This window comes from Trachypithecus francoisi, unplaced genomic scaffold, assembly GCF_009764315.1.
Source record: "Trachypithecus francoisi isolate TF-2019V2 unplaced genomic scaffold, Tfra_2.0 Lachesis_group10, whole genome shotgun sequence".
Taxonomy (NCBI): domain Eukaryota; kingdom Metazoa; phylum Chordata; class Mammalia; order Primates; family Cercopithecidae; genus Trachypithecus; species Trachypithecus francoisi.
The window spans coordinates 47,360,468-47,504,646 of record NW_022681455.1 but is presented as its reverse complement, the minus strand read 5'-3'; the positions used below and the strand labels follow the sequence as shown (position 1 = coordinate 47,504,646).

Genomic DNA, 144,179 nt, shown 5'->3' with positions numbered 1-144,179 from the left:
AGGCCGAGGTGTGTGGATCATGAGGTCAGGAGTTCAAGTCCAGCCTGGCCAGCATAGCGAAACCTCGTCTCTACTAAAAATACAAAAATTAGCTGGGCATGGCAGCAGGCACCTGTAATCCTAGCTACTCGGGAGGGTGAGGCAGGAGAATCACTTGAACCCGGGAGGTGGAGGTTGCAGTGAGCTGAGATCACGCCACTGCACTCCAGCTTGGGGAACAGAGTGAGAATTTGTCTCAAAAAAAAAAAATCAGATAATAAATTAATGAAATTGAAATGAAAAAACAATGCAAAATATCAAAGGAGCAAAAGTTTTTTTTTTAAAGATAAAATTGACAAACTTTTAGACAGCCTAATTAAGAAAAAAAGACCCAAATAAACAAGATCAGAGATTAAAAAGGAGACATTATGCAGAACACCATGACTCATACTCGTATTCCCAGCACTTTGGGAGGCCAAGGAAGGCAGATCACTTGAGCTCAGAAGTTCTGGACCAGCCCAGGAAACATGGTGAAACCTTGTCTCTACTAAAAATCCAAAAATTAGCTGGGTGCAGTGACACATGCCTGTAGTACCAGCTACTTGGGGGACTGAGGCAAGAGGATTACCTGAGCCTGGGAGGACAAGGCTGCAGTGAGCCATGTTTGTGCCACTACACTCCAACCTGGGCAACAACATGAGACCCTGCCTCAGGGGGAAAAAAAACAAAAAAGAAAAAGTAGACATTATAAGTTATACCACAGAAATTCAAAGGATGACTAGAGACTACTATGAGTAACTATATGTCAATAAATTGGAAAACCTAAAAGAAATGGATAAATTCCTAGACACCCACAACCTACCAAGAGTGAACCATGAAGAAATTAAAAACCTGAACAGACAAATAATAAGTAACAAGATCAAGGCCATAATAAAAACTCACCTAGGTAAGAAAAGCCTGAAACCTGATAGCTTCACTGCTGAATTTTACCAAACATTTAAGGAAGAACTAATACCAATCCAACTCAAACTATTCTGAAAAATAAAGGAGGAGAGAATACTTTCAAGCTCATTGTATGAAGCCAGTATTACCCTGATACCAAAACCAAAGACACATTAAGAAAAGAAAATTACAAGCCAATATCTCCAATGAACATTGATGCAAAAATCCTCAATTAAATTCTAGCAAACTGGTTTCAACAACACATTAAAAAGATTACTTATCATAAGCAAGTGGAATTTATCCCAGACATGCAAGGATGGCTCAACATGCATAAATCAGTCAATGTGATACATTATATCAACAGAATGAAGGACAAAACCATATGATCATTTCAATTGATGCTCAAAAAGTACTTGATAAAATTCCACATCTCTTCATGATGAAAACCTCAAAAAACTAGGTATAGAAGGGACATACTTTAACACAATAAAAGCCATATACAATAGACCCACAGCTAGTATCATAGTAAATGAGGGGAAACTCAAAGTCTTTCCTCTAAGATCTGAAACAGGAAAAGGATGCCCACTTTCACCATTGTTATTCAACATAGTACTAGAAGTTCTAGTTAGAGGAATCAGACAAGAGAAAGGGCATCCAAATTATAAAGGAACAAGTCAAATCATCCTTGTTTTCAGATATATGAGCTTACATTTGGAAAAACCTAGGACTCCACCAAAAAACTATTAGAACTGACAAACAAATTTAGTAAAGTCAGAAGATATAAAACTGACAGAAAAATCAGTAACATTTGTATATGTCAACAGCAAATAATCTGAAAAATAAATCAAGAAAGTAATCCCATATACAGTAGCTGCAAATAAAATAAAATACCTAGAAATAATTAAAGAGGTGAAAGCTCTCTATAATTAATGTACAAGTGAATAATCTCTATAGTGATATAAATCATTGGTGGAAGAAATTGAAGATGACACTAAAAAATGGAAAGAAATGCCATGTTCATGGATTGGAAGAAGCGATATTGTTAAAATGTCCATACTACCCAAAGCAATCTACAGAGACAATGTAATCCCTATCAAAATATCAATGACGTTCTTCACAGAAATTTTAAAAAGTCCCAAAATTTATATGGAACCACAGAAGGCCCAGAATAACCAAAGTCATCCTGAGCAAAAGGGAAAAACTGAGAATCACATTACCTGACTTCAAATTATACTGCAGAGCTGTAGTAAACAAAACGGCATGGTACTGGCATAAAAACAGACACCCAGACCAATGGAACAGCATAGAGAACCCCAAAATAAATTTATATATCTACAGTAAGTTCATTTTCAACAAACTTTCCAAGGCCATACATTGTGTACAGGACAGTCTCTTCAATAAAAGGTACTGGGAAAACTGGATATTCATATGCAGAAGAATGAAGCTAACTCCCAACTCTTGCCGTATACAAAAATCAAATTAAAATGGATTAAGGACTTACATCTAAGGCCTCAAACTATGAAACTACTAAAAGAAAACATTGTGGAAACTCCAGGACATTGTTCTGGGCAAAGATTTCTTGAGTAATAACCCACAAGCACAAGTAACAAAAGCAAAAATGGACAAATGGAATCACATCAAGTTAAAAAGCTATTTACAGCAAAGCAAACAATCAACAAAGTGAAGAGACAACCCATTAAAGTGGGGGAAAATATTTTCAAACTATTCACCTGATAAATGATAACCAGAATATGTAAGGAACTCAACCAACTCAAAAAGAAAAAACCTAATAATCTGATTTTAAAATGGGCAAATCAGGCCTGGTGCAGTGGTTCATGCCTGTAATCCCAGCACTTGAGAGGCCAAGGCAGGAGGATCACTTGAGGTCGGGAGTTTGAGACTAGCCTGGCCAACATGGTGAAAACCTGTCTCTACCAAAAACCAAAAAAGTTAGCTGGGCATTGTGGTTCATACCTGTAATCCCAGCTACTCAGGAGGCTGAGGCACAAGAATCGCTTGAACCCAGGAGGCAGAGGTTTCAGTGAGCTGTGAATGTGCCACAGCACTGAAGCCTGGGTGACAGTGAGATCCTGCCTCAAGAAAAAGAAAAAAAAAAAAAAGGCAAATGATCTGAATGAACTTTTTTCTCAAAAAGAGATAAGCAAATGGCAAACAGGTACATGAAAAGATGCTAAACATCATTAATCATCAGAGAGATGCAAATCAAAACTGTAATGAAATATTATCTCACTCCAGCTAAAATGACTTTTACCCAAAAGACAGGCAATAAGAAATGGTGGTGAGGATGTAGAGAAAAGGGAACCCTTGTACACTGTAGTTGGGAATGTAAATTAGTACAATCACTATGGAGAACAGTTTTAGAGGTTCCTCAAAAAACTAAAGGTAGAACTATGGAACTACCATATATGATCCAGCAATCCCATTGCTAGGTATATACCCCAAAGAAAGGAAATCTGTATATCAAAGAGATATCTGCACTATCATATTTATTGTAGCACTATTCACAATAGCCAAAATTTGGAAACAACCCATTAACAGATGAATGGCTGCAGAAAATGTGGTACATATACACAGTGGAGTACTATTCACCCATAAAAAAGAATGGGAGTCCACCATTTGCAACAACATGGCTGGAACTGGAGGACATTATGTTAAGTGAAATCAGTGAGTTACAGAAAGACAAACTTCACATGTTCTCACTTATTTGCTGGAGTTAAAAATTAAAACAATTAAACTCATGGAAATAGAGAGTAGAATGATGGTTATCAGAGGCTGAGAAGTGTAGTACAGAGAAGATGGACATGAGGATGGTTAATAAGTATAAAAAAAGTTAGATAGAATAAGTAAGATCTAGTATCTGATAGCACAACAGGGTGACTACAGTCAACAATAATTTATTCTATATTGAAAAGTAACTAAAAGACTATAATTGGAATTTTGTAACACAAAGAAAGGATAAATGCTTGAGGTGATGGATAGCCCATTTACCCCGAAGATTATTACACACTGCATGCCTGTACCAAAATAACACATATATCCCAGAAATCTATTACCTACTATATACCCATAAAATTAAAAATTAAAAAATAAAACGAGCAGAGCACAAATCTATTTTACACTATGTCTCGGTTTTGTTCATGCACATATGTCCAATAAAGAGTAAAAGGAACAATAACAGTAATAAGAATGATAACAGTTGTTCTTATCCGTTTTTTTTTCTTTTTCCATTACTGTGTTTTCTAAATTTTCTCAGAAAATGATTTTTATAATCAAGGGAAAAGCAAATAAATATCAAAATAAATAACACTAAATAAACGAGAAAGTCCTAGTTTTCATTAAAATTTCAAAACCCCAATACCCAAACCAGCAGTATCCTATGATTACCACCTCTGTTGCTTAGTTCTGGAAGAAAACATGTTCAAGAGATGAGTCAGGTGAATATGTTCTATTACCAGTTTGCATTTCAGCCCCTAATTCTTCTCCTACTCCAGTCAGTCCAACGTTTACTCAACTTTCAAGGTTAAGTATTAAGTCAGTAACCTACAAACCACTTTACCAGACTGGCACAGTGAGATGGAAGAGTGCAAATCTTACTAGCAAAAGATGGGAATTGTCCATCAATAGAGGACTGGTTAAATAAATGATAGACTATTATTGACATAAAAATAATGTTGCATTCTCATATGTACTGATATAAAATGATCTATAAGTCATAATTTCAAGAGGAAAACAAAATTATAAAACAGAATTTAAACTTATGAACCTCTATATCTAGCTTGTCATTTCTCTCTAAATATATATACATTTACATATATGTGTTACAAAACATACACAAAAATGCATAGAACATTTTGAAAGGATATTTCTCAAATAGTTATTAGTTTCTGAGGATAGAAGCAAGATTTTGATGTGCATGTGTATGTGTTAAAAGAAGACTTGAACATTTAAAATTTCTGAATTGTAAAAATTATTTACAATGAAATTATATTATGTTTCATTTGTATAATTATAAATACTTTTAAAAGCAAAAAGGAAATGCATTTGAAAAGTAGAAATGCCTCACAAATTCATAGAAAACTAGAAAATGACAAAAGAGTAAAAAAGAAAAGGGATATGGAAACGAGAAGCCAGGTATAAAAAGAGAAAGTACTCATTCATTTAAAAAATTACTTATTGAGGCCAGGCAGGGTGGCTCACACCTGTAATTCCAGCCCTTTGGGAGGCCGAGGTGAGTGGATTATAAGGTCAGGAATTTGAGACCAGCCTGACCAACATGGTGAAACCTCGTCTCTACTAAAAATACAAAAATTAGCCAGGTGTGGTGGCGCACGCTTGTAAGCCCAGCTACTCAGGAGGCTGAGGCAGGAGAATCGCTTGAACCTGGGAGGCGGAGGTTGCAGTGAACTGAGATCACACCACTGCACTACAGCCTGGGTGAGAGAGTCAGACTCCATTTCAAAAAAAAAAAAAAAAAAAATTACTTATTGAGTGCCTTTATTAAGTCAATTGAAATATGCTAAGATGAATCCACCTACCTTGTCTTTCTAACCTGAATGACTTCTTTCTTTTAGATTAAATAATTTGCTTATCTACTTTGGAGTCTTACGTTGTCCTCTGACCCATATCTTTTCCCTTTAATGGTCATGTTTTGCTCTCAGAAATTTTCAATATTATTTGCAGCTAAACCTAAATCTCTCCATCTGGACTAGGCAAAATCAAAACTTAGAGTCTATTAACTGTACTCAGTCCTAGACTATGGCTACTGCAGAGATTTGTGAATTGCTAATATATTAGATTGTTTCTGCTTTTTCCTTTGGACAGCCACCTATCTGGGAGAGGGTGTCATTTGTGTGCTTTTCCCTGTGTCTCTTCCTTCCTCTGAACTCTAAGCTTGTCCCTGGGCACATAGCAATTTCTCCCAGTGGAAGGAGTTGTAAAAGTCCCTGGATCTTTTTCTTTTTCTTTTTTTTTTTTTTTTGTTTGAGCTGTAGTCTTGCCCTGTTGTCCAGACTGGAGTGCAGTGGTGTGATCCTAGCTCACAGAAGCCTTGAACTCCTGGGCTCAAGTTATCCTCCCCCTTCAGCCTCCTTAGTAGCTGGAACTACAGGCATGTGCCACCACATCCAGGGGTCCTTGGGTCTTTTGGACTGGAAAAAAGTGGTTTCCAGGCTGAGTCCAGCCTCTATGGATCATTTGTTTTCCACTCTTAAATCCTCACCCAAGCTTTGGCTGCTCAGGACTTTACCAGCTAATAATTCCATGACCACTTCTGCATGGACAACACGAAAATAGCCAATCAACTCTTCAATTTTCTGTCATTGTCACACATCTGACCAAGGAGAGTTGAGACATCTACAGAATTTTTGGCATATGCCTCCTCCTCATCACCCTCTTTTAGCATACTCTCCTTAGCTCTCAGGCAGCCTGTGGTCTTTTAGTAGATTGGCAATAACTATCGCTTGTTTGGTTCGCCTATCATACTTTCTCATCCTTCTTCTTCAGGTAATATCACGCGTGATTTTTGTGTAATTGTTCCCTTTCTCTTGTTATTCTGGTGGGACTTCCCTCTCTTCATATGCAGCAATGGTGATATGACACAAGCAGGGCAATCAGTCTTATTTGAAATTTGTGTATGGCCACATGTAAAAGAAGTCCTCTTTGTGTGTGGGCTCATGGCTAGGACACCCCTAAGCCATTTTCTCCACCATGTGATACAGCCCATGTGTGGAATGAAACCAAGAAGAAACAAACAGAAATGGGTGATGGAGGGAGAGGGAACAAATCCTAGTGTCAAGAAGTCCCTCTCTATAAGCCCTGAGGCATGGTTCCTGCAGCTTACATTTCAGTCCTGCGGGTTTCCCCAATATCCTTCCCAGATAACAAAGCCAATACATTTCCTTTCCACCCTTAAACTGGTTTGGATTAGGTGCCTGTCTCCTGTGACCTAAGAGCCCTGGTTAATATAGCCATCTCCTACTGAGCTGCTCCATCATTGCCTGTCCTCTCTGCAGAGCCCCATTTTCAGATGATTCTATATCACTCTCTTCCACCCCTTCCATGGTTGGCCCTGTCTCTTCTACTGCCCTTTCTCAGGCTCTACTCCCCTCTTTTCAAAGTTGGTGGTTGGTTGGCGGGGGGCTAAGATAATGGCAGCTGGTACAAGTTTCCTTCTAGGGAGGAATACGTAATTGTTGAGAAGATGAACTTTCAGGATCTGGATGAAGGAGAACAGGCAGATAACAGGGAGAAAGTATGTCTATTGCTCTCAGGCAGAAGAGGTAGGGAGAATGGTTGGTGGGGGTGTTAAGGAATGTCCTATGAAATAATAGAAAATTGTTCAGTTCATGATGGGACCTCTGCTGCAATTATTGGACTCGCAAAATGCTTGCATATGAATGACATTTGTGTGGAAACTACTAAAAGGGCTAGACATTCTGTAATCCGGGAGCACATGTGGGTGGATGGCAGTAGATAGTGAACTCAGGGAATCTGCAGAAATATTGGGTAATACTTGCATATGTATGCAGATTTAAGATTCAAAACAAGTATTACCCAATATTTCTGCAGATTCCCTGAGTTCATTCTCTCTACTGCCAGCAAAGTGTGAGAAACCCCTGACAGCTTACTTAAAAAAAAAAAAAATACCTTGTTAAATTCTACTTCAACTATCTTGTAAAAGGCTGTGTCTTGGTGTTAGTTTGAATTTGTTCCTGGGACAAGTTCTCTAAAACAGTAACTACTTTTGTTAACATGTGAAAGCAGGCTGTTAGGACTAATCTCGTCAGGAAAGAAAACCGTAGTATTTATATGACAAATAAACCCTTAATGGCATCTGGAAACCTAAGGCAACAGAAGCCGTTTGATTCTCTCCAAAGTGGCACACGGCCGGGAAATTAACTATAAGATAAGCATATGTTTCAGGCTGCTGGATTGGTGGGCACCAGGTGTCTGCTGGCTCTTAAGCTACCATCATGTGAAGGAAAAACAAGAAAGGGCTAAGGTAGAGGCTCATGAAAAGTGGCCCTTTATCTCAGTACAGCTACTGCTAAGAGGGGAAAGACTGAGGTCCAGGTAATCTCCACTGCTCTATAAGATCTAGGTCTTTACTCCACAAAACAAATAAACAACAAAAAACCCACAATGCTGAGTGATGAACAGACAAGACCCTAGGAATTGAGTCAAGTGAGTGAGAACAAAGGGTTAAATGCTTCTCTTTGGAATGTAAGGAGAAAAGAGAAATGGGGCAAAATAATTTGGGATCATAAAAATTTAGTGAGAATTAATGAAGAAAAGGTCAAATTTTGGTTTCTATCCTTAAACCTTGGTTGAAAGATTTGGTATAGTTTGGTAATACTTGATAGCTATTTTTATATGCGGGTCTGTCTTTTTTATTTACTCCAAAACTTCCAATTCAAGCAAACCACATCCATGGCAAAAGATTCCTGTTTCTCCAGGAGCTTGACCAAACCATGACTGTTTTCCTGGTGTCACGGGACCTTCAGTTTAAGCAACATAGCTTAAGAGGAAATAACCTTTTTGGCATTAAATTAGCAACCTAAAAATACGGCAATGATGGTATGCTATACTCCCACTTGCAGACATCTTTGATCTTTTACAGTTTTTCTAACAACTCTTTTTTTTTTTTAAGACAAGGTCTCACTGTCATACTGTCACCCAGGCTGGAGTACAGCAGTGTGATCATGGCTCACTGTAGAGTTGAATTCCTGGGCTTCAGCGACCCTCCTGCCTAAGCCCTGCAGTGTAGCTGGGACTACAGGCTGATGCCATCATGCCCAGTTAATTAATATTTTTTTTTTTTTAGAGATGGAGTCTTGCTTTTTTGCCCTGGCTGGTCTTGAACTCTTGGCCTTAAGCAATCCTCCTGCTTCCACCTCCCAAAGTGATGGTGATACAGACAGGAGAGAGGGAAATACTGGGCAGAAGAGGGTGGTTCCCTGGCAAAGGCCCCACCCTCAAGCCTGGATACCCAAGGTTCTAAATGAGAATAGACATTCCTGCTTCGTACCCAAAAATTTGCTTTTTGACCCACCATGTCCCCTAACCTGCATCCATATAAATCTCAGGCTCCAGAAGCTGACCAGCAAGCCAGCAGACCAGCAGATGGATGGAGGAATGACGCGGCAGAGAAAGGGAGAAGAGAAGGAACATCTGAACACAAAAAGGAATTAGGCTGGGGGCAGTCTGAAAGGAGTCTGGTCGCTGGGCGGCCTGACCCCAGGGGAGGATCATTTTCCCACTCCATCCCTGCTTCTGGTTCCCCATTTATCCTGCTGAAAGTCACCCCCACCTCCATCTCCACCACTCAATAAAACTTCACATTCATCCTTCGAGTTCGTGCATGACCCTATTTTTCCAGAAGGCTGGACAAAAGCCCGGGAACAGAAAGCTGTCACTCTGGCCCTCTGCCCTTGCAAAAAGGCAGAGGGTCCATTGAGCTGATTAACACTCAAGCCATCTGTGGAAGGCAAAGCTGAAAGAGTTTGTAACACTGGGGTTGCAGGCAACCACCTCTAGACTCTACTGTGGGGCTGAAGCCCAAAGCGCTCTTCCGGCCTATACACCTGCTGATCTGCATGCTCTGCCTCTTGCAAGAGGTTTGAGCAGCAGGGCAAACGAACAGGCAAGCCACACTCCTGTTGCACATCCTGTGAAGGGAATCAGGGACCTGTCTGCTTTCAATGGAATTACAGACATGAGCCACTGTGTCTGACTCATTTATCTTAAATTTAAGGGGACAACAATGCGGGAAGTTGGCATCTAGAGGAACCACAATAACTTTGATTTCTAGCTGTGAGGAAGAAATGCCTGCTTCCCAAGTGACCATCCTCCCAGCACTGTGATATCTGTGAGATCAAGGGCTCCAGAGATTACAGAGACAGCATTTGGCGAGTGTCAGTGTCCAGGTTGACAGCTGGACATTTCCTGCCAATGTGTTCAAGGGAGAGCTAGCATCTGCCATCCCCTGCATGGCCAACATAAATTAATAGGGTCTGCTCCAGATATCAATTACTTTTCAATTTAGCATGGGGAGGCAGGCAGGTTTACTGGTAAGTGAATGTGGGAGTTTTAGATAGTAAAATATCATAAATAAAGGCAGCAGAGAGGAGTAGAAAGAGCATGGATGGGCTTTGGAATTAGATAGCCCTGAGCTTAAATCTTGCCTTCACCACTTTCTAGCAGAGTTATACTTTGTTAAAAGGAGACACAAAATTCTCAGAACAAAAGTCCTAAAAATTCATTCTTCTGTTAATTTTTAGAATCTTGCAGCTCTTCCCCTGCACTGATTCTTTGCAATCATTTCACTCTGGCAAGTATTTTTGCATTTACTGTCTATACAAACCATTTGGCTATCAGTAGATGCTGTTGCATGATCTTGATATATTTATCATATCTAGTATTTTTTTCTCTTTTCCCATGATTAGAAAATAAGCTAAGTAAGAGCAGAAAGAGGAGACTATGTCTTATACCTCTTTGTATCCTCTTCAGCGAAGAAACGTCCTTCACTCTTGGGACTCTATTGACCATTCCTGGATATTTACCATCTCTGGACCGCAACTCTAAACACCAGTAATACCTGCCAGTCATGGTGACCAGTTCCCACCCCTCAAATACCCTTACAAATTTCCAAAGGTTTCATAAGTGTGGTACAAACTTTGGTTGAAAACCACTACAGTGCCCAATATATAGTAAATATATATTTGCTCAGCATACATGGTTGTTTTGTTAGTTTCAGAGAAAAATTTCTGCCTGAAATTTATTTTTTTTAAACAAAAATGCTTAAGAAATTGGTTCATTTGACACCATTTCAATCCTAGTTCCACCTATTAATTTTTGTGGGTGAAAAGATCTTTATGTCTATGTTGCAGGTTGCTTTCCCTGAGGTTTGAGGAAGATATTAGTGTGCTAAGTTTATTAGGGAGTGCTTTTTGGGATCAACAATAGTGGAAGGAAAAAAAAAGGAAGTAAGATTAAGCAGAAGAAGTTGGACTGTAATGCAGTTTCGTCAAAAGCCTGAACTAAGCCCAAAAATAGCTCTGAAACTGAAATGGCCCTTCAGAGTTGTACCAAGCTGGAACAAGGGGACGAGATGTTACTATTCCCTGTCAATCAGTGATAGGGTGTAGACTATTTTAGAAATAGGCATGAGCTGGCATGAGGCAACTCTCTTCAGCAGAAGGCAGGCATGTAAGAGAGCTGCAAGTTGAGGGCTCTCTGTGGGCAATGCTCCCAGAGGCTGGTGGAATAAGTAAGTTCATCAGTCCTGAAGGAGTATGTTGGAGTGTGCATCATCACAGCATGCACTACAATATGTATCAGTTTATCTGCACACAAATGAGACCTCAAATCGCTGTAATTTAAAAAAGTTAAAAACTAGTTACTCTTCTACATAAAATAAAAGTCCAAAGAGAGTTAGCTACAAATAATGTGAAGGTTCTGTTACTAAAAAACAAACAAACAAAAATACCAGGGGAACAGATGCTGTGGTCTGAATGTTTATTCCTGCCTCATATTCATGTGCTGGAATTCTAACCCCCAAGGTGGTGGTATAGGAGGTGGGGCATTTGGAAGGTGGTTAGGTCATATGGATGGAGTGCTTATGGATGGGATTAGTGCCCTTATACAAGAGACCCTGGAGAGCTCACTGTGTAATGGTCCCTTCGGCAGTGTGAGGTTTCAGTGAAACGTTTCTATTTATGAAGGAAGCAGACCCTCACCAGAACTCAACTGTGCTAGCAAACTGATCTTGGACATTCTGACCTGTTATAAAAATAGGCAGTAGAATGGTATTGTAAGAAATAAATCTCTGTTGTTTATAAGTCACCCTGTCCATGATTATTTATAATAGCAGCCTGAACAGAACAAGACAATGGGTATCAGATAATGGATATTAGAGGGCAGCAATGTCTATGAAGCTTTATGGTAACATATCAACCTTTTGTGTATATATTTATAATGTTCATAAAATGTTAGCTTTAAGGCCCTCTCTCAGAATTTCTCACACATGCAGAAAATCTCAGCAGTACAGGAACAGACTTTTAAAAAATTACTGGTTTTTCCATCTCTGCTTGTTTTTATTTCCCATTTTATTATTTGTATAAAGCTTGGTTGTAATTAATTCCTTAAAAAACTTTATTTAAATTGACAAATTAAAATCATACATATTAATTGTATACTTTTAAAAATATATGTGTACGTTGTGGAATGGCAAACTCAAACTAATTTACATACACATTACCTCACATATCTTGTCTTTGTGGTGAGAACACTTAAAATGTACTCTCTTGGCAATAGTTGAGAATACAATGAATTGTTCTTAACTATAGTCACCACATTGTACAATAGATCTCTTGAACTTACTCCTCTTGTGTAACTGAAATTTTGTACCCTCTGACCAAATATCTCCCCAGCCTTCACCATCCCCTGCCCCAATCCCTGGTAACCTCTATTTTACTGTATATTTTTATGAGTTAAACTTTTTTAGATTCCTCATATAAGTGAGATTGTATAGTATTTGTGTTTCTGTGCCTGGCTTGTTTCACTTAGCATAATGTCCTCCAGCATTCCAGTGTGTGTGTGTGTGTGTGTGTGTGTGTGTGTGTGAATATATATGTATACTGCATTTTCTTCATTCATTCATTGATGATATTTAAATTTATTCCATATCTTGTCTTGGCTATTGAAAATACTGCTGCTGGCCAGGCGCAGTGGCTCAAGCCTGTAATCCCAGCACTTTGGGAGGCCGAGACGGGCGGATCACGAGGTCAGGAGATCGAGACCATCCTGGCTAACATGGTGAAACCCCGTCTCTACTAAAAAATACAAAAAACTAGCTGGGCGAGGTGGTGGGCGCCTGTAGTCCCAGCTACTCGGGAGGCTGAGGCAGGAGAATGGCGTAAACCCGGGAGGCAGAGCTTGCAGTGAGCTGAGATCCAGCCACTGCACTCCAGCCCTGGCAACAGAGCAAGACTCCGTCTCAAAAAAAAAAAAAAAGAAAAAGAAAATACTGCTGCAATGAACTTGGAAATGCAGATATCTCTATGACATACTGATTTCATTTCCTATTATATATACCCAGTAGTGGGATTGCTGGATCACATGGTAGTTCTACTTTTAATTTTTGATGAACGTCTATACTGTTTTCCATAATGCCTGTACCAATTTTCATTCCCACTAACAGTGTGCAAGGATTCCCTTTTCCCCATATCCTTGACAACATATCTTCTGTCTCTTTTTTTTTTTTTTTTTTTTTTTTTTGAGACTGAGTCTCGCTTTATCACCCAGGCTGGAGTGCAGTGGCATGATCTCGGCTCGCTGCAAGCTCTGCCTCTCAGGTTCATGCCATTCTCCTGCCTTAGCCTCCCGAGTAGCTGGGACTACAGGCGCCCGCCACCACACCCGGCTAATTTTTTTGTATTTTTTTAGTAGAGACAGGGTTTCAGCATGTTAGCCAGGATGGTCTCGCTCTTCTGTCTCTGTTTTTGAGACAGTGTCTTCCTCTGTTGCCAGGCTGGAGTGTAGTGGCATGATCATAGCTCGCTTTGCCCTTGACCTCCCTCGCTCAAGCAATCCTCCCACATCAGCCTTCTGAGCAGCTGGGATTGCAGGTGTGCACCACCATGCTTGGTTAATTTTTATATTTTTTTGTACAGATGGGGTTTCACCATGTTGCCTAGGTTGATCTTGAACTCTTGGGCTCAAATGATCTGCCCACTTCTGCCTCCTAAAGTGCTGTGATTACAGGCCTGAGCCACCATGCCTGGCTTCTTTGCCTTTTTGATAATAGTCATTCTAACAGGTATGAAGTGATATCTCCTTGGGCTTTAATATTCATTTCCCTAATGATTAGTCATTTTGAGCATGTTTTCCATATACCTGTTGGCCATCAGTATGTGTTACTTTTTATTTAATTTATAAAGAAAAGGAGTTTATTTGGTTTGTGGTTCTGCAGGCTGTTGGTTCATGGCAGCCAGCAACGACTTGGCTTTTGGTGAGACCCAGGAAGCTTTTACTCATGGCAGGAGATGAAGAGGGAGCAGGCATGTCACATGGTGAGGGCAAGAACAAGAGCAAGAGAGAGAAGAGGAGGTGCCAGGCTCCTTTAAATAACCAGATCTTGTGTGAACTCATCACTGCACTCACAGCACCAAGGCATTCAGGTGGGATCCATGACCCAAACACCTCCCACGAGGCCCCATCTCCAACACTGGAAATCACGTTTCACATGAAACTTGGAGGGGACAAACATCCAAACTATACCATTTACCTCTGCCCCTTCCCCCAAATCTTATGTCCTTCTCGCATTGCAAAACACAATTCTCCCTTCCCAACAGTCTCCAAAATTCTTAACTGATTCCAGAATCAATTCAAAGCCCAAAGTTTCATCTGAGACTCAAGGCAAGTTTCTTTGACTTATGAGCCTGTAAAATCAATATAAGTTATTTACATTCAAGATACAATGGTGGCACAGGCAATGGGTAAACATTCCCATTCCAAAAGGAAGAAATTGGCCAAAAGAAAGGGGTACAGATCCCACCCAAGTCTGAAACCCAGCAAGGCAGACATTAAATCTTAAAGCTCTAGAACAATCCTTGACTCCATATCCCACATCCTGGGCACGCTGGTGCAAGCTGGGGGCTCTCAAGGCCTTGTGGCTTTGCAGGATGCAGCCCTCATGACTGCTCTCACGTTGAAGTTCAATGCCTTCAGCTTTTCCAGGCTCAGGCTGAATGCTGCCAGTGGCTCGACCATTCTGGGGTCTGGAGGATTGTGGCCCCATTCCCACACTCCACTAGGCAGTGCCCCAGTGGGCACTCTATGTGTGGGCTCCAACTCTACAGTTTCCCCCAGCACTGTCCTAGTAGAGTCTGTCTGTGGGGATTCTTCCCTGTGGTAGTCTTCCCTGCCCACCACAGAGGGCACCCAGACTTTCCCATACATCCTCTGAAATCTAAATAGAAGCTGTCATGCCCCCTTCACTTTTTTATTCTGTGTACCTGCAGGATGAATACCACAGGGACCACCAAGATTAACAGCTTGTGTCCTCCTGAGCAGCAGCCTGAGTTTTACCTTGGGCTCTTTAAACTGTTGTAGCAGCTGGAACAGCTGGAATATAGGGAGCAATGTTCTGAGGCTGAGCAAGGCAGCAAGCCTGAGTCCTGGCCTCTGTAATCATTCTTACTCCTAGGCCTCTGGGCCTGTGATGGGAAGGGCTACCTCGAAGATTTCTAAAATGCCTTTTCCCCATTGTCTTGACTATTAGCACTTGGCTCCTGTTTAGTCATGCAAATCTCTCTAGTAAGTGATAGCTGTACAGTGCTCTTCAATTCCTCTCCTGAAAATCTTTCCTTTTCTACCACATGTCCAGGTTGCAATTTTTCCAAACTTTTACACTAAGCTTCCTTTTTAATAATAAGTTCCAACTTTAAGTCATTCTTTTACTCCCACATCTGCTCATAGATGCAGCCATGCCAACTGTTGAACACTTTGCTATTTAGAAATTTCTTTCAGCAGATACTTTAGGTCATCACTCTTAAGCTCAGCCTTCCACAGACCCCTAGAGATTTGCAATGCAGTCAAATTCTTTGCTTAGGTATAACAAGGGTGACTTTTGCTTTAGTCTCCAATAAGTTCCTAATTTCCATCTGAGATGTCCTCAGCCTGGGTTTCACTGTCCATGTTTTTGTCAGCATTTTGGTCACAACCATTTAACAAGTCTCAGAGAAGTTCCAAACTTTCCCCTGTTTTCTTCTGAACCCTCCAAACTCTTTCAACCTATGCCCATTACCCAGTTCCAAAGCTACTTCCACATTTTCAGATATCTTTATAGCAATACTTTACTCCTTAGTACCAATTTTACATGTTGCTATAAAGAAAATACTTGAGGCTGGGTAATTTACAAAGAAAAGAGGTTTATTTGGTTTATGGTTCCACAGGTTGTACAAGCATGGGACCAGCATCTGCTCAGCTTTTGGTGAGACCCACACAACTTTTACTGATGACAGAAGGCCATGTAACGGGGGAGTAGGCCCCTTTAAATGGGGAGAAGGCCATGTAAATGGGAAGAAGGTCCCACATAAAGGGGGAGAAAGTCATGTAGAGGGGAGCAGAAGGTCGTGTAAAGGGGGAGCAGGTGTGTCACATGGCAAGGGTGGGAGCAAGATCCACTTGTATGTCTTCTTTTAATCAGGTTGTTTCTTTTCTTATTATTGATTTGTTTGGGTTCATTATATATTTTGGATAGTAACCCTTCATCAGATCTAGGGTTGCAAATATTTCCTCTTATTCTGCAGACTGTCTCTTCACTCTGTTGAATATTTCACTGGCTGTGCAAGAAAACAATTCTTGTTTTTAGTTAGATGTAATCTCATGTGTCTATTTTTGCCTTGCAATTAATTTTTGAATTAATACTTTTTGCTTGATAGCTTACAGTCTTGATAAATGCTGTAACCATATCTATTTTGCTCATGCCTGCACCTGCAGCATCTAGTTCAAGGCCTGGAATGTAGTAGGAATTCAGTTAATGTTATTGGAAATAATTAATATGGAGTAGCATATATCTGCATGAGTCATTAATAACACTAATAGCTAACATTTATCAACTGTTAATATGGGCTTGGTGTCACAACTATCATCTCTTAATCCTCACAACAATTTTATTAGGTAGGTACTGTTGTTATGCTATTTTATACTGAGGAAACTAAGGCTCAGAAATATGAGTAACTTTCTCATTATGAGTCAACTCATAACTTTTATTGCTTTTTCTAGCTTGATGGCACTGTCTAGAACCTTCAGTATAATGTTGAGTAGAGGTGGTGAGAGTGGACATCCTTACCTTATTCTTGATCTTTGGTGGGAAGCATTCAAACTTTCACCATAATGTAAAATATTGGCGGTAGGCTCTATTTCTAGTTTGCCAACAGTTTTTGTCATGGTGTTGAATTTATTAAATGTTTTTCTGCATCTCTTGGTATGATTATGCAGTTTTTCTTTTTTTAAGTAACACCAAAATTGAGAAATTAATTTTTAATACCACTTTTCAATAACACCAAAATCCATGAAATACTTTTGAATGAATTTTGTTTGAATTTATGTTGAAGACCTATACCCTAAAAACTGCAGAACATTCCAGAGAGGAATTTAAGAACTAAATACACAGAGATATATACCATGTTTATGGATTAGAAGTTTAAATATTAAGATTCTCAAATGGATTTATAGATTCAATGCAGTCCCAATAAAAATCCAAGCAGTCTTGATAAGTTGATTCTAAAATTTTGCCAATGGCCAAGCAGTGGCTCATGCCTATAATCCCAACACGTGAGGAGGCCAAGGTGGGTGGATTGCTTGCACTTAGGAGTTTAAGACCAGCCTGGGCAACATGGCATAAGCTTATCTCTACAAAAACTTAAAAAACAATAGCCAGGTGCTGTGGTGTGTACCTGTATTTCCAGCTACTTAAGAGGCTGAGGTGGAAGGATGGCTTGATCATCAGAAGTAGAGGTTGCAATGAGCTGAGATCATGCCACTGCACTCTAGCCTAGGCAACAGAACCAGACTCTATGTCAAATAAATAAAATAAAGGTAAATAAATAAAAGAAAAAAATAAAGTAAAATATTGCGGTAACTTAAAGGACCAGATCCAAAACGCAAAGTTAAGACCCCAAACTCTGTGCAATTGCTTCCTTTTTGGAATACTGAATTCCTCATGGAGAAGGAGAATCATACCTTCCAGTGACCACAAGGACACTGGAACCTAACCTGACTCTCCATTTTTCAATGGTAGTCCCAGACTTGTTCTTACTGGCATCATCAAAAATAGAGCGCTCCATGGTGCCTTCAAAGTCCTGTTGCAAAACAGACCTCAAATATTCATCCAATCATGGTTCAGCATTATGCACTGGGAGAATAATATACATGTGGACCTGTGGTCTGGGCATGGCCTCAGGCCACCCCAACTAGTTTTTCTTTATCAGTCTGTTAATGTGATAAATCACATTCATTGCTTTTCAATATTAAGCTAACCTTACATTCCTGGAATAAATTGCATTTGGTGATAGTGTATTCTTCTTTTTCTATATTGTTGGATTTGATATGGTAAAACCTGTTAAGGATTTTTACATCTTGTTTATGAGACATGTTGGTCTATAGTTTATACATATATATATATATGTATAAAATATCTGTATCTTATTTTGTTATCAGAAAATTGCTGGCCACATAGAATAAGTTGGGAAGTGTTTCCTGCCTTTTATTTATTGAAAGAGTTTGTGTAGAATTAGTATAATTTCTTCCTTAAGTACTTGGTAGAGTTCACAAATAAAGCCATTTAAGCCTGAAGATTTGTTTTAGAAAAGTCTTTAACTGAACATACAATTTCTTTTTTTACAAATTGATGAATTATAGTTGTATGTATTTATGATGTACAAAAGTGATGTTATGGCTTAACAATATAATGTGAAATAATTAAATCAAGCTATTAACATATTCATTACCTCAAATACTCATCATTGTTGTGAAAACATTTATAATTTCTTTAATAAAGGGCTATTTAGGTTATCTATTTCCTCTTGAGTGAGCTTTGGTAGTTTGTATCTTCCAGGGAATCTGCCCATTTAAACAAAACTGTGAAATTCATTGCCATAAAAGTTGCATGTAAGATTTCCTTTGTTATCCTTTTAAAAACTGTAGGATCTATAGTTATGTTCCCTCTCACTTTCTCTTTTTTTGAGATAGGGTCTCACTCAGTTACCCAGGCTAGAGTGCTCACTGCAATCTTTGGCTCCCTAGCTCAAATGATCTTCCCACCTCAGCCTCCTTCAGAGCTTGAACTACTGACACATGCCACTATGCCCTGACTAATTTTTTTTTTTTATCTGAGATGGGGTTTCACCATGTTGCCAGGCTGATCTCAAACTCCTGAGCTCCAGCAATCTGCCTGTCTTGGCCTCCCAAAGTGCTGAGATTACAGGCATGAGACACTGTGCCTGTCCCCCTCTCACTTTCTTGATATTAATAATTTATATCTTCTTTTTTATTCCTGATCACTCAAGCTTAAAATTTATCAATTTTATTAAACTTCCCAAAGAGCTATCTTTTTGTCTCATTGATTTTCTCTGCTGTTCTGTTTTTTATTTCATTGATTTTAGTCTTATCTTCATTATTTTCTTTTTCTGCTTTTTTGAGGGGAGGTTGTTTGCTCTTTTTTATCTTGTCTCTTAAGTGGAAGCTTGGATAATTAATTCAAGATCTTTCTTCTTTTCTAATATAGGCCTTCAATGCTAAATTTTTTTCTCTAAACATTAATTTAGGTGTATCTCACAATCGTTCATATGTTGTGTTTTCTTTTAGATTCATTTCAAAACATATGCTAATATCCACTGTAACTTACTCTTTGGTCCATTATTTGATTATTTAGAAGTGTGTTGTTTAATTTTGAAATATTTGGGTAATTTGAAGGTATTATTCTGTCATCAATTTCTAATTTAATTTTATAATGGTTAAAGAACAGTAATGTGGTTTGGATCTGTATCCCCATGCAAATCTCATGTTGAACTGTAATCCCCAGTGTTGGAGGTGGGTCCTTGTGGGAGGTGACTGAATCACGGGGGCAGTTTCTCATGGTTTCACACCATCCTCTTTGGTGTTGGCAAGAGTGAGTTATCATCAGATCTGGTTGTTTAAAAGTGTGTAGCATCTCCTCTCCCTGACACTTTCTTCTGCTCCAGCTGTGTGAAGTGCTGGCTTCCCCTTTGCCTTCCACCATGGCTGACTGAAGCTGAGCAGATGCTGCCATACTTCCTGTAGAGCCTGTGGGACAGCGAGCCAATTAAACCTCTTTTCTTTATAAATTACCAGCCTCAGACATTTCTTTATAGCAATGCAAGAATGGATGAATACAAACATACTTTGTATAATTTCAATCTTTTTAAATTTGTGGAGATTTATTTTATGACCCATAGGTAGTCTCTCTTGGTAAACATTCCACGTGTATGTGAAAAGAATGTGTATTCTGCATTCTTGGATGTAAAGTCAGTTGGTCAACTTTGTTGATGGTGTTATTTAAGTCTTCTATATCTTTACTGGTATCTTTCTATCTGTCCTTTCAGTTACTGAAATCTCCAACAATAATCATCAATTTATTTATTTCTCCTTACTGTTGCTTCTATTGTTTTATGTGTTGCTAGGTACATACATATTTGAGATTGTTATATCTTCTCAATAAACTGAAGACTTCATTTTTATGAAATGAACTTTATACATAATGATATTTTTGGCACTGAAACATTTTTTCTGATATTAATATAGTTTATTTAGATTTATTTTGATTAATGTGTACATGAAATATTGTTTTCCATTTTCTTGTAGCTGGTGTCTTTATTTTTATTTCTATTTTTTTGAGACAGGGTTTCACTCCTATCACCTAGGCTGGAGTGCAATGAAGGGATCTCAGCTCACTGTAACCTCTGCCTCCCAGGCTCAAGTGATTCTCTTGCCTTAGCCTCCCCCATAGCTGGGACTACAGGCACCTGCCACCGTGCCTGCCTAATTTTTGTATTTTTTTTGTAGAGATGGGGTTTCACCATGTTGTCCAGGCTGGGTTCAAACTCCTGAGCTCAAGCGATCTGCCCACCTCAGCCTCCCAAAGTGCTGAGATTACAGGCATGAGCCACCACGCTGGGCACCTGTGTCTTTATATTTAATGCTTCTTTTAGACAGCATGTAGTTATATCTTGATTTTTAAAAATCAAACTTGATTTTCTCTGTTTCTTATTTGGAGTTGGATGATTTTATTTAATGTAATTATTGATCCTGAGGGGTTTATATTCATCAGAGGGCTATTAATTTTTTATTTGTCCTATCTGGTTTTTGTTCCATTTAGTTATCTCTTTTTTTTAAACCTTATGTTGGATTAATTTAATATCCTTTTTTAAGCATTCCATTTTATTTCCACTTTTGGCTTATTAAGTCTACTTGTTTTAGTTATTGGCTTAGGATTGACAACAAACATTTTTAGGTAATTACAATATACCTTCGAACAATATTACACTATTCAAGTGTAGCATAAGAATCTTGTGAGAGTATACTTCCATTTCCCTGCCATGCTTTTGGTGCTATTTTTATCATATAACTTACCTCTACACATATTTTAAGCTATACATTTGGATTATAAAATTTATAATATACCTTCTTGTTACATAGTTTGTAATATATACAGTAAATATTATCTACATAGGTTATAGACTGTGCATTATTACACATTTATAAGATAATTATTATTTATAATTGTTATATACAATTTACCTCTACATATAGTATAAGCTATGTACTATTATTACTTTGTTTTAAGCAGTCTCTTTTTAAGAGATTAAGAATGAGAAAAAAATGTGTATTTATTCACATGTTTACCATTTCTGATGCTCCTCATTTCATTGTTTCAATGCAGATTTTCATCTGGAGTCATTTTTCTTTTGTCTGAAGCAATTCCATTAATATTTTTTATTTTTTATTTTTTTAGTGACAAGTTTTTTCAGCTTTTGTATGTGGCAAAGTCTTTATTTCTTCTTAATTTTAAAAGATCTTTTTTGTTGAGTATAGAATTCTAGACTCACGGGGTCTTTTTTTTTGGTGTACTTTAAAGATTGTTTTTCATCAGTGCCATGAGTGACAGACCTTTTTGACTGGAGATAGTTGGTAAAGCCCACAACTAATAATAGATCAAATTGGCAGATAAATATCCCGACTCTTTTTCTCCTCAGGTGGAACAATCCTGAGGCGTGGCCTACACTATTTCCCAAAAGTCTCTAGTAGGAATGAACTCCAGTTGCCCACATCAATAACTTGTTCATTGAACTGTCCTGAGTTTGCTTCCTTCTTTACCCTATCTTATTGCCTCACTTTTCTCTGGACTTTCCTTGGATCACTTCCCAAATAAACTACTTGCACCTAAATCCTCTTCCAGGGTCTGCTTATTGGGGAAACCATTCAAAAACATGAACTACAGTAAAAATTGTGATGGCAGCATGCAGATGACTCAAATTTGGGAAACAATGCAATGGCCAAAGATTATTTGTAATATTTAGTTAACCTGATAATAGAAAGATAAACAGATGCTGTTAATTTGTGTACTAAATGTTCTCTGCTGGCCTATATTAACTGACGTCATACAGTAAGGTTAGGTTAGGTTGATTTGACTAAAAGATAATTTACTGAGTGGATACCACCCATTTGCACTGTAATCTCTGCCACTGTCATACTACTGTCAAGAAATTTCTTTACACTTTGACCTGACCTGTCTCTATTGCTCCTCTCCCTTCTATTTCTTCGTATCATTTAAAACCTTATTTCTTCAATCTTATGATGCTCTCAAGCAGTGATTGCTTCTTTATTCTTTTCCCCTAAACCTCTGAATCTAGAAAATAAGTTCTTATTTTTGTTATTCTTAAGTGTTATTTCCAGATTATTGCTGCACTGACATCTACCTTGTTCTATCATCATTCTTTCCTTGAAGTCAGGATGTTAGATCACCTTCTTTCCAGCTTTGTCACTGTCTCCTACAAATCTGTAAATAACACTCCTCCACATTCCTGAAGAGTTTGAATTCCATGTGTTGGCCACACCTTCTTTCTTGAAAACACTTTCCACCCTGAGAATCTATAAACTTGTTTTTTATCCCACATTTTAGTTCTTTCTCAATACTGTTTTGCTGACTCCTAGTCCTCCAGCCCCTTAAAGGCAGGCATTTTCCAAGGTTCTTATCTCACCTACTCTCTTCTCTCATCTTTTCCTTCACATTTTAAATCAATACCTCTTTCTTATATCCGTGTTTAAGGAAGATTAATCTGGGGGTATTTGCAGGTAATATCAAAGCTATTGACCCCTCTGTGACCCCCTTCAAACTTATACTGCCTATAGATTATAGATTAATCCTTACAATTCATAGCCCTCATCAAGTTTAATAACCTTCTTTAGTTCTTCATTACTTACATGATATAGACCCAATTCTATGATCCTAAAGTAAAAGTTTATACCTGCTATTTAACCAGAAAAGCTTACTCTTATATGTAGTAGGGAAGCTGTCATTTATTCATTCAATCCAACAAGTAATTTTTAAGCTCTTCCTATTTTTCAGGCTCTGATCTAAGTGCTGGGAATACATTGGTGAACACAGCCAACCTAGATGTCCTCCCCTCATGAAGCTTATGGCAGAAAATAAGGTAAATACACAATAAACAATAATGTATAAGCAAATTAGTATGCTAAAAGGTAATAAATAATATAAAAATAAAATGTCGAGTAGAGTAGAATAAGAGGAGTTGGAGTGTTAGGGAGGGGGGGTGTGTGTGTGCTCACACATGTGTTTGTGTGTGTGCGTGTGTGTGTATGTGTGTGGTAGTGGGGAGGAGGCAGGCTGTAAGGGTTGAAAGGACATCAGGGAGTGAGTTACGTGGACAGCTGATGTAAGAGCCTCACAAATAGAGGTTCGCAAATAGAGAGGAGAGTCAGTGTAAAGGTCGCGATATGGAACTATGCCTGGTATGTCAGAGAAGAAATTAATGTCAGCATATTTATCCTCTTCGTGATCAATAAACTTCAATACCTCTCCCACCAACCCTTGAGAGCATCAATGTATTACAGTTATTCATAAGAGTGGATTAAACAGATTCAGAATATTTGTATAAGAGAACAGGAAATGTATGATGCATTTTTAAAGACGTCTGCTAAAATGTTTAACAAAAAAATTTGTATTATTTTAGCCATTAGCATTTCCCAAGAGTTCCAAGAAGGCAGAATTTCTAATATATAACAGGAGAACAAAATAGTGATAATGTGCCTAGCAGTATAGCATATAAAAGCAAAGTGAGCTGCATCAAAACATAGATTAAATATTAAAAACATAAAAGCCAGCTTTTTTCCCCAATGTGAAAAAAGTGAAATGTCCCAGTTAGTTGTTCAGCAAGTAGCACAGAGTTACAAATAGATAGAAAGGCAGACAATACAAACTAAATTATGTTTTCTAATTCTTCTTAAAATCAATTTTTATTTTTATTTATTTATTTTTTTTGAGACGGAGTCTCGCTCTGTCGCCCAGGCTGGAGTACAATGGCCAGATCTCAGCTCACTGCAAGCTCCGCCTCCCGGATTCAAGCCATTCTCTTGCCTCAGCCTCCCGAGTAGCTGGGACTATGGGCGCCCGCCACCTCGCCCGGCTAGTTTTTTGTATTTTTTAGTAGAGACGGGGTTTCATCGTGTTTGCCAGGATGGTCTCAATCTCCTGACCTCGTGATCCACCCGTCTCGGCCTCCCAAAGTGCTGAGATTACAGACTTGAGCCACCGCGCCCGGCCCATAAAATCAATTTTTAAAGCAGAAACATAGAAATTTTCATTTTTATAGAGATGATTTAAAACATAGCATTGTTTTTAATATGTTTCATCATATTTTTAAAAATGTAGACAAAAAATTACCTCTCACATTGTGAATTTTTTTTTAAATAATTCTTTTTTTAAATTTAGACAAGTACCTTTTGGTGGTCAAATTGATGAATAAATTCAGTGGGACTAATTCTGGATTAATTTCTTGTAACTTAATTTTGCAGCTGCCTATTCCAAAAGCCAGAGACTTGTGTGTCAACTAACTGTGAAAGGTTTTTTCAAATGAGATTCGTAACATTATCGGTATCATCATGGTCGTTATCATCATTGTCATCATCATCATCATCATTAATTTTCCACCCTCCTGTGTGGTTCTGGCTTCAGTAAAGGAGACACTCAGACTTCGAAAGCTAAATTAAACACGGGGAAGCTGTCTTACATCGTCTAGGTGATTTTGTAAAGGGGTCACAGTGTATTCAAGTTTTTATTCGGCTCCTCACACACTGTGTGGCATGCTGTATTCCTGGTTATAGAACCTGAGTGCCACATGTTGAGTTTTATGATGTCAGCCCTCAGGGCAGCCTTTCCAAACACTCCCAGCAGGGTCTCTGTTTTCCCCTTAGTGACTTACCAATGGTCATGGCTTGACCACCAAAATCTCAGCAGTAATAAGGGGCTAACCTGGGAATGCCAGTTCTACCCTGCACAGGAAGCTGGCCATAGGCAAGCCATTTCAACCCCTCTGTTTCTTCATCTGTAAAATAGGGATAATAATACTTATTTTTACACAAAATTTGAGAATCTCATATTATGAATATAAAACCTTAAGGCATGAGAGGTATTTAAAGTATAAAATAAGATAGATTGTTTTCATCATGGCAGCAGATCCTACTGAGGGCAAATTGTGAAATACACTAACAATCGGAACCACATGTGATTGATTCTGGGTCTCTCATTCCTGACTATTGACTCTGGCATATTGTTTAACCTTTCTGCATCAGTTTCCTTATCTGTAAAATAGGAGAAATAATGTTTTTACATCCTAGGCAGATGTGAGGATGCACTGAGTTAATGTGAATAATGCCTGGGTAGATGGAACTCTGTAAATGTTAGCTATGACAATTGCTGTCTTCTTCCCTCTCTCTGTATTCATTGCCTGGTTTCTGCCATACTTTTTTTCAGGGTACTTTTTGAAACCTCCACTTGAGAGAGTCATTGATAAATGCATTCACATTTAGGGTTTGAGGAAAGGATAAATGTAGTACATTTGAGAAATAATGAGAAGGCTGGTGTTGTTAGAGCGGAGGGCAGGAGGAAGTGGTAGGAGCGGAGGCTGGAATGGTGGGTGTGGCCGAAGAGAGGAAAAGCCTCAAAGTGATTAGTCTTCTGGTAGCATCTTCAGGCCACTGTGTTGGTGAAGGAGACACAAAAGACATATGCTTGCTCTTTGTGGGCCTGCAGTAAAGTTACAGAGTGAGAGTTCTGACCATAGAATGTGAGATAACAATGCCAAGTGCCAAGTCTTTGCTATTAACAGTAGTGATCTTTTAGAGGAGAAGGCAGCCTGGTGCTGTGGATACAACCATGTGTGTGAGTCAAAAGACCTTAGTTCTGTTCACTGCTCAGTCACCAACCAGCTGCTGGACCTTGGGCAGGTCACTTTGATACTCAGTTTCCTCATCTGTAAATTAAAATGACAGAACTGTTTTTTTGTTTGTTTTTTGTTTTGAGATGGAGTCTTGCTCTACCGCCTAGGCCAGAGTGCAGTGGCATGATCTCGGCTCACTACAACCTTCACCTCCCAGGTTCAAGTGATTCTCCTGCCTCAGCCTCCTGAGTAGCTGGGATTACAGGCATGCACTACCATGCCCGGCTAATTTTTGTATTTTTAGTAGAGACGGAGTTTTGCCATGTTGGCCAGGTTGGTCTCGAACTCCTGACCTCAACTGATCCACCTGCCTCGGCCTCCCAAATTGCTGTGGCTACAGGTGTGAGCCACTGTGCCCTACCTGAGATGACAGAACTCTTTAGCTCTTCCCATTGCTATACAAGTTTATAGGAGAAAGTAAGTAATCTATTACTTATGGTTAATGTGGTACAGGATGTCTTTGTAGAGAATGCAGAATGTGAATCTAACGTCAAGATCCAGGATCCAACTGTGTAAAGCTTTTTTGAAAACCTACCTCCAAAGAAGAGGTACTCTTGGTTTCCCAGAACTGCTGTAACAAATTACCATAAACTTGGTGATTTAAACAACAGAAATCAATTATCTCATCATTCTGGAGGCCAGAGTCTAAAATCAAGGTCCAGCAGGGCTATGTTCCTTGGGAAAGCTCTAGGGGAGAATTCTTTCTTACCTCTTCTAGCTTCTGGAGGCTCCTAGCATTCCTTGGCTTGTGGCAGTGTAATACCAACCTCTGTCTCTGTGGTCACATGGCCTTCTCCTCTTCTCTGCGTCTTCTCTTCTGTCTCTTATAAGGATAGTATCACTGCATTTAGGGCCCACATGGATAATCCAGGAAGATCTTATTTCAAGGTTATTAACTACATCTGCGAAGACTTTTCCAAATAAGCTCACATTCGCAAGTTGTAGGAGTTGAGATGTAGACAGCCTTTTGAGGACAGCCATTCCACCCACAACACATGGTTAAAGGCAAGTGGCCCAACTTTCTGCTGCAGATTAGATATGCTAATGTTCAGAAGGAAAGAACTTTGAAGTGAAATGTAATGCCACCTGGAGAGAGTTTTGGGACTTTGGAGGGTTACAGTGAAGGGGAGCACTACTGGCAGAGTGGGCAAGAATCTGTGTTGTTCCTTGCCTTGGAATGTGTGAGACACTCCAGCTTGAAGAATTGTTCCACGTCCTCTGCAACTTTCCCAAGTTGTCTCCAACTTGTCATATGTTCCTGAGGACATTCACATAGGTGAAAAACCTGTTTATAATGGTCTGGGTCTAGAACATATCTGCATTTTACAAACAGACAGGAGGTTATATTATCTGTGAATTCCATTTCAGGGTAGTGAAAGTGATATTACAAAATATCTACTGTCAAAAGGGAAGTTGGGTCTGAGACAGTGGATACTCAAAGAGAAAAATATTCCCCTAATATGTTTTTATCAACTCTTTTCATGTGAATGTTTGAATTTTCTGGGAGATTGCATTTTATCAACATTTCCTAAAGTAACCCCATTGCCAGCCTCTCCCTCAGTGGTGCATATTTAGATCCTCATGGCATGTGACAGTGTCTTGGAGAGTTGTCTAGAGCTCCTGAGATGGGAACCAGGATCCTATGTAGTGAAATCTCTTTACCCAGTCCTGTTGGGTGGCACTGAACATTGTAACTAGCCTTTCTGAAACTTACTTTTCTTATTCCTCAAATAGGAATGTTATACATCAAGTGATGGTTGCTAAAAGCTAAATCTAAAAATCCCCTAATAAATAAACTGTGAGAGTATATCTAAATACAAATTGGATACTCAGAAGTAAAAACCCTCTGAGCAGAAATAAAGCTTACCAAGGCTGGTTTCTTTCTCTGTTCCACTCCTTCCCTGTATGGCATTTAGAGATAAGAAAGTGGGGGAGGATAATAATTCACACTTCAAAACCAAATGGTGTTCCTATAATTAACTCCATTAATGGTAGGCTGTGACCCATGTTTTAAACATCTGTTTTGCTCTCAGACTGAGGGTGTCAAAGCAATGTCTTTTGAAGGAATTGGAAGGGGAATATAAGGGAACCATATTTTAGGGAGCTCTGAAATATGTGGCCCCTGGTGTGTGATGGCCTTCAGATAGAATTCCTACCACACCCTAAAAGACTACAGAATCTGGGCTCCTACCAGGAGAATGGAAAACTCATTTCCTTCTGTCCTCAATGTCTTTGTGTGGTCCTTGAAAGGCCAATCATGTTGTATTGCCTTGACTCTCCTTAGAACTTTCTTCCCCTATACTTTGTATTTCATTCAGGTCTCTTATCAAAATGTCCCCTCTTTTCTTGACTTCCTTATATAAAATAGATGCTATTTTGCCACAACCAATTATATGTCCTTACCCTACTTCATTTTGCCTATAGCACCTGACCTTACATTATATAGTTATTTGATAATTTGTGTATTGCCTCTGTCTTGCACTGGAACATAAGACCTGTGAGCGCAGGGACATTATCTAATGCGTTGCATTGTCCTCAGTGTCTAGAGCAGGAGCTGGCATAAAATCATCTCCTGGTAAATATCTGTGCACTGAATGAACTTCACTCTTTCTTAATTGTATATTTTTCATCAGGCCTAAAGTTCCGGATTGATGCTTATTCATGTGTTTCTCCCACATGTTTTCTTTGTGATTTAACTGATGCGCTTTTCCTGGGGCAAGAATCTTACCTTCCATTTTTGTTGTACTTTCTGAATTTCCTTTTAATAATTAATAAGTATCTTTGCCTAATCAACCTTTATTTTTTTCCATCCAAACTATTTGTTACTCAGGGCTTAAAGGCCTAGTTAGAAGTTTGGCTACAAAGGTATGGCAGGTTTTAAAGGCCTCCAAACATGGTTCAGTTAATTCATTATGCAAACTTTGCAACCACAGATCACTGGACACAGGAAAGATTAATGGAACAGTGCAAGGAGACTTAAGGCAGATTCTGGAAAAATAGATTTCTTGAATTATTTACTATTTATGTTGATTGGGAAAAACAGAAGTTACTATTGTAGGAGGGTAGCAGAATATACCACCCAAAAATATGCCATTTTGGCATAAGGATTATTTTGAGCTGAAGGCAATTGAGAAGATGCAAATACAAGAAAACCTCTCTATCCTCTATTTGGCTAAAAACAGTGCATAAATTTGCATAGATGTCCCCCCTCCTCTCTCTACTATGAAGAACAAAAGTTAATCAATGTAGACAACTTTAGACCTTTATGAGCCTAGAGATGGCACCAGAGGAAACTACATAACAAACTTTACTAATTAGCCCTTAACCCTTCACTTTTTCTCCATGTATTTGCCTTCCCACAATCTGTTGCCCCTAGAAATACAAAGTCCTTTTCCTTTGTCTTGTCAGTTATCTAAAAATGTGTTGTTCCCCTGCTAAGATGCTAGATAATCTCAAATTAGAACCAGTCCTTTAAGTTAGTCACCTAGGGGTACTCTTGTATGTAAGCACAATGCACATGCTAATAAATTGTTTTTCTCTTGTTAATCTGTCTTCTGTCAATCTAATTTACAAGGCCCTAGCCAGGCTCTAGTGATCCTCTCATCTTGATCTCCCAAAGTGCAGAGATTAAATAAAAACAAAAACTAACCCCTGAAATGTACCTTTAGATATAAAGTTACAGAATATTACCATTTTCTCAAAGGTGATGTATATGAACAGATACGAATGATGAGGCAATGGGATGAAGTGTTAGGCTTTTCTTCCCACCTATTTGTTTTCAGTAGTTCTGGTTCTTCCTTTAGTCTTCTGTTTGCCCAGCTGATCTATGAAATGGGTGTGTGAGCACCACACCCTCCCACAGGACTGCAACTTTGACGTCAGCAAGCTTCATTAGGTGCTGTTTGTCTAACCAAAGAGAACACGGGAAAGGTGGAATTTGTCTTTTAATTATCTGTCTGCCCACATGCCAGGTGTCACTTGCCCAACATGCCAGGTGTCACTTGCCCAACATTCAGACGTCAAATAGACCAAGCCAAGCAAGGGAACATGGAACAACAGGAACAAAAGGCATAAAAGGGACCCAAGAGAGGCAGCTGGGAGAGCAGAGTTCACTGTTGTGCTTCGTCAAAGTATGGTAGAGACACGATGTACCTAGAAGTTAGGTGGACCCAGATTCGTATCCTAGCTTTGTCACTTATCAGCTGAGAGTCTTTTTGCAAGTTATTTAAATGTCTGAGCCCTATTTCCAAGATTAAAACAGGAATAACAATACAAACCTTCCAGGTTTTTTTTTTTTTTTTTTTAATTAATGAGTAACATGTATGTAAACCATGTGCTGCAATATACTACTCAATAACTGGTAGGAGTTATTGTTTCTGATATTCTAGGGAGAAAGAGGGCATTTGATGATGTCTTGTTTCACATCTCATGCTCACATTGACATGGACTGGAACCAGCTTGCAGAGGGATGCCCTAGAGCCAGAGACACCACACAAACATTTTTTGCCCACTAGAAAGCTTCTCACTTCAGCCTCCACTAGGTTTCTGTTCTGTGGAAACCATAAGATCACTTAAAGTTCTCTAGAGTAGAAAGTGAAGCTGTAAGAATCTTTGGTGAGTCAAACTGGTATGACCCTCCCCTTGGGGCAGGGCCTTGAGGGAGCTAGCATAGAATCACAGTCCAGATAAAAATAAGACTTTTGCAAAGGCCAAGAATGGAGAACCCAAATATGTAAAGAGAGAGTTGAAAAGTAAAGGAGAAGGCAGTAGGGTTAGCCATTAATCTAGCCAAAGTTCATCCTACGTATTAGCAGGTAACCTTGGGCATGTTACCTAACCCAAGTCTTATTTTCCATTGCTGTAAAGTGGGGATAATGAGTATTTACCTCAAAGGTTTATTACCATGATCAAATAAGATAACATTGGTAAAGCACCTTGAAGATTACTCAATACTTAACAAGTACTCAAAATTTCAGTGGCTACCTCCTTTCGACAAATCCTCTTTCTCATATAGCAATGTTTTGGAGCTGGCTCACACTGGAGCTACATGCAATTGTGTTCATCTCTTCCCTACTTCATGTTCAGGGATATCATGTGGATTGCTTGAAATTTGCTATGGTGGGAGTATTTACACCATGGATATTAGCAAATTGCTGTAAGTCAGGGCTTCCTCAATACCTTCCACTAAGAAAAAGCTCATTTTAAAACCTTAATCAGCATAGCACTAGGTATTGAGCAGGTAATTTAGAGTATTTGACCCTCAGTCTCCTCATCTTTCAATGAGGGAGAATACAATTCTTTCAACCTCACAAGAATTTTCTGTCAACATGATAAAAAATGGAAAATGACTTGAGAATAGTGTTGATTGCTGGCCCGGCGCGGTGGCTCAAGCCTGTAATCCCAGCACTTTGGGAGGCCGAGATGGGCGGATCACGAGGTCAGGAGATTGAGACCATCCTGGCTAACACGGTGAAACCCAGTCTCTACTAAAAAATACAAAAATCTAGCCGGGCGAGGTGGTGGGCGCCTGTAGTCCCAGCTACTCGGGAGGCTGAGGCAGGAGAATGGCGTAAACCCGGGAGGCGGAGCTTGCAGTGAGCTGAGATCCAGCCACTGCACTCCAGCCTGGGCGACAGAGCAAGACTCCATCTCAAAAAAAAAAAAAAAAAAAAGGAGAGTAGTGATGATTAATATTGTTAGCTAGAGAAAGGGCCAATGGTATTTCTTCCTGAAAAGAACTCTCAAGTTCCAATTTTTCTGAATATTCTGGGAAGGAAGAAGATCATAGGTGAACATCTCAAGTAGAATAAGGTAGGCATACTTACCTTCTAACCAAATACACTCAAGTATATATGTACTAGGTCCTATGCTGATGCCAAGGCTATAACAGCGGTGAAGATAGAGTCTCTGCCTTTAAAGGGCTTAGTATAAGGGAAGACAGGCTAGCAAACAAGAGTAACCATCTTGAGAGATAAGTGTAATGACAGAGGTAAGCATAGGTTGCTCTATAACTATGCTACTATGTGGCTACCAGGTACTTGAAATGTGGGTAGACCAAATTGACATGTGCTGTAAATGTAAAACACACCAGATTTTGAAGACTTACCATTAAAAAAAGTAGACTACCTTATCAATAATTTTATTTTATTATTTGTTGAAATATTAACATTTTGAATGTGTTGGGTTAAATAAAACATTATTGAAATCAATTTTATTGGTTTCTTTTTTACTTTTTAAATATGGCTACCAGAAAATTTTAAATTATACATTTTTCACCTGTAATCCCAGTACTTTGGGAGGCTGAGGCAGGCAGATCACTTGCGGTCAGGAGTTTGAGAGCAGCCTGGCCAACATGGTGAAACACCGTTTCTACTAAAAATACAAAAATTAGCCAGGTGTGGTGGCGGGTGCCTGTAATCTCAGCTACTCAGAGGCTGAGGCAGGGGAATTGCTTGAACCCAGGAGGTGGAGGTTGCAGTGAGCAGAGATCACGCCACTGCACTCCAAACGAGACTCCATGTCAAAATTAAAATTAAAGTTAAAAACTTAGATATGTTTCTTGCATTTTATTTCCATTGCCCATTTGTACAGCTTCTTTGGAGAAATGTCTATTGAAATCTTTTGCCTGTTTTAAAATTGGGTTGTCTTTCTGTTGTTAAGTGTTAAGTGTTCTGTATTATTCTAAATACTAAACCCTTACCAGATAAACAATTTAAAAAAATTTACCCCCAATCTGTGGGTTGTCTTTTCACTTTCTTAATATTATCTTTTTTGAGATTGTTTTGCCTATTCCAGGTCTCTTTCATTTCTGTATTAATTTTAGAATTAACTCATCCTTTTCTGCAAAGAAGGTAGCTGGAATTTTGATACACATTGCATTGAATCTGTAGTTCAATGTGGTGAATATTAACATCATAATAATATTAAAACTTCCAACCCACAAACATTTATTTATGTGTTTAATTTCTTTCTGCAATGTTTTGTAGTTTTCAGTGTACATGAAACTTTGTTAAATCTTTTCTTAATTATTTTATTTTATATGCTATTACAAATTGTCATAGTAGAATTACAGTGACTTTATTAGGGCTTGCTCTGACTGTGTATTTCCCTGATTTCTCTGTTCAGTTATCTGCTTCTGTTAGTATCACACTCAGCTTTTACACTCCATTAATTACTGTCTGATTGCTCTGTTGTTTTGGATAATGCACAGGATGTTAACTTACTTCATGGTCTGATACAATTAAATTTGGGCCCTTTGCAGAGATAGTTTTTGAGGCAAGTCTTTGAGATTTGTTCTGACCCCTGGAGGGCTCTTCTTAGCAGTCTCTAGCCAACCTATAGTTTACCTCGTTACTCAAATGAGCTACCAGCCTCCTCTTAATTGCTTACTGTCAAAATCTTCATTGTTTTTGAGAGTGACCTCAGGCTTGAACTTCCCTATACTGTGTTTCAAATAAAGCCCATTTCTTTAGGAAGAAGTTAGGAACTTTCTATTCTCCTGAAAAAAGAAAAAATTGAAAGGGAGCACCTCTGCCCCTGAACAAAATTTTGGAGCCCCTGTTCTGGATCAGGAGAAGCAAACAGTGTCAAACTTCTCTTGGAGTGACATTCCTGCTTAAGAAGCAGAGCGTTGGATAGAGGTGATAGCCTCTGCTCTTCTGGCTTGCCTCTTCCAGCATGGAAACTGTTCCGTGAATAAGCTGAGGCAAGAGTAGTCATGATCTGATTACTTTCAGCCTGCCACATCTGGGGCCAAGCCTGTGCCTCTAAAAGTGTGAGAAGAGTGGAGGAAAGGAGACACTGTATTTTGACCACAATTATCTAGAATTTAGCCTCAATGCTGTTGGTCTGCCCTTCTTGGTAAGATAACGTATTACTTAACTGGAGGCTGAGAGTTGAGGGACCTTGTTTTCTTGGCCATCCACCCAGATTGGAGCTTCAGGCATTGCACTGAAATATGGATGAATGAGGACAGGAGTGGTGGTGGCTCAAGGGCCAGACTCTTGGCGTTCTTACTGAGATTTGGTAAATTTTCTTGAATAAAACTTTCTTCATTTGCATATGCCCTTAGATCAATTTTCAGAGATGTGAAATGGTTGTTTTAATATAATTTTCATTAATTACAGCTGTTTCCTGGAGAGTGGGGTCCTTAGAGCTCTTCATGCTGGCCTTCTGGAAGTGGAAGGAGTAGTATTATTTTAGACAAAAATCTAAAAACCATAAAGGGGAAATTTTATTGGCTTTTTACTGTATTTAAATGAGAAACATTTGCTCAACAACAGGTGGCATATAAGAAGTTATCTAGTGAATACAAAGTGGCTGATTGAAATAAAATGTCTACAAACTATATTGATAATACAATATTGCATACTGTTAACGGATACACATCTAGAATGCATAGAAATCCCTGCTAATCTGCAACAAAAGATCAACAACCTAGTAGAAAAAGGAACAGTAGATGTGAGTAAGCAATTCACAGAAAGTGGAAACCTGTGGAAACTCTTATACCTAATAAATTCATGAAAAGAGGCTTAGCTTCATTAGCAGTCATTTAAAATGCAATTAAAATGACATTTCATTTTTCTTTCGACAATAGGCAATAAGTAATATGCTATCAAACATTGATAAAAAATGGGAAAGCAGAAAGCTTCATGCACTGCTGAGAGTACAAGCTTTTAGAGAACCATCTGGTGGTTTTTAGTTAAATTAAGTATGCATTTCTCTTATAACTCAGGAAATCCCATGCTTGGGCAATTATCTTGGAAAATATTTCACAAAGAAACATTGTTACTAATATCTGTCAGAGCAGAGATTTAGAACCAACACAAAAGTTCATCAACAGGGAACAGATGAACATAATGTGGTATATGTACATGATCAAATACAGTGTTTCAATCAAAAAGAAGGAACTAGATCTACATATAACAATGAGAGTAGTTCACAAATGTAATATTGAGTATAAAAAGTGAAAAGCAAAATAAAATGCTTAGCACAATGCAGTTTATATAAAACAGAAAATAATAGTTTATGTGGTTCATCATTACACAAACTTGTGAATAAAGGTATGGACGATGGAATGACGTGTTAAATATGTGAGCTTGAATGTGTATGATGAGAGAAGAGATGGCAAGTGGTATTGAGTATGGGAGGTGAAGATGACAAAAAATGCGTACAATTAAATTTAAAAGGACCTATGCAGGTTGTGCTGTCAATCATGTGCTACAAACTATAGGGTATGATTCATCCTATCACTCAGATTCTGGATATGAGACTCTGACAAACATTAGTGACGGCAATAAAATGAGATAATGTGTTTATAAGTGCCTAGTGCAACCAGGCATTGCTAGGTCTCCTTTCCTTTCTGACTATCTTATTGAGGTAGCATCTGAACAAGAAAGACAAATATTCAAGACAGACTTTGAAAATTCCTATAAAAATTATAGTTTGAATTACTTTTGTAAATATTAGGCATGAATTACTATTATAAAAATTACTATTTATTTGTGTAAAATGGCCAGTGGCTCAGTGAGGTAGAGACCAACTGAGAGCATGAGAGTGTAAAAGGAAAGTATTTCAGCAAGGCAAGCTGTCAAGGCTCATATGAATTATACATAGAAAATGAAAGATAAAAAATTCTGGGCAAAATCTGTAAGTTCTGAAATATGGTCCAAATGGTGCCATCTGCTCATAAAATCATAGAGAGGCTGTTGGAACTTTCCAGCACTGGGTTGGATTGTCTCCACAAAGCTGCTGAGGTAAAATCCTGTAGCGTCAGATCATCAGGATAATTTCCAAGGGGAGAAGGCCACTATGTGGTTTAACTCTCTTTGCCTTATATATTTTTTTTGCACAGTAATCTCCAAAGTAAAGGAAATTAAGGTTTACCCTCATAAACCACCTCTTCAAACTATACTTCCTTCTCCTGAACTAAAACCTGGAATCCACCCACTTTATTATCACCACTATCCAATTCATAACCATCTTTCAGACCTCATCTCAAGGCCAAGAGAGTGGAATAAGCAAGGGCACTGGATACAGACAAACCTGGGTACCAGCTTAGATTCAGCTTCTTATCATTAGCCACGTGAGGGTGGGCATGGTTTTCAGTGTCACTGTGCTGCAATTTCCTAAGTAAAATGAGGAAAATGATATCTAACTTCTGAGTTGTTGCAAGGGCTAAAATATTAGAGCAGGCACTCAAATCAGTATTTACGCATTATTCCCCCTTCAGATTCCTTGACTTCCTATGTCCCCACAGAGTTCTCCTTTCTCAAAACACATGTATGTGCAACTCAGTAACTTATTGTCTTAACTGTAGTTTCATTTCATGATGTAAGTCTTATCTCTCCAGAAACAGCTTGACAGGAACTTTCTTTTCCTCCTTCTGTCCTCACTCTCTGCCTTTTCTCCCATTTCTTCCCTCCAGTGCCTAGAAAAACTGGTGTTTAACAAGCGCTTGTGGACATCCTGACTAGAGGGCACCCACCCTTCCTAGAAGCCTCTAGAAAAACATCTCAGCTGAGTACATGTCTGGACAAGTGTGCAGGAAAAGTTTATTACCAGAAAATGAAGCAAAATGTTACTGTTGGACAGACAATCTGACTGCAGAGGATGGTGCCAAGCATTCCTGTGTTCCTACAGAGTCACCTGTTAGTCCTCACAGAGTGCCTACCTCAGGCAACTGGAAGCCTTTTCCAATATGGCGTCTTTTCTCCTTCCCAGCTGAACCCTCACAACCCCTTTTTTTTTTTTCTTCTTCCCTCTGTGCTCTTTTTAGGGCACCTGGAGGAGTCACTAATGGCTCCATCCTGAAGTGACTTCAGGTCTTCCCTGGGTGTAAGTGAAAAAGGTTTTAAGTCCTTCAGACTCTTCTGTGGGGTGCACTTCAGATCAGTAAGCAAACAACATTTCTTTGGTAAATAGACAATCCTGCTCAGAGAATAACTTCAATGCCTCACTCTTCTGACAAAGTTTCTGTTTCCATATTGCCTTATAAAAAATTACCTCTCATTTATCGACCACTTGTATTTATGACTACGAAGTATGTGCTATTACTATTCATATTTTACAAATGAGAAAACAGACATAGAGTTTGAATAACATGTACAAGGTCTGTATCTATTGCCTAATGGAAAATGGAACTGCTACTGTCCTGTAGTTAAATCAGGCATGGGGAAAATAAAATCCTACACTGCCACAGACCTCTTAGTGTATGGAAATGCCTGTCCTGCAGATTTCCCAGTGAGTAAGTGGGTGAAATAGGTGTCTTGTTCTCCTCTCAATCCCCTGAAAAGGATTTGGTGGGGTCAAGGCTCAGCCAGCAAGTATACTTCCCTAGGCCTCCCTTGACATTATGTGGTGAATGGGGAGCCCAGTAATCTTGGTGGGGGAGATGAGCATTCCTTTAGGGTACTTCTCAGAAAACTTCATAACCAGGTGACCTCATTATTACAAAGCTGAGAAGCAAGGGTCGCATAACAATAAATGGTATTAAGAAAAGCCCACCTTATCAGAAAGAAGAATAGAAGAGGACATTAATATAGTTTGTATATCCATCCCCACCCAAATCTCATGTTGACCTGTAATCCCCATTATTGGAGGTGGGGTCTGGAGGGAGGTGACTGGATTGTGAGGATGGATTACTCATGAATGGTTTAGCACCATCTTCTTGGTGCTGTCCTTGAGATAGTGAGTTCTTGCCAGATCTAGTTGTTGAAAAGTGTGTGACATCCGCCCCTGCTTGCTTGCTTCTGCTTTCACCATGTGAGATAGTTAGTTCTTGCCAGATCTAGTTGTTGAAAAGGGTGTGACATCTGCCCCCGCTTGCTTGCTTCTGCTTTCACCATGTGACGAGACTGCTCCCCCTTTGCCTTCTGCCATGATTTTAAGTTTCCTAAGGCCTCCCTAGAAGCTCAGCAGATGCCAATATCATGCTTCCTGTAAAGCCTGAAGAACAATGTGTCCATTAAACCTCTTTTCTTCAGAAATTACCCAGCCTTAGATATTTCTTTATAGCAATGCAAGAACAGCCTAACACGGACATACTACGACTCCAACCTGTGTACATGCAAACCCAAAAGAATACTCATTAGAACAGTAGCCTGACTGTATATTACCACGGTGCTGTAAATAGATAAGGACTGGGGGAGTCCTGCATTCCACTTAAAATACTCCACTGTCTATTACTGGCAGCAAAATTCATAAAAAGTCTGAAAATCATCTTCAGGAAAAGGTGCTTTAGGTAAAACAAAATCAAATGAATTTTTTTTTTATCCCCAGAGAAGCTACACTTATTTGTCTGTATGTCTTTTAAAATGGACTCCAGCAAGGAGGACTCAGATCCTTAGTTCTGCCCTCCACAAGTATAGTAGTGATCTACCCTCACCTTATTCTGATGCCAAAAAGGGAGGTGGACAGTTTAGTTTTCCTCATGATAGGTCTAAACTTGTTAAGTTTTATTTTCTCCAAATAATAAGGCAGCACTCACTTTTGGAAAGGATTCTCCTTTTCTAGTTCATTTAAACTCATACTTTCACAGAGGCCTGTAATGATATGTCACACCACAAAAGATAGGTCAATTTTATCTTACTACTCCCAATCAGAAAGAAAGAAATATGGATTAACTGGCAAGGGGGTGTTGATTGTGAAATCTAATCTCAAACCTTTAAGTCACAGTGGATGATTTCATGGATATATAATCAGTTTGTTTCCCCACAATTCACTGGGAAAAGAGATGCTTTTGATTTTTCTGGGCGCAGGAAGCTGAGTGTCCTGCTTGATAGAAATGTACACTGAGTGCCCTTTCAGCTTCCATGTCATAATGATCCCTAGGAAGCCAATCACTCAACCAGCTTCAGATGTCCAAACTGCTGAGGCTCTTGGGCCAAAGGACTTTGCCGTTTTCAATGTAATACAAATGTCTATGAAGAGCTTATAGCCTTCAAAGGAAATTAAAGCAGTTATATTCTGGCTATTATGTAGAGGTCATCGTTCTGCACATTTAAATCAATCTAGTTACATTTCAGTTTGTACAGTTAATATCTGCCGAGCAGCAGCTATGAACAAAACACTATGGCAAACCCTTAAGAAAAGCTGTTTTCACAGAGGGAGGAACATAAGAGACTTGGGGAGCTTCTTTTTTCTTCTTTTTAAGAGCTTCGTTGAAGTTTAATTCACATACCATAAATTTGCCCACTTTAAGTGTACAATTCAATGATTTTTTAGTAAGTTTACAGAATTATGCCTTGTCACAATTCAATTTTCGAACATCTCCATCATCCCAGGAGCTTTAAAAAATGCTAATGCCCAGACTTCACCTCAGAACAATTAAGTCAAACATTTTGAGGGTGATTCAGGCAGCTTCCCAAGTGGTTACAGAATGCAGCACATATTGAAAAGGACTGTTGTAGAGGATACAAACACGAGTGGTACCTAGTTCCTGCCCTTAGGAAATCTGTCATTTATAGGCATGGTTTCTCAACCTCAGCACTATTCACATTCGGAGCTGGATCATTCTTGTGAAGGGCTGTCCTGTGCATTGTGGAATGTTTAGAAGCATCCTTAGCCTCTAGCCACTGAATGCCGGGAACACCTCCCCTACTGCCCTAAACAGTAACAAGAGGGAGGATGAGGAGGAGGAAGAGGAGGAGGAGAAGGAGAAAGAAATCTTGTGTGTGACCCAGTGTGGTATAGTGGCAAGATGGTGGTCTTTGAGACAATAAAGGTTTTTACTGATACCCAGTTCTATCATTGGCTGGTTTTATGATCTTGGACAATGTAGCTATTTTTTTTTTCTTTTGTGTGAAGTCTCACTCTTTATTCAAGTTGGAGTGCCGTGGTGCCATCTTGGCTCATTGCAACCTCTGCCTCCTGGGTTCAAGTGATTCTCCTGCTTCAGCCTCCCGAGTAGCTGGGATTGCAGGCACATGCCACCATGTCCAGCTAAATTTTGTACTTTTAGTAGAGACAGGGTTTCACCATGTTGGCTTTTTGAGACAAGGTCTTGCTTTTTGCCCAGGCTGGAGTACAATGGTGTAGTCACAGCTCACTGCTGCCTTGACATCCTGAGCTCAAGCGATCCTCCCACCTCAGCCTCTCACGTAGCTGGGACTACAGGTGTGCACCACCACACCCAGCTAATTAAAATGGTTTTGTTTTTTTAGCGATGGGGCCTTACTATGTTGCCCAAGTTGGTCTCAAACTCCTGATCTCAAATGATCCTCCCTTCTTGGTCTCTCTCAAAGTGCTGGGATTACAGACAAGAGTCACCACACTCAGTCAAGGCAGTCAAATTTTATGAGCCTGTTTTTTCATAGTAATTATTCAACACATGTTAATTTAGTGTTATCTGTAAAATGAAGATAATGATATTTAGCTTGTACCTTTGGCGGGGGAAGAGATAATGTGTGTCAATATTAGCAAACAGTATAATATATTGTGTATACAGGCAGACATTGGGGATTTACTTTGTGCCAGGTATTGTGGTAAACGCATTACACAGTATCTCGTTTCCTCCTCATAACAATCTGGTTAAATGGATACAGTTATTATATCCACTTTACAGATGAGGAAATTGAGAGTTAGAGAAGTTAAATAAACTTACCCAGGTCATGGAGCTTGGTAAAGGGATTCAAGAACTTTGCTATGTGGTAATGCTTTCTAAACTTGCTCATCATAATTACCACCTGGCATATTGTTAACAATGCACATCTCAGGATTCAGAAATTCTGAGATAACATCACAAATCTGCATTTTCTACAAACATCATAGATGAATCCTATGACTGCCCATGTTTAGAGATGGTTGCTATGGTGCTTCTCATCAATATTGAATCAATATTAAATAAAAAATAAGCTAACTACAAATTTTGGTTTGGAGGCTTAGGGAAATGTGTAGGATTTTGACAGAAATGAGAAAGCCCAGGCTACTGAAGGAAGGGATAACATGTACAAAGGTAAGAGGCTTAATGTGTGGGTTGTGCTTAGGAGTTTCAGTAACAAGAGCTAACATTTACTTTGCACTTCCTGGGACCAGGTACTATCCTGAGTATGTTACCTATATTATCTTACTTAATCTTCACACACAGTTTTGCGAGGTGGTAGCGTTATTTTTCTCATTTACAGATGCAGAAACTGAAGGGCAAAAAGGGAAAGCAAGTTGTATAAGAGCACACAGGGCCGGGCGCGGTGGCTCACTCTGTAATCCCAGCACTTTGGGAGGCCGAGGTGGGCAGATCACGAGGTCAGGAGATCGAGACCATCCTGACTAACATGGTGAAACCCCATTTCTACTAAAAATACAAAAAAAAAAAAATTATCCAGGCGTGGTGGCGGGCGCCTGTAGTCCCGGCTACTCAGGAGGCTGAGGCAGGAGAATGGCATAAACCTGTGAGGCAGAGCTTGCAGTGAGCCGAGATCCCGTCACTACACTCCAGCCTGGGCGACAGAGCGAGACTCCATCTCAAAAAAATAGCACACAGCTAGCAAGAGGTCAGGCCAGGATTTGAAATTAGACAACCCAATGCCAGAGCCTGCCTCTCCTAACCCACATGCCACATAGCAAGGGGAAACCATGGGAGGAAATTCTGGAAAGGCAAACTTGGACCAAGCTGGTAATATTAGCTGTCTGCTCTGTTAGAGCACGTTCTATGGGCCAGCTTCTCTGTGTGGATTGCATCCCACCCTCATAACAACCAAATTAAAGTACTGAAGCTCAGGGGGCGTATGGAATTTGGCCAACATAGCCACTCTGTCACAAGGATTAGATTGAAACCTTAGTCTGTCTTTACTGTTCAAATCCTTATTTTTCTATTATTTCACAACTGTCTTACTTCAAATTGTGAGGATCTTAAATACTGTAGCTTCATAATTACTTTAAAGATAATTTATTTCATGCTTATCTGTTCTGTAGGGGGCAAATCTACTCCCAAAGCCTGAGGAAGCGGAGAGGTTGAAGAAGGAGGCTGAGAAGTCTTGTTTCTTAGAAAGAAACACTTAATAGGGATTTACAAACAGAAGCCATGTCTGAGGGCAAGACAAGATGGTGGATCCCAGCACCATAACCCACTCCAAATCCAGGGCATATATACCACAGGGAAAGACCATGTAGGACAATTGAAGTTGACCTGCTAGGGAAGGGCAAGAATACTATGTCTTGGCATAGAATTTGACTAGGGGCAGGATTTATAGTCAAGGTCATTTCGACCTATGGGCAGGATTTTTGGCAAGTACATGCTCTTACCCAAGGAGCAGTAGATAAAATAGAAATCTTAGAGGCACTCTCAGAACTGAGGTTAATCAGAAGTCATCATATGGACTAGCATCCAAGATGGAGTCACTTCAGCCTCCACACCACCATTCATTGAATGAGTAGTCATGTAGTCCATGCACTGGGCTAAAGATACAGAACTAAGGAAAATAAAGGTGTGGTCATGTCCTGGTAGGGGTCACAGCCTTGTGTGGAGATAGACACATAAACAATTAATTCTAATAGTAGGAGAGTATTAAAAAAGCACTCTATCTAGAGAACAGGGAGAACTAAATTTTCCCTGAGAGAGCTGAGAATTAGAGATGGTGTCTGAGTACAGACTTAAAGAATAAGCACAAGAGACATGTTGCTTAAGATTAATGGGGCCGGGCGCAGTGGCTCACACCTATAATCCCAGCACTTTGGGAGTCTGAGGTGGGCAGATCACGAGGTCAGGAGTTCGAGACCAGCCTGATCAACATGGTGAAACCCCATCTATACTAAAAGTTCAAAAAATTAGCTGGGTGTGGTTGTGCATGCCTATAATCCCAGCTACTCAGGAGGCTGAGGCAGGAGAATTGGTTGAACCCGGGAGGTGGAGGTTGCAGTGAGCCAAGATTGTGCCACTGCACTCCAGTGTAGCAACAGAGCAAGACTCTGTCTCAAAAAAAAAAAAAAAAAAAAAAAAAAAGATTAATGGTAGGATGAAAAGTTGAAGTTGATTGAGAGGAGGCAAACTATTAGTCTAGTCAGCAGGCAGGAAGCTATTCTGCTAGTTCGGGAATAAGATGAGGGAGACACCGAGATCCTAAATTAAGGCTGTGAGACTAAAGGAGAGGGAAGGAGTAGAGAATATTGTGCATGGTGAACACACAGTTATCAGGTCCTTCTCTGTGTTCTTCCTGGACTGGAGGATTTATAGAGGAAAAGGGTGTGAGGGTACAAATTTGAATCCTTGTAATTTACTCCCTGATCCAGCAGGTTGACCTCTTGTGCATAAAACTACTCCACCCAGACTATCTTAATTACTTAATTTAAAGGTCTTTTAGGGTTTGAAGGTTCCCCTTTGGCAAGCAAATGCTTTGGGGAGAGTGATTGATGTCTGGGAGGTAATGAATGAGAGGTCAAGACAAATTTTCCCAAATGTTTAGTTTTGCTAAAGCCTCTGACAGCTTATAAATGAAAATTCTTTGAGAAACTCTTTTATTATAAGTATACTATTTTTATTTCCTTGTTTACATTAAGTAATCAAGACTCAGTTCTGAAAACAAGTACAAGTATTTACATCTTTCCCTTTCCTCATTTTTCCCCTTCTCTGTTCCCCTCCCCCAACAAAGTTGTTCAGAGTCTTCTATGAGTTAAGCATGAGCTGGGTCATTCCTGGTCACAAATTATAGACATGATTGTCTTGAACCCCTGTTCGCAGCCCTATGGGAGTCCAAAACCCACCCTAAGATGACTGCATTCCCAGGAGACTTACAATGTGTTCCAGTTCAAACTCCTGCTTTTCCTCAGTTTGTAGGTTGATTCATCATTGGCAAAACTCGCTTCTTCCTGCTTAATAGGGAGTTCAGTCCCTTTCGCTTCAAGCATGTGGCATAGGACTCATTGAAGACTGAGGGACACAGAAAAGGGTTTATGTTGCAGGAAGACAAATATCTTCAAATCTAAAAAGTCATCCAGCCTTACCATTAACAGTGACTTTTTACTGTCATATTCTCTCACCCAGAACAAACTGCCAGTCACACCACTTTCTTCTCCTCCTCCTAGTGTCTTTTCTCCTCCCTTAAATTCTCCTGTTTGTTTTATGGGAAGGTATCCAGTTCCCAGCAGCCTATTTTCTCGGATCCATTGGATATCAAAATGATCCAAGAGTCCAACAGAACAGCAGGGGCTCTTTATTTAATAGAATCCGGCTTCTTAGATGGGAATTGACGGTTATAAATAGCTGGTCTGCTACTTCTACCCTGTCTACCCATCATTCTCTGCTTCTGTTATTACATGATATCTTATCTTTAGGAGATTCTGTCTCTTGGGAATAAGAGATTTGTAATAAAGATTTGTAAAATGTGGTAAATGGACACCAGGAAAGAAGCAATTTGTACCTAAAGGGAGTTGTGGGGGTTAAGAGGAAGTTCTTTTGTTCGTCAGTCCATCCATCCATCCACCCACCTATCCATTGACAAAAAGATTATCTCCTTGGCTAAACTCTACTCAGGCTCTCCTGAGCTCTTTTCTCAACTAGGTCAACTTTTGGGCTTCTGTGTTCATCTCTGCATTTTACAATTTTACAATAATTCTGCTAAGTCATTTTAACCATAACTGCCTACCCTCGATATATGATTACCCTCAATATCCCCCAGGTGATGTCTGATATCCTGGCCTGCCTTCAGCAAGAATCCTGTTAGGTCAGTTTAGCCAGAATTCTTCCTTACCTCAATGTTTCCTCTCAGTAGATTTCCATTCACTGACCTCTCGGCTTCTTAGCTATAAATTGCCACTTTTCCTTGTTGTATTTGGAGTCAAGCCCAATTTCTCTGTCCTTCTGTAAGACCCCCTTGTAGCAGCTCTCTTGTATACTTATTATAATAGCCTCACTTGACTGCAGTTCACCTTACTGTTCTTAACACATGTCAGAATGAACAATTTTTTTCTTTAACACCAGTCATCCATCCAGCTAACAAACACTGACTGAGAGCTGGCTAAGTGCCAGACACTGCTCTAGCTATTGGGTATATCATGATGAACAAAACAGCAAAGGTCCTGTCCTATTGGAGTTTATATTCTAGTTGGGGGGATATAAAGCTTGTTTCATGACTTGAGGGAAGGATAGAAGTTCTCTGTGTAGGTAAGAGAATCAGGATTCTCCTAACAGAGAGAAGAGAATACATAGAAGCACAAAGGCAAGAAATAGCAAGAATATAACTAAACTGCCAAAAAATTTAGTATAGTTAGCTCATGCCATGTGCAGTAGGAAGGCAAGGATGAGGGAGATGAGGTAGGGCCAGTCATGCCTGCAGCTGGGAGTTTGGGTATTATCCCATGGCAAGGGAAAGGTCTGATACTTTGTGCAATATCTCTGCCTTCCTTCTTCCTGCCACTGTGCTCTCTCCTTCTTCTATTTCAGTCAGATGTGTGCTTGTCATCCCCACCAAATGAGTCAGATAAGATGAGTGTATTAATTTATTTGAGCAGACATATGTCTACATCATTTGGAGAAAAGGCACCAGACCCACTTTGTACTCTCAAATAATGTGATTAGGGCTAGGTCGAAAGCAGCAAACCTCCGCCCCTCCTAATCAGTTCTGCCTGCTTCAGCCCACTTCACTTCTCAGTTTGTCTTCTCAGCAAATTCTTACTTCCTTAACTCCCCACTCCTCAGGCCCTTTTGCCCACCACACACATACTTTGCCCGTCTTATAGATTTATAGCTCTCCTGTTCTTGTTATTTGTTACGGTAAATTACAATATTCACTGATTTCTATAATGAAGAAGGGATAAATTTTTTAGAATCTCTTTCCCTTTATGTGGGAGAAGTTACTGTAATATGAAATATGATCCAATCCTAATCTCCTCACACCTTACATTTGTGGAATTCCAAAGGCAAGATTTGGACACGAATTTAGAGACTGTTTTGTCCAAATGCTTCATTTTAGAAACATCTTTTTGTCTCAGAGACACTTATCTAAAATTAACAAGCTCTGGAGTTAGAAGCAACAGAGGCACATCCTAGTTCCCTTACTCATGGGTGGGTATGTAGGGGTGTGTGTGTGTGTACATGTTTGGGTGTTAAAGGGGATGTGTGGTGGCAGGTCCTGGTCTAGACAGGGAAGTGAAGAAGGTCAGCCGCAATCCCATGTACCTGGGCTTTGTGGCTGCTGGCACACTCCTGCAGGAGTTGAGACAGCAGAGGATCCAGGCCATCTGGCCACAACCCCAGCAGCAGGGATCCCTTCCTCTCTGCTCGAGGGTTAAGCGTTGCCATGTTCCTGCTCCTTTCAGTCTCGGCTTTTACTGCTCCTGCTACTTCTATGGACTCAGAAGGTTAATCACTTGAAAGAAACCAACTAATCAGTGTTTATGGCTTCTGCTGACTCTCAGTTTCTTCTGGTTAAGGTTCTTGCCTTCTGGTTCTCTCCATGGTTCCTTCAGCTTGTGCCCATTGCTAACTCTCTTTCCTTCTGTCTATCCTTCACACCCCTGAAGAGAGAGGGATTGGATGGTTCATTTAGTTTCACGGTTATTTCTTATGGACAAAGTTCTTGTGCCAGACTCTCCTGAAGGCTGCCACCAGGCCTGTGGATCAGTTGTCCTGGGGCCACCCCATGACCAGGGTGGCTATAGTCTGCCTTCATCAGAAGGGACTATGGAGATGGCAGGCCCTAACATGTGTCAAACCTTCTCTCCAAGCAGACTCTGTTAGTGACTATCAGTGACTATGGTGGAGCCTAAATTCAGGCATTCACAGGCCTCATTCACCCGCTCCCTAGTTCTGCGTATCTCTTCCTCACCAGTGTCCTGCCTCTTAGCTCCTCATTCCCCTGTGGCACCCTGTTGTTTCTCCTCCACTGCAGAGCAAGGCCCCCTCTCCCAGATTTTAGTATTATTGAACAGGATCTACTTAATTAATTATAACTGAAAATGGCTCACTCTGTTTCTTTGTGTATTTACATTTTTAATGATACCTTAAGCTGAACAAATTCTCCTCTAATGTGATTATTTCAGACAGCTAGAAGGAAAGAAAGATTTGGGAGGGAGCACATTTCCCCGGACTACTCCAATTATCATGTAAACAAACAGTCATTTATTCTCTGTGTCAATCAATGCAGTTCCAAACTTCTATTAACTAGCTCACTACCACCTCTATTTCTTGATGATGATTGAGACATTAATGATTTTTTTTTTGTGAGACACACAGAATAGGGATGTTAAGACTGGCAGAAATAATCACATTTTATGCTCTAAAAGAGGCTCAGAAGAAACAAAATAAAGGACAGGAAAATCTTTTTATAAGGGGGAAATGTTTCTAATTTAAGGACTCTCAAACTTGCCATCACCCATTGCACTAAAGCAAAGCTAAGTTGTCATTCACGTATCTGGAATTAGTTCTGTATTCTCAAGGAGTTATTCTTTTTTTTTTTTTTTTGAGATGGAATCTCGCTCTGTCACCCAGGCTGGAGTGCAGTGGCTGGATCTCAGCTCACTGCAAGCTCCGCCTCCCGGGTTTACGCCATTCTCCTGCCTCAGCCTCCCGAGTAGCTGGGACTACAGGCGCCCGCCACCTCGCCCGGCTAGTTTTTTTTTTTTTTGTATTTTTTTAGTAGAGACGGGGTTTCACGGTGTTAGCCAGGATGGTCTCGATCTCCTGACCTCGTGATCCACCCGTCTCGGCCTCCCAAAGTGCTGGGATTACAGACTTGAGCCACCTCGCCCGGCCGGAAGTCTACTTTTAAGAAGTGACTTCCAGCTCATGCCTGTAATCCTGTAATCCCAGCACTTTGGGACTCTGAGGAGGGTGGATCACCTGAAGTCAGGAGTTCAAGACCAGCCTGGGCAACATGGTGAAACCCCATCTCTGCTAAAAATACAAAAATTAGCTGGGCCTGGTGGTAATCCCAGATACTCAGGAGGCTGAAGAATGAGAATGGCTTGAACCCAGGAGGAAGAGGTTGCAGTGAGCCGAGATTGTGCCATTGCATTCCAGCCTGGGCGACAGAGTGAGACTCCATTTAAAAAAACAAAATAAAATATGTGACTTTCACTTTAGCCTACACTTTTTTGTTCAAGAAACATGTAACTGGGGTTTGGAGTCCTTTAATATCATTAACCACCTTCCACTGCCACATTAACAGTATCCTCCTGTCAGTCGACTCTGTCTACTCTTAGGATAAAATCCCGAGGCCTTTCATGACTTGAAACATCCACATAATCTGGCCCCTGCCTGCCTTTCCAGCCATGTTGTGACATTCTCCCCTTCCTTACTCTGCAACCACACACTCCTCCTTCAGTTCCTGAGTGTGCCAACCTCTCTCAAAGGCCTTAGTCTAGTCATTTCTGTCTGGAATGTTTTCCCCTCATGATCTTTACATGGTCTAGCTCTTTCTTTTCCTACAGAACTCAAGTATTTTTTCTCTATTCTTTTTTTTTTTTTTTAATTTCAGCAGCTTTTTGGGAACAGGTGGTGTTTGGTTACATGAATAAGTTCTCTGGTGGTGATTCCTGAGATTTTGGTGCACCCATTACCTGAGCAGTATACACCGTACCAAATGTGTAGTCTTTTATCCCTCACCACCCCATCCTTTCCCCCGTGTTCCCAAATTCCACTGTACCATTCTTATGCCTTTGCATCCTCATAGCTTAGCTCCCACTTGTGAGTAAGAACGTGTTTAGTGTTCCATTCCTGAGTTACTTCACTTAGAATAATGGTCTCCAACTCCATCCAGGTTGCTGCAAATGCTATTATTTTGCTCGTTTTTAAGGCTGAGTAGTATTCTACTGTATCTGTATATACCACAATTTATTTACCCACTTGATTGATGGGCATGTGAGCTGGTTCCATATTTTTGCAATTGCAAATTGTGCTGCTATAAACATGCATGTGCAAGTATCCTTTCTGTATAATGACTTCTTTTCCTCTGAGTAGATACTCAGGAGTAGGATTACCGGATCAAATGGAAGTTCTACTTTTAGTTCTTTAAGGAATTTCCAGAGTTTTCCACAGTGGCTGTACTAGTTTACATTCCCACCAGCAGTGTAAAAGTGTTCCCTTTTCACTGCATCCATGCTAACCTCTATTACTATTGTTTGATTTTTGACCTATGGTCATCCTTGCAGGAGTAAGGTTGTATCACATTGTGGTTTTGATTTGCATTTCCCTGATCATTAGTGATATTGAGCATTTTTCATATGTTTGCTGGCCATTTGTATGTCTTTTTTTATGCAAATTATCTATTCAGGTCTTAGCTCACTTTTTGATGGAATTGTTTGGTTTTATCTTGCCGATTTGTTTGAGTTCCATGTAGATTCTGGATATTAGTCCTTTGTCAGATGTATGGATTATGAAGATTTCTCCTAGAGTAAACATGCCTGTTTACTCTGCTGATTGCTTCTTTTGTTATACAGAAGCTTTTAGTTTGGTTAAGTCCCATGTATCTATCTTTGTTTTTGTTGCATTTGCTTTTGGATTCTAGGTCATGAAGTCTTTGCCCAAGCCAATGTCTAGAAGGGTTTTCCCCACGTTATCTTCTAAAATTTTTATGGTTTCAGGTCTTAGATTTAAGTCTTTGATCCATCTTGAATTGATTTTTGTATAAGGTGAGAGATGAGAATCCAGTTTTATTCTTCTACATGTGGCTTGGCAATTATCGCAGCACCATAAACTCTGAAATCCCTGGAGACCAGCACAGTGACTAGCATGTAGTAGTAGACACTTGATAACTATTTGTCATTACATTTCTAGTGAATTTTACCAGTTGTGGCACTGGAACAAAGTGTCCCATAAGATAAGATATTCAATCTAAAGCCAGATTTTAAAGGGAGAAACTTGGCCTTCAGGCCCAAGGTTGAAGTTGATCTGCGTTACCTGGTGTGGTAGCTAAACAACGTCCCCAAAAAGACATCCATGTCCTAATTCCCAGAACCTGTGAATATTTCAGAATGAAACACTGAGGTTTGCTTGGCCAAACAGCCAGTCAATAACCCACCCCAGGGTTGGGGTAGCTGTGACCTAGGTGTAAAGACCTAAACTCCAATTTTTAAGTGCCTGTCTCAGAAGAAGTCTGAACTGCAGAAGGCACAGCATCCACTGAAGCCCAAATAAAACCAGTAGAAGAATCTTTGTGATTACATTTATGGCCCACTGGATAATCCAGGACAGTCCCCCCATCTCAAGGCTCTTTACTCAGTTATACCTGCAAAGTCTCTTTGGCCATATAAGATCAGATGCTCAACTCAAATCTGGGTATAAATCTGAAATGGACTTCAACATGTGCTCTCTGTGAGCTGGCTGTTAGAGAGTGGCCTAGAGTAATTGAAACAACATAGATGATGGCATCAGCCTTTGGTTTGAATCTAAGATTAGGCATTTACTAACTAGCTGCGTGGCCTTGGACCAGTCATCTAACCTAGCTGAAATATAGTTTCCTTACCTGAAAAATGTCAGTAATATCTACCATGCAAGATAGTTGTGGAGATTGGAAAGTCTATTAATAATGTACTGAGTACATAGTAGCTTTGCAAAGTGGTGATTATTATTATTACTGGGGTCTCTTCCAGGAAACCATTGCTAGAGTCATGGATCGGGGACTAAGATTTGTCTTAGGTTGGTGTGCCTGCTCCCCGACCCCAAATACCAAAGAAAGAAGCAGATATCAGAAAGGGAGATACTAAGGGATTATGTCCATTACTCTGCCCCTCCCCTACTCCCAGTCTCAAACCCTTTTCAGCACCATCAGGCAAACCATAAAATAGGAAATATGTGTATTTCCTCACCTGGTAGAAAGCCTATGAAACTTCTGTGCAAAAAGTTACCTTTCAGTCCCATCTTCTTCACCTCTAAAATAAGGTTAATAATAGTACCTCCCATACAAGATTATTGTAAACACAGAAATTAGATAATGCATGTAAAACACATACCAAGAAACCTGGTATAAGGTAAGTGCTCGATCAATGTTAGTGGCAATGGGATCCTGGAGGTGCTAATAATGAGGAGGAGGATGGTGATGATGATGATTCAATGAGAGTGGCTAGTTTTCCTGGTTAAATTCAGCAGACACCTTGGCAATTGACAGCTCTCACATGGCCTTAAGGCAGAAAATTCTCTCTCTCTCTCTCTCTCTCCCTCCTTAAAACAACACAAATTTATTCTCTTACAGTTTTAGGGGTCAGAAATTCGAAATCAGTCTTACTGGGCTACAGTCAAGGCATAGGCTGGGCTGCATTCTGCTGGAGGCTCTAGGGGAGAATCTCTTTCCTTGCTTTTTTCAGCTTCCAGAAGCCACCTACATTCCTGGCTTCGTAGCTTTCCTCCTCTGTCTTCAAAGGGCATCACTCTTACTGCTGCTTCCATCAACATATCTTCTTCTTCCTTTGACCTTCTGTCCCCCGTCTTATAGGAACCCTTGTGATTACATTTATGGTCCACTAGATAACCCAGGATAACCCAGGACAATCTCATCTCAAGATCCTAAGCTCAGTTACACCTGCAAAGTCTCCTCAACTCAGTTATACCTGCAAAGTCTCCTTGGCTATATAAAGTAACATTCATGGGATCTGGCCATTTAAGATTGTGAATATTTTAGGGGGAGGTTATTCAGTTTACCACAACCATCCATGGCCTGTGCCCACTTCCACACTTCCTCAGGTAGACTTCAAAATCTGTCTTTGTGAATCTTCCACTGCATACACCCTTAACACCCTTGCCCTTCCCTCTTTCTGTTGTAAGCTTCACCCCTGGGTAACCTAGCCCTCCACCTACTACAGGTCTGCACCCAGGCAGCTCAACAAGTCTGGACTGAAACACAATTGTGCCAGTGTGTCCCACCTGACATTTTAAACCCCAGATCTCAGGCAGATTCTCAGTGCTAAGGCAGAATTCTTGACATAGGCAGGACACAGACAGGCTGGGGTGAGGTAGAGTAATTCAGGCTTGAGATAATTCACAAAGCCAATGAATGACAGATAGGAAGCGTTAAACAGGGGTAGGAAAATCCCATGTGGATTTAAAAAATGAATTTTGAGGAACATTTGCCCTGATTGTGAAGACTTTGTGGGTGAAGACTTCTTGGTGATGAAATTCTAAGACAAAAAAAATTGTGCAGTCAGCCCAAAACAAAGGAATCAATTCTAAGTCTGCTAAGAAGCTTGTGGGAAAAGGTCTTGTAAGCACAAGGCTTAACTTCTTGTGGGGGAAGACAGAAAATGATAAGATAAACACAGAAAGAAAAAATGTAATGCCAGGTAGAGAAAAATGCTGATAAAGGCAAAATAGGAAAGTGGATGGAGAATGACACGGATTGCTCTTTTAGAAGGGGGGCCAGAGAGGGCTTCTCTGAAGTGATGACTGTGAGTGCAGAACACAGTGAAGGAGTGAGAAAAGAGGTTGGCAGGCAGAGAGAACAGCAAGTGCAAAATCCTCAAGGCAGGGTTTGTTTGGCAAGTTTAAGGAACAGAATGGAAGTCAGTGTGGCTGGAGCAGAGTGAGCACAGAAGGGAGTGATACATGAAGTTGGAGGGGATTCCAGAGGTCACACCATGGAGGGACTTTGAGGACTTCACGTCATTGTTTGGCTGCTCCTTTGATGTGGGAGACAGATGCCCTCCTCCCTGTATCCACTGGAGAGTCATACTGCATTTAGCAATAGCCTGCTCATGTGTCACCTCTGCCGAGAAGCCCTCTGGTATCTCCTAGAGGCATTACTGACAGGCCTCCTGCATTCTCGCCTGGCTCTGGGAGTATGTTATGGAAAACCAAGTGTTTTTCTTACACACCCAATATAGAATGCGTCACCTCTGGTCACCAGAATGTGTGTGGGGATTTTTTTTCTCACATACCAAAAGCAATTTTCCAGTGAACACTGTTAAAGCAAACTAAATATGGGCTGAGAAGGACTCCGTAATTTTATATTTGAGACCTGGTGGATGAAGTGTAACCTTGTTAAGATAAGCAGACAAGACTGAAAACCTAACTTAGGAGTATGTGCCTGTAACAATAGCTGAGTCTTGACCAATCCCAGAGGCCATACTTCAACCACTCATAGACTGCTAAGTGTTCAAACTGTGTTCAAATAAGGCAAACACCAACCTGTAACCAATCCAGCTGTTTCCCTACCTCACTTCTGATTTCTGTACGTCACTTCCCTTTTTTGTCTGTAAATTTCTTCTGACCACGAGGCATGCTTGGAGTCTCTGAATCTGCTGAGTCTGAGGGCGGCCCTATTTGAGAATCATTCATTGCTCAATTAAACTCCTTTAAATTTAATTCAGCTGAAGTTTTTCTTTTAACACCACCAAATGGGTGTCTTATAATTTAATTCAATAATGACACTATCTACCTGGAATTAGAGTCAGATTTCACAGGTTAAGAGCGCAGTCCCACAAAACTGCCTTCCAACTTCAGATGCCCGTCACAACTAGTAGGTCACCTATACTTCTGACCAAATGGCTGTAAATCAGAGTTCCTCCTCCTTGAGTTTGATTAATTTGCTAGAGGCTTACAGAACTCAGGGAAACACCCTACTTAATCTACCCATTTATTATAAGGAATATTACAAAAGATACAGATGAAGAGCCAGATGGAAGAGATACATACATAAGGCAAGGCGTGTGGGAAGGGACACAGAGTTTCCAGGCCTTTTCTGGGCAGGAGCCTCTACCTATTCAGCCACCTGGAAGCTCTCTAAACCATGGTCCCTTTGGATTTATATTGAAGCTTCATTACATAGATGTAATTGATTACATTTCTGGTCATCGAGGATCCATTCAACCTTCAGCCCCTCTTGCCTCCTCTGAGATCAGGGGATGGGGCTTAAAGTTTCAACTTTTAGTCATATGATTCATTCCCCTGGCAAACAGCTTCCATCCTGAGGCTATCCAGAAGCCCACCAAAAGTTGCCTGCCTCACTAGAACAAAAGATGCTCCTATTACCCAGGAAGTTCTGAAGGATTTAGGAGCTCTGTATCAGACACTCCTATCACTCAGGAAATTACAAAGGGTTTAGAAGCTCTGTGTCAGGAACTAGGGTCAAAGACCAAATATTAGAACGAAAGATTCTCCTAGCACCTCTATCTACAAGATAGAGCACTTCTATCCAATCAGGAACAGAGACCAAACACATGTTTCTAACTAGATGGCAGTATCGCAAGTCCCTTACCTTGGGGGACATTAACACTTCTCAAGATCACCGTCTCTGGATAGGACAAAGTTACCTTCCTGTGAGAGTTGAAATGATCCATCCCTCCCCAAGCCCCAGTATCTGAGTCACCACCATGTAATAGGATCTTTTAGAGGATTTGTTTTTTCCTCCTTTATTTGAAAGCAATTTTGCTTCCTTCTCCATTGTCTGGTTCTGTTTATATCTCATATTTTTGCCTTTTTACATAATTCACATTCTTGGCATTTGGGGTGGTAAGGAGTTCACAAGTATAGGAGGGGTCAGGTAGGAGGAGGGGTGAGAGAAGAGGGAGGAGCTTGGACAAAGAAGCTGAGAGCATAAGATCAAAAGAAGAGTAAAGAAATAAAATAGAAAAAAAGAAGGGGCAGTCTGATCCCTGGAAAGTCATCTCTCACGCCATTGCTGTCCATGGGAGTGGGCCTCCTTGACTCCTGCCTGCTGTAGCTAAAATGCAAGAGGGCTGGGGGGCTCATATTTGAGGATAAGAAGGGTGAAAATAAGCCTCGTGTTTTAAATGCAGTCATTAAACTGGTTAACATTAAGGACTAGAAAGGCAAAACCCAATGTTAAAAATAATAAAGATAATATATAACTTTTTTTTTTTGATGGATCTCATCACTCTGATGTATTTTTTTTTTTTATTATTATACTTTAAGTTCTAGGGTACATGTGAACAACATGCAGGTTTGATATATAGGTATACATGTGCCATGTTAATTTGCTGCACCAATAAACTCGTCATTTACATTAGGTGTTTCTCCTAATGCTATCCCTTCCCAAGCCCCCCACCCCCAACAGGCCCCGGTGTGTGATGTTCCCCGCCCTGTGTCCAAGTGATCTCATTGTTCAATTCCCACCTATGAGTGAGAACATGCAGTGTTTGGTTTTCTGTTGCTGTGTTAGTTTGCTGAGAATGATGGTTTCCAGCTTCATCCATGTCCCTGCAAAGGACATGAACTCATCCTTTTTTATGGCTGCGTAGTATTCCATGGTGTATCTGTGCCACATTTTCTTTTTTTTCTTCCATATCTTGGCTTTTATTAATAATGCTGCAAAGACCATGGGAGTTCAAATATTTTTCAACATATTGATTGTATTTGCTTTGTATATATACCCATGAGTGGGATTGCTGAATAACATAGTTCTTTTTTTTTTTTATACTTTAAGTTCTAGGGTACATGTGCACAATGTGCAGGTTTGTTACATATGTATACATGTGCCATGTTGGTGTGCTGCACCCATTAACTCGTCATTTACATTAGGTATATCTCCTAATGCTATCCCTCCCTCTTCCCTGCACTCCACAACAGGCCCTGGTGTGTGATGTTCCCCTTCCTGTGTCCAGGTGTTCTCATTGTTCAATTTCCACCTATGAGTGAGAACATGTGGTGTTTGGTTTTTTTGTCCTTGTGATAGTTTGCTGAGAATGATGGTTTCCAGCTTCATCCATGTCCCTACAAAGGACTTGAACTCATCCTTTTCTATGGCTGCATATTATTCCATGGTGCATATGTGCCACATTTTCTTAATCCAGTCTATCATTGATGGGCATTTGGGTTGATTCCAAGTGTTTGCTTTTGTGAACAGTGCTGCAATAAACATACATGTGCATGTGTGTTTACAGTAGCATGACTTACAATCCTTTGGGTGTATACCCAATAATCGGATGGCTGGGTCAAATTGTATTTCTAGCTCTAGATCCTTGAGGAATTGCCACACTGTCTTCCACAATGGTTGAACTAATTTACACTCCCACCAACAGTGTAAAAGCATTCCTATCTTTCCACATCCTCTCCAGCATCTGTTGTTTCCTCACTTTTTAATGATTGCCATTCTAACTGGCATGAAATGGCATCTCATTGTGGTTTTGATTTGCATTTCTCTGATGACCAGTGATAATGAGCATTTTTTCAATGTGCCTGTTGGCTACATAAATGTCTTCTTTTGAGAAGTATCTGTTTATATCCTTTGCCCACTTTTTGATGGGGTTGTTTTTCTTGTAATTTGTTTGAATTCTTTGTAGATTCTGGATATTAGCCCTTTGTCAGATGGGTAGATTGCAAAAACTTTCTCCCATTACGTAGGTTGCCTGTTCACTCTGATGGTAGTTTCTTTTGCTGTGCAGAAGCTCTTTAGTTTAATTAGATCCTATTTGCCAATTTTGGCTTTTGTTGCAATTACTTTTGGTGTTTTAGTCATGAAGTCCTTGCCCGTGCCTATGTCCTGAATGGTATTGTCGAGGTTTTCTTCTAGAGTTCTTATGGTTTTAGGTCTAACATTTAAGTCTTTAATCCATCTTGAATTAATTTTTGTATAAGGTATAAGGAAGGGATCCAGTTTCAGCTTTCTGCATATGGCTAGCTAGTTTTCTCAGCATGATGTATTAAATAGGGAATCCTTTCCCCATTGCTTGTTTTCATCAGGTTTGTCAAAGATCAGAGGTTACAGATGTGTGGTGTTATTTCTGAGGCCTCTGTTCTGTTCCACTGGTCTACATATCAGTTTTGGTACAAGTATCATGCTGTTTTGGTTACTGTAGCCTTGTAGTATAGTTTGAAGTCAGGTAGCGTGATGCCTCCAGCTTTGTTCTTTTTGCTTAGGATTGTCTTGGCAATGCAGGTTCTTTTTGGTTCCATATGAACTTTAAAGTAGTTTTTCCAATTCTGTGAAGAAAGTCTTTGGTAGCTTGATAGGGATGGCATTGAATCGATAAATTACCTTGGGCAGTATGACCATTTTCATGATATTGATTATTCCTGTCCATGAGCATGGAATATACTTACATTTGTGTGTATCCTCTTTTACTTCACTGAGCAGTGGTTTGTAGTTCTCCTTGAAGAGGTCCTTCACATCCCTTGTAAGTTGGATTCCTAGGTATTTTATTTTCTTTGTAGCAATTGTGAATGGGAGTTCACTCATGATTTGGCTCTCTGTCTGTTATTAGTGTATAGGAATGCTTGTGATTTTTGCACACTGATTTTGTATCCTGAGACTTTGCTGAAGTTGCTTATCTGCTTAAGGAGATTTGGGGCTGAGACAATGGGGCTTTCTAAATATACAATCATGTCATCTGCAAACAGGGACAATTTGACTTCCTCTTTTCCTAATTGAATACCCTTTATTTCTTTATCTTGCCTGATTGCCCTAGCCAGAACTTCCAACACTATGTTGAATAGGCATGGTGAGAGATGGCATCCTTGTCTTGTGTCAGTTTTCAAAGAGAGTGCTTCCAGTTTTTGCCCATTCAGTGTGATATTGGCTGTGGGTTTGTGACAAATAGCTCTTATTATTTTGAGATACGTTCCATCAATACCTAGTTTATTGAGAGTTTTTAGCATGAAGGTTGTTGAAATTTGTTGTAGGCCTTTTCTGCATCTATTGAGATAATCATGTGGTTTTTGTCATTGGTTCTGTTTATGTGATGGATTACATTTATTGATTTGCATATGTTGAACCAGCCTTGCATCCCAGGAATAAAGCTGACTTGATTGTGGTGGATAAGCTTTTTGATGTGCTGCTGGATTTGGCTTGTAAGTATTTTATTGAGGATTTTCACATCGATGTTCATCAGGGATATTGGTCTAAAATTCTCTTTTTTTTGTGTGTGTGTCTCTGCCAGGCTTTGGTATCAGGATAATGCTGGCCTCATTTTATGAGTTAGGGAGAATTCCCTCTTTTTCTATTGATTGCAATAGTTTCAGAAGGAATGGTCCTCTTTGTACCTCTGGTAGAATTCGGCTGTGAATCCATCTGGTCCCGCACTTTTTTTGGTTGGTAGGCTATTAATTATTGCCTCAATTTCAAAGCCTGTTATTGTTCTATTCAAAGATTCAACTTCTTTCTGGTTTAATCTTAGGAGGTTGTATGTGTCCAGGAATTTATCCATTTCTTCTAGATTTTTTAATTTATTTGTGTAGAGGTGTTTACAGTATTCTCTGATGGTAGTTTGTATTTCTGTGGGATCAGGGGTGATATCCCGTTTATCATTTTTTATTGCATCTATTGCAGTGAGCCGAGATTGTGCCATTGCACTCCAGCCCGGGTGACACAGCAAGACTCTGTCTAAAAAGAAAAAAAAAAAAACACTTGATTTTTACAGAGCAGTGAGGACCAAGTTCAGTTAAATAGCATGGAGTTCTGTTAGTGTAGACAAGACTTCTTTAACAAGCCTGAATGTTCACAGGGTAAGATCTGAGAAAATAAAGGCAGGGCTATGCCAACCGGGATGAACCTTGTAAGATAGGAATGGTAGGCCACAGGGAGAGGACTAGTAGCATGGCTCTGGGGCAAGTGACTTGACAATAGGAGAAGGGATAACTAACAGGGAAAACAGAGAGGTAGATAGATTAGAAACCATGATGAGAATACATGTCAGGCTCAGCAGGGCTGAAGGACGGAGAAAAGGGCACACTGTTTGGTTAGATAGGAAACAGCTTAGAGTGGCAAATGGCAATGTCATATCTTCCTTGTTTCTGTACCTTTGCTTATTTTGCTTCATTGGCTCAGAAACCCAACTGATTTCTTCCAATACAAAATTTCCCCATATTCAAGAATAACTATTCTGCCTTGCCTAAGTACTCCAACCCTCAATAATCTTTTTTTTTTTTTTTAATCCTTCTCTATGCGTATAACTTGGGTCACTTATCTCGGTACTAAATTATGGGTCTGTACCATATGCTTTCATGTATGTTAATCTCATCAATCTGGTTTTGTTGAAAGCTTCTGGAAGGCAGAGACCTTGCCTGATATTCTGCTTGCAACTCTGCCTCTTAGCATAGCACTCGGCCAAAGCGAGTCCTCAGTAACTACTTGGTGATTGAGCAGATGAAAGGAGATCAGAGAGAGATAACAAGTAAAAAGTTTGGAGATGACAATGACTTGATAACTCCTGAACTGGACAAACAGCTCCTGAACAGAAGCTAATTATGTTCCATGATCCCTCTACACTTCAAAGCATCTGCTTGGACCTCCCACTCCCCAAATAATTCCTTCTTCAATCTACTCTTTTCCTACTTCAAACAGCCCACAATTCTCATAACCAAGAGAAATATACCACACGATCCAATGAGTATCCTAGCACTTCAGTGACAGAAAAGGATCATAAAAGATCATTTAGTCCACTTTTATCATTTTTCACACGAGGAAGCTTAAAAATCCAAGCAGATACAGTGAAGTGCAGCGACTTGTCCAAAATCACACCACTGGTTAATGCCAGAGCCAAGACCAGAAGTGAGATCTCCTGGGTATTACACTTTTTATAACATCACGTTGCATCAATATCAAAGTAAGCAATTTTTCTATTTATCATAACCCTAAATTCTAATGTGTCTGAAGAAATTTCTAACTTTCCAACCCAATGTTTCTTCTTTAATCAGAGTAGTTTATAAAAGACTATACTTTCAAAAAGGGATTCCAGAAAGGAAGGTTAATTTATTGAGTAAATACTAAGGGACAAGTCCTGTGCTGGAAATTTTATAATTTTGTCTCATTTATTCCTCATATCTCCACTATGAGATAGTTAACTGCCTTACGAGTGAAGAGATGCAAAAAGATTAAGATACTTGCTTAAATTTACACAGTTAATAAGTAGTATAATGGAGATTTGATCCAATACCTGGTGGCTCCCCAAGCCCACTGCCTTTTGAGTAAACTGTTAAAATTTCTTTTAGCTAGAGCAGGGAAGGGTGAAGAACAAGGTCTATTTTCATACCAACTCTTGCAGTAAGGGACAAATGATTTAGGATTGCGAGAAAAGCTTATGGCAAAATGAAAACATTACACATATGGACTCCAAAGCAGATGGGGAATGGGCAATTCCAGATGAGCTCCCTTTTCCACAGTGCTTTATATTTTGCAGCTTCTTTTCCTAAGAGAAGGGAAATAAATGGCCCCACTGTTCTTGGGAGTGGGACAGAAGTATCTTATCCTCAAGGGACTGGCCATCTTAGTTTTCAAATTATTCCTTTCTTATCATCCAAGAGAGAAGGAAGCTTCTGGAACTGTGCCTGCTTTGCAATTCTATCCCCATTTTATCTTATCCAAGAGTGCCATCTTTGTAGCATGTCACCATGGAGACTTGATCAAACGCATGCTCATGCACTTAATCTTACAATCTGTTGCTCACTGACTGATGTTCCTTCTTAGGCCAAAGAACAGCAGGTTCTTAAATGAATTCTTTTAAAGAACCAGACTGCTGACAAATGTTTAACCCAAGTCTGGTACATAGCACTTTGGTAATACACAATATTAAATCTGTTATTGTTTGGATAGCACAACTCAGGATGTTTGAATTATGACTTGGAAAAAGAAAAGGCACACCATGTATGTTAACTCTTACGCTGCTTGTCAAACTTTCCAAGTTTGTTTCATTCAGCAAACATTTATTGAGCTAGGTAACTATCTCACATCTCGAGTATGGAGATATGAAGATCACTAAGACATGAACTTTGACCCCAAAGAGCTCAAAGTCTGGCTGGGGACACACAGAAATAAAGTAACTATAGTATAATATCACATATGCTATAACAGACACACATGGAACTCACGAGAGGAACAGCTAGCTCCAAATGGAGGTAGAATAGGTGAAGAGAGAGCATTAGGAATGGCTTCTCAGATGAGGTGCCATTTGAGTTTGATCTTAAAGGGTTGATTCATGCGAAGGGAAATGAAAAGAAAACAACTCCAACAAAGGCTTGGAAGCACAACAGGAAAAACGTAGTTAAGGAACAGAATAATCAAATCAGATTAGTGTGTAGAATTTGGGGTAGGGATCCCCGGAGATTGGCAGGCAGTGGGGATGGAAAACTAAACTGGATATAGTAAGTAAAGGCTCTATGTGCCGTGATCAGAATATGGGTAGTTTTATTAGGACTTTGAACTTCAAATTGAGAGTAATGAGGACTCTGCTGGGTTTCTGGTGAGAGAAGAACATGATCAGTTTTGGATTCTGAAAAGCTCATTTTCCTTAGCATATGAAGAAGAGATTTTTGCAGGACTAAGAGGTCCAGACAACACTAGAGGCAGGGAGAACAATCATGAGGTTTGTGTACTCATCTAGGAAAAAGACCTAGGGCAGAAGGGATATTGTGAAGGGGCAGAGGACACAACTGGTAGAGATATAATTAAATTAGAATCAATTGAGATAAAATTATCAGGTCTCGGTGACACATGGAATGAGAGGGATAATGGATAATTAAGTCTTAGCCAATGAGAAGGCTTCCCAGAAGGCACATATGACAATCCAGTTTGACCAGAACTTCAGTCACATGGCCATGTATAGCACAATTGGAAGCTGGGAAATGTAGTCTTTTTTTCTGGGGAGTCATGGGATCAGCTGAAAATAGGTATACACTTATCAAGTGGGATAAGGGCAATCTCTGCCACCCGTATCTGTATTACAGCTGCAGTATTTGAATCATCCTTTTATTTTCTCTCCTCTGGAGATGTTGAAGATGAGACTCCTCAAGGGGAGATATTGTATCTGCAGTAGCCAACAGTGCTGGGCACACAGCAGATACATAGATACTTAGTATGCTTTGCAATGAAACAATCTTGCCACTGCCTAGATACATATCTTTTTCTTTTCTCTTTTCTTTTCTTTTTTCTTTCCCTCCTTCTCTCCCTCCCTCCCTCCCTCCCTCCCTCCCTCCCTCCCTCCCTCTCTCTCTTTCTGTCTTTCTTTCTTTTCTTTTTTGACAGAGTTTCACTCTTGTCGCCAGGCTGGAGTGCAGTGGCACAATCTCGGCTCACTGCAACTTCTGCCTCCTGGGTTCAAGCAATTCTCCTGCCTCAGCCTCCTGAGCAACTGGAATTACAGCTGCTTGCCAGAATGCCTGGCTAATTTTTATATTTTTAGTAGAGATGAGGTTTTACCATGTTGGCCAGGCTGGTCTCGAACTCCTGACCTTCCAAAGTGCTGGGATTACAGGTGTGAGCCACCATGTCCAGCCTTGCTTAGACATAATTCAAGTTCTTCCCTTTGAGCTTAAATTCAGCTAATTAATGCGCCTTTTCTATGCTCACACCTTTTCCCGTCAACTTTCTGTCATTCCTTCATAGATCGGCTCAGGATGTTTGTCATGCAGCAGTCACTTCTCAAAATGTGGACAATTGTTGTTTTCATTATAAAGAATGAGGACTTAGATTTTTTAAAAATGAAATTTTACTAGAGCTTCTGAAAGTGTGCAGTATAAGTTAAAAAAAATAAAAAGGTAAGATGGTAAATCTGGTGATTTCTTCAATATCCAGATGTATATATCAGGTTTTTAACAAGAAAGACAGATAAAATAGAAAAAAAATGAAAGGTTAGAAGAGCGTTACTTGGAATACACTAAGGAAGAGGAAAGAATTAGCAATGATTTTTGAGGCTGGAAAACTAGGAAAATTGTACAACATTGGCAGAAAGACAGAAAGTCCACAGTTAGGATGGGGTGGAGACAGAGTAATTTTTACGGCAAAGATGACATTGGATTAACTCACTTAGGCCTTACTTTAAAATTTAGCTGTAATTATGATTTATCAACACATATCTCCTCCTTCCTTGGAACTTGGGAAGGAACTTCCTTATGTATCACTGAATTTTTATCCTTTCCCAGAAAACAGACATGTTAAGTTACCATATTGAAAATGTGGTAGTGAGTTATTCAATGGTTGCAGCATTGTTACTTCAAAATGGAAGGCATTTATACATTTCAATTCAAAATAATAAAATTTCACACTGCATCTAGATTCAAATTATCTATAATCTGTCACTCTATAGAGGGACATGTATTTAAATGTTAGTAGTAAACAGAATTGAGTAAGTTTTTTCATCTCCCAAAATGTATATTAAATTTCAACTTGATGTGATCAGTGGAACACCAGGAATTCATGAAGTTTCAAAGTGGTCCAAGCACAAGTAAACCATTTTTTTTTTTTTTTTTAGTTTTAGGAAGATAAATAGTTGAGAACTTCTAATACCTGCATAGTAACCCAGACACTAAACTCTAAACTTGCTCAACTTTTTAGAGCAAATTCATCAGATATTACCATGAAAAATGTGAGTTTGGATGCAAGGAGTAAAATGGACTAAATAAAAACGTATTTGAAACTCCTCCTCCTCTTTAATACCTATGTAACTTCTTAAAAAAAAAACAACAACCTTATAATAGTATTGGCCAGTCATTTGAATCTCTGAAGAAAAAATTGATACTGTTATGCATGAAAACACAGCACCTATCCCTCACTCTTCCAACTTCTGAAAATAGCTAGAGAGTGGCAAGTGCAACCATCATCCTCTCCCCAAAACTCCATATTTAGTGGTAATATTTTCTAAAACTTCTTTGAATTTTACTAGAGGTTATATATTGTAGCTTTTTCCCCACTCAAACATTTATAGACAATACTGACACATGTTTGAAATAATAGATTGGAATTAACCCTCATATTAATTTTAGTTTCTTCCAAAGTGTGCATAGAACAAAGAACCAAAGGACAACATGCTAACTAATAAAGTAAATCGTTGGTATTTACGACTTAGCAAGTTATCTTCAGAAGCACTGGGTGTTGGATCTTGAAGCTGATAGCTTAAAGAGTGTGATTCTTTTGAAATGGGACCAAAGAAGGCTAAGATAAGCCCAGCACCATAGGGCTCCCAACATAGGGGTGTTGACTGGACAGCTGAAGAGGTAATATCAATACAGTGTGCCGTGCTGTCAGTACCTAGATGATGGATAACACGATACTAGAAATGGTGGCCACAGTCAGGAGACTCGGCCTTCCTGCAGGTGAAACAAAGGAAGGAATAATAGGTGCTCTCTCACATTCAGAAGTGTGTGAGATGCCAACATGCACGAGAATATTCCATTTCTCCTTCTGAAGCAGAGTGTTACCTCTTCTACCATCCACATCCTGACAAGACCTTTGGAAATCAACTCAAAAATTTTTAGCATTACTTTTCGGGGGAAGTTTGATTTAAAAAAATCTCAGTAATAATCTGATTCTAAATTCTTGATTTTTAAATTAGGAAAATGAATCTTTTGACACATTTCAAGGAGTCTCTCCAAGACCATCCATGGACCCAAAACCACTGACTCTGGGTTTTAAATCCTGTTAGTTTGGATTTTCTTAATTGCATTCATAAGCCCAGAGGTTCTCAAACTTTGCCCCATATTAAAATCACCTTGAAAACTTAAAAAACAAACCAACAACAGCAACAAACCTCAGTGCCCAGGCCAGGTCATGTCCTGTTCCAATTAAATCAGAGGCTCTAGAGGTGGGGCCCAGGAATAAATATACATGTTTTAAACTCTCCAGGTGATTCCACAGCGCAGCAAAGGTCAGCAAAGGCGTCTGCAGCTGAAATAATTTAGTTGGAATTATCTTGGAAAAAAAGAAGCAAAGATAGATTAGGGATGTGTAATGCTTTCTCAGCGCTTTTCCTGGGCCAATAGGCGAGTGCAATTCCCTCAGCGAACGCCAAGGGGCACCCTCTCCCTCCCCGCTGTACCTGGAACGCCTTCCTCTTTCCAACCGCACAAAGAGCCCGGCCTCCTCCCGGGTGACATCACAAAGGGCCGGTCCCCCGCCCCTTCGGCGCCACCACGTGTGTCCCTGCGCCCGGTGGCCACCGACTCAGTCCTCGCCGGCCAGTCTGGGCAGCGGAGGAGGGTGGTTGGCAGTGGCTGGAAGCTTCGCTATGGGAAGTTGTTTCTTTAATCTCTCGCGCCCAGCCCTCCTCCCTGGTTCTCCGCAGCCGCTGTCGGAGGAGAGCACCCGGAGGCGCGGGCTGCAGTCACGGCGGCTTCTCCCCGCCTGGGCGGCCGCGCCGCTGGGCAGGTGCTGAGCGCCCCTAGAGCTTCCCTTGCCGCTTCCCTCCTCTGCCCGGCTGCAGCAGTGCACATGGGGTGTTGGAGGTAGATGGGCTCCCGGCCCGGGAGGCGGCGGTGGATGCGGCGCTGGGCAGAAGCAGCCGCCGATTCCAGCTGCCGTGGGGCCGCGCGCCCCGGGCGCCCCTGCGAGTCCCCGGCTCAGCCATGGGGACCTCTGCGAGCAGCAGCACCGCCCTCGCCTCCTGCAGCCGCATCGCCCGCCGAGCCAGAGCCACGATGATCGCGGGCTCCCTTCTGCTGGTGAGCGCTTGCGGGGACCGGGGGTGGCGGCGGCGCCGGAGCAGAAGGAACCGCTCTTCGGGAGCCGGGCGGATCTCCGGGCCGCGGCTTCGGGAGGCGCGGGGCCCGGCCGACTGGGTTACGGGCACTGAGGGGTTTGCAAGGGAAGGCAACACACCGGAGGGCCTCGACTAGGTTATTTGGGGGAATCGCAGGGCTCAGCCGGGGCTGGGGAATGAAGACGAATTGTTTTCCTTGCAGTCTGGCTTTGCTGGAGGAGGCGCTAGAGGTGGCCGCCCGGCTTCTGCGCATTTGAGGGCTTTTCCCCCTACTCGGCCTACCTCGAGCACCCCACGTCCACAGCCACAGCCCTCCACCCATCGGCCACTGCCCCTTTGCGTGGTGTGGGGCCGGGGCCGCGGTGTGGGGCTCCGAGGGCCGGTCGAGCCCGGCGCTTTGTTGCAGCTGCAATGTCATGTCGGGATGCTACCGCAGTGGAAGAGAGTGGTACCGGTGCGCGCCGGACAGCGGAGACCTCCGGGTGCTGCCTCGCGGTGCATTCCCAAGCAGGGCGCAAGCAGCCCCCTCCTCCATCCCTTTACCCTCTCTCTTCCCTCTTGGCTTGGGTGGGGTCTCAGGTTCTGCATGCCGAAATATCACCCTTAGACCCACTCTCCGGCGCCTCCAAAGCGCCGGCTTCCAGCCAGCCAGCGCGCTAGCACTCTAATGGGGGGAGGGGGAAGGAGATGTGTGTAAAGGAAGATGAATTTTCTGCGGTCTTTCCGATCCCTCCTTTACCTGTGGCTAGGCAGGTGACCCTGCAGGATGGTGCAGTCTCCCTCATCGCCCAAGCTGCATCCATATCTCGGGTCAATCATGTTGACCAAAAACTTACCCTCAACTTCCCCCCAATTCCCTCCCTTTATTTCCAACTATTGGGGTGAAGGGGCAAGTTAGATGGAAGAAAATTTGAGGTCAAACCCTTGAGCTTTCCTTGCCTATCTTTTATCCCTGCAGGAAGGATGGAGATTCTTAGATAAAAACCAAACAAAAACAAAAAACAAGAGCTTGTTTTCATGGCAGGGCTGTGTAAGGGAAAAGCAGGCTTGCTGTCTCCTTCCCCAAAAGGGCTTAATGCCTGGCCAGCCAAGAACTGCTTAGATCTCAGGGCATTGCAGTTGCTATGGCCTGGGAATTCATCCTACAGACACTCTGGTTCCTTGTGTGTGTGTTTTAAGAGGAAGAGAGAGACTAAAGAAAAGTTTGTTACTGTTAGCATTTATAATGAAGCAAGTCACAGTCTCCCTTCAGAAACTCTTTTCTGCCCATTTATTAATGGCATGGCCAAGGTTTATATCTTTGAAACGAGTGTGGTGGATGGTAAGCAGTAGTGGGGGCGTCTCTTGGGACAATGAACCTGAATTGACAGTCTTGGTGTGGAGAGAAACACATCTAGGTCCATGGGAACACTGCTCCTAGTTCAGTGGAGTGAGAATTACTCCTTCTTCACGGCCTTAGATCCACTTCTATCCACTACTATGTTTTGGGTGCTTCCAACACATCTGATTATTATGTGCCTCATAGAGTCCATTCCCAGATTAAATCTGAAGTCATTGTGCAATACTCCATTTATTTTACCTTTTAGCATGAGGTAGGTAATTAAACAAAGGTCTTGATGTAATCAAACGGTAGGTTGCTTTAACTGAGAAAGGGCCCAGCTCCTTTTTTTGAATCATCAGGCTAGGCGCCCTGGCTCAAGCCTGTAACCCCAGCATTTTGGGAGGCCAAGGTGGGAGGATTGCTTGAGTTCAGGAGTTTGAGATTTGCCTGGGCAACATAGTGAGACCCCATCTCTACAAGAAGTCAGGTGGGTATGGTAGTGGTGTACCCCTGTTTGCCCAGCTTCTCAGGAGGCTGAGGTGGGAGGATGGCTTGAACCTAGGATGTTGAGACTGCAGTGAGCTGCGATCATGCCATGGCACTCCAGCCTGAGTCACAAAGTGAGACCTTGTCTCAAAAACCAAAATAAAAAATAAGTCATCAAACTCAACCTATCCTAAAGATTTTGCACTGGATTTGCAACTAAAGACCTGACAATTTAAGTTTGGCTGCTTTGAAAAAAATAAAATTTATAATGGGGATTAGGAGCAGTCTCAAGATGATAACCAATACAGGATTCCTTATTCTTCTGCTAGCTATGCTAAAAAGACTTCAGTTAAATTCATAGAATGGCATGAGGTTGAGCCCTTCATCCTGAAGGGTGACTGGAGGGTGTGCCAGGAATCAGCAGAGACTATGTTATAATCCCCATCCAGGGTGGGGAGGAAATGCCTTTTGTCTTTCACATTCTTACTCTGCATGCCCAAGTCCACAGGACAGACTTTGTTAATGTGTAAAATGATGATCTCATGATACTGTTCCAAGAAGTATTTATCCCATTGGGATCATTGGCCATGTGAACATGATGGACACCAGGTCCTGGAGCCTGGGTACACATGGCAGGGTACTCAGAACACTACTGGGGGAGGTGGGCAAGTTAGTGGCATGCCCACATATTGCAGTTAGATTAAAAAAGTAATAATCCAAATAAAGTGTTCTGTTTATTGTGTCTTCTAATGCTCTTCTTTCAAATATCTCCGTTTTTGTGTGACAGTATTTATTGTCGTCATTTTTGTGTTGCGACTTTTTGTTTGTCATGACTGGCTAACTGCATGAAAGATAGCTTACTATGAGCTTATAAAAATACAAATATACATGCACACAATATGATATAATACATAAACACACATATATAGCAATTGTATATGTATAGAGAGAGCAATTGCTACATGCCAGGTGCTTTGTATATGATATCTCACTTATTCATAGCATCTTTGTGAAGCAGGTGATATTATCTCCATTTTATAGTTGAGAAAATGGAAGCTCCTGGAATTTCATTAGTTTGTCCCAGGCGACACAGCTTGCACGTGATATTGCTGGGGCCAGAACTCAGGACTGCCCGGCTCTTCAGCTCATGTCCTCCTTTAGCCTTGTGCTACACTGCGTGTTTCACAAGTCCAAATTGCTTGGTAATAAAATGTAACAACAGAGAAGTTTTTGTTGGGGAACAGTTAAGATGGCGGTTTGGTTCATTACAGAACGTGAATGAGAATTACAGGAATGCTTTTGGAAGGAAGTATTCTTGTTGCTTGCACTTCTACTTCTGATGAGTGTCTGCATGATAATAGGAAGTAAAACATACACTGAAAGACAAGAGCTGGGTTCAAAAGTCTGGGGCTCAGGTGGACAAAATGTTCTTGTTGCTCAACACCCAGTAAGTCTAATGTGCATGGATGTGCTTTGTCGTCAGAATCTAAGATTACCTTCCACCTTCTTGACTTTACCAATTGTACTTTCCTGCCTGAGACACTTACCCTTGCTATATCATATCTCTGTAAGGCAGAGACAAGACTTTTAGGTTTGTTCCACTGATAAGGAATGCTTTAGAATGGCTTGCCCAGCATGACAATATATAGTCAGAGACGCCTCTTGCCCTCAGGGAGCTCACTTTAACTGCATAGATAGGATGTTCACAGTGAGGCAGTCAGAAGAGAAGGGAGCCATAACTGGTAAGGGTATCATGTGTGAAGTTTTAGAAAACACTCTTTTGCAAGCATTATGAATTCCAGATAGAGGGCTATTTGCTGTTATAGCCTGTCCAGCTGTGTGTTTGCCTAGAAAGTGCCAAGTAATAGTGTTTTTCTGTTACTGAAACTAGACATGTAGCTTAGTGCTACCTCCTGATCTTCATTTATCAAAGTACATTACCTGGCACATTGGCAATTCACTTTGACTGTTTGGGCAAGCGTGGAGTGGTTTGGAGGGGGCTGAAGTTCTGAATCACGTCAAGACTTGGTGGCAAATTCAAGCAGAACTTTAAATTAGAGCTGATATTATATCCAAAAGATTTTCTCCCTCCTATATATCTTAGCTCTACAATCCTAGAATGAGAAAGCTGGAAGGGAGCATAAAAAATACTGATTTAACACCCTATATTTTTTGGTTGAGAGAAAAAAAGTACTCTATTGGGGAAGTGACTCATTTTTCATATTTACAAATGAACCTGCATGGAGCACCCTTTCTAAGCGAGGCACTATCCTGGGCAGTGGGAACCCAGGGATGAACTGGGGTTTGGATCTTGCCATGAAGGTACAATTTATATGGTATATAAAATGAACATGGCCATCACCAGTGCTGGTTGGGTTTTACTCGCTCATATGGAATCAGTGGATGAAGGTACTGTACTTACCGTAATACACAAAATATGACTGATGTTAAAATCTTTAAAATACCTGAAGTAACTTTGGCTGTCGGAGATTCAGAGAAAAAAAAAAACACTTTCAAATCTGAGAATGACATACATTAGCCTCAGTGGAGAAAGCAACTTCTAATCAGAGGAATGAGGAGTTCAAAACCTGTGCTGGAATGCAGGAGTCCTGACCTACCCCATGAGTTATCATTACATTCAAAATGTGTATAACGGAGTTGAGCTCTCTCATCTGAACTGTTTCTGAAGACATGTGTTTGAATCTTCTTCAAGTCCAGTCCAAAACAAACAAACCTCTAGTGTAAATAAACTACACAAGTAAATCAAATCAGCAATAAAAAAAAGTTCCTTGTAAATGGGATTTAAGGACTACCTTAAGTTGGGAAGGAAAAAAAGGGAGACTTGAAAAGGCATATATCCACCTAATGCCTGCTTGACATGTTTTAGTGTGGCCAAATGTTGACAAAGTCTATCAAGCAGGATATGGTAAGCACAGTCAATGCTGTATTTTCTGGGGCAGTTTGCAGACAGTCCTTTTCTCCAGGTATGCTCTCACTGGGTCGGAACAAATAGGTGTGAGCTTCTGGGCTGGCTCTGGCAGATGGTCTTTGTCCTTTCTGCATTGTAGACCAGAATGTGGAGACATCACACTTTAACTTTTCGGGCAACTATATACACGAAGATGAGAAGTGAAGCCTCTTTGGAGGCTGCATAGACAGTTTACAAATTAATTTTGTGCTCAGCTGGTCCTTCATAAAGCATGTAAACTCTAATTGCCTTAAATAAACATCTTTTTTTTTTTTTTTTTTTTTGGTTTGGTTTTTGGTGACACAAAATGGTCAGGTGCATTATCAGACCATTACTATTCAGGGGCTGGTATGAATTGAGTGACTTTTCCTCATGCTTATTTTCCAGTAAGCACTAATATTCTGTTGGCTTTCTTTCCCCAAGCAGGCCTGGCAAATTCCGGTGATACCAGGTCATCAGCAACTTCTTGGCAAACTCAGGTGCTTCTCTTCTGTGACAGGAAGAGCCCAGGTTATCTCTGAGCTTTGGGCTTGTGTCCAGTGATCACTTGGAGCTGACTCAGTGTGGACCATTAGACAAAGATATGTCTGTTTGACAGAATGACAATAGGAGCCATAATAGGAATCAATTTGGTCCCCAAAGTTGGATCCTCATTTAGCATTAGCAGAAGGCTGGGTTTTGTGGCTGTAGCAGCAACAGCTGCTGAGCTTTGATTATTTAGGATGGGGCAAGATCATGAATAAATACTGGCCTTGCCCCAGTGTTTGTGTTTGTCAAATACCAAAAAATAAAATAGGAATCCTAAATTGGCTTGTATGCTGCCACCTGGCTTTCTTACCACCTTCATTTCTAGCCTGAATCCAAGAGGGGAGGAGCTTGGGCAAAGGTTATAACCTGAGAGGAACCTGGCAGATATCAGTGAGTACAGGCAGGACTGAGAGCTATCCAGAGGTGGGGTTCACTGATATTTAGGCTGCTGACTCAAAGCAATAGTGAGCAATAGTGATCTCAGTGAGATCAGTGGGCAATAGCAATCTCACTGTTCTTGAGAGGTGTTAAAAGCCACCAGAAGATTTTCTTGTCAGTATCCTGGCTTCAAGATGACAGATGTGTGCGGTGGTGGGAAAGTTGCACTCAGAGAGATCTCAGGCAGGTGTGGGGCTGAGCAGGGTGTGGGTGGGGATCAGAACATTGCCCTGTGGCTTCATATTTAAAAATTAAACCTAAGACTTTGTGCTAAACAAAAATAAAAACAAGAAAAGTAACAGGGGGCACTTAGTAAGCTAAGTCATAGCAAGGCTCATTATCTAATCTTTATATACTTTTCTATTTGTTCTGCTGCTCTCAATACTGCTGTGTGGCTCTGTTGCTTGGCTCCCTTGCAAATCTATCTGTTTTGGGAAAAGGAGCATGAGCTTAATGGATTTAGGAGAGAGGAGAGGAGTGAGTCCATGAGTCCTGGAATCAAATGAGAGCAGCTGTGCATTCAATAGGGCTTCAGCTCTGAGAGCCCAGAGGGGAGGAATAAGCAAGTGGGTGTTCATATTAATCATTGATATTGCTATCACTTATTTATTGAGTACTTATCTTTGACATTGTGTTGAATACCTTCTACAAATGATCTCAATACATCTGACAAGTCTATGAGGTAGTAGCATTAGCCCCATTTTACAGATAAGCAAATGGAGTTTGAAAAATCTTATGGTCATGCAGTTGGCAACTGCAGGAGAGAGGATTTAAATCTAGGTCAGTGTGGCTTTGTGCACACTGCTTTTTCTGAAAGTTGTTGGTAGGAGAGAGGTCACCTTAATTTACCAGAATTTTGTTTTCTGTAAAGAGAATGACTTTACCCTAGAGTTGAACATTCTCTTTCCAGAAATTTAATGAGCAATTCTGCTCCATGATGGTACTTGGAAGTTTAACTAAAACTGCTGGTCATAAAGTGAGAGCGACGTTTGAAAGGGGAGGGTATGCAGTCATTGGTAAGCTTTTTCCAGCATTTTCCTATGGTGTGACTCTGACGGGCAATGGTGCCATGGCTAAGATGGAAAGATACTCCTGTAAATTGAAATGTTATAAATAGGGAATGAATGCTTTGCTTTCCTGCTACTCGGGTCATTTTGAAAAATATTTGTTTAGTGAGTAACGGTGTGACATGGGTTCTGCTTAGCAATGTAGTTTCAACTCACTTATCCTGAGAACTTGAGGACCTTTTAGGGTTTTCTTTGCTGTCAGCCTAGTTATTTGTATAGAATAAGTGCACAGGCTTGTACCATCTGTTATTAGTATTTCCTTTTTTCACTTTTCATTTCAGGTCTCTTAGAAACCGGTTTAACTCCATGATTTGAGGGGTATCAGAGGTCATGTGTTTGTGTGTGGCTTATCATACTGACTGGTAGCACTCGCTTAAGTAAGCTTTTAAACATCGCTTTGTAGGTTGTAGAGACTGAGTAAACTAGAAAAAGGTAAAGGGTGAGAGGAAATTATTTAATCATTTGTCCTGGAAAACAGGTTGGAATTCTGGTCTCCCAAATAACCTTTGGGACAAGACCATTGTTTGATTTCATCCTGTATACGGCCAGGTCAGCTTACCCAGGATGAGGAGAGGTGGGAGTGTTGGGAAGGAAGAAAGAGATTCCAAGGCGAATGGTAACAGGTCCCCAGAATAATTTAGCTGGATATTTTTGTTAATCCATTTTGTGATGCTATAAAGGAATATACAAGACTGGGTCATTTATAAAGAAAAGAAGTTTATTTCACTCATGGTTCTGCAGGCCGTACAAGAAGCATGGAGTTAGCATCTGGTTGGCTTCTGGTAAGACCTCAGGAAGCTTTTAGTCATGGCAGAAGGGAAGGGTGGCTGGTGTGTCACATGGTGAGAGAGGGAGCAGAAGAGAGGGAAGGAAGTGCTAGGCTCTTTAAACAACCAGGTCTGGTAGGAATTAAAAGAACTCAGTTATCACCAATGGGACAATGCTAAGCCATTCATGACAGATCCACCTCATGACCCAAACATCTGCCGTAACACTCCCTCCAACATTGGGGATCACATGTCAACATGAGATTTGGAGAGGACGTACATCCTAACTATATCATGATTCAATCTTTGCTGTTCCTTTATGTGTAGAAGTCCATGACTCCACTCTCCTCTTGGGTTTAAACCTTGCTGACCTGGTCAAGGAAAAATAACAAAATAGACGAGGTTTGTGTGTGTTTCCTCATTTGAAAAGCTCAGGGCTAATACTGTTTTTCAGCTTCTCAAAGATAATATGCTCTTCATTTTTGTGTTTCTGGCTCAATGTCCTGACACATAGCAGTTAAGCAATAAGTGATTAATGAATTTCAGAAGGATCTTGATTTAAACTAACTGTTCATTCATTCTAGACAATTTAGAGGTTAGTTGGAGCTAGAGTTACATCTCAGTCCTTTGAACTACAACTGAAGAATAGTTGACTTATTAAGAAAGAACAATTTAAACTTATGTAAGTTGGCAGACTAGAAGAACCTACTGGGTATAGAATTCTCTTTATGTGTCATTTCAATTCAATTCCCTTTGTTTACAGTATTTATGTATAGTTAAAACTAATGTGTATGTACCTGCTTGTGTTCTGCTTTTCTTAGTGTAGATATTTTCTGTTATCTTAGAGAGATATATTTATATGTTATCCATTTAATAAAATTTATGGGGCATCTATTAAATGTCAGGCATTGCTAGACTTTGGGTATATGATAGTGAAAGGCTATTCATGGGCTTTCTTTCTTGGATGCCATAAAAGCGGTGATGCTTAATAAGAACAAGCCATTTAAAGAACAGAAGGAAGAATATGCCAGGAGGAAGGACGGTATGTGGGATGGCCCAGAGGGAGGAAAGAGCCTACATGTTCAGAGAATAGAAAGAAGACTACGGTGGTTGGTGCTCAGTGAATGGGGACAATGGATCGAGCTTGAAAAGGCAGGCAGAGGCAAAATCATACAAGATCCTTTAAGGGATCAGGACATCACACAGAGTGCAGTGGGAAGCAGGGTAGTAATATGACTTGAATGCAATTAAAAAAAAAAAACTCACTGGCAGCTCTGTGGAGAATGAATTAGAGAAGGGGAGCATAGAAGCTGGAGGCCAGTTAGCACCTTTTACAGTAATTCAGGGCAGAGATGATGGTGCTGGGGCAGTGACAATGAAGATGGGGATTACTAGATAGAAATTTTGGAGAGATTTGCTGATGGCGAGATAGGAAGGAGCAGGTGATATTGAAACAAAGCAGTGATCAAGGCTGATTCCTAGGTTCCCACATTGAGCAGTCTATGGTGGTCTGATTACTTTGAAAGGGAAGGCTTGGGGAGCAGTGGGTGAAACTGAGAGGCCTTAAGTTTGGATGCATATTGAAAAAGTTTGAGGTGCCTGTGATTCACTCATTTCAAGCCTTTATGGCTGCCACTTTTTAATAGCTCTGTCCCCTCCAGTTGGCACTGTGTTGAGCCATTCTACGGTTGTTGGATGCTTGGCTTGCTGTCTCTTTGGTCTTCCACTACAAGCAGCACTAATGAAGTTGTCTCTGTATAAACCAATGGCTCTTTTTCCTTTTTGGTTTTTCCCCAAGCTGTGTTCCTCAAAGTGGAATTGCTGGGTCAAAGGAAATGAATGAACAGTTTTATGGCTTTTGCTGCACATTGCCAGACTGTAGTCCAGAAGAACTGAATTAATTTAGAATGCCACCAGCCACCTATAAATGTGCTTTCTAGCCCACAAGACTGCCAGTATTGGAGTTTATAACTATAATTTATTTACACTGCTTTAATTATAGATATATGAGGGTCCTTGGTTGTGCAAATTTGAATTTCAATAGCTCCTAGGGATATCAGACATTTATCCATAGGATGATCACCTTTGTAATTATGTACTCATGTAGCCCTCTGTCGTAACGATTGAGTAAGAGTTATGTTAGCCACATTTGCATGAATTCTTTACATACATTTTTAGTTTTATAAGCTTTTATTAGCAGTGTATGTCATATTTTTACATTCTACTTTTAATATTCTTATATTTAATAACATAAAAATTGAGATTTATGTTTTTATTTTTGAGATAGAGTCTTATTCTGTCCCCCAGGCTGGAGTGAAGGTGGCACGATCTCGGCTCACTGCAACCTCTTCCTCCCGGGTTCAAGCGATTTTCCTGCCTCAGCCTCCTGAGTAGCTGAGATTACAGTGTGCACCACCCTGCCTGACTAATTTTTGTATTTTTGGTAGAGGCGGAGTTTCACCATGTTGGCCATGTTGGCTGGTCTCAAACTCCTGACCTCAAGTGATCCTCCTGCCTCAGCCTCCCAAAGTGCTGGGATTACAGGTGTGAGCCACCATACCCAGCTGAGACTTATATTTTTAAACCTTTTTCTTTGTTTGTGTCTGAAAATATTTGGTGTCTGAGAATATTTTCATTTTATTGGTGCTGTTCATTTTAACAGAAATTGATCTCTTTGCAGGTGCAATGAACTATTCTGATAACTTTGAATTTTCTATGTGATGTTTTAAATGTTGGGTTTGTTGACTTTTTGGACTTTAGTGTCATATTTGTGGTAAGAACTACATTAGTATGTTCTGCAAGACAGTAATACTCATTGCATGAGGAAAGGGTTTTATGGTCAACTATGTTTAGGGAGTGCTAGGTTCAACTAAGTCACCATTTCTGGCAGCTCTCCTGCAGGGCCTGCTGGCGCCGTCAATAGGTTAATATTAATTGTGCCTTTCTGAGAGAAGGCTCTAATCAGGAGCACTTTCTAAAGTTTTAGGCCAGGGGCTGGTAAACTTTGTCTGTGAAGGACCAGATAGTATATATTTGCAGCTTTATGGGCCATGTGATTTCTGCTCTAACTACTTAATTCTGTGTTTGAATGGTGAGAGCAGCCCTAGGCAATACCTAAGAGATTGGGTGTGGCTGTGTTCCAATAAAGTTTTATTTGTGGACATTACAATTTGATTGTCATATCATTGTTATATGTCACAAAATATGATTATTTGTTGGATTTTTAAAACACTATTTAAAATGTAAAAACCAATCTTAGATTGTGAGCAGAAACAGGCAGGTACTGGAGCTTACTCACTCTTTTAAAATTTTTATTTATTTATTTTAATTTGGGACAGGGTCTTGCTCTGTCACCCAGGCTGGAGTTCAGTGGTGTGATCACAGCTCACTGTAGCCTCAACCTCCTGGGCTCGAGTGATCCTCCTACCTCACTCAGCTTCCTGAGTAGCTGGAACACCACCATACCTGGCTTTTTTTTTTTTTTTAATTTTTTGTAGTGACGGGGTCTCCCTGTGTTGCCAGACGGGTCTCAAGCTCCTGGGTTAAAGCGATCCTCTCCCCTTGCCCTCCCATGCTCACTCTTTTTTAAGACCATAGAATCATTAATATCGCATGGGACTAGATCAGGGAAACTCACTGTGGGAAATGCTTACTTAAATTCTTCTCCAGTTATCTAAAGTACTTATTAACAGTAAATCCTTTCTGCTCTCTTGTGTTTTCTCATTTGCTGTATACCAAGTTTTTATTGTAAATGTTTTGAAAATGCTAGTGGACCCATGTTTCTCTTTTAACTCTTTGCTGTGCAGTCTGTATTTTTTGTTTTGTTACTTGCTCTTAGTCCGGGATGGTTTGTTTCAGGATTATAGCTTTTAAAAATCTGAAGTCTTTGATACACTTCTCAGGAATTGAATACTTACATTTTAATTGGGGTGTTTTAAAAGATTGTCTTGGCCAGGTGCAGTGGCTTACATCTGTGATCCAGCACTTTGGGAGACCGAGGCAGGCGGATCACTTGAGGTCAGGAGTTCAAGACCAGCCTGGTCAATATGGTGAAGTCCCATCTCTACTAAAAATGCAAACATTAGCTGGGCATGGTGGCACACGCCTGTAATCCCAGCTACTGGGGAGGCTGAGGCAGGAAAATTGCGTGATCCCAGGAGGGAGAAGTTGCAGTGAGCTCAGATCGTGCCATTGCAATCCAGCCTGGGTGACAGAGCGAGACGCCGTCTCAAAAAACTTAAAACAAACAAACAAAAAAAAAAGTAAAAAGAGAAAGGATTTTCCATCACTGGTTAGAAAATTTGAAAAATAAAAGTAAAAAACTAGAAGATTGTTAAAATATAATACATCGTTAAGTTGGCGGGATTGATAATTAAAATAACATTTATGGAATGCTTACTATGTGTCAGACACGTTTTGCCTGCTTTATCTGTATTAACAATTCTCAAAACAGTCTTTGAAGAGTAGGTATTGCTAATTAACTCCTTTATACTAATGAGGAAGCAGAGACACAGAAGTGAGTCATTTGCCAAGGCCACCCAGAATTAAGGATAAAAAAAATCCAACACGTTTTTCTACTCGCACACAAGGCTAAATACAACACCTTTGACACCAAATTCTCCAGCAGACACCAATTGAGTGCCCTCTAATTCAATTGAGTTCTGACCTGTCTACCTGGAGGTAGGGTCGGATCCCACAGTTTAAAGACTCAGTCCCAGGGGACTGCCCCCAACATCTGATGTCAAGCACAAGCCGCAGATTATTTTGCCTGTGCTTTGGCCTGACCAGCTGTAGATCAAGGTTCCCACAAACCCTTCCTCAGGTTTGATTAATGTGCTAGAGCGGCTCACAGAACTCAGGGAAACACTTTACTTACTCAGCCTCCTGAGTAGCTGGGACCACAGGCATGTACCACCATGCCCAACTCCAGTTTCTTAATAAAGGATATAATAAAGGATACAAATGAACAGCCAGATGGAGGAAATGCATAGGGCAAGGTGTGTGGGAAGGGGCATGGAGCTTTCATGCCCTCTCTCGGTGCGCCATCCTCCAGGAATCTCCAGGTGTTCAGCTGTTCAGAAGCTCTCCAAACCCCAGTCCTTTTGGGCTTTTATGGAGACTTCATTACTTAGACATGATTGATTATATCACTAGCCTTTGGTGATCAGCTCAACGTTCAGTCCTTCTCCCCTTCCCGGAAGTTGGAGGTGGAGTTGAAAGTCCCAACCCTTCAATCATACCTTGGTCTTTCTTATGACCAGCCCCTATCCTGAAGCTACTTAGCAGCCCCCAGCCACCAATCATCTCATTAGCATACAAAAGACACTATTATGACTGGAGATTTTAAGGTTTTAGGAGTTGTGCACCAGAAACCAGGGACAGAGACCAAATATATAGTTATTAGATCACACTATCACACCTAGCTAGTACCTGGTAGATCTGGGCTGCTCAGCACGCTATAGGCTAAAATATTAATAGGTTTTGTTTATGTGTGCTTTTATACCGGAGTTGCTGCACTGGCTGGAGTCATTGGTTTTGCCTTGGTTCATATGCTTTTCTTTAAATCCTTAGTGAGCACAGAGTAACATTCCTTCTGCATCTTTCCTCCTGTCTTGCATGGAATGCCAATTCATTTACTACTTAGTAACTAAATAAATGGGTAGCCTACTCTTGGCTTCTTCATGTATGCAGAAGTCTTAGAAATAGTTATTTCTAAGGACACGGAAGGAGATGAGGTTCTGTAGCCCCAGGACTGAGTGCTGCTGAGTATACACTCTCCTGCATTGCAGGTTCCAGGGAAAACAGCACCTGGGTTAAGTCTCGCATGGCTTTTCCTTTTTCCAGTGTCCCCTGAGCTTGCCTCCTTCCAGTCCTGCAGTCAGCCCATTCTAGCCTTGGCATCCTCTATATTCGCCAGCTTTAAAAACGGTCCCTGCTTTTGTCTTAGCAACAGAAGACTTTTTTTTGAATCAGAGAGGATAGTAGCAAATGCAAGAGTTGACAAATGTATATAACATAACTGGGAACAGTTCTGTCTGGGATTTGTGGAAGCTCTGTCCTTGAAGCCTTCCTCTTTGAGCGTTCCTTTTCCCCCACTTCAAATCTACAGAATTCTAAGCAGCCAGTGTCTTGATATTACACATTTAATGTGATGCTCAAAATAAAATGATCAGAAATTCTGAAAGGTCTAGCTCTGCCTGGCTTTTGCCTTTTGATCAACTGTTATCATGTTTTAGATTCACCATCTCAGGAATAACTTGGTTGCATTATCATCTCTACAGTAACAGGTTTCCTCTTCAAAATATTAGTTTTATGCAGCATTAAGAAAATTCTACAACAAACTCATAGGCAGTCTCTCTGCCTGTCCTTTATGAATAGAAAAAAAGTGTATCGCTGCCTTGACTTTGCTCATTTTCCACTAAAAATTATTAGAGTTTGATAGGGAACAAGAATGACAAAAATATATTGTAACCATCAGCTGTGAGGAATCTTTTGTTTATTTGAAGGATGAGGTCATGGAGTAAGAATTGTTAAAGAATAAATAGGCATCAACATTCTGACATGTCTTTGCAGATCTGGGTGCTTCCTGTCCTTAGGCCCATCTCTGTGTCCTAGAATAGAAGTGACAACAGGAGACGTGTGATGTGGCTCACCAGGGTGAATGCTGAGACCCAGGGAGTCTTTACAGTTGGTTATTTAGAGCTACCTCCTCCCTTTTTTGAAATTTGTGTTGTTCTGGGTTTACTTTTTAATCAGTCATTCAGTAGGCATTTTATAGTGCTCATAAATCCTGTACAGTTTGGAATGGCACACTGATATTTACCTCATGTATCCATTGTTGGTGAAATAAATGTCTTGGATAAATGAAATTTTCCAAATAACTAAAGTTTAAACTAGGATAGAGCATAGATAACTTCCAGAGGATAATCTTATTATGCTGTTTATAATTCTAATCACCAAGTTAGTATCACCTTTTGTGAAGAAATAAGAGGGGAGGCTGTGTCCAGTGGCTCATGCCTATAATTCCAGCACTTTCGGGGACTGAGGTAGCAGGAATGCTTGAGGCCAGGAGTTTGAGATCAGCCTGAGCAACATAGTGAGACCCCCTGGCCCCTCTCAAAAAAAAAGAAAGAAATGAGGAGGGAATGTTTTAACTCTTTGATACATTTGCTTGTCACCTTAAGTACCCTGCAGAGTATAATTCCTGTAAGCCATTTGTCGTTCTGTTAAAACAGAGTGATGTCCTCAGGGTCTTTGGAGATGAAATGAAGTATCTCTCCTTGTACTGAAGGGTATAAGGCCAGACTGCTTTATCTCTTGAGTTATTGTGGCTACATTGTGGAGGCTTTGGATTTTCTGCTGCTTGCTTTTAAACCTGCACTCGGCCGGGCATGTTGGCTCACGCCTGTAATCCCAGCACTTTGGGAGGCCGAGGCAGGCGGATCACGAGGTCAGGAGATGGAGACCATCCTAGCCAACATGGGGAAACCCCGTCTCTACTAAAATACAAAAAATTAGCTCGGCGTGGTGGCGGGCACCTGGAGTCCCAGCTACTTGGGAGTTTGAGGCAGGGGAATAGCTTGAACCCAGGAGGCGGAGGTTGCAGACAGCCTGGCGACAGAGCAAGACTCTGTCTCAAAACAACAACAACAACAACAACAATTTAAAAAACCTGCACTCATCTTTAGCAACCTCCTCTACCACCACTTCTAATATGCTGGTTCTAATTATTTATGGTCTGTAAGTCCATTCATTCATTTATTCAACTAACACTTGTCAGATGTTACCATGAGTCGGGTCCTTGAGGGCATGGATAGCACCCGTAAATGAAATACACTTGATCCTTGTCCCGATGGAGTTTGTGATCCATAGGGGAAGACATGCTAAACAGAAGAATGGGTAAGTACAAAATTGTGGTAGCCATACTGGGGGAAAAAATGGGAATGAGGGGATCTTGTGAAACTTGTTTTTATTAGTGGAGAGGTGGTCAGGGGTGGCATTCCAGAGAAAGTCCTATCTTTGTTAAAGACTTTGCCTTTCATCCTAAGTCATGTGGGAAGTGATTGAGAGTTTTAAGCAGGGGATGAAAGGATGAGATTTGGTGTGTGAGTTGGAGTGGGTGTCAAGAAAGGAAGCCAAGATCTCAGTACTCATTGCTAAACTCTCAGAGGTCTGATGATTCCTGTGAGTGAGCTTCTGCTCTCTGTATTTTTTGACATTTCTTTTGACTGCCCTGTGCAGGTGTTGACAGACTTTCTCTATAAAGGGCTGGATAGTATATTATCCAGCATATAGTATATATGGTGTATTCTGTAAAGGGCTGGATAATATTTTAAGTTTGTTGGACATAAGGTATCTTTTGGAACTATTCAACTCTGCCACTGTAGCATGAAAGCAGCCATAGTCAATACCTACATAAATGGCTGAATTCCAATAAACGTGTTTATAAGAACAATTGGCCTGTGGGATTTAGTTTGCTGACCCCTGGCTTGGAGAACGCTTTGCTTCTTATTCCCTTGATCTTCATTATTGAGGTAGTTGTGCAAGGGAGGAAATGCAATCTATGTGGTCATCCCTGGCCTTGAGCTGCTTGTAATCATTATAGGAAGATAACTATATACACTTAAGTGGCCATCAACAAACATCACAAGACAATATATAATTAGGCACCAATATGATGAACAGAAACAGGAAATGTGATGAAGAGTTCACTCATCTGCTTGGAATCTGGGTGTCTAGGAATAATTTTAAAGGCTTTACAGGGAAGGTGGAACTTGACAGAGATAATTGTAAACACTTAGAGGGTTAGAGGTGAATACAACCTAGTCCAACTTGCAAATTTTAGTGATGCAGTGTTAGAAGATTAACAAAAGCAAACCACAGAACACTATGTATCGACAGTCCCCTTGGATATGTAAGACAAAACAAAACAAAAATCAATGGGAACAGCCAATTTAAGGTATGCATGCATGTACGTATGTATTATGTATAAATGCTCAGAAAAGGGTCTGGAAAGATGTGCACCAAAATTAACAGTGAGTCTCTCTGGAAATGAGTGGATTTGAGCAGAGACTTAAATGTTTTACTTTATAGTTCCTAATTGTTAGAATTATTACATGAATGTTTATTTTCATCATAAAAATATTAATACAGGGCAATATTAAAACAATTAAAAGTGCCAGATTGGTTAAGAGGCTGAGAGAGTGGTGCAGAGAGTGCGATTGGGCTGTCTCCAAAATGTGTCTCAGAACCAGAGATTAGAGCCCTTAGTTCAGGGTGTCCACAACTTGGATGGGCATCAGAATCACTTGGAAAGCTTAAAAAGAAAATGAACCAAAGCTAAAACCAAATAAATTCCTGGCCCCATTGCAGACCCACAGTGATCTCAGATGATGGGGCTGGGATGTGATTTTTTTAAAAAAGCTTCCCAGGTAATTTTGATGCTGCCTTTGAGACCTGAGGCTTTGGTGAGCCTCTGATCTAGTTTATCCAACTCTGTACAAATGAAGGAATTAAGGATCTTGACCAGGTAGGACTCAGCCTCAGATCTTTTGGCTCCCACTCTCCTGTACTTTTCAATGACTGCGTCCCCTAATTCAGGTGTTTTCCTAGCATTAGCTTTGGGTGGCATCTCAACTTGTTGTCGTGTTATACGGAAAACATTCTTAAATGCTACTTTTGAATGGGGTCCACCTCATCCCCATTTCCCATTGCTTCACTCCCAGATCATCATTGGGAATAATTTCTGCAATGTTTTAATTTTCTTAGAAATCAGAGGGTTGCCACCAGGCTAGTGGGAAAAGCCCAGTTTTAGATCATGAGTTGACTAAAAGGCCTTAGGAAAATGGCTTTTCTCAGGTGCCATCTGAGTCTCTAAAAAGAGAAAGGGATATTGCCAAGTCTTCCTCTCAGCAGGGTTTCACTCAGGCAATAGAGTCCGTGGAATGGTCCCTCCAGTTTTGTAGCACAGATTGGGTTAACTGCTTACTTCAGAATTGGAAGAGGCCTTCGAGGTCCCTCTAGTTCAGTGATTTTCAGACTTGTTTTAGGAATAAACCCCCCGCAAATGAATTCTTACTTGGAAAGCCGTATTAGCAAATTGGTAAAGTGGAGATGCTTGGTTTAGGCAGAGATGGGGGGCTTGGAGCTTACCTCTCCTCCTCCCTGGTCTAAGGGGCATCCTGAGAGCTGTGTTCTGTCCCAGTGCTCTCTTAAGTCCTATTTGAAAACCACTGATATCTTCCTCTTTCCCCTTCCATAAGTAATCGTTCACCAACTTCAACTAACCTGAGCCCTCAAATCTGTCACCTTCTCTCCATTTCCACATCCACCACCCTAGTCTGAGTCACTACCACCTTCCATGTTGGTTTTCACGCTCTAACTGGGTTTTCTCGTCTACTCTCCCATATACCCCTTTCACCCGCTGCTCTGAAGCAGATAGCTTTTTTATTCACAGGTGCAATTATATGCCTCCTCCCCCCACCTATCATGTAAACATTTAACGACTTCTCATTGCATTTTGAATTAAGATCAGCATGTGGAGGCTCTTCAGATGTAACTGTGGCCTCTCTGTTGCATCTTGAGATAGAGCCACGAGCTTTTTAGTTCCTGTACTGAGCTTCCTTCTGCTTTCACACTTTTGCTCTGGTGTTCCCTCTATCTAACTCCCTTTCACTACTTCTTACCTGGAGTTAATTTCTGCCTCTCCATCCTTAAAAGCTATATCAAAATGTTTCTGTAACTTCCCTGAGCTGGGAAGCACCTATTAAATTCCCTGTCATAGGATTCTATAGTTCTCTCTCTCAGCAGTGATCTCAATTCTAATTGAGTAATTACTTTTTCTTGAGGTCAGGAGTTGAGAATTGAGTATATTCTTTTTCTATTCATTCCAACCTAGAATGTAAACTTCATAAGGGCTGGAATAGAGTTCTCAAGGTTCTATTCTCAGCCCATGGCATGGTGTCTTGCACACACCTATTAGATCTTCAGTAAGCATTTGTCCAGTGAATTCATAGTGTCTAGTTTTTGCCATATCTCATTTCTAGCGTTCAGCCTGCACACGACTGCAGAAGGATCATTGTTTGTTGGCTCTGCTTGTGGGAACTGGAATTGTCTCTTGTTGTGTGAGGTAATTTAAAGGTTCTTTTTTAGAGACACATTGTGTAAAGTGGGTTACCCAGTATGATACAGTTTAAACAGGGCCGAGTTTTGCTTTAATTAGAAACTTGATCTATTATTCCAAATGAACAAAGAACTCTAAAATCCACTTAAAGTCTGAGAAAGAGTGTGGAGGCTGTGGCGTTGGGAGGTGGGTTTTATGTACAGCTGGGAAAACCTCTTTGGTAACTCAGTAATCAGGGTTCCTTACTTTAGATTTAGAAGTGCATATCTGGGGGGAAATATAGAGAGCCTACCCCAGCTCCATACCCAAATCCACACATGCTTGCTCTTCATGACCTCCTGTGCTCGTTCTGCAGAGCCACCCTGGTGAGTGTGTGTGGGTGTGTCTGACCGCCCATCCTCCCACACAGGTAGGGAGGCTGACTTAGATCACACAACGCATCAGAGTGATATTCATCGTCGACCACCACTCCCTGCCCAGATCTTGGGTTCAGTTCTCTTCTTTCATTAATTGAAGCATAATAAGCTGCTATTTGGGTTACTAATACAGCTTTCAAACTTTCAGAACACCGCAGCTATCTAAAACTGCTTTTGAATGTAGACACGCCAGGAAGTACAGAGCAGAGCCACTTTTGCAACCTCTTGGGTTGGGTCTTTAGTGGAGAGATAGGGTCTAATCCCGTCGTTGGTATTCTTTTCTTTTCTTCTTCTTTTTTTTTTTTTTTTGAGACGGAGTCTGAGTCTGTCGCCCAGGGTGGAGTAATGTGGCGGTCTCGGCTCACTGCAACCTCTGCCTCCCAGGCTCAAGCAATTATCCATCCTCAGCCTCCTGAGTAGCTGGGATTACAGGAAAAATGCCACCACATCTGGCTAATTTTTGCATTTTTAGTAGAGACAGGGTTTCACTATGTTGATCAGGCTGGTCTCGAACTCCTGACCTCAAATGATCTATCCACCTTGGCCTCCCAAAGTGCTGGGATTACAGGCGTGAGCCACTGTGCCCGGCTGGTATTCTTGACAAATGTAACTTGGGCTCCACAGGATGGTTCCTTTTATCCGGTGCATCTGCTGTGCTCGGAAAAAGGTAACTGGGGCTTATTTTGCAAATAGAAGGAACAAGAAAACAAAGGGCAAAGTCAGAAGGGAAAAGGGAAGACATTACAGATTTTATCATCAAGCAGGAGGTTTTTTCCAGGCTCTAAGATGAGGTTAAGCTTCTTCACAAGAGAATCAACAACTGTCCTCTTTTTTTTTTTTGGCGGAGGGGAAGGTCTTGACAGAAAAAATGAATATACCATCATAAGCTGAAAATTAGTTTTCAATATTATCATTTAACTAGATGGGTAGCTCTGGGATGGGGGAAAGGGACCTCAGGGAAATACTTTTGATTCAAATAGTTAAATTTTGGGGTGGGAGAGAATTGAACCTTGAATTAAGTGTCAAGGTGCTAAAAAGACAGAAACTGATCACTATGAAAAAAATTTTTGATTTATTCTCTTAGTCACTGCTATAGCAGCCAATTTAGAGGGAATTGCCCTGCTGGGTAGCTGGTAGTTTGAGGCAGCCATTATTGCCCTGACACATAAACTTTGTGCATTTCATAAAGGATAGTGAAAACTGTTGGAACTTCTCAATATTGATTAATGCAGAGAAACTTCCTCTTAATATTCTTATTCTCCCCCACTGTCTTCTCAGAAGGACCTCAGGATTTAGTCCCACAAATATAATTTCCTTTCCCCTAAATGCCTGTTGACTCCCTCTTGCTGGGTCTAGCTTTGTGCTTCCTCTCCTGGGTGGCTGCAGACCCATGCTTTCGTAGCTATGGACTTCAAAGGCTGAACAAACAGGGTGTGAATGTGAATCTAAAAGCATCAACTCTGTTGTTTAAAGCACATCACAAAAATGCCAAAGGCCCGCCTCTGTTTTGACAAATAAATAAAAGTTTAGCTTCACGTAGGCAAACCGTCTGAAAAAATCATGCCGTGACTGTCAGGTAATGCCAAGCAGGCAATCTGGTGCTGTGGAAGTGGCAGCTTGAATGCATGCCTTCCTGGTTCTCAGCTGCCTTGTCCTCCCACCATGAAATGACAGCTTAACATTGGGGTTGGAGAAAGGCAGATAACTATTTAGCAAGTTATTTTCCTATTGCATTTGGATTTTGTCTAGTATATAACTTTTTTTTTTTTTTTTTTGAGACAGAGTCTCTTGTCACCCAGGCTGGAGTGCAATGGTGCGATCTCGGCTCATTGCAACCTCCGCCTCCCGGGTTCAAGCGATTCTCATGCCTCAGCCTCCCGAGTAGCTGGGATTACAGGCATGTGCCACCACGCCTGGTTAATTTCGTATTTTTAGTAGAGACAGGGTTTCACCATGTCAGCCAGGCTGGTCTCGAACTCGTGACCTCAGGTGATCCGCGTGCCTTGGCCTTCGAAAATGCTGGGATTACAGGTGTGAGCCACTGTGCCCAGCCGTATATAACATTTTAAATCTCAGCTACGAATTGTTTTCACATCCATATTCTCAACTGATTTTTATAATCAATTTGAGATGCATTGTCAGTTTCATTTTACAAATGGTAAAAAAGGAAGCTGAGGCAAAGGTCAGGCAATGAAACCAAAGCGTCACAGCAAGTAGATCAAGCTGTAGGATGGGATCCACGTCTTCGTTTCTGTAGTTCTACTGTGTTGCAGCACGCTATCAAAAGGATGCAGTCCTGGTCGGATCTTTAACAGGAATGATGATGATGGTGCTGGAATTGTTGACCCTTTTTCTCCTCTGCTCCTATGTAACATCTTCTTGGTTTTTGTTCCTTTCCCTCCCCTTCTGTTTCTTTCAGCTTGGATTCCTTAGCACCACCACAGCTCAGCCAGAACAGAAGGCCTCGAATCTCATTGGCACATACCGCCATGTTGACCGTGCCACTGGCCAGGTGCTAACCTGTGACAAGTGTCCAGCAGGAACCTATGTCTCTGAGCATTGTACCAACACAAGCCTGCGTGTCTGCAGCAGTTGCCCTGTGGGGACTTTTACCAGGCATGAGAATGGCATAGAGAAATGCCATGACTGTAGTCAGCCATGCCCATGGCCAATGATTGAGAAATTACCTTGTGCTGCCTTGACTGACCGAGAATGCACTTGCCCACCTGGCATGTTCCAGTCTAACGCAACCTGTGCCCCCCATACGGTGTGTCCTGTGGGTTGGGGCGTGCGGAAGAAAGGGACAGAGACTGAGGATGTGCGGTGTAAGCAGTGTGCTCGGGGTACCTTCTCAGATGTGCCTTCTAGTGTGATGAGATGCAAAGCATACACAGACTGTCTGAGTCAGAACCTGGTGGTGATCAAGCCGGGGACCAAGGAGGCAGACAACGTCTGTGGCACACTTCCGTCCTTCTCCAGCTCCACCTCACCTTCCCCTGGCACAGCCATCTTTTCACTCCCAGAGCACATGGATTCCCATGAAGTCCCTTCCTCCACTTATATTCCCAAAGGTAACTTAACCTCATGAATTATTTATTTGAGGAAGGCCTTGAGCCCAGTGGCGGTACCAAGAGTGGGCTTGTACCAAAGATGTTTTCTCCACTTTGTGTATTCCAAAGTCACCCCTTGGAGAAGAGGCCTTCAAATGGTGGCTAATTAAATCTGGTTTCTTTGGACTTATTAGAAACATGTAGACTCAGAATTTTTCTATTAGGGGAGATCAAATATCTAAAAACTAGGTCACATCAAGCTATAAAATATGAACCAAGAGAAATAAGGACAGCGTGTGACCTTATGTAAGTCACTTAACCTCTTCAGGCCTCAGTTTCAAACTTGTCAAACAAATGAATGATTTAGATGTTTCAGGTTCCTTCCAGATTAAAAGTTTTCCAACATGGAGTCAGTCCCAGGCAGACACAGGCAGGAGCAGAGAAAGAGGGAGAAAGGGAGAAAATATCATTACATCTGGAAGCGAGGGACGGATTTTGAATCCAGGTGGGGCAAAGAATGGGTAGGAAAGTTAGGAGCATCAGGAAATAGGCAAATTTGTATCAGATTGAAGGTAACTAGCACTCATGTCTGGAAAATAATAACTATTTTTTCCCAATGATTTTAAATTTACTCCTTGTATCAATTATTCAAGTTTTCCATCAGAACCTCTAGCAGAATATAAAATTTATCCTTTATTTTGAAATTATTTTTGATTGAATGTAATTTTCATGAGATGATGACCCACTTGAGTTGTTCCTCCTAGTGTCCTCTCATGCATGATTACATTTAGCCTCCATGATAACCTTGTGGAGACAGCCATCTTACAACTGCCAATTGAAAAGAAGAAACAGCCTCCAAGAGCTCAGATGGCCACTCCAGCTTTTCTTAGGCCAAGTCCTGTCTCTAGGGACTCAAAATTCCCATCTCTTATACCTCTTAATGAGGATTACTTGTGGAGACTGTGGAGACTTCTCTGAGAGAAGTCCGCTAAGCTGCCAGCCCAAATCTTGTTTAATCTCTTGATAACAGATGCTCTTAATCACTGACCTGTCCCACCAAGTCTTTCACTAGCCAAATTTGCATTTGATTTCTTTTCTTTATCTTAGTCATATTCTCAGTTTTACCACTGCATCATAAAATAGTCAAAAGGTGGGAGAAGGAAGATGGACAAAAGAATTAAATTTGAACTGGTTCTCTGAAAACTGAAAATAAGAATTGATTAGATCTCTGCACACGTATGTGCCTGCTCAGTATATGAAGTACAGGAGAAGCTGTTGTCAAGCTCAGCTGTTGGATCCTTAAGGATGCCCTTGGTTTTGGAGTAAGAAAGTGAGTTCAGTGGTTCAGTTCCATTTTTGCCTTCCACATAGGGTCTTTACGAAAATGTGCAACATAATTTATTCTTAAGCCCCAAAGGTCATCTCATCTTTGATTATCTGGCCTAGCTTGGAGATGACCTGGGAAAGGAGGGAATGTATAGATCCCCAAATATGGAAAAGCTCTTCCCCCCTCCTTACTCTTTTTTCTAGGCATGAACTCAACAGAATCCAACTCTTCTGCCTCTGTTAGACCAAAGGTACTGAGTAGCATCCAGGAAGGGACAGTCCCTGACAGCACAAGCTCAGCAAGGGGGAAGGAAGACGTGAACAAGACCCTCCCAAACCTTCAGGTAGTCAACCACCAGCAAGGCCCCCACCATAGACACATCCTGAAGCTGCTGCCATCCATGGAGGCCACTGGGGGCGAGAAGTCCAGCACGCCCATCAAGGGCCCCAAGAGGGGACATCCTAGACAGAACCTACACAAGCATTTTGACATCAATGAGCATTTGCCCTGGATGATTGTGCTTTTCCTGCTGCTGGTGCTTGTGGTGATTGTGGTGTGCAGTATCCGGAAAAGCTCGAGGACTCTGAAAAAGGGGCCCCGGCAGGATCCCAGTGCCATAGTGGAAAAGGCAGGGCTGAAGAAATCCATGACTCCAACCCAGAACCGGGAGAAATGGATCTACTACTGCAATGGTCACGGTGAGCCTTCTGTCTTTTCTCCTTGCTCACAGATCTCTCTGCTGCTTTTTCCCTAGTCCCTGTTTTCTGAAGGAATGGGAATGCATAGTTTGTGGAATCTCTTTTGTAGACCAAACACTACTTGATCTAGTCGTGTTATAGAAAAAGAGATTGACTGTCTTATTAGAAGTAATACATTCAGAGAGAATAATCTCTCTTCCTCCTTTTCCCCTGGTACCTTTAAAACAGAAGAATGTTGCAGAATCAGAGACCTGAGTGACCCCTAGGGACTTTGTTTGACCTTGTCATTTAACAAATGAGGAATCTGAGTTCAGAGAGTTTTGGCTACATTGATCCAAACAAGAGGCTAGTTGTTTTTGAGGACAGATGGGATGAGACTCCTGACTATTGGAGCACTTGCTTTTTCTATATGATTAGGCTGTGAAGCAAGTGAAGGGGACAAAACCCAACTTGTCATAAGTTTGCCTTCTTCAATCAGAACCTTGCTTTTAGATTCCTAACAATTTCCTCACATATATATTTTCCTCACTTAACTTTTTAGGATCCCATGTCTGTCAGGAGGGTAGGATGGTCTTTTGGATTGTAGACCCCAGAAGCATAATAGGTCGGTCATCATCTGAGGCTCAGTATTACTTTCCTGGTAGTCAGCATGTGTTGCATACAGCCTGGAATATTTTGGCCTTTCCTCTTTTGAGGGCAAAAAAATAGCTTACAGAACTTGTTCCAGAGCTCAGTTTGATCTGAAGACTGCAGTTTTCAGACTGTGCAGTAACTTCCCTTTCTTTAAATCCTAAATGAAACTTCAGTCCAGTTTTGATAACCCCATTCAGGTGTGTCCTCTCCCCTCAAAGAGAAAGGGGTGTATCTACTTTTCTAAAAAGCAGTTTGGCTTTTTGTAGTCTTACAAATATTGATACCATTTGGCATGGCAATTCCATTCTTGTGACTCTATCATAAAGGTATAATCAGAAATATTGAAACAAAGTTATAAGCACAAAGATCTTAAACTTTTAAACCAACATCATATCTCATAGAAATTGAAAACAACAGAAGGACAATTTTAGGGAAATAACTAAATGAATTATGGTGTATTCATAGAATGGAATATTATGTTGACATTCAAGATTTTATGAAGTTTTTGATTTTAGCCAGGAAAGTGTTTATACTAGGTTAAAGGAAAAAAACAAACACCAAACTGCATACTTTATAGAATATAATCCCAGCTCTCATAAAACTTGAAAATAAGACTGAATGGAAATATGGCAAAGTGACATTTTTTTTTTCCCCCAGTGTGGTGGGATTTATGTGTGGATTTCTTTTTTCTTTATTAGTTTTCTGTACTTTCCCCAAGTTGTCTGTACTAAGTACATGCTACTTCTATAATGAAAAATTTAGGAAAAGTTAAAGTCTTGCAATTCATTTTGCTTCCCCTTGTTGATTTGTGCAAATCAAGTTTGTCCAACCCCTGACCCAGGACAGCTTTAAGCTTTAGCTTTGAATGCGGCCCGACACAAATTCATAAACTTTCTGAAATCATTATGAGGGTTTTTTTTGTTTGTTTGTTTTGTTTTTTGACAGAATTTAGCTCTTGTTGCCCAGGCTAGAGTGCAGTGGCACGATCTCAGCTCACTGCAACCTCCGCCTTCCAGGTTCAAGCAATTCTCCTGTCTCAGCCTCCCGAGTAGCTGGGATGACAGGCATGTGCTACCATGCCCAGCTAATTTTGTATTTTTAGTAGAGATGGGGTTTCTCCGTGTTGGTCAGGCTGGTCTTGAACTCCCAACCTCAGGTGATCTGCCTGCCTCGGCCTCCCAAAGTGCTGGGATTACAGTCATGAGCCACCTCCTCCAGCATTTTTTTTTAAAGCTTATCAGTTATTGTTGGTGTATATTATGTGGCCCAAGACAATTCTTCTTCCAGTATGGCTCAGGGAAGCCAAAAGATTGGACCCCTATGATGTAAATGGTCAAAAGTCAAGTGAAAGTCGGACAGAAGCAAACATCCTAGTTGGGTCTTAGCAGTCTAATCCTGCATAAACTTGCATAAGACAACTATTTACTGGAAGCCTGTCTGGGGAAAGCTTCAATTGCCCCCTTCTTTTTAATTAAAAAAAAACAAAAATCTTTTTATTTGTACATATTTCCAAACTTTTGAAAAGTTGCAACAATAGTACAAAGAATACCTATTTACCCGTGCCAACGTTTACCTATTATTAACATGTTGCTCTTTTGCTTTATTGTTTGCTCTCTCTACATAAAAAATACACCTATAGGGCCAGGTGCGGTGGCTCATGCCTGTAATCCCAGCACTTTGGGAGGCTGAGGCATGCAGATCATCTGAGGTCAGGAGTTTGAGACTAGCCTGGCCAGCATGGCGAAACTCCGTATCTATTAAAAATACAATGATTAGCCAGGTGTGGTGGCACACGCCTAGAGTCCCAGCTCTTCAGGAGGCTGGGACAGGAGAATCACTTAAACCTGGGAGGCAGAGGTTGCAGTGAGCCAAGATCACGCCATGCACTCCAGCTGGGCCACAGAGTGAGACTTCATCTCAAAAAAAAAAAAAAAAAAAAATTCACACATAGATTTTACATTATAAAATATGTATTATAGAATAGCTTATTATACATTATATAACATGTAATATATAATACATAATTATGTGCATATATACACATACATACATGGGAAAAATATTTTTTCTTAATTATCTTATGGCCTTTTATCCCCTGATACTTTAGCATGTATTTCCCGACAATAAGACTATTCTCTGCAGAAAACATACTACAGTTTTCAACCTTAATAAATTTAGCAGGGTTACAATACTTTGCCTTTCATTTGCCAATATTGTATGCTGACGCAATAAGGCCCTTGGTAGATAATATACTTTTTTTTCTCTAGCGTAGGATCCAGTCTAGGATCAGAATTGCATTAAACTGCCCTGTAAGTGGCTAGTCAGGATATTTGTTCTGTTGCAGATTTACCCAATTAGTAGAAAACAATGTGAACATCCTGGTAGATAATTAAATATCTGGAACTGTCCTCTCATTATTCACTTTATTACAAAAGCAACTCCATTCCTTTAGTAGTTGCTTTTATAGATTAGATTATGATCAGCTACATTTTAAAACTCTCTTTTGCAGTCTGGTTTTTAAAATTCTTGAGAACACAGCAAGTGGTAGAGTAAAAACTGGTCCAGCAGCAGAAAGCAATTTAATATAATAATCTTAGACGTTCTTATGACCATGGTAACCTTATAAACTACTATGCCTGTGTCCTTAAAACAATATCCTACTTTGTAAAAATAATGGAAGTGCCAAATCAAACAAAGCCCGATCCTACCCTTCTGTGAAAGCAGTACCTCAGCAATGTGCTTTTCAAACTAAATTACAGTAGTTTCATTGAGGCATAACTATCTCTTCCAATAGTTTAGGCTTGTTCCTCAGATTTTTGCATTGGGATATTTATATTTAAGGTATTTTTCTAAGGAAAGTCTTTTCTTTCCAAATTGCTAGTCTCAAACATGCAACTGGGTAAAATCCTATTACAAAGAGAGGTTCTGTTTAGTAAAGCCATTCCAGGTGCTCGGAGTGGCTTCTAGAAACAGGGCTTTGTTGGTCTGATTGCACTGAGTTCTGGCCAGCAGATAATCCTGTATAATAAGATCTTTTCCTGGTCCTTGTCTATTTCACACTGAATTGTTCATGAGGATAAGGTGGGAAGGAAATGGCTTAGCCTTGGGTTGTTTTCTATCAGAGGTCTTCTAAAATCTCACTTATCCCTGCCTACCCTCAGTAGAACAAGTCATGCTCCTGGATGCCATATAGATCCTCCGAACTCTGAAGCTAGGCCATTGGTTTCTGTCTTTCTTGCGAACAGAAACCTCTTTTATTATTCAGCTCTACTCATCCATCTTCATCTACCATGGACTTACAGTTTTTAAAGTTGAACTCCAGAAAGCTACAATCGTACTTTCATGGAGTCCTAGTATTGGAAACATAAGATGAGGCCTCACATGACTAGGAGATGGAAGAATGAGGGCGCTGTGGTATTTTGTATGCTTTCTTCCTTTCTGAAGTCAGAGCAATTTTATGTTTGGTAGATGTTGGTATGTGTTTGGGGACTGGACTGTGGTTTCATGTAGTATATCTACTTCAGCAACAGGAATTGGAAGTACTTCAGAATGTTTATATACAAAATTGTAGTTAAGAGGTTGAAGTGTCAGCAAGATAAGAATATTGTTAATACTCAATTTGTCATGATTTTATCATTTTTTAAAGATGTATTTCTTTATGTTGTATAACCTCAACATAATGGAGTAAGTGGTGGGGGGAGCGTCCAAAAAATTCAATTTAATTAAAAATTAAGGATTTATGTGGATTCACATTAACCACCAGGTTACATGGAAAACATTTTTTTTTTATTTGATCTGTTTTGTCACAAAAGAACAAAAGTAAAGATAGTAGAACTTAATCCCTATACAATTGGCCATACATGGCACTGAGAAAAGTCACCAATGATCTGAAAACACTTTGTTCATTTCCTTATAGCTATGGAGGCTACAAAACTGTATTCCAGTCCCAAGTGAAAAACAGCATAGCTGAGAACAGAAACCAATTGCTGTTCGCTCATTGCTGTTTTTAATTTGTGCCGTTACTATTTCCCTTTTCCTTCTTTCTTCCTCTCCTTCCTCCCTTCCCTCCCCATTCTTCCTCCCTCCTTAACTATTTGCAAAAAGTAGGAAGTCTTGTTCTCAGCAACGAGTTGGCCTGGAAATTTAGAGGGGAAGTTTGAAAAGCAGGTGAGCAGTAGGAATTGCCCTGAAAGTACTTATGGACAAAGAAGCTCTGCAAAGTGACAAAAGGAACAAAACATCGGCAGTTTCTGGCTTGGATCATATTTCCTTTTTCCTTCGGACTGTGAAGAAAAGTGAGGGAAAAAAGGTGAGAGACAAAGGAATTGGATATACCTAGTTTAAACCTGCTCAGTTTCTGATTAGCACATTCTTCAGTGCTCTGCCTTGAGGAGACACTGCAGTAAGCATTTGTTAGAGACAGTGATCCCTCTCCACTTAGTTACATGAGGCACATGCCGTAGATAGGCAGCATCTCCTTTAAATCAGCTGCAACAGGGATTATGAAATCAGTCGGGGCAGGCACTGTTTCTCAAGCAGATTGTTTTGTACCCACTACAGCAAAAGGGCAAAGGTCTTATCCTGTAGAACTGGATTCTAAGATGCAATTTCTTCATTCCTTTAGCTCTCGCCATCTGTCACTGTTTAACTCTTTGTGGCTATGTGGTTTGTCTCCCCACATAGCTTCTAAGTTCTTAGAGAGAAGACATTGGGTCTTACTGTGTGTTTCCCTATGCCTGGAACAGGGCTCGAGGAGGGGTGGTCCAGAGCTGAGCTGGCACATATGGTAACCACTAGCGTCATGAGCTATTTAATTTAAAACTAAAATTAACTAAAGTTAAAAATTCAGCTCCTCAGTTGCACCAGCCACATCTTAAGTACTCAGTAGCCACACATAGCTTGTGGTTACCATATTGGATAGGACAGATAGAGAACACTGCCATCATCATACAAAGTTCTCTTGGATAGCACTGGTGTAAAGCACCCATAAACTAACTAATCTACATATACTTTTTAAGGCCGGATTGTTTTAAAGACATTGCATTGGTTGTTTTCTTGTTGGCTTATACTGATGTTGGTGTTAGGGATTTAAACATAGAGACCTTCAGGTGGGTTCTTTATACTAAATTGCCATAGATGATAAGAATTATTTTTCAGAGCTAAAGGAGGCTTCCATAACAGCACTGCTTTAAAATACGCAAAAACTGACTAGGAAAAGATTGCTGACATCCCTTATCTGATTTGCTTATTTCAAAGTGAAACACATCAGCCAATGGACACTGGAGAGCAGGGTGATGCCAAGAGAGAGAACCCTGCTAATTCAAAGGCCAAGGCAGCTTTGTAAATGCTTGGGTGCTTACGTTTAACTAGTGTGGAAATGGATTAACCTTCAGTGACTTTAGACTTGGATGTAAATATATGCTGTCCAAAACAATATTTTCCCTAAGCTATCTATACCACAGGTCAGCAAAGTATTTTGCCAGGTATTTTAAGATAATCTAGGAGATTTTTAGGATTACAGGTTGCAACTACTCCACTCTGTTTGAAAGTGAGTAGTATGAAGTGGCCAGAGACACCATGTAAATGATGGGTGTGGCTATGTTCCAGCAAAGCTTTATTTGCAAGAACAGGTGGTTTGTCCTGCAGGCTGTTGTGTACCAGCATCTGGTCTACACCATAGACTGGTCATCTTTTAGCAGCTTCTTCTCTTTCACCTTCTGCTGGTTTGCACAGCTTGGATAAACAGTCTGATTCTTGGAGCCTTTCTCGAATTTCAACAGTTCGAGCTCAGTTTTTCCTCTAGCAGTAACTGTTTCTAAGTCTGCTGAAGGGTTAAGTAGCAAAGGAGAACCATCAGCTATGAGTGGGAGCAAGGAAAAGGTGGCAGCTGTCCTTGCATTTTCCCTTAAAAATTGTTCTATGCTTCCTCCATCTCCTTACAGATGTCAGCTTTCACCAGGAGAGCTCCATCTTCTGTATGGGTCCACCTCACAGGTGTACCTGCCATGTACCTGCTACAGCTCATCTCTTTGCCAAACTGGAGCCATAGAGAAGAGAGGAGGGGGTCTGGGAGAGCTGAGGTTCAAATCTATTCTGCTACTAAAAGGCTGGATGATCTCAGGCAAGGCACTTCCTCTCTTTGGATCTCATCTTTCTTTGCAAAATCAGGAGACTTGAACCTATCACAGAAGGGCCACCAGATTTTGATCAGTGTGACACTTTATTTGTGCCTTACCTGAGTGTGCCTACTGTCTTGCTGGCTTCTATCAGGGAAAACATTGGCCTGAGGGGTCCTGCAATGTGCTGTAGGGTGGGGAACACTGCGCTGCTAGTCAGAGGGAAGAGACCAGGCTCAATGCCAACCTGATGCCACAGAAGGATTGTGTGCTCACTGCAACATGAAAGAGCTTTCCCCCAGGTTTATGAGAGTGTGAGGGCAGGTTAGTGACAATTTCTATTTAAATTAGGTCACAAGGTTGGGGGAAAACCAAGAGAATGTGTAATAACTCTGTGTGCTTTTATGGAGAATGTGAGATTTTTTTTTTTCTTTTTTTAAAATTATACTTTAAGTTCTGGGGTACATGTGCACAAAGTGCAGATTTGATACATAGGTATACATGTGTCATGTTGGTTTGCTGCACCTATCAACTCATCGTTTACATTAGGTATTTCTCCTAAAGCTATCCCTCCCCCAGTCCCCCACCCCCCAACAGACCCCAGTGCACAATGTTCCCCTTCCTGTGTCCAAGTGTTCTCATTGTTCAATTCCCACCTATGAGTGAGAACATGCGGTGTTTGGTTTTCTGTCCTTGTGATAGTTTGCTGAGAATGATGGTTTCCAACTTCATCCATGTCCCTACAAAGGACACGGACTCATCTTTTTTTATGGCTGCATAGTATTCCATGGTGTATATGTGCCACATTTTCTTAATCCAGTCTATCACTGATGGACATTTGGGTTGGTTCCAAGTCTTTGCTATTGTGAATAGTGCTGCAGTAAACATACGTGTACACGTGTCTTTATAGTAGCATGATTTATAATCCTTTGGGTATATACCCAGTAATGGGACTGCTGGGTCAAATGATAATTCTAGTTCTAGATCCTTGAGGAATCGCTACACTGTCTTCCACAATGGTTGAACTAATTTACACTCCCACATTAGGAGTGGAAATATAGGAATGTAAAAGCATTCCTATTTCTCCACATCCTCTCCAGTATCTGTTGTTTCCTGACTTTTTAATGATTGCCAATTAAAAGACACAGACTGACAAATTGGATAAAGAATCAAGACCCATTGTTGTGCTATATTCAGGAGACCCATCTCATGTGCAGAGACACACATAGGCTCAAAATAAGGGGATGGAGGAAGATCTACCAAACAAATGGAAAGCAAAAAAAAGCAGGGGTTGCAATCCTAGTCTCTGATAAAACAGACTTTAAACCAACAAAGCTCCAAAGAGACAAAGAAGGCAATCATTAAAAAGTCAGGCAACAACAGATACTGGAGAGGATGTGGAGAAATAGGAATGCTTTTACGTACACCAATCAAACGTAGATTTCGTCTTTTCAAACGTAGATTTCGTCATTTCTTTTTACTCTTTTTTCTCTAACCTTGTCATCTCACTTTATTTCATTAATTTGATCTTCAATCACTGATACCCTTTCTTCCACTTGATCAAATCAGCTATTAAAGCTTGTGCATGTGTCACAAAGTTCTTGTGACATGGTTTTCAGCTCCATCAGGTCATTTAAGGTCTTCTCTACACTGTTTATTCTAGTTAGCCATTTGTCTAATCTTTTTTCAAGGTTTTTAGCTTCCTTGCAATGCGTTCGAACATGCTCCTTTAGCTCAGAGAAGTTTATTATTACTGACCTCCTGAAGCCTACTTCTGTCAGCTCATCAAAGTAATTCTCCATCCAGCTTTGTTCCATTGCTGGCGAGAAGCTGCGATCCTTTGGAGGAGAAGAGGTGCTCTGATTTTTATAATTTTCAGCTTTTCTGCTCTCGTTTCTCCCCATCTTTGTGGTTTTATCTACCTTTTGCCTTTGATGTTGGTGACCTACAGATGGGGTTTTGGTGTAAACGACCCATTTGTTGGTATTCATTTCTGTTTGTTAGTTTTCCTTCTAATAGGTCCCTCAGCTGCAAGTCTGTTGGAGTTTGCTGGAGGTCCACTCCAGACCCTGTTTGCCTGGGTATCACCAGCGGAAGTTGCAGAACAGCAAATATTGCAGAACAGCAAATATTGCTGCCTGATCCTTCCTCTGGAAGCTTCATCCAAGGGGGCAGCTGCCTTTATGAGGTGTCTGTTGGCCCCTACGGGGAGGTAACTCCCAGTTAGGCTACATGGGGGTCAGGGACCCTCTTGAGGAGGCAGTCTGTCCCTTCTCAGAGCTCAAATGCCATGCTAGGAGAACCACTTCTCTCTTCAGAGCTGTCAGACAGGGACGTTTAAGTCTGCAGAAGTTGTCTGCGGCCTTTTGTTCAGCTATGCCCTGCCCACAGAGGTGGAGTCTAGAGGAAGCAGGCTTTTTGAGCTGTGGTGGGGTCTGCCCAGTTAGAGCTTACTGGCCGCTTTGTTTACCTACTCAAGCCTCAGCAATGGCAGATGTCCCTCCCCCAGCCAGGCTGCCACCTCGCAGTTCGATCTCAGATTGCTGCAGTAGCAGTGAGCAAGGCTCTGTGGGTGTGGCACCGGCTGAGCCAGGTACAGGAGAGAATCTCGTCTGCCGGTTGCTAAGACCTTGGGAAAAGTGCAGTATTTGGGCAGAAGTCTCCCATTTTTCCAGGTTGCCTGTCAGGGCCTTCCGTTGGCTAGGAAAGGGAAATCCCCTGACCCCTTGTGCTTCCTAGGCGAGGCAACACCCTGCCCTGCTTCAGCTTGCCCTCTATGGGCTGCACCCACTGTCCAACCAGTCCCAGTGAGATGAACCAGGTACCTCAGTAGGAAATGCAGAGATCACCCATCTTCTGCATCGATCACGCTGGGACCTGCAGACTGGAGCTGTTCCTATTCGGCCATCTTGATCCTACTTCCGAATGTGAGATATTTTTGTAGTGATTGAAATTGAGCAGTTATTATAGAACTAGTAATGTCTTGAGTCTTTCATTCCCTTCAAGTGTGTAACCAAAAATTATAATATTCCAGCATGCAGCCTGATTGTAAAGGAATGGAAAAGTTCTATCCAAAGGTTTCATCCGTCTCTGAATATTTATGATGAGGGACACTTTGGTTTCACATGAGCCAAGGAGCCCTAGCCATAAACAGAACTCCTGAGAACAACCTTGCTTTGGTCACAAGGTGGGTCACGAGGTATTTACATACCTAGTAAATGCTTTACTTGCTTTGGAAAAGTTGCTCAACTCTTGTATGGGCTGGGAAGAGGTCAGCAGGTCATATCCACCTGTAGAGAGTAGCCAGCTTCTGGGATACACAAGTCCTGGAAGTAAAACCCTCCCAGTCTATTAAGTATTAATAAATAGGTGCAGGTTTTGGCTATACTGGAAATCCTTCTTAACTTTAGTATTTCTGATCATGGCTTATTAGTGTGAACATGACTCTCCCCAGTAAAAACTCTCTTAAATTACATGTTTACCACAGATCAGTGAATCTTTGTAATTTGTTGGGACTACGTGCTTAAATTTTACAAGATAACATAAAAGTGATCTTGCGAATGGAGAAAACTGTCACTCAGTTTTCTGGGTGGAGGCTGGGAAATAAAATAATTTATTTCACTTCTAGAAAGGCAATGTCCACGTCTGGTTTCACATGCAGGTAACAGGCTAAGTGCTCTGCTGGGAAGAAGGTGGCTTTCCAGGGGCCCAGGCAGACCTCTTGTCCACAGGGTATATTTTTAGCTATGACAACCAAATTTCTTCCTGGAAAAATGCTTATGAGAGATATTAAATAAGAGAGGAATTATTCTCTGTCTTAGATGATATTTCTCCCTCTTTGTTCTGCTTTTTGGTATATTATCTCTTGGTTGAGAGTTATTGTTATCTATATGTTGCATTATTTGCCTAAATAGAAGCTAAATGGTCAGTCTTCCCAATTCTGAATTAGTTGGAATTTGGCTAGAGCAGGGAAATACATTATATGAAGTAAACATGCTATCCTACTCTGAAATGATGGAGGGAAGTTTGGGATAAGTTTGTAACCAGGTTCACTCTTAAGGGATCTCAAGGCAAAGGAAAAACTAGAAAATAATCTTTAAAAAGACTTGTTATTCAACTGCTTAACTTGTGATGTTTTTATTTAGTTATATACATTTGAACACCATGTTCAAGGCACTGTTCCAGGACTAGGGCTTACTAGGCTTTAGTAACATAGTGTTTGTTTTCATTTTATTTTTTGGAAAATTTACAAGTTGGAGAGCAATGAAGATCATGGGGAATGTGTGTGTGTGTGTGTGTGGTGTGTGTGTGTGTGTGTGTGTGTGTGTGTGTGTGTTTGTATGTAAGTCAAAGTTAGAAGAGATTCACTTAGTCCAGTCCTCTCATTATACTGAGGATGAAGCTGAGGCACAGGAAAAAAGGGTGACTTGTCTGAAGTCACATGGCCAGTAGGGTTAGAGGGAAGCCAAGGCCTGGCTCTCTAATTCCTGAGACAGTGCTCTTTATATTTGACATGTTGCTTTCCTGGTCAAAGGACTGCAGGGTTCTTCTGCTCAGTGCAGAGGACATTCTGATTTCTAAACAATTACTCAAGTTTCTTGAATGAGAAAACACACAGGCGATGCAAAAACCTAGAAGATAAATGAGGATACTGGAGACTGAGGTTGGGAAAACAAAGGAATGAAGGAACATAGCCCTTTGGCCCTTATCAGGGGCATAGGGTAGATGAGGAGGCAGGGATGGAAGGCGTGTCTCAGAGCCTGACCTACTATCTCCCCCTGGATAACCTGGGTGACACTGGTAATGGTTCCCAGATGATAATCAAGCCAGAAGGGGAAACGGTATGTGTCTACCTTCGATGAGCATCTTTTACCTGGATGATTTCAGGCTGCGGGAGGTGAAAGAACTGGTGGCTGTGAGATAAATTAGGCCATCTTGGCTCCAGGTGAAAGCAACTTAAAGAAATTCTTAAACTCTTTCAACATGCATGAAACCTTCCCACCTTTCTCTTGAAGAGACAAAGGTATTCTTCTTCATGTCTCCTTTCCTTGAACCCTCTTGGAGACTTGAGCACCTTTCTGGCTGCTTTTGACATTCTCTGACTTTAACTCAGTTTTACTTGAAAATCTATAAGAAAGTTCCTCTAGGAGAGCCTTATTATTGGTGACGGAAGGGAGAGAATAATACTTCCTGTTTGCTGAATGCTTATGATGTGCCAGGCACGGTTCTGTGGGATTTATATATATATTCTTGTTGAATTCTCAGAATAACCTTATGATGTCAGGATCATGCCAGTTTTACACATGAGGAGCAGTGGCACAGAAAGATAAAGTAAGTTGACTAAGGCCACACCACGAGTCAGTGGTGAGCCGGGACTGGCTCTCAGGCATATGGCTTTGGATCTGGAGCTGGGAACTAGTGCATACACTGCATCTCACTCTTACCCTTCCATCCTTTGGTGAAGGAGGAGGGGAGGTGTGGACAGACACTTGAAACCTAGACCATCACAAATACACTGTTGCAACATATTTCTCCTCAATTTCTACTTGTTTCCCTTTCTAGGACCCCATGATGAGGAGTGGGGGTTGATGGAGAGACATATTCAAGATATTTATATTCAAAGAAGCAACCAAGATTCAGAAAGATGGGGTTGATAATTGTTTACTTCACCCTGGGAGGCAGCATAGTGCAGTGAAAGGTGAGGGCTCATGCGTCAGATATACTTGGGTTTTGAGTATCAGTCCTGTCTATGCCATGGTACCAAGCCTGTGTCTCACCTGTAATGTGGGTGTGACTCCTATCTCATGGGATGTCTATGCAGATTGATTGATATAATATGTAGCATTGATAACATTGCCAGGTTGGTTGCCCCTTTTTCTTCCCCACAAGGTCAGGGAGATGAGCCATACTGAAGCATTCATGAAGAGCTGAGGTCAGGCGGAGGGACATTATATCTGATTTTCAACCCAAGTAGAAATCTGTCTAGGGTCAAAATTTATAATGAGTCACATAGGCCAGAAAAAGTGGTTGCAGAGGCAACCACTGCACTAGGAACTTTTACTGTAAAATGCCTTAAAGGTTGACTAGTATAAGAGTGGAAAAGAAAATCAGAGTGTGAGGCCAGGTGTGGTGACTCACGCCTATAATCCCAGCACTTTGGGAGGCTGGGGCCTGATCACTTGAGGTCAGGAGTTCGAGAACAGCCTGGCCAACATGGTGAAACCCCATCTCTACTAAAAAATACAAAAATTAGCTGGGCGTGATGGTGCGTGCCTCTAGTCCCAGCTACTCAGGAGGCTGAGGCAGGAGAACCACTGGAACCTGGGAGGTGGAGGTTACAGTGAGCCGAGATCTCACTACTGCACTCCAGCCTGGGTGACAGAATGAGACTTCATCTCAACAAAAAAAAAAAAAAAGAAAAAAGAAAATCAGACTGTGGCATGGGTAGTCTGACTCTAACAATATTAGAGGCTGGAAGGAAGGAAATTTACTCACACGGGTCTGCTCTTGTAGGATGGGTGGCACCTGCTAAGTTGATGGGTGCAGCCTTGGGAGGCGATAGAAGGGAATATTCTGTGTACTAGTGAAAAAGCAAACCTGCTCATTGGGAGATGTGTGTAGTGGGGCAGCATTGGCTCGGGAGGGAAGCTGTGCAGAGGGAAGGACCCCGTAGGCCTGATTTTGCTCACCTTAAAGATAAAGGTCTTGGATTCAAATATTTGTAATGTCTCTTTTCATCTTAAAATCCTTCTCTTCGGAGATGCAAAAACTGAAACTTGCAGTTGAAAACAACTTACAACCAACCCCTTCTGTATTTTAGGATTGAAATTCAAATACTAAGTTAAAGTACAGACCAGCTGGCTTGGTGGTCGAACCTCTTATTAGCATAACTTTGATGTCTCAATTTGAATGTAAAGACTGTTCTTTGGGGAAATAACACTGCTTAACAACCAAGATATAATTTGCTTAGTGTACTTATTTATATACTGAATTAAGTTATATTTTAGGACTTGAGTTTCTGGTTATAACATTTTTTATTTCTTCCGTTCTATCCCTTATCCACAATGTACTACTCAAGCAAAGCAAATCATAACATCCCTCTTTCCCTAGCAAACCAGCAAAAATGGTTTTACTCAGTAACAGCCCAGTTCAGAGTTCTAAGTTCCTATGAATCCCAACCACAGGCTTAGAAAAAAATGTTTCCTTCCTTCCCCAAGTGTGATTCCTCTTTTAGGATTGGTCAAATGTGGGAGAATTTGTCTTTATTGGGGGTTGTGAACAAAACCCATCTCCCAGACTCAGAACCCTGCAGACTTCTCCCTCTTTCTAGGATAAGTAGTAAGGGCCAGTCCAATTGTGGGAGTACATTGGCAATGCAGTGCAGTTGTAGGAGTGGAATTGCATGGTTCTTATACAAAGATTTCCTAGAGGTTTCAGTGGTTAGGTGACAGAAGTCGATCAACTGTAAGCTGTGCTGTGGATATATTTGAACAATATTAATAAACTCTTCAATCAAGTATCAGGAATAGCTTAAGAAGACTTTCATCTGAATCATTAAAACCACCATATGCAGTGTTTGGAAATGAACAAATCAAGTGTGTTAGGGATGATACGTTATGTTAGCACTTTGCCACTTTGGTTTTGCTTAAAATGAAGTTATGGGATGTTTGTTACTACCGGCATAGGCAAGATCAGGAGGTGATTTGGAATGCAAAGATGACATAAAATGTGATTACTATGATATACATTTTTAACTTTTATAGGAAAGGCTCCTTCTGCTACATTGTTTTCACATTCTACTTTTCTTTAACAAAGATTGATATGCTTCCTAAGTGCCATGTCCTGTTCTAAGCTTTTATAAATATCAACTCCATTTTCATAACCCTATAAGGAAGGCCACTACTATTCCTATTTTAACAGATGGGGAAACTGAGGTTTGAAGAGTAACTTCTGCAAGGTCACATAGCTAGGAAGTAGCAGTGCCAGGTTTTAAAGTCAGGCACTGATCTGACGCTAGACACTGTCCCTTAATGATCAGAATCTGCATTTTCCCATAAATTACTTGGTGCTAGAAAGGTCTAACCTTTTGTGGTTGATTTAAAAAACGAAACAAACAAACAAAAAAAAACAAAACTGTGCTCAATCAAGAAAAAAAATTATTTACCTTAGCAAAGCCCAGCTTGTTCTGAAATAAAACGCCTACAAAATTGTCATCAGCAGTAAATTTTCCTCTGTAGAAATCACTCAGATTTCCTACTTGTTCATAAATTGCTTGAAATAGAAAAATTCTAAAGCCAGACACCCAATGGCTGAAGGCTCTACAAGTCTGTTTTAAGAAATAGAGGCTGTTTCAAGTCAGAGGTAATGGAGTCCTTCTAATCTGAACTCACTTCTATTGAACTTGATGTTTTTCTCAGCACCAGACAGCAGTGGCAACAGCAGCAGCAGTTGCTGCAACCAAAGAAGCTTTCCCTCCTTTGCCAGGTAGACTTTTTGACTAAAAATTCCAGACAGTCATCCTGTCTGTCAGCCCGAATTTCCTATGGGAAGTAGGCTTGAAGTGTAAACAGCAGGAAGCCAGGCTGAAAGGAGCAGGTTATTCCGTTTAAGAGGCTGCTGTGTCCTAGTGTTCCAGCTCCAGGCTGACGGCCACAGTCATTTTCCAGCGGCGGGGTTGGACTGTTCTCACCCCCACCCCCATCCCACTGCCTTTTCCACCTCTGAGTCCAGGAATGCCATTTCCAGAAGACAGCACCTTTCTCTTTAACCTCTTAGGGTGTTTGAGGATTATAAAGCACACAAAACTGTTGGCAGGAAAAAAATCCTCTTATGGTTGTATCCTAAAAAGCATTATCTTATGCACAAGGTGGCCAGAGGCATGGCCTTTCACTTTGGGAGTCAGAGACTGTTATTCTCCTCAGACCCGCCCTCTAGTGACTTTGTTCTCTAGCCTTTAGGGTGAAGCTATTAATTAATTTATTTATTATTTTTTGAGATGGAGTCTTGCTCTGTCGCCTAGGCTGGAGTGCAGTGGCATGATCTCGGCTCACTGCAACCTCTGCCTCCCAGGTTCAAGTGATTCTCCTGCCTCAGCCTCCTGAATATCTGGGACCACCATGCCCAGCTAATTTTTGTATTTTTAGTAGAGACGGGATTTTGCCATGTTAGCCAGACTGGTCTCAAACTCCTGACCTCTTGGTCTCCCAAAGTGCTGGGATTACAGGTGTGAACCACTGTGTCCGACCTAAGGTATTTATTTTTAAAATGTATATTTCACTCTCTGTTTTAACTAACAGCTCTTAATTTAAGCTGTTTGGGATATTGAAAAGCAAATCAGCATTTCCCCCACATAGGACTCAAATACAAATAGAAAAATTACATCTAAAAATGTATGTCCTTGAGTCAACCTGGTCAGGTATTACATAAGCAGATTTTGCAGAAGAAGAGGAATTTCTGGAATTCTGCTGATGTTCTTCACGAGTAATTGGTGGTTAACTTTGCAATGTATGTATAGAATTTGACATATTAGGCTTATTGATGATGTGTCAAATTTTAATGAATAGGTGAATTCAAATGTATAAGTTAAAAAAAAACCTCTTACTATATTTCACCAAATCTGAGACACAGTTAATTGTGAGACATACCACTCTTTTATACACCACTAAGGAGAAAAAGGAAACACTACAAACAAACTGTGAAAAGGCATTGATTAAAATATACATTCAGGTGTCTTAGAATTAGTAAATATGGCGATCTTTCAGCCGCAGTCTCACCTTTTTTCCATAGTCTGACAACATGATTCTAACGCCACTTTTCAGTTCTCAGTTTTCCTCTGCTTGGCCTATTGGGCAGCAATTGACACTCTTACCTCCCTTTTCCTTGAAACACTTTCTTCCCTTTGCCTCCAAAACACCACATTGTCCTGGTTTTCCTCCTCCATCTTGAGCTGTTTCTTCTCTGTCTCCATGGCGAGTTCCTCCTCATTTTCCTGACCTCTAAACAGTGGAGAGCTCCGGGACTCAGTGCTTGCACCTCTTTTCAGTGTACACACTCTCTCCCTTGGTGACCCACAACTTTAAATACCATCTATCTGCTGGTAATTCCCAAGTGCATATTCCAGCCTGGATCTTTTACCTGAACTCACTATAGAAATATGCTCCTGCCTGCTTGACAGACCCAGATGTTTAACGGGCACCTCATGCTTAAGATGTCTAACACCAAATTCCAAACCATACCTCCACATCAATTGCCCATCACAGAAAATGTTCCCCTGCCTTCCACTTGCTCAGGCCAAAACCTTAGCATCCTTGATTCCCTTATTACATTCTCACCCCATATTTGACTCATTAGCAAATCCTGTCTGTCAGCTCTACCTTCAAAATACATGCAGAAGTCCACCATCTCCCATCACCTCCACGGACACCACTTTGGCCCAGACCATTATTACCTCTGCTGGATTACTGCTGTGACCTCTAACTGGTTGCTCCATTTTTATCTGGGCCCCCTTCAGTGTATTCTTGACCCAACACATGGAATGATATCATTTAAATGTAAAGTCAGATTGAGTCATTTCTCTCCCCAAGGTCTCCAGTGACTTTCTATTGAATGCAGAGTAGCAGCTTAAAGGCCAGATGTGATCTGCACTCTCCCAACTCCAATTTTTTCTCTCTCTATGACTCCTACTGGTCCCTCTGCCTGGCCCACTTGCTCCAGCCATGCCAGCCTTCCTGCTCCATCTTGTCCATGCCAATACCCTTCCTGCCATTGCACCTGCTGCTCCCTTTGCCCAGAACCCTCTTTCCGCAGATAATCTGCACAGCTTTCTCCATTAAGGGCTTGATGCTACCTCTATGAGGCTTCTCTTAGATGTGACAGCCCCATCACCTTCTACCCTATCCTCTTTCCCTGCTTTGTTGTTCTCCTTAGCTCTCCTCCCTATCTAACACCGTTTATGTTTTATTACTTCCCCACAATGGAGCGTAGCCTTCACATAGAAAGGGATTTTGTTTCACTTGGCATTTGTTCACTGCCATGAAAAGTGCCTGTACCTAGAAAAGTGTCTGGCACAAAGTAGATAGATGCTCAAGAAATTTTTGTTGAGTGAATAAGTTAATAGCTTCAGGTATTTGGGATGACTTCAAACACAGACTAAGATAAAGAGGAAGGAGGGATGTTTTTGTTTTGTTTTTTGCCCAGTGGAATGAAATAAAAGATTATTCGTTTTCCTCACAGTATCAGTGATATTTCTTCCATTTGGAAAACTGTCTACTGTTTTGATAGTCCATCATTGGAAAACACGTTGTCCATTTACTTCAAGAGATCTTCGCACAGTGTTTTTTGTTTTTTCTTTTTCTTTTTCCTTCTTAATAGTCCCCAAGGTTCATCTGAGCTTACGGTTATTGTCTATTAAACCTTCAACCAGATAGTGATAAATTCTGCTTCAGAAATAATTTTTTTGCAGCTAAAGTAAAATCTAAACAGATCTTCTAACTTTTACACCTCAATTAGGAAAGGACTATTTTTAACCTGGGGCATACATAGTTCCCAGCACTAATAAAGCAGTTTCCTCTGTAGTGGACGTACTGGAAGTTACTGCTGTTGGTACACAAATTTTTAGCCACGCTATGGTATACTGGTTACTATGAATCACAGGTACATGTGGGTATGTTGCTTTTAGGAACACTTACTCTGTTATTAGGCTGGAGAGACCACAGCTGGGACAGCTGATCTCAGCAGAAGGATTCTGCTGCAGTGGGAGAATCTGGGAGAACTTTCCCGCTTGTGAGCTTTGACCACTAAAGTGGACGCAGTGGATCACTCTCAACGGGAAGAGGGCACTGGCAGAGGGAGAGGCCCTTGTACAAGAACAGGGTTCCTGGGAGCCCAGGTTTCACCCATTGATGAGCACAGAACACCATAGAACCGTTGTCCTTTCTTCTAATTATTGTAGAGGCTGGAGATCTGGCAGGGCCACAAGGCTAGGGTGTGTATGGGCCTGGGGCCACTCAGGTTCTCAGTGGCTTCGGTTACAGAAGCTGATGAGATGACAGATGGTGAGGAGACTCAGTTAAGAGGATAGAGATGACAGAAAAAAAAAAAAAGGCTGTCATTCATTCATCCAAAGATATTTGTGGTATTCCTCTGATAAGTTCTGGGGATACTGCTAGTCAAAGCAGTGTGGACTTGGGCTTGGCCTTAAAGGCACATTTGAGGACATGACCATTGTATGTGGAACATCAATTCCAGTAATGTTAAAGCCATTCTTTTATTCCAATTTCTGACTTTGACATATGTTGCTTTGTATATTTGCTGTATGTGCTGTGGCCATCTTTGTCCCTGTATCTGCAGCTTGTAAGGTTATGGACACAGTGCTTGCCTACTAGGAGCATGTCTTTTGAGGAGGTTTGGGGTGGTGTTAGAAGGGAGGTTGTCTTGAGTTCATGTCTCCCATCTTCCATGTGTACATCTCAGGAGACTGCTGTGTGTGTGTTGAGAAACTGGCACAGGGATAACTATGGAGTCATCTGTCCTGGGAGGAGGTTGTGTGTTAATTGCCTCCCTGGGAATTTTCTCATTATTTATCCCTTTACAACTCTCTTTCTAGAAGAATAATGAGAACTGACATTACATGTAACAAGATGTATTGGGGGTGCTTGAATCTTTTTATAGGAGGAGTTTGATACCATCAAAAAGTTTATAAACCTGTCTTTTAGATGCACCCATTCTGCATGAGGCGTGGTTGTGCAGCATGAAACTGAGTGCTATGTTGTGTAGTTCCAGGCAGCCTTTGCTTCCTCCGGCTTTGTCTTCACTGTCCTTTATACTTCTTCCAAGGAAGGCTTTGATATGGGTTCTCAGTGATGACATTCATTTCAGATATTTATCTCCACAAGGAAAACAGCCTTCATATTTTCTCTAGTTATAAAGGTCAATTTGGGTTTTTATTAAAAGAGAAGGAACCCATTTTTGCATCCTGAAGCTGATATTCAGCTTTTAAAAAATGAGCTTCAAATTAGGATTGTCCCCCAGATAATGTGTAATTCAAGATTTTGTACTGCACTGGAAATTGCCATTTCTTCCATAATAACCCAGTTTATCAGCCCATACCTCAGTTCTTGAGCTCTCCTGCTGGGGATCAGGTCAGTACCAGCTCACTTGGAAGAAGCCATTGAGTATGGCTGTGATGGCCTGCATGTGGCAGAGGTGGTAGCAGCAGCATTTTTCCTTCCACATTTCCCCTCCTGTAGATGACTTCAGTGATCTCCTAACGTGTATGTGTGAGGTTCCAAGAAACACAGGAAGCCGGGAGTCTGGTGCTTGGCTCCATTGTTTAGCACCAGTAATCCCGGTGCTAAAACCTGTGTTTGTATAGAACTCTTCCCATCTTTTAGGTTCATTGGCCCAATGACACTTGTCCAGGCAGAGATGGAGGGGCAGGGGAAGAAGAGCTGAACTGTACTGACGTGCCACCCTAGGAGTCTTTAATGCTTGATTGCATAAATCTCCTTAACCACTCTACCAGATAAGAGGTGGTGTTTCTATTTCACTTAAGTGAAAAGTGAAATCTGAGAGGTTGCCATTTGCCCAGGGTCATGCAACTAACAAGTCACAAAGCTGGAGTTTGGAACCATGTCTTGCAACTACTACCGATGATCTTCCCACTACCTGATCCTTCCCATCCTCGTACTTTTTTCCAGGGGCCAGGGCCACCTTCTCAGACAGTTCCTGACTAGTACAGCCTCGAATATATAGGGCTTGACTCCTTTGATGACCTCCCCAGAAACGTCATCCATTCTCCAGAACTCCAGGATCTGGCACCAAGGGAAAAGGCAATGTTGGCAGGGCACAGTGGCTCACACTCGTAATCCCAGCATTTTAGGAAGCCTAGGCAGGTGGATCACTTGGGGCCAGGAGATCGAAACCAGTCTGGCCAACATGATGAAACCCTGTCTCTAGTAAAAATACAAAAATTAGCTGGGCGTGGTGGTGCACACCTGTAGTTCTAGCTACTCGGGAGCCTGAGGCCAGAGAATCTCTTGAACCCAGGAGGTGGAGGTTGCAGTGAGCCAAGATTGCACCACTGCACTCCAGTCCAGCCTGGGTGACTGAGTGAGACTCTGTCTCACAAAAGAAAAAAAAGGCAACGTGGTGTTCTATGCCCCTGTCTATCAGCCCTTCACTGGGTTGAGGGTTGTGCTACTTTTCAACGTAAGGAAAAAGACACTTGGCACCACATCCAGTTAAACAATTTAGATCAATTCAACACAGCGACTGTCACCAATTTTGATGAAAACCCTGGGAACTCCAATGGGACAGATGACTGGGCATCCTGCCAAGCAGAGAGGTGGTCCCCATGTCACTGTCATTTCACATTGAGGTTAATAATTGGGGTGGGAACTTTCATTGTCTTCTGAGTGTGGTTTCTTTTCTTTTAATGAAATGCTTTTCTAAATCTTTATGCTATTTGACAGTCCTACCCAAGGTCTCTTTAAATTGCTGTCATTGCAGGGGCTGGAGAAGTACAGCCCGTGGGTCATATCCAGCCTACTTTTTTTGTAAATCGAGTTTTATTAGAACACAGCCACATTCATTTGTGGTGTTGGTGACTGCTTTCATGCTCCAACAGAGATGGGGAGTCATGACAGAGACTGTATGGTTTTCAAAGCCTCAAATATTTACTGCTGTCCTTACAGGAAAAGTTTGCTGACTTCTCTCTTTCTCTCTCTTTTTCTTCCTCTTTTAGGGTATCATAGATTTAAAGAAAGGAAATAAAGGGTGCGGTGGCTCACGCCTGTAGTCCCAGCACTTTGGGAGGCTGAGGTGGGCAGATCAGTTGAGGTCAGGAGTTTGAGACCAGCCTGGCCAACATGGCGAAACCCCGTCTCTACTAAAAATAACAAAAATTATCCGGCCATGGTGGTGCGCACCTGTAGTCCCAGGTACTAGGGAGGCTGAGGTGGGAGAATCTCTTGAACCCAGGAGGCAGAGGCTGCAGTGAGCCGAGATCACAAGAAAAGAAATAAAGTCCCTGGGGAAATTGTTCCAGTGTCTATTAGGTGGTGCGAAAGTTACTGTGGTCTTTGCCATTTTGGTGACCAAAAAAACACAATTACTTTTTTTTGAGACAGAGTTTTACTCTGTTGCTTAAGCTGGAGTGCAGTGGTACAATCCTGGCTCACTACAACCTCTGTCTCTCAGGTTCAAGCGATTCTCCTGCCTCAGCCTCCTGAGTAGCTGGGATTACAGGTGTGCACCACCACACCTGGCTAATTTTTTGTACTTTTAGTAGAGACAGTGTTTGCCTATGTTGGCCAGGTTGGTCACGAACTCCTGAATCAAGGGATCCACTCACCTTATCCTCCCAAAGAATTACAGGCGTAAGCCACCCGCCCAGCCTGCGATTGCTTTTGCACCAACATATACTTGATTAATAATAACAGACCAGGAGGCAGCACACACACTGTGGCCAGCCTTGAGTGCATTCATCCTAGGCTGGATGGCCATTCCTGAGGAGAGTAATTCCAGCAAATAATAATGTTCCTCCACTACATCATATTCCCTATTAACCACTATTGAGGCACCACTAACTGGGTGGGTGACCTGGACTAGTCACCAACCCCTCTGCATGCGATTTCCTTGCCAACAAAATTGAACACTTAATCGTGTGTATTTATAAAGTATATATAAACACATCTTATATATGTGTATGTTATATGTGTGTGTGTTATATAGACAGTTTAAAAAGGAATAGTAAAATAAATCTCAAATAAAAGTAATAACATGAAAAGAAAACCCATTTCTCCACTGTCCAGCCCAGGAAACAGAACTTTATGAATACCTTTGAAATCCCTTCTGTGCTCCTTCCCCTCCCCAAAGAGGTAACTATCTCAATTTGGCAAATCATCCTCCTGTTTTTCTGTGTAGTTGATTGTTTTCTTTTGCCTAACACTTTTTCCTAAACAAAGAAGGCATTCAAAGCCCCAATCTGGTCTCCTCACTGGGGTTTTGTGATCACGTGCTAGACTAAAATGTTGGTATCCCCTGAGGGAGTCATTGATTTATCTTTGATTTATCAACTCCATGGAAGGAGAGGACAGCAGTAAAGAACATTGGCGACCCCAGTCAGTTCATGGAGTTGACCTCATGTTTTCATAGTAGAGAATCTAGTTGAGAGAGAGAACAAGATGAAACCTGATTTGTAGACCTTAAATTTAGCTTCCAGTCCATTTTAGTTTATGGGAAATTTCATTGTATCTATTCTTTGTGGGATTTTTTTTCTTTCTTTCTTTCTTTTGTGCCTTAAAAAAAGGATAAATACAGTACTGGGTTTTGGAAGAAGGAGTGGTTGTTAAACTTAAACCTTTTAAACTCTGTAATTACTTCGTAAAGGCGGTGTATTTGCATCTGAAATGTGCATTGAGCCTTAAGTTTAGTGCTCCGTATATGGAGCTTTCATAATGATGGCAGCACTTCCAAAAATAAATTAACTCTATAGAAAATGTTAATCAGCTTATCCCCAGTGACCCTAGTGAGTTTCTCCATTGTACACATGAGGAAATGGACATGACAGTTAGAGGTTTGCCCAAAGCCACTGTCATTGGCATTATGAGGATTTAAGCAATGGTCCTACTTACCAGAAAACACGGTCATGTTTTCATGTAAGACACTGTGAGCCTTAGTCAAATTGATCTAAATTAAGATTCAGGGACTAACAAGGCTTTTGGTGTTTGGAAGAGTCTACCACATCAAACACAAAGAGCTGGCTTATTCCTTAAAGCTACCTGCAGGGTTTTAAATCAGATATGGATTTTCTGAGGAGTCTATTTGCTTGAAATCAAAAACTCTGTATCTGACTAAACATTGCTCAGAAAACTGAAAAGCAATTGGTTCAAGTAACGTCACACTGCCAGGGAAAACTGTGAGAAGTACAGTAATGACTCGATTTGTGGCGTCCTTTTTTATTTTTTGTGGCATTCTACGTTTTTTTTTTTTTTTTTTTTTTTTAGATAGGGTCTCCCTCTCTTGCCCAGACTGGAGTGCAATTGTGTAATCTTGGCTCACTGCAACCTCCATCTCTGGGGCTCAAGCAATCCTCCCACCTCAGTCTCCCAAGTAGCTGGGACTATAGGCCTATGCCACCACACCCGGCTAATTTTTGTATTTTTTGTAGAAATGGATTTTCACCATGTTGCCCAGGATGGTCTCGAACTCCTGGACTCAAGTGATCCACCTGCCTCAACCTCCCAAAGTGCTGCATTACAGGTGTGAGCCACCCTACCCAGCCAGCATTCTACTTTTATAGTTGACAAGAAAACAGCCTTCTACTAGGAACTTATTTTTGAAAACCATTTTCAGTGGATTGGTTCAGGATGTGTCTACAGTTTTCCACATCATCTGCCTCAACAGGATTGCTTGGCAGAGTAAGAATGCATGTTGAGGAGCCACAGTGTCCTTCGTTTTTACAGAAACTTTTATAATTATTATTGTTTTTATTGGCAATAATTGATAGCTCATTTTATATATATTTTCCTGAACAACTGATGGATGCAAAAAAATTTTTTTTTCTAGGAAACCTTTGATTGAGAAATCAGAACAGTAAGCCCCTCTTTAGTCTTCTTTTTTCCTTTCTCTCCTAAGCCTCACTTGGGAATGTGACCATATTTTTTTACTGAGTAGTAAATATTTTTAAGATATTGTTAACTATAACAGCTATGTTATCAGGGCAAGTGAGCAGGGCCTCATTCAAAGACATGATATTGGCCAGGTGTGGTGGATCACACCTGTAATCCCAGCACTTTGTGAGGCCAAGGCAGGCAGATCACCTGAGGTCAGGAGTTCGAGACCAGCCTGGCCAACACGATGAAACCTCATCTCTACCAAAAATACAAAAATTAGTTAGGTGTGGTGGCAGGTGTCTGTAATCCCAGCTACTTGGGAGGGTGATGCAGGAGAATCCCTTGAACTCAGGAGGCCTATGGTTGCAATGAGCTGAGATTGCACCATTGCACTCCAGCCTAGGTGGCAAGAGCAAAACTTCATCTAAAAAAAAAAAAAAACAACAACAAAGACATGACATGGATTCAGAGGACTTACTCACCCATTGTAGTAAAATACCAGAGCCCTTACTATAAGGGTGATATATGCACCCCACATGTAAATCCTGGCAAAGCCAATGGTAATTGTAGAGAGAAGATGCCGTAAAGAGAGAGACACCAAAGTGAGCTCCTCAGGGAGAGCCTCTCCTCACGAAGGGTTGGTGCCAGGTGCTTATCCTGAGTTTTTGGATCTTGAGATTTGATTTTTGCAATTCACCAGTTTCATCATCACCATTTCATCTGTTCATCAGATCTGGGGACCACAAATGCACACTCACTGGGTTTTCAAGTGACTGCTGAGCCAGAATAACAATATATTGAATCACTGGGGACAGCTGTCTGTCAGAATAACCAGTCATGGTCATTTATAAGCCAAGGCATTTCCTTCCTCTTAGAATGTGCCATCAATATTGTCACATTTCATAGTGGTTACACATATAGGATTTCAATTGCAAACCTGGTGAGTTGGGTTCAATAACCAACTCAACTACCTTTGTGATATTGGGCCAGTAGCCTAACTTTTCTAAGTGTATTTTTTTCTTACCTGTGTAATTGAAATATTAATGCCTTATAAAGATGTTCAGTGAGCTAATGCCTTAACATAATACCTAGAAAATAACAGCTATTGTTATTACACTGTCCCTTTGGCTGCTGTCTTCATTATAACTATGTGAGTCAAGTTGGGAGACTGAATAATGAATTAGAAAATTGCTTGTTGAACATGACTTTGAGCACAAGTTACGTGTTCTTCAGGAATGCTTCCATTGGCCTGGAACAGGTGAGCACACTGTCAGTTGATATAAAGGACACCATTCCCAGAATTTGAACACCTTTTACCTAGACAGTGCTGGGTAAAGTCCATTGCAGTTTTAATTTGCGGCTTCCCTTTTTCTAAATGCCATGAAGTCACCATGTTTTTTAGATGGGAGCCTCTAACTTACTTGGTTACTGTTGTATTTAGTACAGTAGTTAAGTTTTAGATTATGCACTATTCTGAGTAATGTGATCAAATCTCACGGTCCTGTACCATCCTACTCTGTCCTTCTGGGGAAGGGAATCATCCCTTTGTCCAGCATATCCATGATGGAGACCTCACCTGCCTGTGAGTCACTTAGTAGCCGTCTAGATTATCAGATTGACTGTCTCGGTACTGGTACCACAGTGCCTGTGTTCAAGTCACCCTTATTTTACTTAATAATGGCCCAAAGCTCGAGAGGAATGATGCTGACAATTTGGATATGCCAGCGGCCATAAAGTGCTTCCTTTAAGTGAAAATGTGAAAGTTCCCAACTTAATAAGAAAATAACTTAAAGTATAATAATAATAATAATAATAAGGAAAAAAAGACAATTGTATGCTGAGGTTGCTAAGATCCACAAGAAGAAGGAATCTTCTATCCATGACATTGTGAAGAAGGAAAAAGAAATTCATGCATAGTGTGTAAAGGGGTGTGTACCATCCATGGCTTCAGGCATCCACTGGGGATCTTGGAACTTATCCACTCCTCTCCTTCAACAAGGGTGGATTACTACAGTAACAGAGAAATCACTGTGAATACCTTATTTGGGTTTGGCTTTCAAAACATCTTTTTGGGTCTGATTTATTATAATTCCATGATCGCTCTTTCTTCTGATTCTGCACTCAGGAAGTGAAATTTGTATGAGGGTACCAGCTAGTCCACAAGATGAGCTGCTTGTGCCAAGTGCTTAAGGGAGGCAATGCATTCCTTTGACACAGGGCGATAGGAAAGCATGCCTCTTCTAGTTCATTCATTAAAACAGAGCTGCCTTAGATAAGAAGCTTTCCTTACAAGCCCTCATTTGTTTATTTTTTCTCTGGTGTAGGTATCGACATCCTGAAGCTTGTAGCAGCCCAAGTGGGAAGCCAGTGGAAAGATATCTATCAGTTTCTCTGCAATGCCAGTGAGAGAGAGGTTGCTGCTTTCTCCAACGGATACACAGCCGACCACGAGCAGGCCTACGCAGCTCTGCAGCACTGGACCATCCGGGGACCCGAGGCCAGCCTCGCCCAGCTAATTAGCGCCCTGCGCCAGCACCGGAGAAACGATGTTGTGGAGAAGATTCGTGGGCTGATGGAAGACACCACCCAGGTAATGGAGCCCTGGTTGTGTGTCTTTACCACTGACCTATTGCTCCTATGCTTCAAATTTTATTAGTTGTATGGGAACAAAGAAAAATAACATATTCGGTGGATAGGCGCACACACACGCACACACCCTAATTTCTAGAATGGGGGTTCTCAGTGGCCGTCCATTAGAATCATCTAGAAAACTTAAAAAAAAATACTGATGCTCGGACCCTACCTGCAGAGCAGTCACATCAGAATCTCCAGGGGGCAGAGTATGAATCAGTGTTTTTAAAAGCTCTCTTTGTTACCCCATTTACCATATCCTTTTGCGTGGCACACTTTGAACAAAACCAAGAAAATACGCTTTTTACTACACCCACCTCTTCTCCAGAGGGTGTTTTTGTGAAGTGGCTTATGAAGGCAGCATTCTCGCGTCCTGAGGATGCAGGTGGTGCCAGCAACAGTTGATGACAGAACTGATTCTCCTCCTTGGGTTGTTCCATGGAGCACATCAGATGGGAACTGAGGGGACCCAGGAGTGTGATTTCTTTATAGCCAATGAACCCTGGCTTTGGAGCCAGACAACACTGGATTTGACTTCTGGCTGTGGTACATATTAGCTTAGGTGACGAAGGGTAAGTTACTTCAACTTTCCTTGCCTCTGTTATTCACGTTTTCAAGCCTGCTATATAAGATTAAGATGAGAAATAAAGCATATAAAATGCCTGACTCATTGCAAGTGTTCTATAAATGGTAGTTACGACCATGATGTAACTCATTTTACTTAACCTTTCTTTAATTGTATGTACTTCCCTGAAAGGCCATGAATAAAGTACAGATTTGGATATTGAATCATATTTTCCATAGACTTCGATTCAGGTTTCAGAACATATTCCCAAAGTAAAGAAAGTGCTACCACTAAGACTTGATAAAACCCACTTAAGATTTAAAGGGCCAGGCCGGGCGCGGTGGCTCAAGCCTGTAATCCCAGCACTTTGGGAGGCCGAGACGGGCGGATCACGAGGTCAGGAGATCGAGACCATCCTGGCTAACACGGTGAAACCCCGTCTCTACTGAAAAATACAAAAAACTAGCCGGGCAAGGTGGCGGGCGCCTGTAGTCCCAACTACTCGAGAGGCTGAGGCAGGAAAATGGCGTAAACCCGGGAGGCGGAGCTTGCAGTGAGCTGAGATCCGGCCACTGCACTCCAGCCTGGGCGACAGAGCGAGACTCCGTCTCAAAAAAAAAAGAAAAAAAAAGATTTAAAGGGCCGGTCTGTGTTATTATTACGGTGGTCCAAATTTGTTACCTAAAAGAGCTAGGTAGAGATTTTTTATGACATCAATTCAATTTACTATCATTCTGTATCACATTTTGTGTATCAAAGGATTCCATTTTACATACTTTATACTTATGCGTAAGTATACTTTATGTACTTAAGAAGTCCAAATGCTTTTATCTTTTTATACTGATAGCGCAGTACTTCTTGACAATTGATGTAACCATTTATCAGGTGAATCTTTTATCCAAGTAACTGGATGATAATAATTTATAGGTGCTAATTGACTTTGAAGGTGGTCTTTTAAAGCTCCTGGCATATTTTTAACTTCTTTGAAATGTGGAATTTCAGAAAAAATACTTATTAATAGACCCAAGTGATAAACATTCAAAGGCATACACCAGTGTCTTACGACTTTCTAAGAAATAATTTAGGTGTGAAATATTATTCAAAACTAAAACTAGGCTTTATGTAGCTGGATTTGGGGAAAAGTGAGGAAGATGTTAACCCTCCAATTAGGTAAAATGGCTGCAGTTTGAATACAGGGAGTTTAGAGGCAAAGCATTGCCATGCATTCTTAGAGACTGGGTTTAAGGAGAGAGCTGGAAGACAAGCCTAAGGTTCAAAGAAGGATTTAGATACGTGAGAATAAGTCACCTAATGTCCTTGATGATGCCTAAAAGAAAGATAACATGGCCAGGCGCGGTAGCTCAACGCCTGTAATCCCAGCACTTTGGGAGGCTGAGGTGGGCGGATCACGAGGTCAGAAGATCGAGACCATCCTGGCTAACATGATGAAACCCCGTCTCTACTAAAAATACAAAAAATTAGCCGGGTGCGGTGGCGGGCACCTGTAGTCCCAGCTACTCGGGAGGCTGAGGCAGGAGAATGGCGTGAACCCGGGAGGCGGAGCTTGCAATGAGCCGAGGTCGCACCACTGCACTCCAGCCTGGGCGATAGAGCGAGACTCCGTCTCAAAAAAAAAAAAAAAGAAAGATAACATACGACTGATGCAGGTTAGGATTTGGTTAACCCAAACCTATGGTGGGCCCATGGAAAAATAAAAAGGGGAGAGTGCGTGTCAAAAAGAGTGATTCATAATAAAATCATTAGGTCAACAAATAAGAGAACAAAGCACCTTCTTCCTAAGTGCCAAATTCTTGTACACTTTAATCCTTTCCTTCCCCTTATCTCTTCTATAATACCAAAAGATTGTAATAGTAGCTATTTTTTGTTATTTATTTTTTGAGAACAGTAATGTCAAAGCACTGTACAGCTTTCTCTGTGGTTCTGCTATAGCCTGTGAGTTAATGATGGAGGCTGAGAAGGCAATATTAAGTTTTTTAGTTCATGTTTTAATAATATACATCAATGTCTAGCAGCATTTTGGATCCAGCTCTAGCTCTAATTTTAATAGCCAATGAACATGGATTTCTGGCTGCCAGTTCTTATTACAGGTTGAGTATCCTTTATCTGATATGCTTGAGACTGGAAGCGTTTTAGATTTTGGATTTTTTCAGACTTCGGAATATTTGCATATACATAATGAGATAGCTTGGGGATGGGACCCAAGTCTAAACATGAAATTCCTTTATGTTTCACATATACCTTATATACATAGACTGAAGGTAAGTTTATACAAAATTAGAAAAAGTGTGTGCATGAAGCAAAGTTTGTGTTAAGTACTCATGTGTGGAATTTTCCACTTGTGGCATTATGTTGGCGCTCAAAAAGTTTTGGATTTTGAATTTTGGGATTAGGGATACTCAAGTGGTAATTGCACAGTATGTTACTCTCTGTCCATAGTTTATTTCTGAAAGTTGTCCCGTCAAACAAGAGAATCAGAAGGCAGGGGGCTTAATTGAGACTTCTTATTCTCATCCTGTGATGGGCTTGTACTCCCTCTGCATGGTGGTACTGCTGGGGATTTGGGGCTTTGCCCCAGGAGTTAAGGGACTCTTAATGGGTAAAAATGACTATTTTTTTTTTTAATGGTCAATGTTTTTTCTCTTCATAAGCGTGAAAGTGCCTGTGTTATGTTCCACTCAATCCACTCAAAGGATTAATCCTGGTGTGGCTTTTAGTTGCCTCTGTCAAGAACAGCCAGTTCATTATTAACTGTGGTGGCCTATTCGCCATTTTTAAATTACACCCATTCAGAGTCTGACTCTTTCTTTATCTGAGGTAGGAGCTGTTATTTTTCAGCACCCTCTTCTTTCAAATTCAACATCTAAAATGAACCCAGCCTTCCAGAATCATAGCTATTCTTCCTTTCTGGGACATGAGCATTTGGAAGAAGCAGCAAAGCAGTGGGATGATAGTTGGAAGTGATTGCAGTTTTGCCAAAGCTATTAAAAAACAAAACACTGCCCTAATACAGCATTCCAATTTGTATGTTATCTCTTTTTCCATCCTTTTACTTTGATTTTTTTCTGTCTTTATTTAAAGAGTGTCTCTTGTAAGAAGCATATATTTCAGATTTTTTCCTTGAATCTAGTCTGACAGCTTTTGACAATTAGAGAATTTCAGTGTGTTTACATTTTTATGTAATTATATAATTGCTTTTTAAATGTAATTTTAAAAATGTAATTACTGAAATATCTGGGTTTAAATCTACCGTATCTTTGTTTCCAATGTGTCCTGTCCTCATTGCTTCCTCTCTCTCTCTCCATCTTTTCTTGCTTTCTCTTGAAATAATCAAGTATTTTTTTCTTATTCCATTTTTCCTCATCTGTTAGCTTGTTAATTTCACATTTTTTACTTCTCTTTTAATGAATACCCAAGGGATTACAACACACGTGCTTAAATTATGACATATAAGTAATAAATGTACTTCTTACGATTTTACAGATACTACAACAACCTTAGAAGGCTTGAATCCTATTTATCCTCCTCTTACACTTTGCTTTTGTTTTCATGAATTTTCATGTTACACTTTTAATACTGCTAAAAGGCAGAGTTGTTATGGTTTTACACAGTCAGTAGTCACACGGATTTATCCGCATATTGATCTTTTCTGTTCTTAATACCTTCCTCCTGGAGCTTCAACTTCTACTTGAGATCATTTTTCTTTTGCCTAAAGAATACTTCTCTGTATAGGTTTCCAGCAGTAAACTCTGTTTTTCTTGGTCTGAAAAGTACCCTCTAAATAAATAAATAAATTGCATTATCTCACCTTAGTTTTTTGAAGGATAGCTGGAAATAAAATTCTAGCTTGCCAGTTATTTTCCTTTAGTCCTTTAATGTCTGGGTTTAAGTTTCCCCTGCTAACCAGCAAAGGAGAGGATGCGATTTTATTTTTAAATCTATATTACATAACAAATTTTGTGCACAATATTATAACAGGCACTTTGGGCAATGCAAAGATGAGTAAGACAAAGTCAATTGCCATCAAGGAAGCTTACATTTGGATGGAAGGAAGACATTTACACATACTTAGATAATCTAAAGGAGTCAATCCAAGAGTTCGGGGGGAGGAATGTGCTGGATCTCCATCTAACCAGCCAGTAAGGCTCTGATCAGAACATCAGTATGGAGACGTGTGCCGGGTTAAATCCCTGTCCTGGAAACATAGTCACTTTGGGGACCTGAGTAAATTACTTGGCCTCTCTGCCTCAGTTTCTTCATGAAGAAATAGGAACAACATGAGAGCCTGTCCTATGGGTTACTCTGAGAATGAGGTGATTGTGTCCCACTGTAAGCACTCGTCAGATGTTGACTATTAATATTGCAATTGTTTCCAGGCTCTGGAGGCAAAAGAGATGGAAGAATGTTCCTAACTAGTTAAAACTCATACACATAATGGGTCTTTTAGATGCTGAATACTGAGGGTCACTTAGTGTTGGGTGGGGATGTTCACCCAATTCCAGGACTGCTGAAAGCAGATGGCCGAGCAGGAAGGCTGCTATCTGGGTTCAGTGCCCCAGAGCTGGAAATCCCAGCTAACTGTAGGTATGTGTTGCTTACTGCCTGAGCACATGTTCCTAGGCTGGCTGGGATGTTTTCTCTAGCAAGGGAGATAATGGTCTGCTTCCTCAATAGCTGGCAGAAAAAGAGAAACGAAATTGAGCAAGTGAATTTCTGGTTTTCCTTATGATTTGGTTTTCCATGTTTTTTTTTTTTTTAGCTCCCTTCTTTTATTTTACAGCCTTTGTATGTGCAGAGAGACTTAACCAGTACACTCTTTCCCTGTGCTTTGGACAGGGTGGGAGGAAGGGAGTCTGTTTCTTCTCCATAGGAAACCCTGGGCAAACAATTTCTCTAACTCTGAGATTTTTCCTTTTAAAATGGAAATTACAGGACCTGCTCTTCACACTCGGAGTGGTTATCAAAATTAATTTTAATAATCAAATTACTGTGGGCCATACTAGAGTGAGATATTAAGGTGATGTTTAGCAGCTAGGTTCAGAAGTATTATATCTGTGGTTAGAGTTTCAGCATCCCTTCATTGCTTCATGAGAGAAAGGGGCAGAAAAAGAAATTTTATAGATACTTAAAAAATGATATTAAAAACAACCACAACAATTTAAAATAATATAAATTGTTCCTTTAGCTGTCTGCTTTGATCAGAGATTCACAAATATAAAGGACTGACGTTAACCAGGCAGTGGAGTGGAGAATCCATGCTCTACTTCTTATCTCTCCTTCCATAAGATTCAGTAGATTAAAACTACACTATAATTTAACAGCCAGTGGACCCACCGCCAATGTTTTGTGGTGGTTGTTGTTGATTTCTATATAATAGAATGATTCTTTGTTAGGGTATTTTAGTCCTTTCCAGAACCACATAGGAGACCTATGTCTCAGGAACAGAGCATTTGTGCACTTAGGCACTCTCTCTCTCTCTCTCTACTATAGTAGACTCTGTGTTGGAGCCTGGATGGCTTTGCTCTGTATAATCAACTCGGAGAATCCCAACAGCTAGAGAAGTACTGGCCCTTCTATTTTGGTGAGAACAGCACGCCTGCCTCTGCTGCAGAGGGAACTACAGTTACTGATTTTGTGCTTACCAGCTGCAGGATGCAGCTGTCCTTATCTACGGGTCTGACTGAGACCAGCTATTTTCAGAAATTTAATACAGTGAGGGCGAGTTGAAGCAACTACCAGCTGTACATTAACTGTTGACTTTTTGCTTGTTCAAATTAGTCTTTGTCATTAATTTTCCTATTTGTCATCTCTTAGAAAATAGGGATTCTTGTCCTAAGACCTGAGGACCTAAAGTAACAGCTAAACTTGCATGTTATCTAGCAGCTGCCCTCTGCCATGTTACTACAGCATGGAGGGTTATTTAAGGTCAAGTTACTTAATTGGTAGGGTGTGACTGTGGGCTCTAGGGAACTTCTGGGGTGGTGGTGAGAAGAGGATGTTATAAAGGGATTGCTGACTGACACACTTGGAACCAGGAACATTTAGTGATGCTTGTGTTTAAAGTTGTCATTGTGCACAAAAGAGCAATGTTTATAAATAGCAGTTAGATTTTTAATGACATTTCAGGCTGTTCTATTTATTATCATAGTCCAAGGTTTCATTCAGTTAGTCGACAACCTTTTGTCAGACACCAGCTGTGTGCCTGGTACTGGGTAAAGAAGAAAAATGGTCGGTGCCTTTCAGTAACTCACTTGTGGCAATGGAGATGCATGTGCAAATAATTATCATTGAAGTGTGCATGAGGAATTATAAGCATCAGAGTGAAAGAGTACTCAACCTGCCAAAAAAATACATAGAAAGCTAGACCAGATATATATTTGTCCATTTGAAAGTCATTTAAAAAAATCAGACTAGTTTTTTTTCAAGACTATATTTTGGTCCTCTTTCCTGAAACGTTCACATTTGGTTTCCACATAGGAAGCCCCACGTGCTTTTTCATATTAAGGGCTTCTCAAATCTTTGACTCTGCAAAGAACATCTGTTTTACTTATATCCTTGTTTTGCTCAGTAGCAAGCTTTTTAGAAACCCTTAACAGTTCTGTAATATTTAAGGCATAGAAGTAAGGTTTTAATATCCCATTTCACGTCACGTGCTAGAGATCGCACTTTGAATCTCCAGGAACTACTAGAAGGAACTGATAAATTCAAGAATTTGACTTTGTCCCTCTGAATTGGGTTTGAATTTTGCTTTTGCCACTCACTATGTGACCTTGGGCAAGTCCTATAAAGTCTCCAAGCCTCAGTTTCTTTGTAAGTGTCTTGGAAAGATCTTGCTGAGAACTAGAGGTGAGTGTAAATGCCCAGTCCTGCACTTGACGTAGAGTAGGGGGCTCAGTAAATCTTAGCAACTATTTTCTGTGTTGGAATTTGAATTCTACATCGTCCTTTTTTTGACTTAACAGCAAATGCATCCTGTTCTCAATAAGTGCACATTAAGTTGAAAGTGGACCAGCATTTGCTAAGTATCTGTTTCATCCCAAACACTGTCGGGGTGCTCTATAACTGGTTTATTTAGCAAGCTTCATGGTCCTGAGAAGTATAGGTGAAATGGTTTGCGTCTGTGTCCCTGCCCAAACCTCATGTTGAATTGTAATTCCCAGTGTTGGAGGTTGGGCCTGGTGGGAAGTGACTGGATCATGGGGGCAGATTTCCCGCTTTGGCACTGTTCTTGCAATAGAGTTCTCACGAGATCTGATTGTATAAAAGCGAGTGGCACCTCCCCCTGTCACCACTGCTCTGACCATGTAAGACATGCCTGCTTCCCCTTTGCCTTCTACCATGATTATAAGTTTCCTGAGGCATCCCCAATCATGCTTCCTGTACAGCTTGCAGAACCGTGAGCTTATGAAACCTCATTTCCTTATAAATTATCCAATTTCAGGTATTTCTTTATAGCAGTATGAAAACTGACTAATACAGATATATTACTATATTTCATTGAATCCTGTGTCAATTGTAAGATGTACCATTGTCATTATGTATTACCGAGAAAGAAATAAAATACTGCTAATTATAATTGTAAGAGACATCCCCATTTCAGAGATGTTAAAATGTGAAAAAAAAAATACGCATCATAGAATTAAAAAAATGTAGTAGTTGAGCTTGCTGTATGCAGATCGTAAGGAGAAAAGTCTAGGAAACAGATTCTTGGGGTCTTTATATTAATGTACACTCCCTCCCCAACACACACACACACACACACATACACACACACACTCTTATTAGTATTGCTTTTAAGGTTGAAATAATTTAACACAGACAATTTATTTGATAGATTATCAGAGCACCCGTTATGTATTGAGCCCTGTACCAGGCACTAAGATACTAAATGAAACAAAACAAAATACAAAACAGAATCATCCCTTAGGATACTGACAGTTTTATAGGAGGGAAAGATATGTGAGCCAGACTTGAGAATATATTCTGTGAAGCTGCTATACAGAGGGATTGAAGTGGGCTTTAATTTTTTTCTGAGACAGAGAGTCTCACCATTCAGAAAAGGCTGGGTCTGTTAGTGGATGACATTTCCCACCCCTTTAATCTACGCCCTTACTGGCTTTCTCATTGCGAGGAAATCAGAATCAATACTGTGAAAAGAAACTTATTTTCTCCATCAATTACCAGTGCAGGAGAGCACATTTTCATTTTTTCTTTTTAAGGCCAAAGCACCAATTTGGATAAAGTTGAATAGCTTCCAGCTTTGGCCTAGCTTCTCCACTCTGTGTTTGTGAAAGTGTCCCTTATTCTGTTATAAACCAAGTGTCAATAACAGGTATACTTGCTGATGAGGAATAGCATCATGGTCAGCAGTAGGTTTTATTTTATATCAGTTAATTTCGAGGTTTTCATCCTTTATTTGTCACCATTTCCTTGGGAGAAACTAATGTCATTCCTGATTTTTTAATAAATAGTTGCCAGAGAGGAAGCTTTGATTGATCTACAGTTGGACTTTCAGAGGATGACTGAAATTAAATGCCCAACAACTAAAATAACTTATCACCAAAAAAGTATTAGAAAAAAAAACTTGGGGGAAATGTTTTGTTTTTATAATCACAACAGTAGAGAATAACATAAAACACAGAAGTCGTACAAGAACAATGCAACTACTTAACAATAAATACACAAGCCAGAAAACACTATATGCAAATCAAAAGACAAAATAATCACAGGTAGAAATTGTTTGAAACATTGGGTTAAGTTTCTTGAAAAATAAGGAGTTTTTACAAATTAAGAAAAACATGTGCAGTCTTGTGAAAAAGACAGTTCACAGAGAAGGAAAACTGCAGACTTTTTAAACATGCAGATTTTTAACCTCTCAGGCTGGCACAGAGACCTATGATTCCACATCTAGGAAGCTATCTTACAGAGGTTCACATGCATTCCGAATGATGCAAGTACACGTGTATTCATTGTAGTGTCATGTGTAATAGCAAAAGAATGAGGAGATCTACAAATGCCCTTCACTAGAGGACTGGTTATGTAAGTTATTGAACATCCATACAGTGGAATAGCATGCACTTGTCCGAAGAAGTGAGTCAGCTCTTCATGTGCTAACCTCAAGAAGGGTTAAATGAGAAAAGGCAAGGTGAAGAGTAGTATGTAGGATGGGGCACAGTGGCTCACACCTGTAATCCCAGCACTTTGGGAGGCCCAGGTGGGTGGATCACTTGAAGTCAGGAGTTCGAGAACAGCCTGGCCAACATGGTGAAACCCCATCTCTACTAAAAATACAAAAATTATCTGGGCCTGGTGGTGCGTGCCTGTAATCCCAGCTACTCAGGAGGCTGAGGCACGAAAATCAATTGAATACGGGATGTGGAGGCTGCAGTGAGCTGAGATTGCACCACTGCACTCCAGCCTGGGAGACACACAAAAACAAAACAAAACAAAAAAAACAACAGTATGTACATTGTGCCACCATATTGCAAATATATATACACACACAGTATATACATAGATGTTAAAAATTGTTTTAAAAAATAAGGGGGTGGAGAATATATGTAGTTATTTTTTGGTATAAGTATAGACTATCTCTGGACGAGTATATTGTGACTTGGTAACAGTAGTTACCACCATGGAGGGAAACTGAGTTGCCGAGACTTGGAAGTCAGAGGTTAAAGTCAAAGGTTACTTGGACTTGTAGACCATATGCATTGTAATTCTAATGGCATGAATCTAATTAATGGACTTATTATGCAGTGCTAATTTAATCAGATTTGTTGAGTTCAAAAAGCCTGAGTCATAAAGATGAACTTAAGCCTTCTTACTTCAAGGTCTTGAGTTTCCTTTGAAATTACTTTCCATCCTCCACAGTGTCTTATGGCAAACTTTAAAAAGGTTTGTGAAACTTTTTCTCATGGATAGGATTATCGAAAGGCTTTCTTGTGGGAAAGATTTTCCAATAGAAGTTTAGGGAAACGTAAGGAATTTCCAACGGAGCATGATCTCCTCATGTTCCGATGGTGCTGAGCTCTCAGAAGGCTTGGCAACACATTCTAACGTGAGTGGGCTCCAGCTCTGAACCAAGAGAACCCACTTATTCACTGTCCTCACTTCCTCTTTTTGAGAAAGCTAGTCAGTGAGTCAGCTCAGGGCTGCAACACCATTACCGTTGATGTCAGCAGCCTGGACAGCTTGCAGACACCCACGCCGGCAGCGGGGCGGGGCCGCTCCCCCCTTTTTCCTCCCTCTGGAGCCAGCTGGTTCTTACCAGCTTTGGCAGATTTGTGCAGCACTATTTGTTGTGGCTTTTCTCCTTACATACAGGAAAGGCACAGCTCTCTTGCTTAGGGCAAGGATTGGCTATTGACACTTCGACTTAAATGGGGGTGGATTTATAGACTTTGGAGCTCAATTTTGAAATTAACTCTTAGACATGAGAATTCTAAGACAAGGTAGATACAGACAATTATAGCCAACTACCTCGATTTGAGTTTGGGGTATTTAAGCAAGAAACCAACCGTGACCAGCTAACCTAGGCTAACTTCATATGCCTTAAGTAAGGTTGCAGTTGAAACAAAACCTTTTCATTATTTTGTGTTGAACAGATCTAGGGTGAGTGGGAGTTTTTAAAAATAATTCCCCAGTGGTTTTGGCATTTTTTTGGCCAGTTTAATCCTGAGATTACCCTGATGGTGGGTGAGTTTGTTCTGCAGGCTCTGCATTGGCTCCCAGCTTAAGGTTCACTCACCTATGCCATCTCTGTGTTCTGGCTTGAGGGCTCCGAAGGAAGGTGAGCAGAACATCTTGGTGTTGTACTCCGGTTCCTTCTTCTATCCCATGACATCCAGTGATCCCAGGGAGCTCTAGACAGCAGATGGCCCTCGCTGTCCACTTGGCAATTGACAATTTAGATTTAAGTGTTGGTGCTGTTCCCTACTTATGTAGTGGAAGCACCTCCTTGCTTCATGTACTAAAGTCTGTGCTGCACAGGAGAAGAAGAAAGAAGGAAAGAAAACAAGAGGTTTTAACTCAACGATCAGAAGCTCAGGAAAAGTTTGGGGAATTTTTGTTTTAAAGTTACTTGACTCTTGGCCCTTCTCTTTAATTTTTTAAAATAACGTTTTAAGAGAAGACTTACAAAGCAAAGAAAATTTGGAAGCACATTACCACGAATAATAAATCTACCATCTAGATTCAGTAGTTATTCACATTTTGGCATATTTGCTTTATCTATGTATGTATACGTTTCCAGTCCATATTCCCGTTTCGAAGACTTTCCCTAAATTTCTTATAACTGATAATCCTTCTTTCAAGCATTTAGAAATCAGCATTTTTCCATTTGCCTCTTAAGATTTTTGTTTGCAAAAAAATTTGAGTATATTTGTGTTCTACTTGCCAAGACCCCTTACTCGGGATTGAATTGAACTAGAATTCACACTCAGAAGAATAATTTTAAAATCATTGTCTCTCATCATTTGAAACTTTTTAGGTTGATGTATTTGTTTTTATTTTTTAAGGGAGAAACCATTATATACAAGTATTCTACAGTGTCGGAACTTAGGAATTGAATAGATTCAGATAAATTGTTTTGTGATCAGGCTTGGTAACCCTCATTATATGAACCCTCATTTATATCTGAAATCCTGGAACCACATAGATTTGCATTAGAAAGCATTTCTTATTATCTGAATTCCTCTTCTCTAAAGACCGCATAGATTCAGATGTCAAGAAATACTTTTCTGGCAAAGGAAATATGCCCTTTTGTCCTCCCAGAGCCCAATCTCATATGCCTATATAGGCCTATAGAAGGTCTTGAAATCTAATTTGATTTTGATTAAGTGGACAGCTGGGAAAGCAGGGGAAACAGGCTTGAGATAATATCATAATTCTTAGATAGTTGTAATTTTATATTTATTTGTGACTAGAATTCCTTTGAGATAAACTTTTAGTAGAAATTGAATTTTTTTTTTTTTTTAACCAGCCACTGGTCTGTTGGGATCTGAAATATTTTCAATAGAAAACAAAGTTATTGACTACTGTTGAGGTATCTGGTATTTACAGAATCTTTCATATTTATCTCAGGGCAATCATCCAGCTGGAGTGTAAATCTGCCATTGAGTCCCAGGTACTTACAGATCTCACCTCTACCCCCTTCACTCTGGCAGAGGGGCTCAGGCAATGCCTTGTGGTCATGTGATTGCTTGTAATCAGATTACAGGGTTTGTCAATTTTCTCTAAATGCTGTGGGGTCCAGACAGGGAAGTGACTTGGCAGCAAAGAGGGTAACTTTGAAACTAGACAGACCTGGTGTTGAATCCTGGTTCTATGGCTCGGGGCAAGTTATTACCTCTTAGAGCCTCAGTTTCCTCATCTATAAAATGGGGCTGATACAACTTCCTTAGCAGCAAATGAATCACAGCTATTTTCTGCTGAGTCACCTAGCACAGTTCTGGCAATGGCTTATTTCTTCGGGTCTCTTTTTGTTACCTCATGTGGAATAGCAATAAGTTTCAGTTAGATTTAGCAAAGGGCTTTTAAAAACCATTATTAAAGTGATAGAGATTTTCACAAATGTAACATAGAACTCTTCTTTCTAAGTGTTGAATGAGGTCTGGAGGGAAAAGTAAATCAAAACAGTGACTTTACTATAAGGAGCTTTCTGCTGGAGACTGTCAGGCATATCTGGTTATATTACGGAAAGGGGGCCTGGTGTTATTGAACTGGGTAGTGTCAGGAGCCAAGGGGTTCAATTGAACCATGTTAGCAGGCTGGCAAAGAGCATCCATCCATGCTGGGTAATTAATACTTCATTTCAGGGGGTTACTGATGCATCAAAGTCATTAATTAGTTTTATGAAAACAGATCGTGCAACCACAGGGAGATAGTAATTGGGTAGTAATTGAAAATAACTTTGTAGTAAACTTTAGTTGAGTAGGTAGTTCAGTTGGGGGTAACTTGGAAGGGGAAAGAGAATTGGAGTGGGGGATTAGGGCATGAGGAGAATGAAGTAGCAACAGTAAAACGAGCAATAAATAAGACATAATTTGAATGGAAGGAACACAGAAGTGACCTAGTCTAACCTGTTTAGGTTAGAAATGAGACCACAGGTCTGATGAGGGAAGTGGTTTTCCTAGCACCACACAGCTAGTTAGTGTTATGTCTTCTCTCTTTTCTTGCAATGCTTTTTCTAGGATTTTCATGACTTTGATTTTTAGGAGCTGACTATGGGGAATATGAAGTGCATGCCACACAGATGGTAGCTGAGGCTGGACTTCTAGCCCATTCCTGCTCTCAGAGTCTACTCAGGAATGCTGCCAGATCTTGCTGCCTTGAAATCTTATTTCATTTCTCTACCACCCTTGTCATGAATAAAACTTGGAAGGATTTTCCTTTGCCATCCATGGCTCTGCCATCCCCAGGGCCTAGGGGAATACTGCAACCTTCACCAGTGTGTCATCTCAGGAAAGGCCAGTCAACAGGGAAGTGATTTTTCAGTTTGTTATTAGAAGTGGAGAATTATTTTTGAGCTAAAGTTTCCATTTCTTTTTCTTTCTTTCTTTCTTTCTTTTTTTTTTTTTTTTTTTTTTTGAGATGGAGTCTTGCTCTGTCGCCCAGGCTGGAGTGCAGTGGCACGATCTTGCCTCACTGCAACCTCTGCCTCCCGGGTTCAAGTGATCCTCCTGCCTCAGCCTCCTGAGTAGCTAGGATTACAGGCATGTGCCACCACGCCTGGCTAATTTTTGTAGTTTTAGTAGAGACAGGGTTTCACTATGTTGGCCAGGCTGGTCTTGGACTCCTGACCTACAGTGATCTGCCCATTCGGCCTCCCAAAGTGTTGGGATTACAGGTGTAAGCCACCGCGCCCAGCCTCAGTTTCCAATTTTGATTTGGTTGAGCACCCAGAGTGAGTACTTCAGTTTTTTAGAAGTCTGATTGGTGTGGGAATGTAGGGTTGGCAAGGACACAGCTGGAAATGGGGAAGGGCAATGATGACAGTCATGGCTCATTGCGGTACAATCCAGATGTAAGTTAAATCATTATTCTCATAAACCCTGCTACCAAACTCAGTAGCCCAGAGATGTTCAGATGCCCAAATTTCCAGCAGCAGTCTGTTTACCTAATCCGTTTGGATGGTTCCTTGTACTCAGTGGTAGAGATGCTCGGAAAGGAAAATTGTTAGGTCAGCAGCAGAGCTTTAGGTGTGACTCAGCCTTGAGTAAGTTCAACCATTTATCTTTCTTCCCTTATCAGTTTGGACTAATAAGTACCTGGAAGGACTAAGTGTGTTTGCATGGAAACTAATCAGAAGGACATTTGGGACTTGTTTGGCCAAAAGAAATGCCACGTTCTTGAAGTTCACAAAATAGAATTGTTCTCTTTTGGGCTGCTTTGGGAGCTCTCCATGCCCCCTACCATTCTGGTCTATTTACTGTCCCCACCTCACTTCTTATGTGAGTCTTCCAAGTTAGGATTACGTCAACGGCAGTAAGCAAAAAGAACTGTAGTTTTCAAGTTTCTCCAAAGGAGCTTCAAAAAAGTGACAGATACATTGCCTTTACAGGACACATTTTCTTAATATCTGCCTCACTGAAATAAGTTGGGGCATGTATGAATCCCAAGTCTATGAACATTTCACAAAAGTATAGAGAGGAGCTCAGCCACATTGATAATCTTCCTGCTACCCTGTTTCTTGGCTACCCATATAAATAAGAGCTGCCGTGGTCACAACATTTTCAAGGTAGTGGAAAGAAAATATACTTATCAGTGGTGACTGCTTTTAAAAGCATTTATTGATTGTCTAGCTGTAAAAGTTAATAAGTTAATATATCTTTTTTCTTTTTTCCTTTCTTTCTTTCTTTTTTTTTTTTTGAGACAGAGTCTCCCTCTGTCACCCGAGCTGGAGTGCACTGGCACGATCTTGGCTCACTGCAACCTCCACCTCCCGGGTTTAAGTGATTCTCCTGCCTCAGACTCCCAAGTAGTTGGAATTACAGGCGCACGCCACCACACCCAGCTCATTTTTGTATTTTTAGTAGACACAGGGTTTCACCATGTTGCCCAGGCTGGTCTTGAACTCCTGACCTCAAGTGATCCACCCATCTCGGCCTCCCAAAGTGCTGGGATTACAGGCGTGAGTCACCGTGCTCAGCCTAATATATCTTTACAGAGAATCTGGAAAGCTCAAAGAAACTTAGGATATAAATTATTTTGTTTTATGAGTATCTTGGTAAGTTTATGCTCAAAGTTTTTATAAGAGGATCCTCTTCTCTGGAAATATGGCTTTCTTGTTTAGAGTATTTGTCTTCTCTTTAGTATCTAAATCTTATTATAGGTGTTCTTCATTGGCTGTAAACTCAGAATACTGAACCATGAACTTTCAGGATTAATAAAACAAGGAATTAATTTATTCCATGTATTCTGATGACTCAGTGTTCTGATTAGAAAGCAGAAGTAACACAATGCTTAGTACAGTAGCAGTACTGCAAACAGGCTTTGATGGATATTGTATATATTATGGTAAAGTGAGGAAAGAAATTTCTATGAGCATTATTTTTTCTTTTGGGAAAGAATGAAAACAACTTAAACGAAGTCAGAATGCAACCAGCTACTGTTGCACAAATTAAGAGATACTTATACTTCGTAACTGAGTAGATTTTCTAGAAAGATGATTTTCAAATGGTCTCTGACTTTGGCAATGCTTGTGAGCTCTGTTGTGATGCTAATATCATTTGTAGGGGCATTTTCATATTCACCTGATTCATTGCTAATTACAGGAGAACATCAGTTCAGCATTCTGTCTTTCCAATTATGTTGGAAATCATGTGCTTAATTTTTGCTTTTGGACCTTTTGGCAAAATTGGGGGGAAAATTAAACAGTTAAAGTTTTCAAATGAATTTAGGAAATAGGTGGGTGGACTTTTTGTTCGTTAGCATATGGTTTGTGGGTGGGAATTTCCTTTTTAAGCAAGAACAGTGTACTGTGTTGACTGACCATGTCTTCCAGTGTATTGTCCCCGAGAACCAGAATGTAGACAAGTGTTCTTTGTCTAACTGAATGAATTTAAAAAGTGTGTTGGAGGTCAGGAGATTGAGACCATCCTGGCTAACTCAGTGAAACCCCGTCTCCACTAAAAATACAAAAAATTTAGCCAGGCGTGGTGGTGGTCGCCTGTAGTCCCAGCTATTGGGGATGCTGAGGCAGGAGAATGGCGTGAACCCAGGAGGCGGAGCTTGCAGTGAGCTGAGATCGCGCCACTGCACTCCAGCCTGGGGATGAGAGCGAGACTCTGTCTCACAACAAAACAAACAAACAAAAAACATAAATGAAGTATGTTGGCATAAATGGCCACGTGCATTTTCAAGGAGGAGGGGCACGTGCCAGGGTCAATGGAATTAAAATTTTACAAGCGTATACATAACATTTGTCTGTAGATCAGAAAGGGACTGCTAGGTATGCATGTTTCTCAAGTCTGAAACTTGCACTGGAAGCAGCAGCAGGGCGTGGGTGGTGGTTCAGAGGAAAAACGCTGTTGGAACATTAGACATGTGCAGTCATCAGTTGTCTTTCACAATCTGAAATCAGTTGCAAGAATTTCTCAGGCCTTAAAGTGTGTAAAAGAAGCAGTTGTGTTTGGTTTGTGGTTTATATAACTATTCCATGTAATACTCTGAAATATCAATATCTTCGTCGAAGAGCTTGAAAACATTTTACTTGAAGTGTGTGAGTGAAGGGCTGAGGATTCTGAGTGGTGATTAACAGCTTGGGGAGACTGCCCATCATTCCCTGAACCCTGCTCTGTGTGATCGGGCCATCTGGCTCCCAGGATTTTTAATCCATGTTGGAAGAGCCAATAAAAAGATAAAGTCAATTACTAGGAGAGGCCACAAGTACCTGCCAGAGTTCTGATGTATTTTCTCAAATGAAAGGGTCAAAGAGAGATGTCAAGCAGGCCTGAGTTGCTTGCTGTCTCCCAGTAGCTGTGTGCTCTCTTTGGGCCCCAGTCGCTTCACCGGTAAAATGAGGTCACATCACCTATCACTCCCCCCTATCTCCACTGCAGCCCCCAGTACAAGTCATAGTCATACTGTATGTAGCCACTGTAGGAGTGTCCTAACTGCTCTCCCTGCTTTGATTGTTGCCTCCCTAAAATCCATTCTCTACCCACCAGCCAGAGTGGCATGGTGAAGCTCACCATCTTTATCTGAAACTATCTTGTATGTTTGCTGTTGTCTCTCTGACCTCCCCACTCCATAATGCAATCTTCACAGTCTCTGTTCTGTCCTTTCAGTCATTACTCTCTCCTCCCAGCCACTAACACCTCTCATTTTCTTCTGTTTTTATTCTTAATTTTAGCAGTTTTTTTCCTGAGCTAGTTTGAAATGAGAGTCAGAAAACCTGGGGTCTAGTTTTAGTTCTGTGACTTCCCTGTGGCCCTTAGTTAAGAAAGTCACTTCACTTCTCCAGGCCCCAGTTTCATTCCCTGTGAAGCTGAGTGTAAGAGTCAGCGAGCGCTGTGGTAACAAAGGACCGCAGACTGAGGGCTTAAACAACAGAAACTGATCTTCTCACAATTCTGGAACCTTAGAAAGCTGTCTTCTGAGGTCTCTCTCTTGGCTTGTAGCTGGCTGCCTTCTCACCAAATCTTCACTGTGTCTTCCCTCTGTGTGGGTTTGTGTCCTCATCTCTTCTTTTTATTAAAGACACCAGTTATAGGAGTGTAGCCAACCCTAATGACCTCATTTACCGTAATTACCTCTTTAAAGGTCCTCTCTCCCAATAGTCACATTCTGAGGTACTGGGGGTCAGGGCTTCAACATGGAGGGGCATAATTCATCCAGCTCATAGTACTAAATTATATCTAAGACTCCTTTCAGCTCTACAAAATTATATTTTAAATTGGGGATCTTTCTCCTTACACTCATGTTCCCTTCTACTCCCCTGAGATAATAGCTTGGTTCATATGCCTCCCAGTTTTTAGTACTCATGCATATCCTCACTGTAGTTTTGAAGGGTTTAAAAGTCTGTGTGTATGTCTAGTAATCATATAAATAAGTTATGGTCAACTGAAATGGGAGGATGTATATATAAAATATTAAATGGGGAAAAAATAACCTCTGAGGAGGGATTTTAATTTTACTGTTTTTTTTTTTTTGTCTATATATAATAATAATAAAAAAAATGTTCCCTCCTACAGCTGGAAACTGACAAACTGGCTCTCCCAATGAGCCCCAGCCCGCTTAGCCCGAGCCCCATCCCCAGCCCCAACGCGAAACTTGAGAATTCCGCTCTCCTGACGGTGGAGCCTTCCCCCCAGGACAAGAACAAGGGCTTCTTCGTGGATGAGTCGGAGCCCCTTCTCCGCTGTGACTCTACATCCAGCGGCTCCTCCGCGCTGAGCAGGAACGGTTCCTTTATTACCAAAGGTACAGGCATCTCAGCAGACCTCACACAGGCACTTTAAACCCCCCAAAGAGCCCCTGGGATTTGTCCCTCCCCTTCCACAGTCCAGGTGTAGTTGAGAGGTGAGTCATCTGAATTACCTGCCCAGGAAGACCAGTCCGAAACTTCAAGATACGCTGGCCCGAGAAAAACCTCGCCATTGGCTGGTGAAGACACGCCTCCGAAATCTTCACAGCTTACACTGCCTGGTGGAGAGCCTCGTGGCCACCCTTTGGCCTCATGATGCTATCAAATGTGTGTTTCGGGGAAGGCCTGATAAAATGTAGTCTGGCAAGATTTTTGAAAATTATTTACCAAGCTTGCTGTATCCAAAGATTTAAAGTTGAACTTATCTGAAGTCAGAAGTACAGGTTTTAGTCCGTGTGCAGCAGCTCATGCCTGTAATCCCAGCACTTTGGAAGGCCAAGGTGGGCCAATCACTTGAGGCCAGGAGTTCGAGACCAACCTAGGCAACAAAGCAAGACGTGGTCTCTACAAAAAATTAAAAATTAACCTGTAGTCCCAGCAGCTCCAGAGGCTAAGGCAGGAGGATCCCTTGAGCCCAGGAGTTTGTACCACTCTGTTACCTGGTAACAGAGCAAGACCCTGTCTCAAAAACAAACAAAAAACCCCTAAACCAACAAAACCTATTTCGTTGAAATTTAACTTGACTACTGAGTTTTTTGGTGCCACCTTAAATTTTGTACCAGGGGCAAGTGCCTCATTTGCCTCTTTATAAGTCCAGGCTCTGGCTGGCACCATATCCAGATGGTAGGCACAATGTCCAAGCTTGAGCATCATTGATAAAGTGGGTCTAGCCAGGTGCGGTGGCTCACGCCTGTAATCCCAGCACTTTGGGAAGCCGAGGTTGGCGGATCGCTTGAGGCCAGGAGCTAGAGATCAGCCTGGTCAACATGGTGAAACCCCATCTCTACTAAAAAAAAGAAAAATTAGCCCTCTGTAGTTCCAGCTACTCGGAGGCTGAGGCAAAAGAATCACTTGAACGCGAGAGGCAGAGGTTGCAGTGAGCTGAGATCGTGCCACTGCACTCCAGACTGGATGACAAGAGCAAAACTTTGTCTCAAAAAAAAAAAAGAAAACTACAGGTTTTAGTGACTTAAAAATACCCTAAAATTCACTTTGTTAAACTACATTGCAAATACCAATATTTTAAACATTATGGATTGGTAGTTTTGGCAAAGAATTTGTAACTTTAAATTTTTAATATCGGTTAGGGAATTAGCATACACTATTTGTCACAGTTTTTAAAGAAATTTTCTAGTTTGGGGTAATTCCAGTTATATTTTAGTGAAAGGGCTATATTTGATATTTTATGTATTTATAAAATGTTTTATTTACATATTTATAATTTATATACTTTATTAATCTCTTTTACATTTACATAAAATATTTATATTTTAGTTTATATTTTATGTTATATATTATATTTTAGAAAAAGTACCTTATAATAGTAATAAAAGTTATAGTTCCTCATCCCAATGTAAGGTATGACCTGAGAAGAAATAATGTTTTCTTATTTATGTGCTTTTACTCTCTCAGCAGTTTAGTTCTAAAGTATCACAATGTAATCGGAAAGTCATATAAGTAGACTACTTTATGTTAGAATTTTTGATCATTTGGAAAAGGCATGGGCCTATGTATATCTTAGTTTAGTAAACACATTACAGATAGGGAAAGTAGTAAAGGTTTTTTAGTTTTGTGTTTTTGTTTCTTTGGTTTCTTTAAGTATCTCACCATTCACTTTCTGAATTCCAAAATAATTTAGAAGTTAGTTAAGTCTAGGCAAATGTCACATTAATGATACCTCAGCAAGCCATTCAAGCAAGACCTTGTCTGATCTCTATCAGGCAAATCTTGTTTGCTATCTTACATGTGCAATGCCAGTAAAAACTCTTGTGTTGTTTCGAATGTGCCAGAGGGTCACTCACTCTCTCACTGTAATGGAGGAAGGAGAATAATAGGCTGGGGACGAAATAGATGTAGCTCTCTCTAGGACCCCCTCTCCTTCCCCCAGGCCTTGCCAGTACAGTCACCTTACAGCTGTCTTTGCTTCCCTCTCTTCTCTGCAGAAAAGAAGGATACAGTGTTGCGGCAGGTACGCCTGGACCCCTGTGACTTGCAGCCTATCTTTGATGACATGCTCCATATTCTAAATCCTGAGGAGCTGCGGGTGATTGAAGAGATTCCCCAGGCTGAGGACAAACTGGACCGGCTATTCGAAATTATTGGAGTTAAGAGCCAGGAAGCCAGCCAGACCCTCCTGGACTCTGTTTATAGCCATCTTCCTGACCTGCTGTAGAACATAGGGTTACTGCATTCTGGAAATTACTCAATTTAGTGGCAGGGTGGTTTTTTTTTAATTTTCTTCTGTTTCTGATTTTTGTTGTTTGGGGTGTGTGTGTGTGTGTGTGTTTAACAGTGTATATGGCCAGTGCTTGAGTTCTTTCTTTCTCTCTTTTTTTTAAAATAACTCTTCTGGGAGGTTGGTTTATAAGCCTTTGCAAGGTATAACTGTTGTGAAATACCCACCACTAAAGTTTTTTAAGTTCTATATTTTCTCCATTTTGCCTTCTTACGTATTTTCAAGATTGTTCTGTGCACTTTAAATTTACTTAACTTACCATAAATGCAGTGTGACTTTTCCCACACACTGGATTGTGAGGCTCTTAACTTCTTCAAAGTATAATGGCATCTTGTGAATCCTATAAGCAGTCTTTATGTCTCTTAACTTTCACACCTACTTTTTAAAAACAAATATTATTACTATTTTTATTATTATTTGTCCTTTATAAATTTTCTTAAAGATTAAGAAAATTTAAGACCCCATTTGAGTTACTGTAATGCAATTCAACTTTGAGTTATCGTTTAAATACGTCTTGTATAGTTCATATTCATGGCTGAAACTTGACCACACTGTTGCTGATTGTATGGTTTTCACCTGAACACTGTGTAGAATGCTTGATTACTTGTACTCTTCTTATGCTAATATGCTCTGGGCTGGAGAAATGATGTCCTCAAGCCATCAGGATTTGCTATTTAAGTGGCTTGACAACTGGGCCACCAAAGAACTTGAACTTCACCTTTTAAGAATTGAGCTGTTCTGGGACACATTGCTGCACTTTGGAAAGTCAAAATCAAGTGCCAGTGGCACCCTTTCCATAGAGAATTTGCCCAGCTTTGCTTTAACCTATGTCTTGTTTTTTATATACATATAGTCAATAGGTCCAATCTGCTCTCAAGGCCTTGGTCTTGGTGGGATTCCTTCACCAATTACTTTAATTAAAAATGGCTGCAGCTATAAGAACCCTTGTCTGATATATTTGCAACTATGCTCCCATTTACAAATGTACCTTCTAATGCTCAGTTGCCAGATTCCAATGCAGAGGTGGCGTGGACTCCCTTTTTGTGGGCGGGGTTTGTGGGTAGTGGTGAAGGACCGATATCAGAAAAATGCCTTCAAGTGTACTAATTTATTAATAAACATTAGGTGTTTGTTACTTAAGTAGTCTGAGTGTATTTAATCGTTAAATCTCTTGCTTTGTACATTTCCTCTAGTTGTGTGTTGATTAGTCTTTTGCAAAAGTATGTGTGTTCTAAAAACCTCAGCCATTCTAATCTGTAAATCATGGAAATTTGCAAAGGTTTGTGTTTGGAAAGGTACCTGGAGTTTTGTAGGGAGAGACTTCAGTGAAAACTACCAAGCATTTCCTAGTCTTTTGGGTTAAATCTGAGAATTCAGTATTTGAGATTGTCCTTATTATAGGAAATGGGTAGATACCTCATTGTTCCTGAATAAGTTCAGAGGACTCTTATGGTCTTGAGGCAGGGTGAGCTCTCACCTTGGTATTCATTGCATGTCTCCCTTTTCTTGGGAACCATGGCTCTACAGAATTCCAACAACCAGAACCTCAGCAATTTTAAGTTCCTCTTTCCATGAGAAACTGGAAGTGGATGCCTTGCTTGAACATTTGGACACCCACGTCAACGACATTAAAGGGTTTTTCTGGTTTCATCCACTTCCACATGGTTGGTTTCTAGAGAACTATCCTGGTATTTAATTACACTGGTTCTTACACCAGCTTTCCCCTTTTGTCGATAAAAGACACAAACTCTGTCAGGAAGGAAAGCAAACTAGAATCGGTCACAGATGGTAGTGGAGGGGACAGAGTTTGCATTTCAGAGGATTTCAGAACTGCCACTAATTTCATGTGTGGGTAGAAAACACAAAGAATGAACAAATTGTTATTATGGTTAAGTTTGTGGATTATTTGTACCTTGTATCTTGCGATGCTTTCATTAATAACTCACATTTACACAGGTTTATACTTTACAAAGTAATTTTTATATTACTTTATTGAATCCTCACAACTATAGGATAGGTACTATTATTGTGTCCATTTTATAGATTAAAAAACAGGCTTATAAAGGCCAAATAACTTGTCTAAAGCCTATAGCAAAGTTGTAGAGATCAGACTTGAATCCATGTCTTCTGACTGTCTGTATCCAAGACTGATTGTTCCATGTATATAGGACCAGTGACCAGAAATTCCTTATTGGCTGAAACAGTGGGCAGAGACCACAGTGATGAAATCTATTTGGGTTATAAGTAAAGCCCTATATGCAAGTTCAGTTGGTACTTGTGAAAGTGTTGGAATGGGTGACATCAGTTGATGACCCATAGGGAAGGAACATAGGATATGTGGTTAAATGAAAGCTTAATATTGAACTAACATGACATATATCTTTTCTAAAAAGAATGCAACCTCCAGCTGCATTATTAAAAAATAAAATGTTCTGATCAGAGCCAATGATAGTGTCATTTTTATACTGTGTGACTCACTTCAGAGCTTTCATCTAGCTTTGGGCTATCTTACTTTGAGGAGTATGGCTGAAGTGAAAGGTTTCCAGTGTGTCAGGAGGATATAGTGGGATACCAAGAAGAGTAAGAAACAGAATCAGGAGCAACTGTTAGCAAATCTAAGCCTGACAATGAAGACCAGGCAGCAGAAGAAAGATTAGCTTCAGTTATTTGAAGGTCTAAGGAAGGGATGATGTAGTTTTCTCCAGAGGGTAATATACTTTCCTCTAGGCTGATGTAGGCTAAGTGCAATTAGACTGAGCTGCTTTTCAAATAAGAGAATGATTCCTGCTCTGGGAAAAAGTTGGGCTTGCATCAGTGGTTCTCAAACTTTCATGTAACTAATCACCTGGGAATAAGCAGCCAATTAAAAAGGCAGTTTCGGAGACAATTCGGTTCAGGTTTGTGGTGAATTCCAGAATGAGTTTCCCACACTTAGAGAAAGTGCTTTAGATCCTTGCCACTGTGGATGAGGACGGCAGTATCCATACTACTAGGAAGCATTGTGTTAGAAATGCAGAATTTGAGGCCACTATGTTGTGCTCCCTAAACTTGAATATGCAAATGAAACACCTAGGTATCTGAAAGGCAGATTGGGTTTTAATTGGTCTGTGGGACTGGGCTGAGGCTGCATTTCTTTTTTTTTTTTTTTTTTTTTTTTTTTTGAGATGGAGTCTCACTCTGTCACCCAGGCTGGAGTGCAGTGGCACAATCTCAGCTCACTGCAGCCTCTGCCTCCCAGGTTCAAGCAATTCTGCCTCAGCCTCCCAAGTAGCTGGGACTACAGGTGCCTGCCACCATGCCCGGCTACTTTTTTTTGTATTTTTAGTAGAGACAGGATTTCACTATGTTGGCTAGGCTGGTCTCGAACTCCTGACCTCGTGATTCGCCCACCTTGGCCTCCCAAAGTGCTGGGATTGCAGGCGTGAGCCACTGCAGCAGCCTGAGGCTGGATTTCTAACAAGCTCCTGGGTGATGTGGATGCTCCTGGTCGTCAGATAACACTGGGTAGCCTGAAACAGGCCAATTATGCCTCAGTTTCATGCAAAGGGTAGCACTAATATGGGAGATTATACCACTTCCATGTGAGAGAAGTAAACAAATTCTGATGATCCAAAGAGATTTCCAGAACCAGACAATCTTGGGCAAATTCTGCAGTAGTGGGTCTTAATTCTGACTGCACATTGAAATCAGTGGGAACACTTTGAGAGACCCAATGACCAGGTCATACACAAAACCAACAATGTCAGAATCACAGGAGATACGACTCAGGCAGTAGCACTTTTTTTTTCATTTTAAATTTAAAAATTTTTTTTTATGTGGAGGGGGAGCTTTAAAAAAAGGTTTACTTTAGGTTCAGGAGTCCTTTTTTATGGCTGCGTAGTATTCCATGATACCACATTCCATATGTACTACTTTTTCTTTATCCAGTTTACCATACATGGACATTTAGTTGATTCCATGTCTTTGCTACTGTGAGTAGTGCTGCAATGAACATATGTATGCATGTGTCTTTATGGTAGAATGGTTTATATTCCTTTGGGTATATACCCAGTAATGGGATTGAGTAGCATTTTTTAAAGCTCTCCAGGAGATCCCAATGTATAGTCAGCTAAGAGAGCTTAGGAAAAGAACCTTTCTCAAACTTCACCCAAGATCTGATGAACAAACGTCCCAGAGAGTTAACCTGAAGATCTGTAACTGAAAAGTGATTTTGCTACAGCCTACTTGACTCTGCATGTTTGTTTTAGGACCATAACCTTACTGTAAGATTTATATGATTATGCTAAGAATTGGTACACACCAAGCACTGATGAGGCAACACCTTCAAGCTCAATTGTATTGATGAACCTACCTGCAAGTACAGTAATCAATTCTTCATGGTTTTTAGCAAAATGTATAGGATATCATTAGTCAAGAATATTTGGGAAATGATGTTATTATGATTTAAGTTACTGTATTTATATTTGATAGAATGCCAATTTTCAAAGAGATATAGTGAAATATAATGAGTCATGAAACTGCCCTGACTACATTAGAGTCTCACTCTGGGCCATTTGGAGCAGCAATCTACTGTACAATACTACAGATGCAACAGGTACCTATACTGGCCTTTGACTGGAGAAAAAAGATGTGATCTCTTGTTGAGCAGAATTGAGGTCCTTACATTGGAAGGAGCCTTGGACATCACCTGGAGAGCCCTGTGGTTTTCTGGTGGAGGAGCTAGACTCACATCTGCTAGTTAGTGGTGGAGCCTGGTCACCTTAGCCCCTGTCAGCACTCTTTTATTATTCCAAGCTATCTCTTTTTGCTTCTTTTCTTACTACCTTTCTTGAAAGTAAGTAGAAAACAAAATCCACTCATCTGAGTAAGGATTGAGTTTTAAAAAGGCTTTTATTTTACTTGACTTTGAAGTAGCTGTTTACATGAAACACATTTGGATTTTGGAGTCTTGGATTTCCAATATAGATATTCATAGGATAACTTACCAGGATTCATAAGAAACATGCCAATGGGTGCCTCTAGGAAGGAAAATGGGCTAGCAAGGAGACAGAAGGCAAAGAAGGACATGTTCTTGTCGTGATTTGTTATTTTGAGCATTTTGAGTAGCACAATATTTGTATATATTATTGAATTCAAAAAGTTGCAAATAAAAACTGTAGAATGTTTCTATGGCTTCCAGGAAATGTGCACTGATGAAGCCCAAGGTAAGAGTCATATGCGCTAGACTTAAAATGCTAGCAATAGCTTTCTGAGGAGCATTTTAGTAAAATCTGCAAAGGGAATCAGCCTCTTGCCCTGCTCTCCAGGAGAAGTGGCCACCTTCCCCACCCCTCCACATCCTCTTCATGAGAATTTGACATCCTTTTCTTGGGCTTAGATCACAAACACAAAAGTAATACAAAGTTCAAATGGAGAGAATTCAAAGTTTGAAATTTAGGGAGATGGGACAGAGTAGCTAATTTCTGGCTAAAACATCTTTTTATATTTCTTATCACAGAAATCTCTCATAATCAGGCCGGGCGCGGTGGCTCACGCCTGTAATCCCAGCACTTTGGGAGGCTGGGGTGGGCGGATTACCTGAGGTCGGGAGTTTAAGACCAGCCTGACCAATATGTGGAAACTCTGTCTCCACTAAAAATACAAAATTAGCTGGGCCTGGTGGTGCATGCCTGTAATCCCAGCTACTTGGGTGGCTGAGGTGGAAGAATTGCTTGAACCTGGGAGGCAGGAGGTTACGGTGAGCCTAGATTGCGCCATTGCACTCCAGCCTGGGCAACAAGAGTGAAACTCCATCTCAAGAAAAGAAAAAAGAAAAAAGATATCGCTCATAATCAATGTCTCTGTGAGGAAAAATATCAAAGATTTCTTAAGGATCCTTTAGCAGTTCATCTCTCCAAAGAAGATACTTCTGTTCTGCACTGGCACTGTCTCATTGTCACTCATCTACTGCTTTATCCACAACAACATGCCAAACAGGAAATCTCATGGGAAAGGAAGAGGCAGAAAGACAGCTCATTTCCAAGAATCCTATAACAATTGTTTCTCACTGCTTCCAGAAACTTAGAACAGTCAATTTCATAGCATGGGTTTTTTGTTGTTGTTGCTGCTGTTTAAATATAGTACACTCTCCCACAGAAGCTTTCATTCCATCACTCTACTCATCTATCCATGAAACATTTGAGCAACTACAAGGCACTATGTTAGAAGCTATAAGTACAAAGAGGAATGTGATACAAGATGGTAACTACCAATGAGAACAAGGCATTAGTTCACTGCTGTATTCTCAGCATCTAGACCCATGCCTGGAACATGGTAGGTGTTCAG

At 40.8% G+C, this 144,179-nt stretch overlaps 1 protein-coding gene and 1 long non-coding RNA gene across 2 annotated transcripts; one reads left to right on the top strand and one right to left on the bottom strand.

Moving 5' to 3' along the window:
• Positions 1 to 63,234: 63,234 nt before the first annotated feature.
• On the bottom strand, positions 63,235 to 64,682 carry LOC117087323. Its single transcript, XR_004438761.1, has 3 exons — positions 64,605 to 64,682; positions 64,317 to 64,477; positions 63,235 to 63,817 (listed from the first exon to the last, which is right to left on the bottom strand). It is a non-coding gene; the product is annotated as an uncharacterized LOC117087323 (long non-coding RNA).
• A 44-nt stretch (positions 64,683 to 64,726) lies between these two features.
• Positions 64,727 to 138,990, top strand: TNFRSF21 (TNF receptor superfamily member 21). Its single transcript, XM_033217392.1, has 6 exons — positions 64,727 to 65,226; positions 86,797 to 87,448; positions 88,958 to 89,452; positions 116,141 to 116,406; positions 135,228 to 135,456; positions 137,563 to 138,990. Exons 1-6 carry the CDS (start codon positions 65,131 to 65,133, stop codon positions 137,790 to 137,792), a joined length of 1,968 nt encoding a protein of 655 aa, XP_033073283.1. The 5' UTR covers positions 64,727 to 65,130; the 3' UTR covers positions 137,793 to 138,990.
• Positions 138,991 to 144,179: the final 5,189 nt, after the last annotated feature.

What these genes read in the sequence shown, in the direction of transcription:
- TNFRSF21 (XM_033217392.1), top strand. Translation starts at nt 65,131, where the DNA reads ATGGGGACCTCTGCGAGCAGCAGCACCGCCCTCGCCTCCTGCAGCCGC. An exon ending in CTACTACTGCAATGGTCACG is followed by an intron (nt 89,453 to 116,140) that starts GTGAGCCTTCTG and finishes TCTCTGGTGTAG; the next exon opens with GTATCGACATCCTGAAGCTT. An exon ending in CGGTTCCTTTATTACCAAAG is followed by an intron (nt 135,457 to 137,562) that starts GTACAGGCATCT and finishes TCTTCTCTGCAG; the next exon opens with AAAAGAAGGATACAGTGTTG.